This window comes from Mya arenaria, chromosome 1, assembly GCF_026914265.1.
Source record: "Mya arenaria isolate MELC-2E11 chromosome 1, ASM2691426v1".
Classification (NCBI taxonomy): Eukaryota; Metazoa; Mollusca; class Bivalvia; order Myida; family Myidae; genus Mya; species Mya arenaria.
In genome coordinates, this window is record NC_069122.1 from 26,675,534 (window position 1) to 26,796,009 (window position 120,476).

The 120,476-nt window shown below is 35.3% G+C and overlaps 6 protein-coding genes and 1 long non-coding RNA gene across 11 annotated transcripts in view; 3 read left to right on the forward strand and 4 right to left on the reverse strand.

The window, feature by feature from the left end:
- LOC128234562 (uncharacterized) overlaps positions 1-120 on the reverse strand; it is a 13,809-nt gene extending 13,689 nt beyond the window's left edge. The window contains exon 1 of the mRNA XM_052948856.1: positions 67-120. The gene's annotated coding sequence lies outside the window, so the exon portion shown is untranslated. The remainder of the gene's footprint in view (positions 1-66) is intronic.
- A 5,052-nt stretch (positions 121-5,172) lies between these two features.
- Positions 5,173-15,463, forward strand: LOC128208961 (nuclease EXOG, mitochondrial-like). The gene is made up of 6 exons (XM_052912756.1): positions 5,173-5,347; positions 9,870-10,037; positions 10,863-11,002; positions 11,222-11,323; positions 12,100-12,189; positions 13,709-15,463. The coding sequence occupies exons 1-6, from the start codon at positions 5,179-5,181 to the stop codon at positions 14,156-14,158; spliced, it is 1,119 nt and encodes a 372-aa protein (XP_052768716.1). The 5' UTR covers positions 5,173-5,178; the 3' UTR covers positions 14,159-15,463.
- A 2,414-nt stretch (positions 15,464-17,877) lies between these two features.
- LOC128234149 (cobalamin trafficking protein CblD-like) lies at positions 17,878-28,194 on the reverse strand. The gene is made up of 8 exons (XM_052948191.1): positions 28,161-28,194; positions 24,985-25,058; positions 24,551-24,695; positions 23,428-23,645; positions 22,219-22,318; positions 21,750-21,886; positions 20,685-20,771; positions 17,878-20,035 (listed from the first exon to the last, which is right to left on the reverse strand). The coding sequence occupies exons 2-8, from the start codon at positions 24,994-24,996 to the stop codon at positions 19,838-19,840; spliced, it is 897 nt and encodes a 298-aa protein (XP_052804151.1). The 5' UTR covers positions 24,997-25,058; positions 28,161-28,194; the 3' UTR covers positions 17,878-19,837.
- Positions 28,195-28,238: 44 nt separating this feature from the next.
- Positions 28,239-31,406, forward strand: LOC128234668 (mitochondrial protein C2orf69-like). The gene is made up of 2 exons (XM_052949063.1): positions 28,239-28,486; positions 30,364-31,406. Exons 1-2 carry the CDS (start codon positions 28,268-28,270, stop codon positions 31,186-31,188), a joined length of 1,044 nt encoding a protein of 347 aa, XP_052805023.1. The 5' UTR covers positions 28,239-28,267; the 3' UTR covers positions 31,189-31,406.
- A 2,778-nt stretch (positions 31,407-34,184) lies between these two features.
- LOC128237373 (serine/threonine-protein kinase Nek10-like) lies at positions 34,185-67,297 on the reverse strand. Of its 5 annotated transcripts, none has more exons than XM_052952863.1 (25): positions 67,160-67,297; positions 62,451-62,511; positions 59,501-59,622; positions 58,973-59,071; positions 57,531-57,736; positions 57,080-57,147; positions 49,891-49,970; positions 49,514-49,600; positions 48,887-49,108; positions 48,490-48,574; positions 47,978-48,019; positions 46,246-46,285; positions 45,712-45,863; positions 45,162-45,500; positions 44,842-44,983; positions 43,943-44,167; positions 43,684-43,762; positions 43,164-43,293; positions 42,266-42,336; positions 41,919-42,068; positions 41,397-41,584; positions 40,578-40,790; positions 40,030-40,182; positions 39,280-39,494; positions 34,185-38,700 (listed from the first exon to the last, which is right to left on the reverse strand). In XM_052952863.1, exons 1-25 carry the CDS (start codon positions 67,273-67,275, stop codon positions 38,122-38,124), a joined length of 3,864 nt encoding a protein of 1,287 aa, XP_052808823.1. In that variant the 5' UTR covers positions 67,276-67,297; the 3' UTR covers positions 34,185-38,121. The 5 variants fall into 5 exon arrangements, with proteins under 5 accessions (XP_052808823.1, XP_052808815.1, XP_052808850.1 ...); XM_052952855.1 differs by having other exon boundaries at positions 40,018-40,182; XM_052952890.1 differs by lacking the exon at positions 67,160-67,297 and adding an exon at positions 63,311-63,595 and having other exon boundaries at positions 40,018-40,182.
- A 14,898-nt stretch (positions 67,298-82,195) lies between these two features.
- Positions 82,196-83,613, forward strand: LOC128229420 (uncharacterized). Its single transcript, XR_008260093.1, has 3 exons — positions 82,196-82,317; positions 83,102-83,220; positions 83,587-83,613. It is a non-coding gene; the product is annotated as an uncharacterized LOC128229420 (long non-coding RNA).
- Positions 83,614-88,967: 5,354 nt separating this feature from the next.
- LOC128225813 (uncharacterized) lies at positions 88,968-93,349 on the reverse strand. The gene is made up of 4 exons (XM_052935712.1): positions 93,127-93,349; positions 90,594-90,699; positions 89,474-89,744; positions 88,968-89,309 (listed from the first exon to the last, which is right to left on the reverse strand). Exons 1-4 carry the CDS (start codon positions 93,347-93,349, stop codon positions 88,968-88,970), a joined length of 942 nt encoding a protein of 313 aa, XP_052791672.1.
- Positions 93,350-120,476: the final 27,127 nt, after the last annotated feature.

Sequence of the window (120,476 nt, forward strand, 5' to 3'; positions counted from 1 at the left end):
CACTGACTCGATACCAGTAAAAAAAATTCAACTAGTACACAGTTAAAAGATAAAACGCAAAGATACCTTTCACTTGCTTGATAGCTGAGCCGAAAATGATGCTATAGATTTTGGTCGACGTTATATTCTATACACGCTCACAGTCTGACCATTGGAATCTATACAGCCTTAAATATTTCCGTAAAGTAAACCATGAAACTGTTGACTGCGACCATTTCAACTAGTTTTATTTCCAGATAGCACTTTAAGCGCCCGTTTTAGTATAACTCTTTTAAGGATTATAACTTGGACTTCCAATATGTCGACATTGATAAACAGCCTTAAGTCAACTTTGTAAGTGCCCCGTCACCATGATGTGTCGCTGTGGTGCGAAAGGATTGGGATCAAGTTAGCTACAATAATGAGCGATCATGGATACTTTTTTTTATTCTTTTGACATTTCTTATGTATCCCTGTAACGAGTCTGCCATATTAAAAAAATCGGTAAAAGATTCGTTGACGGCCATTTAGGTGGACTAGGGATCAAGTATGCTAACAGTAAAAGATACATGATTTTACTTTGACGTTTGAAATATCAAAGACGAATATTTGAATGTTATTTTACAAAAAAGATAAATAGATATATTCATTATCAAATGCTAAAACTAGGCTTTAAAGATGTTTATTTATGGAAAGTTAATGAAATAAATCGTGAATATAGTTACGTAAAAAATTCTGAAAAATAGCTTGAGCTACTATTTTTAAATTATTCTAATTAAGGCAAGATCTTTTTTCAACCGCATGCATTTTTTTTCTTTTGTTAAATCACATTTACTTTTTTTATCATAAATGATACAATGATTTTGTATTTACAGTTTGAATATATAATAGTGCTGTTCACTTTTATACGTAGGATTTAGAATTACCAAAAAAATCATAATTGTTTGGATGTTACAATAGTATCACAATTATATTTATAACACTCTTATTTAAAATATTGGCTAAGAAATAATTTACTTAAGAAATGTTTTATTTTTATTTCATCTGCATTAGAATTAAAAATTGACAAATATGACCAGTAAATGACGGGTCCCCTTTTCCTTAGTTACTGGCCCGAAAAAATGATTTACATCATCAGGTGTGGGCTGAGTGTGTGCGTGTTATGGACAAAAACAATGTGTACTTGTGATGAGTTGTTGGGAAGAAATTTGACATTTCATCTGTTCTAGCTTACGTCTGTTAAGGGAGCAAAACAGTATTATGTGTTGTAAATATTATGATAGAAATAGTGCTGTTAACTGTATATACAAAGCATTCAGAATTAATATTTTGTTATCACTTAATGACTTAAATCAAATATCTGAATTACAAAAAATTGTCATAATTGTTCAGATGTTACAATAGTGACACAAGTATATTATATAACACACCTGTTTCAAAATATTGGCTTTCAAATAAACTTATTGTATTTATTTTAAGAAATGTAATATTCTTTTTTATCAACAATAAAATAAAATTGAAAAATATAGTACATGTATCCCCTTGTCATAATTGTTCAGATGTTATAATAGTAACATAATTATATTATATAACACTCCTGTTTCAAAATATTGGCTTACAAATAAACTTAATGTATTTATTTTAAGAAATGTAATATTCTTTTTTTATCAGCAATAAAATAAAATTGATAAATATAGAAACCCCTTGTCTTATAAGCCTAGTACAATGGCTTTACATCATAAAGTCATCAGTGAATACTAAAAGATTTTGTCACAAGGTTTGAAATGAACTGGTAGAGGAAAAGATCTTATCAGTGATAAAAAATCAATATAGTAAGGCCAATCTCAGTGGACCAGAAAAATCAATACTGGCTTATCAAATAAACTACAGACTACATTAGTTTATCAATAGTGCACAAATTGTTCACTAGTAGTTCACTCCTAGTGCACAAGGATGTAAAGTTTGGTCTTAACAGTACTGTATGTATGTTTGGTTCATAATGTTACTTTGTCAAGTGTTTGTGGTTATAAATGACTGGTGCATAACATTCTAAATGCAATGTCAGATTCTAATTGAGAGAATAGCTCCCATTTGTCCAAATTATATTTTCATCAATTGTGGCAATGAAAGCAGATCGGATATCATGCACAGTAAAGATTTTCCTTTTCTTTTTGTAATATATCTTGAAGAATATCAAAGACTGTGGGAACTGAAAGGTTTTATACCAAGACTTACAGTCATAGTTGATAACGACAAAGTTATCAAGTATTGCATTATTCAAATATAATTTCAGGTTATGCAGATTGTTGAGAGCAAAATGATGAGGGAAGGCAGGAAAGAGTACCTGAGTCTTATAGTCTGGTAATGTTAACATGTTAAATGTTTAAAACACCTTCTTTTTTAATCATGATATTCCAATATGATATCATGTGTATTGTGATCCTAAAATTGAACTTTTTTCTTTATTGGATTTTTAGGAATATTTAACTGCTTCAGACTTTGAAATAATATCATGACAGTAAAGCAAACCACAAAGTATGTTTTAATATATTTTGCCTAATCATATCGTACAGGCCATCCATATAGCATACTTTTGTTGTAAAAAAAAACTTCTTAATAATTGCACAATAGGTTTTAAGACTTTGATTTTTTGAAGGTGATCAACAAAAGAAAGATTTTTCATAGAATTTTCTTTTATATTATGATATAATTGCAGTATATACTCATGACAAAATGGTGTTCGAGAGGTGGCGATTAAGGATTTGCTTGCAAAATTGAAGAACGATAATATGTATGTTGTATTTGTTTTCTTCTATATATGTGAATACTGTGTTTAACTTTAAATCTTGCCATGAAATAAGTATCATGTATTCCAATTACGATATCATAATCCTAAAAGATCCTCTACAACTAAACTTTATGCAAAAATGTTTTTTTATACATTTGAAATTCTTGTAATTTCCTGCTAACAGCATTTATTCCTGTATTGCATATAAACTGATAAATGCCCAAGATTGCCAAAAAAATTGCTAACTGCTGATCTTTGATAAATGGGGATGCTTTTAATCTATATCTTTATTATTTATTTTTTCAGGCAGAGAACAGAAAGAAAGGTTCTCTTAACATAGAAAGTAAAGAAATAATGAAGTTCACACTACAGGATGTGTTTCCTTTGTTATTTGAACATGATTTATTTTAACTTACATAACAAGTATGCACTACAATAATGAATATGTATATTAATAGTAATGATATTCCATTAAACATGGATATGGAAAAAAGATTCTTTGACAGTGCAAGATAAGATAAATCCAGACATAGTCAGAGTCTTCAGTTAACTTGGATGTGTTCCATTTGTTTCATCCATATACTTAAAATTTGTCTTGTAACTACATGTATTTTTATGAGGTTAAGTGGTGAGTAATCAACCATTTTCTTATTTGGGGATAGTTTGTATTTATGTTGACACTATGTGTACCTTCATTCTCTTCATTTTTCTGTACGAAACAAGACCAAATGAGTCATTTTAGTTTAACCATTTTAAACTGTATTTATTATACTCTTTATTGAATACCCATTCGTAAATTATCAAACATTTTAACAAATTTAAATGTGTTGTTATTTTGATTATATTGTATTGGTGTCATAGGGTACATGTACATGTCCATTCCTAGCCTTCAAGATAAAACAGATATATTTTTTGTTGTAAAATGTGTTCTTTATGCATATACATATAGAGTGGCTACAGAGAACTCAACATTTTTCTTACAAAATATCTAAGGGTTTCCCTGCATGTGATTGCTACATTCAGTGTACCTCTTGTTATATAATACATTATATATGATCAATAAAACAGATTAAGAACCAAAGCTGTTGCTAAATACTTTTTAAAAGCTGTATATGTACAAGACAATACTGAGACTGTATAGACACCAATGTTTGTCCTAACTTGAAAATGTATAGATTCCAATGATTGCCTTCAGTTGAGGCTGTATAGATTCCAATGTTTGTCTTCAATTGAGGCTGTATAGATTCCAATGTTTATCTTAAGGCGAGGCTGTATAGATTCCAATGTTTGTCTTAAGCTGTGGCTGTATAGATTCTAATGTTTTTCTTCAGTTGAGGCTGTATAGATTCTAATGTTTGTCTTAAGCTGAGGCTGTATAGATTCTAATGTTTGCCTTCAGTTGAGGCTGTTCAGTTGAGACTGTATAGATTCAAATGTTTGTCTTCAGTTGAGGCTGTATAGATTCTAATGTGTGTCTTCAGTTGAGGCTGTATAGATTCTAATGTTTGCCTTCAGTTGAGGCTGTATAGATTCTAATGTTTGTCTTAAGCTGAGGCTGTATAGATTCTAATGTTTGCCTTCAGTTGAGGCTGTATAGATTCTAATGTTTGCCTTCAGTTGAGGCTGTTCAGTTGAGACTGTATAGATTCAAATGTTTGTCTTCAGTTGAGGCTGTATAGATTCCAATGTTTGTCTTAAGCTGAGGCTGTATAGATTCTAATGTTTGTCTTCAGTTGAGGCTGTATAGATTCCAATGTTTGTCTTAAGTTGAGGCTGTATAGATTCTAATGTTTGCCTTCAGTTGAGGCTGTATAGATTCCAATGTTTGTCTTAAGCTGAGGCTGTATAGATTCAAATGTTTGTTTTCAGTTGAGGCCGTATAGATTCCAATGTTTGTCTTCAGTTGAGGCTGAATAACGTTCAATGTTTGTCCAAATTTTGGGCTTTATTGAATCCAAGATCTCTCAAATTTGAAACTGTTTAGATTCCAATATCTGTCTTAATATGAAGCTGTATACAGTGCAATGTTAGTGCTACGTTGGAGTTGAAAAGAGTCCATTGTCTGTCCTACGCTGTAGCTGTATAGATTCCAATGTCGATCGAACTTAGGAACAGTGAGATATAATTGTTTATTTCCTTGCAAAGTATTTATTTTATTTAAAATTGTCATCTTTTGTCTTAATTATTATCTGAAATCTCAAAAAATGTGGATAAAGAAATTTTCATATATTTTACGACACTTCAATGGGGGTGTATAGATTCCAGTGGTCAGACCGTGAGCGTGTATAGAATATAACGCCGACCATTTTCCCAGCTTTTGTCACGCGTGTCGATATTCAGCGCGCAAAAGCCGGAAACCACAAAAACCGAAGGTATCCGTATGAACATAAACATGTGCACAGCTGTCAAAAATGTCAGCAAAAGCGCGTTTTGCAAGTTACTTTCGAAATCCTATTTTCCTAAGAGGGTTTGGCTATGGAGGCATATTTACTGCAACTCTTTCTTTTTATGGTTTTGTGTTTGACAACTGGCGTTCACAGAAGAAGAAGGAAAAAGATGCAGAAGAACAGTTGAAAATCGGTATTTAACTAAAAAATAGTAAAATACGAAAAATATTTCTCGCCTGAATTGCGAAATAAATTGTTGTATTGTTGGGCCAAAATGAAACAATCCTAATAACGAAAAAACTTTTTTTTTTACATCGTCCTTGTCTGTCGTCCAGCGTCTGTTGTCTGTCATCCGCCCTTCGGCATCAACAATTGGTTTAGTTCTGGCTTCCATAACTTTAATGTTGATATTTATTTTTTTGATGTTTACAACACATCCAAAAAGGTAATATATAACGTGTTCGCTGAAGTTCTTTAGCTACAATTGGTTATAATCATCGTCTTCTCCTAAACCGCTAGGACAATTTTAATGAAACTTCATAGGAATGATCCTTGGTTGGTGCTTTTTCAAAATTGTTCAAAGAAATGAATTCAATGCAGAACTCTGGTTGCCATGGCAACCTAAAGGAAAAACATCAATAATTAGTTATAATAATCATCTCCTAAACCGCTAGGACAATTTTAATGAAACTTCATAGGAATGATCCTTGGTAGGTGCATTCAGGGTTCGAATTTAACTTTGAGGAGCACTCGCAAAATTTTGCGAGTGCTTTTTGAGACATCTCGCAAACTAAAAAATCAACTTGCAATTTTATTATTTTCTTTATTCCCTTATAATATTGTCTAATTAAAGTAAATACTAGTATTTACAACTAAGACATATTATAAATATTAAAAGAATCCATCTTGAGTGACTCGACTACTATAAATTGTAGTTGGCTTTTTTCTTTTGGGGGGAGGGGGGGTACAGATGACTCATCGGATGCTGGCCGCTTTTTGATAACAAAGCTGTCCAATAATTTGACATTGTTCACTTTGAGGGAACTGGGGAAGACGTTACTAATGTTGTTAGAACTTGTGTCCAACCCATTTGCTTTTTGTGTACTCTATATTATTGTTGTTAATACCGATTTTGTTGAAAGAAAAAAGGCAATAAAATATGTTTAAATCACTTTGAGGGGGGTATATTTACCCTCGCCATCGGGTAATTCCCATTCGGTGAGAACGCTACAGATTTCATTAACTGATTAAGTCTATAAGTATTAAAAAACAATAACAGTATAAATTTAGAATAAATAAAAGCAACAGAAAATGTAGCGTGGATGCTTTGGACTATAAAATATATCGTCTATTCACTTTGACAGTTGAGCTGATATATTCAAAGGTTGATGGGGTTTAAGTATAGTGCGCGAAAGCGCTAAATTTAGCCAATGATTGAGCTGGGTGATAACGTCATGTCAACTCATTTGTTTTCACTTTGTATTATGCACGCCTCGGAGCATCCCCGGAAAGATTCGAGATAAAACTCGGCCTTTTCCGTATTTGTTCTATTTTTGAAAACTTACTAGAGCGTGACTCCATATTGTCGTCTCTTAACTGGTAGTGTAAACATGCCACTTATAGGTTGTTTACAATCGACTTCGTAGCAAAGTTAAGTTCATGTTTATTCTACTTTCCTTTTAACATTTTGTGGTCTAGAAAAAAAACACTCGCAAAATTTTGCGAGCATGAATAAAAGTCACTCGCAATTTGCAAATGCCGCTCGCATTTTGCGAGTATGCGAGTCTAAATTCGAACCCTGGCATTTTCAAAATGGTTTAAAGAAATGAATTCAATGCAAAACTCTGGTTGCCATGGCAACCTAAAGGAAAAACATCAACAATTGGTTATACGGTAATTATCATCTTCTCCCAAACCGCTTGGACAATTTTAATGAAACTTCATAGGAGTGATCCTTGATTGGTGCTTTTTCAAAATTGTTTAAAGAAATGAATTCCATGCAGAACTCTGGTTGCCATGTGCAAGCAATTTAACATAGTTTTTTCAGTATGCAGGCAATTGAGCAAAGTCCTGTCATTGTGCCGGCAACTGAAAAAAGTCCTGTCAGTGTGCAGGTATCTGTATCAAGTGCTGTGAGTGTGCAGTCAATTATCAAGTCCTGTCAGTATGCAGGCAACTAAACAAAGTCCTGTCAGTGTACAGGCAATCACCAAGTCCTGTCAGTGTGCAGGAAACTGTGAGAAGTCCTGTCAGTGTGCAGGCAATTGTGACAAGTCCTGTCAGTGATTATTCAGGCAACATGTTTGACCAGTATGTTTTTCAATATTCTTTGACAACAAATATCAAGCTATATTGATTAAAATGGTTATACTCGTTTTCTCATGTGAGCAATTTAGGACCATCATGGCCCTCTTGTTTTTTTTAAGCTTGAATTACCCTACCCCCTATTTCAGATTTTTTTTTATAAAAACATCACCCGAAAGACAAGAAAAATCTTGTATTTCATTATTTTTTTTCAACGTTTTGGTAATAATTTGATATCAGAGTAAAAAGTAATATATTTGCTTTCAGAATTGATACATTAAAATGAGTACATCAACATACTATGAACGTACTTCCGTCTATAACAGAGTGTTATACTATGAACGCACAACCGCCTACAGCAGACTGTTACATTAGTATTAATTTGTAAGTCAAAGTGGCATAGTCGAGCGCGCTGTCTTACGATGGCTCTTGTATTTTTCAAAGTATGTATTTGACATCACCGTTTTGTGATACAAGCACAGAATACCCTATTTAAGTGTAAAGACCATCAGTCCTCGACCATGGCAGTTGCAATCTCATGTTTCTAGCTTGCTTCCAGTTGCAGTGAAAAGGTTGTTGTTGAAATGCATCCAGTTTGGTCTCTGCAATCACGAGCAGATCTGAAAGTTTATCATCACGAAATAATGTGTATGGGCATAATAATTGTGTAAGGTTAGATAACCAGCCATGTCTTCTCAGACTCTCCAGAGTTTTGATGTTTGAATTGGCAAAAACTGTATTTATAGTGTCTGCTATCCAAATTTGTCTTATACACCTATAATAACCAAATTTGCTGTCCTAAAAATGGGCAAATGTAATTGAGTTAGTTAATGCTCTTGTTTTAATGCCATTTTTAGTCCCTAGGGCAAGAGCTATATGTTTCATGCACCAGGGATTGAACCTAGTGAGTGACCTTGCTCCTGAAGCAAACACTTGAAATGTTCATAATGAGAGTGGTTTAGCTGTATACTGCTACATGCATAATCATTTTTAATTTCAGGTCTTTTATGACTTTTGTTTCCAACATAAATCATGTATATTTTAGTTCACAAGAAAAATGAGATATTATTTGCCAAAAAAGTATCAAAGACCTTCCATGTCAAATTTCAATTGATTTGGACCATAAATAAATGAGTTGAATCACTTTGAATCTTTTAACAATTTGAAACTGAATTGTTTCTTGCAAGAAATGAGCTTTTTCAATGTCCAGTAACAGTTTAACAAGTATGATTTTACAAATTGCTCAATTGGCTTTGATAGTGACTTAACCATGTCTTAAGTTGAACATAGTATGGTTCATTTAAGTATTAAATGAACAAAACATTTTTATATCATTTTTAGCTCTACTGGCCAAAGGCCAGAAGAGCTTATGCGATGGTAATGTGTACGTAGTATGTGCATCCGTGCGTCCATGCGGTCGTGCGTTCGTGCGTCTGTGTACAGTATATAGATATCCATTAGAGCTTGGTTCCCTTTGAAAACCAGCCAGATCCGTCCATAAATGCCTAGATTATGGGCCATGAAAGTTTTAAAGAAATGCTTTCTATTTTTAGCCAGGTCTGCATGAGCGAATTCTATTTTTAGCCAAGTTTACATGTACATGTAAATTCAAGTCTAGAGTTAAGGGAGACAATTTGCAAGTCTAGGATTTTGAGAGACAATTTGCTTTTTGCTTCTGCAGTTGATTTTGTGAATTACTCTGCCTTGTTCTTGTTGAAAGCCCAAAGGCCATTTTTTAGCTTTAAGTTCTGTAGTTTGCACATTCATCTTAACAAAATTGGTTGTGAATGTTTAAGTTATGCACCTGGTGTCATTACTGGCCACACCCAGGGTTCACAGGTTTGGTAAACATAAATCTGGAAAGGTTTGAAAATCTTTTTGTGTGTTCGTGCATCCATCTCAGCACAACTGATTGTGAATGTTTGTTCAAATTGATCAATGTTGTCCTAGGATGCCCTTGACTTTGACCAACTTTTTTTAACTTTTAAAACTACAGAAATTTTTACTATGAGTACAGTTTTGAAAGCATTTTTTTTTGTCAGATGACTTTTACTTGGCACATATCAAAATAGTTCATGCAACTAATCTGCTTACAATACTTTCTGGGCTCAGATGTTGAACGTGCTACGTTTTCAGGTAACCCAAACACAAAACATAAAGTATATGTCTGTTGCCTTTTACCCATACATACATGCTCTGGATTGGTATGACCACAAAAGCCATGCCAGTAGAGCATAGGCCCTTTTGGGCCTCTTGTTTAACACAATTTTACCCATGTATATACTTTTAATCATAAACATCCAGCTTTGAGTTATACTTTAAGAGATGGAAAAAATACCCTATAACTATTTCAGTTCAAATACTTGTTTATGTCAGTGTGCAAGTGTTAAAGCTTACCTTCACAATTTCAGCTTTTGAAGATGGCGACAAAGTGACCAGAGGACAGAGCATATTGAAGTATGGGAGTCCCGAGATGGGCAATGGGGTTCGGTACTACAGTAATTTTGCCCTTGTGTACGACCAACAGAAAAGAACACCAGCATGGGTTGCCGAGCAAATTACGGCAAATCTTTTGAAAGGTTTGGATTATGATTTTATTTTCAGTGATAAACCAAAAATGTTGATGAGTTAAAAGGATGGGGTTGTGGGGCAGGAAAAGTTGTTAGTATTCTATCATATTTGGGCATTCATGTTAAACAATAAATTACGTCTGGTGTGGCGCTAGATCCTGTAACCCTCGGGACACTAGCATGAACCTTTCCTGACCTAGTAGTTAAAATGGCGGCTGCTTCTCACCTGGGCACTCTACAGCGATGCACATAAATTTTCTCATTTCATTTAATAGAAATCACTGTCTATAGATCAGTTGATATAGATTTTTTTACCTTAAGTTAGAATAAAATTCTTCAGTTTACTCATTTATCATTTATCTTTAGATCAAACAAGAAAAATATAGCCTAAAACATATAAACATGAGTTAAGTAGATTATTTTAAACTGATATATTCCCTGAGGAATAATTACAATAATTTTGATGATAAGTCTCTTGTTTCAACAGCCATCTACATATTTTATGTTTAAAAGCTGCATTCTCACAAATTGACAGTTGACTTTTATTTTATTTTTTTTGTCTCAGAATCAGCTCATTTTGGGATCAATGCCTTCATTTTAGTCATGAGATAACTCAAAATAGAACAGATCTCAATTGTTCTCAAAACTACCCAAAAAATCATTCAAACTGAAATACGATAAACTATGATCTAATATTTTGTTCACAGTCAAATATAAATGGTTTCTAGACATGTATGCAACAATTGGCTCATTCCAAGACAAAAAATAAAAAAAAGTTGTCAAAATGGTCAATCTGTGAGAGTGCAGCTTTAACTCAGAGTTCCTCATGTCCAGGCACAGCCAACAGAAAGCATTCCAAGTTCAAGCCTGACCCAGGTGTGCCTGAGATGTTTTCTGCAGAGAACTCCGACTACTGGAAGAGCGGGTGGTCTAGAGGTCACATGGCCCCAGCAGGAGATAATAAATACAATCAGGTACTTGCTTGTGAGATGAAAGCAAAAAGTTTCTTTCTGCTCCTTTCTTTAATGACACTTTCATGTTTTGATATATAGTAAAATATGAAGGCATTGATACACATAAACATGTACAGAAATTTCGTGTTAAAGACAGTCACTTGGAACAATATTAATATTATCAAGCAAATTTTGTTTTACACTGCTATAAAAATAACAGTGATTTTTTTCCTGTTTTAGGAGTCTATGAATGAGTCGTTTTACTTAAGCAACGTGGTACCGCAGAATTTAGACAACAATGCTGGATTTTGGAACCGTCTCGAGATGTACTGTAGGGACCTTGTGAGTAAATGTTGTAATTACTTTTTGAAGAAGAAAGTGGAAAGAAGAAAGTGGAGATACAAATATGATTGCCTTGGTGTTGACCGCTTCAGCATTAAACACATGATGATGTTGGCAATAATGCGCCGATTGTTCAGAACTTTACTAAAGTTAACAACATGATCAACAACATCGTTGTTACCTTTTGAACATGAAATATTTGATGATTTGCTCACTTTTTTGAAATATGAACACATACAGCTGAAACAGTTGTCTCAAATCTTGTTAGAAATACAGCAGACCACAAGTTTATCCAGTGAACTTCAAGAGCAGTAAAGATTTCAAAGTATACATTGTTAACTTTAACAAAGTTCTGACCAATCAGTCTGATATCTCTGGGTAAAATATCTGTTGATTGACTGAGGAAAAAAAATGGCAGAATGATGGAAAGTTTTTTCTAGCATACCATAATGGCATTTTGGGTGATTTCATTTTATAACTTCAAAACAAAACAAAATAACCCTTAAAAGATAATATATTGAAGGAACTTCTTGATGTATGCAGTGATTAAAAATTACAGCATGGTGAAATGTACAAAAACATGACCCTCTGGCACGCTGTTTAGCCGGTAACTCGGCAAGCTTCGTTACCAGGCAATGCAGTTGCCTCGAATTGGATTTTTCTATCCAGACCAGAAACACATGACAGATATTATTAATAATGTACATGCACATGTATTCCTGTGTCCAGAGAGTGTATGGGGGTAATAGCTGTGATTGCTCTGGTTGTTTTTGCAGACGAAAAAGTATCCATCAGTGCATGTTCTCAGTGGACCTCTGTTTATGCCCAAGGGTGAAGAGGATGGGAAGAGATATGTCAAGTATCAGGTACTGTTTATTACACTGCCAACTTAATGGTTTTAATTTCAGGAGTTTGACTAAAAATACCCTACTGTTTTCATAGAATGTTTTAAAAGAACATAGGATGTTTTGAAAAATAAGAAAGTCGAAGAACAGTAGCTGATAAATATGTAAATATTGCAAAAGCAAACTGATAGATTATAACTCTATTATCTCCTCATGATAATGATGTAATATTCTATTCATGGTATGAGGAGAAATACCATCTTAACTGCAGGCTGTAAATATTAAATTAATAACATTCAAAGTAACTTAAGGTATTAGCCACGTTATACACACTTTTATAAAAGCTTTAACCACCAACATAGTTATAATCATGGTACACCATGGGACTTTTATCCAAATTTTTTAACCGTGAATTAAAAAAGTTATTTGTGTTTTATTACGCCCACCCCTGAACTTTAAGGGCTACAAAAAGCAACATGTAACTATTTTGTCTATATTTGAAAATTTTGCATTATCAGAGATTAAGAAATAAGTATAATAGTTTCTGGTCAAATAAACTGCAGTTAACTGAAAACTAAAGTTCAAAGGAAAACAATATTGAAAGAAATGGAAAAAAAATCATTTGGATTGATCTTGTGACTTTCGGAACAGAGCAGTTGATGTTTGAAAATATATAGCAGTTTTATTAAATTCAAAAAAAGAGTTAAATATAAGGCCATCAGGTGAAAACATTTTAAGAATTTTTCATGATGTCTATTGAACATTTTAAAAGAGAATTTATGGTAGTTTACTGTCCAGTTTGGAAGAATATATTTATAATGTCAAAATTGTAACCATACATGTTTATACCTAATAAAATGCTTATAAATCAACCTTAGTCTTGTAGAAAATGATAAAGACTAGTTGAACTAAAATATGTGAAGGAACAAGAACACTAAAGTGGGCGGAATTGCCCCCCCCCCCCCCCCCCCCCCCCCCCCCGTTCAATATTTTTCTCAGTTAAAATAATTGAGATAAAATGATGTACATACCCATAAACATAAATCATGTACATAAGTACATGTAAAAAATATATAACATCTACATAAGTAAATGTAAAAATATGAACATGCTGTCTAATAAACATTAAGCTAATAAAATGATTTAAGAATTCCAAAAATAAACTAAAACACACACTTTTTTAAAATCACACAAACATACAAAACTGCTCAAGGTCTACTTTCATTAATAACCCTATTACACGAATATCTGAATATTTCAGTTCCATGTTGACAGTTTAACAAATATTTGTGAGAGAAAATCACTGAGTTTCCAAATACTACGATGTAGAAATTCCATCATTGACCTATTAATAGCGGGAAAATACATTATGTATCTAAAAATAGCAACATCCGGTACAGGCCGAAAATATGTCCTACGTTGGTCGTGATCGGCGAGTGGCGATATATGTTGATGTTACCTGAGTTGCATTACATGGCTAATACCTTAAGTTCACAAGTAGTTTACATTCATATGTTTGAACAGTGTTTCTCCATTTTAGGTGATTGGTCAGAATGGCGTTGCTGTCCCCACCCACCTATTCAAGGTCATTGTTGTTGAGGACAAGCTAGGTGAACCTGTTGCTATGGCAACTTTCATCGTTCCTAATGAACCAATCAATTTTGACCACAAGCTCACCGAATATCAGGTTCCTATGGAAACCTTAGAGGGAGTAGTGGGAATGAAAATAATTCCAAAATTGGATCGACAAATCGTAGGAGACTTGTGTGAAATAGAAGGATGTAAGCTTATGGATAGAACAGAGTTTGAGTTGTACTTTATTGGTAGGAAATTGGGAAGTGCCAACACTCTGCATCGCCTGGACAAAGTGTGGGGAGAGTTGGAGGAAAAAAAATTACAGCCTGATCAATATCTTAAAGATTTGTATAATAGGAAGTTGGTGGAACTGGGTAAAACAGAAGAGAAAACAACACAGGAAGGTGTGCGATAGTTGGCTGAAATTTTCAGACTCACTTAATTTTCTTTGCTCTGGTTTAAGCATAGGATGTTTACCTCAATGTTGGTGATAAATATGTCCATCTATATACAGCCGATTCTCTTAGATATGTTGATGGTATATTTCTGCTAGTACATGTAGTACATGTACTGCTCTCCATATCACCATGTTTTAATTTTGAGCTATTGACTGTCATGTAGTATGGAGTTTTGAAGTCAATACCTTAAAAAACATAGTTATAAAGTAACTCAATGCTATACATGTAAACAGAGATAAAGAGGACAGGAGAAAGGAACTCTCATAATGGTGTTTGTCAGGACTACCTGTGTTGAGTTGTAGCAAAAGTTGTGATAAGTAAAACAATTGTATTAATTGGGGTACATCTTATTTGAGAGTAAGAGTGCATCTTTAAATCAAAAAGTGGGGGCATTTCACATGTCCATTATAATCAACCTATTTAAGTATTTGTACAACATATTAGTATGACTTCTTATATATATTGACATGATATCATATTGACGTAAATAAGGAAGGCTGACTGAAAAAACAACAGGTTTTGTCTCATAAAGTGTTTTATAACAAGCATTTATAGATACATGTATATTTTATGGATTTATTTTTTGTCGATTTTTAGATAGACTTATAATATCTGTTATGGATATAATTTGGATTATAAATGTACAATACTGAAGACACTTCAAAAAAATCTCACCTTGAAACACATGATCAAGCTCACCCACCACTGTGTTCATTGAAGGTTTGCTTATAAAGCACCTTCATTAAACAATCAAACCTTCATTACAGTCTTATTTTTAATTATTTGTTTAACATCTGACTTTTATCTTATCGGTTTTTTGAAGGAAAAAAGTCAACGTATTGTGATAGACTTGGTGTGGTTCATTGGCTTGCCAGATCTTAAACCATAGTCATACTATTCAAATAAAACCTGTTATTAACTATGCACATGTTTAGCAGGGCCCATAACTCTGACTTTAACATTTATGGAATTATGCATCTTTTCAACTGAAAAGCCCACAACAGACGAGCATAAGCATTCCCTCCTGGTCCTCTTGTTTTCAAAATATTGTCCTGTTTAATGGCAATGAAAAAAAATGATATATTGCATCTTGGAAGTTATGGTCCATTTTTACTGGCGTCATGATTTTCTTTTATCCTTGTGTTTTCTGATCTACCACGGCTGTCTTGCTGCTCTTGGAGATGATGGCCTAGGCCCTTCCAGAAAGGACAGAATAAACTCAAATAATTAATATTTTGAAATAAAAAAAATAAAGTGTAAGCAAGCTGATTGTTGTGTTATATAGACACTCACATTTGAATTAGAAATAACTGGATTCTAGTGACACCATATTGCTGGTGAAAAAGGCATATATCTTGACTACCGGTATTTTTGGTAATAAATTTCCTCATATTCTTTTCTTCCTGAAAAGAGCTACCTAAATGGGAATTTACAGGACAAAATACATGTAGGACAAATAAACAAACTTAAATAAGGTAGGGAATGGGGCCAAATTTCTGCCAAAAATTCATTGTAAAGGCAGTTTTGTTTCTGTAGGCCAATGTAAATTATATGCTAGATTTTCTTCCAAAAGTGTTTTTAAATGGGTGTTCATGCTCTCTCTTATTGCTTAAGGGACCATATACATAGAGGATCTCAAATGATCGTTTATTTTGTATCGAATATATTAAACAAGTTCATTTTAAAACGATAAAAACGAAGGCTCATTTCCGTTCGAAATCTAGGTCAAAATTTCTTCAATACACTTCTCTTGTCATAGTGCGAAGAATTTACATTGTGTGTTATTAGGATGATTCATCTGCAGGAAAGAAAATAGCCGGACATAAAATCATTTTATTAACAATAAAAAACATAAATGTGTTTCTAGACAAACCATGAACATGATCATAACAATTTTCCTTTTAAACATGTTAATGTTATACATCGACACTGTAGGTATGAATAGTACTGGACTGATATGCAAATAAAGACCCTAGTTGAACATTTTTATTTGAGTCAATTAAATTTAAGGGGTGGCATAAAAAAAGACAAGCAGGGATGAAAATCGAGCAATTAATTCATAGTCCCCCTATGAAAACTCTTTAGGTTTGATTAGTATATAAGTTAGGTAGGTAACCATGAGTGCGCTGGTGTATCATACCTTAGAGTAAAGGTAATGTTTGTTGTACATTACAATGATAGACAAGTAACCTTTGCTGTGGAGAGCTTATTAATGACAAACATGGACATTTTAAAACCTGCTATTAAAATGTGATTAAGAAACATTCTCCATTTAAGGATGGAAAGTGAGAGGACCCAGGTTTAAATCCATGTCTAGTCTTCACAAATACTTATTGTTATTTACTACTGAAAGGAAATGTAAAAGCTGCCTCTCAACTTGGAAACTGCCTGCTGAGTAGCCGAAAACGACTCCTGGTACTTGTGACTTGACCAGAAAGGCTTCGGAGCGACATTTCTGAAGGGCAAGGATACCAATAATACAGCCACATGAAGTACTATGTGGATCGACACCTCATCAATTAGGTGAATGAAAACCCCCACTGGGAAAAGCTGAACCAGGGGAAGACCTTCAAGTAAATCAACTTTCGGGGAAGAGCTTCAATCTTCTACAAGGGGAACAAGACACATGCTGTGCTAGGGAAACCTAGTGAGCAACCTGGTAGTACTAGGAGTCAAGTAACCTTCCGAAGTACAGCCAGATGCTGTGATGACCAGTTGAAGCCAGGATTTGAGGGGAAAAGGCAGCTGAGGATTAAAAGGTGGACCCCAAAAAGAACACTTGGTGATAATCGGAACTACTCAAACTTGGTATTCACTGACCCAGAGTTTGATAGGTTAACCACTTGACCAAGTAGAAAAAGCTTTACTTACAATGCTCTTCCGAGAGAAAGATTCATTCTTGTGATCCAAGTATACATGTATTTATACTCTCCTCAAAAATTTTAAAGGCAATATATATATACAAACTGAAGTTCCCCTGTGGTTGGTCGGTAGGTCGATCCATTGCAATTTTCCTTGTCTGGAGCAAAACTGTGCAAGAACCATAACTCGATTAAGCTCATAACAGAGTTATTGCCCTTCCTATTTTCTTTTCCGGAGAATAATTTGAACACTACTGCATGGAATTTAATATACATGTATAAATTTAACTTCATACAATAGTGAAGCACAATGAGAGGAAGTGCAGTATGTGTACAAGAACAATAACCTTATTTAAACTAATTACAGAGATAAGGCCCTTTCTTACTTTTTCTTGTTCGGAGCAAAAGTTCAAAACAACTGGATGTAATTCAGTTAAACTTCATACAATGATAGTACATCATGAAAATATCAGGAATAAAATTAAACTCCATACATTGGTAGGAAGTGCAGTATACACAAACCTTAACTCTATTTTAGCTAGTTGCAGAGTTATGGCCCTTAGTTACTTATTCTTGTTGAACAAAGAGAAATGTTTCTGCCCTAGCCTATGCCCATTGCAACCACGGGTATTGTTTATTGTAATTATCTGGCACATGCATGTCACCAAGTTTAAAAACTTCCATTTTAAGATTATTGCATTATCAATTTACACCACATTCTATCCAGTCACAGGCGTTCCCCTGCATTAGCTGATTTATAACTGAGTCAAATAACAACACATCACTATCCAAAGTATGAACAAGGAAATAAACAATGAACTTCAACAATTTAATCTTCATAATAGCATGTCATTGTCCAATACATTGCTATGCAGTGAAACATCTTTTCTACAATTATAGTAGCTACATGTAGCTCAAGGTTATCCCACTTGTATATATTGCTTTAATATCAATCTCATGGTAATGGACATTCAAATAAGCTATAAATAACAAGATCCTTAGCTTTGCAGAAACAGATGCTTCTCACCAACATGACTCACTAAATGAACATAATTTATTTCGAAATTTTGTACATTGTTTTAATTCTGTGAAATCCGTTTTTGGTGAGCTCAGAATTGGCTTGTGTTTGCAAATACAATAATTTAACCAATCAGAAATAGTATGCCAAACATTATTAACATCATTGTTGTAAATTCTACCATCTTGACTGGTCTGGACGTTGCATGGTACACATGTTATTTCAATTATTTCTAACAAGATATGAAACAACTGTATCAGAAGTGCTTATTTTTTAAACATATGAGCAGATCATATAATATTTCACTATTTAAAGATAACAACTATGTCTTTAACCACATTTTTATTTAAAAAAACACAATATTTCTGATCAATCAGTTAAAAGTAAATCAAAAGTTTGCTAGGTTTAAAATTGGCATCCAAATTTATTCCAGCAAGATAGCTAATATAAAACCCTTGCAAAATTTTGAGAATCTACAGTACACAAGAATTTCAAGCAAAACTGAACTTCACAATTTGTATGGAAACTCTAGTAGTAAATCTTCTTGGAAGAAAAGTTAAATACAATATTCTATAAGCCTACGGACAGTAATCCTTAAAAAGTCCATGAAATTTAAGCAGCATGAAGTTAAGTATTAGAGCATAAATCCTGTACATTCCATAGACTATATGGCAGTTGCACTATTCAGATATACTATCTACATGATATACAACTTTCCAACAAACAGTAACACAAAATGATGAAAGAAAAAATGTCTTCACCCTGAAAACAGTTGTCAATGTTTGACTTTTGGATTAACTAGCCTAGATTCTTTCACTTCTATTTTGCTCTAAAAAGTTGTAACAAGCCTGCACTGGGCTGGCAATTATTTTCACCACTGTAAAATGTTCATCTAGAGCAAACCCTGAGAAACAGCAATGGGGAATAAAGCTTGGGGTATTTATAAACAAACAAGATTATTACCTACACTTAAATACATATGTAAAAATATTAAAACATTTACGTCACATTAACAACAGGGATGTGATTGACCTGGCAGCTGAAGGGCTGAAACCATTCTGGGGAGGGGTTTGGGGTTCCTGACTTAAAATTTGAAGCCAACTGGAGAATTACAACTAACAATTTTTATTTTAAATTGTCCATGGTGACTGGAGGCTTTAGATCTGCAGAAATCTGTGAATTTGTAGATAAATCACATCCCTGTAAAAATAATGAAACACTGCTGATGATTTTTTGTACCAAGAGCGCTTAAATCGTTCGTATTTGTTATTTGGAGAGCCATTGCGAAATTGGTTTCTTTACAACTAAATCCACCTTCCTTTGGGAGAGGTTGGAGAGGCATCCGGCAAGTGCCCCTCTGGTGGGCATCAAGCCGGGGACCATTTAGTTGTGCCACCTACATTTCCATGTAAACCACTCAGCTGTGCATACATTCCTTACTTGCTATGTGCTTACAAGTGCTATCCCAACAGATCTAACCTAAGTAATGCATTACAATTTCTTCATCTCTATAATTTAGAGTCGAACCATACCAAATTTTCTGCCCAAATATAATAATGAAACTACAATTTGGACATAAAATATCACTACTGCGTTCACAATGGATACAACTATCATTACAATGAAAATATGTCAATAACTCGAATTTAGCCAAAAAAGGGCTTTGCCTACTGGGCCTATAAAATGCTGTTAAATGACACCAAGTTTGTTTTATATACTACAGTATGTAAAAATAATATAAAACCACACAACAATGTTTATGAGTGTTTCTTCATCAGCTGTAAGATGGGGTGTGAAGCGGGCGCATTGGTGAATAGACACCCAATATAGGAGTGGGTTCCCCATACATGGTGGCGAATAACCTTACAGCAGCCGAGGTCGTCAATCTCAAATCCCAGTTTACGGTATCGCTCGTCCGTCTCATATAAACTGGCGTTCGTGTTTTCTCCGAGGAACTGTGTAAATATAAACATAGAGAAATATTCACATGCAGTTATTTTTTCCCCTAAATGCCTTCAAAATTGGGAGAATAGTCCAACTTTGGGAAAATACAAAATCATGCCAAAATAGCTGGTCTTGTAAAGATCTTGTTTGTTTTGTAAGAAATACACTGCTTCTTATCAATTCATGGAAGATGTATATTAGAATAGAGAATATATTGATGAAATTTGGGAGAAAACGGTCATAAGAAAGTAGTTAATTTGCACAATGAAAACCACTCACATGTATAGGATGGTGAATGCATGTTTAAGTTTGAGTTTAAGGTCATGTTTGTTAAGGAATTGAAACTGCGGATAGTAAGTTACAAAAGATAGTCAATAGTAAAAATGGGAAATGTTCTATGAATTTCCTATATATTTGTTCTACTATTTTAAGAGTTTATCAGTTAAAAATGATTAGTTTTGAAGTGTATAATCATTTACCTGGTAAGTTATTCCCGTAAAGAAATGTTAGTTTGTTTCTACTTGAAGGCAGAAATAACAACCTACCAAGAGCAAATAAATACTTGCCCACTCTAAAATGGGGACAGACAAACTAAACTATGTGTAGGTATGTACAATTATGACAAATTGTATTACTATTCTTCTTATATAGGCTATGTACCGGTTTTCCACAGGAAGGGTCAACAAAGTCAGCCCAGTACCCAGCACTCTGTAACGCTTCACAGATATCTGTAGCTCCTTGAACAAACTGAAAATAAGAGAAATACCACTAAATAGGTATCATCAATAATACGACTAGAAGTCAATAACATGTACACAGAGCAAATTTGGATATAAAGTATTTCAAAGCTATCATGTATGATTTGTAGAAATATTTCATTAATTTCTGCATAATATAGTTCAGTACATATATGTGAATGTTTGGTTAACACTCTTGTGGGGAACAGATTTTTGACCTGAGAAAAAAATGTCGCCTAAAATAAATAATTGTTTATTGTTACCCAACCGACCATATTTGTTTGCCACAAACTCTCAAAAAAAGGTCTTCAAAAGTTTTTGTCCGAAAATATTGCAATTGCAAATTTCACAAACCTTTGTTTTTAACCCTGAGTGTCCAATCCAACATAAATATATCCTTATATCTATAATCTTTGATTGAGTCCTATGCACTAAGGCCATTCATTGGCTATTGCCGATGCAAGGCAGTGATGTTAACCTCAGAACTTTGTTCTCAGTCTACAGTAACTTGATAACAGGTCCAAATACCCAAATATCTCACTCAAAGCGATTTTCACATAGGTTCAAAAATCCCTTAAAGGCATTAATACAGGTCAGAAAACTAAATATGGACCTCAATATAGTGTCAAGAAACAGACCCAATTTTACTATTTATTATCAGACACTTAAAACATAACTATAATTGATCAATAAAACGATTATTTTCATGCTTGTACAAATGCTTCACTCTTCGCTCAAATTTTGGCTTCATAAACTTCAAATTACTTATGGATTTTCACCCTTCTGCGTTATTGCAACTTAATCACCCTCCTTGGCACAATGTTGTACGAGAATGTGGTCTTGTGTTGTGGGGGAAACCAGAGCACCCATAGAAAAGCCACTTGTCAGACTTGGTGCCCAAAAACCAATTTAACATGCGCCCATGCCGAGCAACAACGGATGATTAAAACAACAATACAGGCTGAATACAGGTCTATAAACCACTTACACTCTGTAGGAGAGTCTCCCTCTCGTCTTCGACTTCCTCTGACCAGCCAGACATATCCGACTTCGTCTTCTGGCTGATTGTGATTATAGTAAAGTGGCCCATCATGATATTCATGTTTGGAAAAAGGTCGGCAAAGTCTGGAATAGACCGATGATCATTTAATATCTGCATGTAACACTTCTAAGGAAGCCAAGGTAATTTTTCTATTGACTAATTTTTAAGTCCTTTTAGTCCAAAATCAATTGGGTGAGTGCAGGGACATTTGTTCAAAATAATTTCTTCATAAAAAAGACAACATAAAGCGAAATTGCATAATATACTTTTTAAGGTGACGATTGGGGCTGATTTGAATAGACAACATTGGACAATTATGGGCTTCACCAAGATTCGGCTTCTTCATGTATCTTCTGCTCAAACAATAAACACCCCCTCCCACCCCTACTGCCCACACCATCTCCTACATCCATACCTTTCCTCATGATGGTAGGACAGTCATGGGCCACACATTCTAGCAGATCATCAGGGCTGGGTAACGTCTTTCCCTCTTCATCATGCATCAGTTCTTCCAGCTTAAATTGAACAGCAAAGAACATTAGTTGACACATTGGTGATTTCTTCTTCCAGCTTAAATTGAACAGCAAAGAACATTAGTTGACACATTGGTGATTTCTTCTTCCAGCTTAAATTGGACAACAAAGAATATTTGTTGACACATTGGTGATTTCTTCTTCCAGCTTAAATTGGACAACAAAGAATATTTGTTGACACATTGGTGATTTCTTCTTCCAGCTTAAATTGGACAACAAAGAATATTTGTTGACACATTGGTGATTTCTTCTTCCAGCTTAAATTGGACAACAAAGAATATTTGTTGACACATTGGTGATTTCTTCTTCCAGCTTAAATTAAACAGCAAAGAATATTAGTTGACACATTGGTGATTTCTTCTTCCAGCTTAAATTGGACAGCAAAGAATATTTGTTGACACATTGGTGATTTCTTCTTCCAGCTTAAATTGAACAGCAAAGAATATTAGTTGACACATTGGTGATTTCTTCTTCCAGCTTAAATTGAACAGCAAAGTATATTAGTTGACACATTGGTGATTTCTTCTTCCAGCTTAAATTGGACAGCAAAGAATATTAGTTGACACATTGGTGATTTCTTCTTCCAACTTAAATTGGACAGCAAAGAATATTAGTTGACACATTGGCGATTTCTTCTTCCAGCTTAAATTGGACAGCAAAGAATGTTAGTTGACACATTGGTGATTTCTTCTTCCCACTAAAATAAACTTTTTATTCTAACAATTTTAAGAATTGTACTTATCTTATAAAAGTTGAATGAGAACAATTAATGTTTGTCAGCAGAAGTAGAATGAATAGCACTTTAATATAAAAAAAAATTACACAAAAATACAAAGCAGCAAATTTTCCTAAATAGTTGTGCTATTCTAATAAGTGATTAACATTAGATCTAGTTTCTTGAATGCCTGCTCTAAAATCAGACATCATATCACTTAATAATTACACAAGAAATAAAATTAATCATATGATTTCTAAGCATGAAATCTTTACGACAGTCAAAGGCTGATACTCACTTTTCAAATATGCCTTATTATTATGAAACATAGGATAATTTCATTTCACATTTATTTGAAGCCAAGTCAACTCCCTACCGCTTCCATTTCCTCATTTGCATGTTGTAGCACCTTGCTGTGCCTCTCTGCGGGTATGTGATCAAATATCGCCTCTGGATTTATGCTGCCGCTAACAGGCTGGAATTTAAGGGGCTCTTGGTCCTTCAAGGTAAGCCCCACATTGCCTGGGAACGGGAACCGTCTATCCTTGGGACCAAACGGGCCCAGCTTCTTGTCCGGCCACACGGTGAAGGAGTCTGAAAGTTCAAGGTACAGCAAGCAAGATCAAATCACAATGTTACAGGTCAGTCTGACAGGCACAAGCACAAACTGTTTATAAAACTAAAATGACATATAAATTGTTGTGAGACAGTACAAGACCTCTTCATGAACTTGGTCATACATTAGACTGTTAAAACAAACCTAGCAAATCTTTCTCTTAATTGACAGTTGACCTGGCAATATGAGTACAATGGGTTTTTTCCGCCTTTTTGGGGGTTGAAATTCAGCCCCATTCCCTTCCTGAAAAAGAATATATCCCTCCCAACCTGCCCATTAAAAAATCCCCAAGAAATTAATTAAACAAGTTGAAACTTTATATAAATCATGTTTAATGAAATTTCTCCCCCTTTCCCCCAAACAACGCTATTTTTCCACTATCAAAGGGTCCCCCCACCATTCCCTTAAAAGTGGAAAAAACACACAGGTGTATATGTGTTACAGTGTAATCTCCATACCTCTGACAAGCATGCCTGGAAGTTGTTCACTGTCACACTCTCGTAAAGCAAAGACATGTCACTATTTTCTAGATTATACTGACAAGTGATTTAACAGAAAGGGCCTCATTAAAGAAGCCAGTGGTATAAGTGAAAAGTTTTTTTACGAGCCAAGGAATAACAAAACAGACCCCACCCCTAGCTAACATTGAATAAAGAAGTTTTAATATTAATTGTGTATAAAGTGTTTGTTTTTCTGTTAATTTATTACACATACTATGATTTCTTTATTTTCAGTTTTATGCTCTGTGCATGTCATGTATATCTCAAGTTATGCCGTGTTTACCACAAGCAAAAACGGGCATTAATAATTCAAAAACATTTAACTTTCTCCAACTGATATTTATATCCCTAGTATTACCTAAGGTTTATTTCAGAAAATTTACCTGTGTCATTATCACCGATAACTTTGTAGTACATGTCTGTGCTTTCTCCATCTCTGTGCCAGGAGAAGGCCCGGAAATGTTGAACGGCTGCATTCAGATTGGGAAGATACATACGAGATGTACCTGTAGCACGGTGGTACAGAATCTGGCAAGGAAATAGATATATATATACATGTATGACATTATAGTGTACATTTTATTTGCAATTATCATTAAATAGAGTGTGAGTTGAGCCCTTATTACATGTTATACTCTCTTAGTCTGAGATATTTAATCATTAGCTATCCTTTCAAAAATACCGAACAAAACATTACAACACAGTTTTAAACCAAAGAGAGGTTTCTATCAAATTTAGTTAAAACGTTTTGGTGTAAGTTTATTCACCAATAGCATGCACTTCATCACAACAAATATAAAATAACAAAAATAATTACCCTGGAAGCCATGTGTTGCAGATAAATCTGCTAGCCTTTTCTAAACTGTTGAGAGTTGATCACTTGTAAACAGACTAAAAAATAATAAAAAAATAAGCAAAAATATTTTAGTGTTAGTTTGGGAAGAATAAGCTGAAAACTTTAAATTCTTAGGTAAAATTGCTTATTCCTAATAAAAGAATTAAGATACATACCCAACTTAATAAGATTTAAATAAAAAACTTTGAAAATTACATTTGAAGACATGCCACTCAGATATAATCATAACTTATGGATCTCCATTGTCAGAAATATATGAGTGAACCATTCTGTTACACTCCAGGAAAAGTCAGAAAGTAATCAATTGCGCAAGAGTGTAACAGTTAAAACATTTATTTTATGTATGCCATATCATTTCAATGATTATGTAACTAGTGCAGTCAACAGTCCTAACTCCCCAACTACAGAGGCTTCGGAAAAGAAAAAGCCTTTTAAACAAATTGAAATTTTGTTCCTTTTGTATCTGTATAACGAAGTTGAACAATAACATCTCTCATCACTAATCACCCATTGTCCGCACACAAAAAGGAATAACTGACACCGATAGCGTTAAGGCTACGTCTACAGTGTCACGTGACCCCTTAGTATGCGCTGTCCAACAAGTATGCAGAAGCAGACGATCATAATACAGAGGTTATACTTGACAATCAGATAAAAAAAATGTATCGAACATGGTAAAACATAGCAGTAAAAGCAAGTATAACATTAAATTAATTCATTATTAAAAATTTAATGCTATGTCTGATTCAGGTAGAAATAATTTAATGTCTAACTTTAAAATACTTTATTTCTAAAAAACATAGGAATTGTGTTAAAATAGAAAGGCAGTCTTTATTTTAAAACTCAAATTTAGGGAAACAAAACATGCTTTAATATCCTTTACAAAAGTAAAAAAACAACAACATTTGGTTAGATCAAATGATGTCAAAACTCAATGGGTTTTGCTGTTTCTTTTCCTTTCTCCATTCAGAATCACCCTTAAGGTTTCTTTCAACGAACTAATATCCGTATCAAATGAAAAGCAAAACAGTTCTACAAGCAGCATAGAAGTTCAAAAGGATCAGAGTCATTAAAAATGCACAGGTTTATTCTTTGATTTTGGTCATTTACAAAGATGATTTTGTAACCTTAAATTATATGACATCCCATTTTTTATCAAATTTAATACAAAAAATGTAACTTAAATCCACTGAGTTGTCTTTTTCACTAATATGTCCAATCAAACTTGAAAGCAAATGTAAATGCTTCAGATTTAAAACTTTATGCACAAGGAGACAAATTTAAAAAATTTTTTTTACAAGATATCGTCAATAGTATACACTAATGCACATCATGATATTTCTTGTTTTTCGGATTTATTTAATTGTCTTTACTACCGGTATCTCAGAGTTTAATTGAAATGATGAAAGTTTGGTTTTAAGAAAGATTCAAACCTACTACACAGCAACAGTCAGGAGCTTCACTGACTAAAAAAATCAAGTATTTGAGCTTGAAAAGTTCTAAGCTACATTGTTTATGAGCATGAAATTTTGCCTGTGTTTATTGTCCAAAATAATATGATTGAAGCACAATGTGATATCAGATCCCCCTGGTATGACAGCAGAGGGTCAACCAAAGTACCTGACAATGCTGATCATTTAGCCACAGGCAGTGGTACAACTAGTCCACTAAAATAAACTTCTGAGAGTCTTTGACATGTTTTTTTTTTTTTTGTACTTGGCAAACTCATGACCTCCAGCCTCACTGCAAGTTTGAACTTGGATATATATCAAAAGGATACAGGGATTCAAGTATCTCCCATTATTGCCATTAGAGCAAACACAATGAATAGCAAGAAACATTTGTGAAAATAGAAAATCTTGATAAAAAAAATTTGAGAGAGCTCTGGTAGTGTTAGTGTGTACTTATTTTTTTAAACACTTATGACAGTGACTGTCACAATGGTATATTCTTGTACAGCAAAGCTATGATGCTATGCGTACACCAAATTTGAACATTGTCAAACCTCTGATGATTGAGAATATATTGTAATGGTAAAGTAGCTGTGCTCTCAATAAAAACTGGCTGTCTGCAAAAAATGTGCAGTTCAAATGGCAATTTGGCCAGTTCACATTTAGAAAAATAAGTGTATTTCAAGTAGAAAAAGCAGTAGCTGGCCTTTCTTTACTATTTATGCACCAGTCAATTGTAACCACGGCCCCTCCAGGTCCGGGGAAACGCGGGGACTTTGACAAGCCCGGGCAAAACCCCCACCCTGCCACAGTTACTTGGTATTTGGACTGCATTTTTTGGCCAGTCGAGCGATTGGTCCCTGGGGTGATCTCTTGGACTGAGAATCATAAAAAAATGTGTTTTAGTACTCTATGATACACATAATAAACAAATAATCAACTTTTGGTCGTTTATTTTTATACATTAAATATTTTGAAATTTCATACATTCTTTATCATTCACAAGTTATGAAGGTTTGCATATTTCGGGTTGAGACATATGTGAGGAAACGAGCTCAAATCTACAAGAATTTTTCGATAAAACAACTGTATACGTCGCATGCATGTTCAGAAGGAAGTTATCTCCAAGGTGCAATCGCTCAGCAAGCACAAACTAGTAGTGTTTTCGCAATTTTCTTTGACAACTCTGCCAAGTAACTGTGCACCCTGCGGGTACAAACTGACCATAAAATCCCCGCCAAATGACCCGCACCATAGGGACCCTACTTAAGCCATATTCCGCGCTATAATACAAAACCACTGCATTCACCGGGCACAGCGGGGCCATCGGCATGGTAAAAACACGGCCCATTACCCCGGCTATCCCCTGTATACCCCCAGACCTTGGAGGGCCGTGGTTACAATTGACTGGTGCATTAAGACAGTTCAACCAACCGACTAATTGAGAACCCTCGTCCAAGGTCTGTAGTAGTGACTCTTAAAAGGAAACTGTACAGTATGTGAGTATCCGAATGTCTGCTACTTTAGTAACAAGGTCAATGATAACATATTTCGAGATGGAAAAGAAAGTAATTACCACACAATGATCATTCGAATGTCAAGGTCTAGTTTAAGGGGCAAAGTATCTATTTAAAATTCTCTCCTGAATTGTATATTTTTCGAATATATCAACAAACAAAAAAGTACCTTGGGGATCGTCCTTGACCTTGCGAACGTATTTCAATGAGCGTCTGTAAAGTCAGATCAAGGTTTTGATCTGTCGTTTTGCTGGACGCTTGTCTGTAAAAAAATAAATGTTTTCAGGGTTAAAACTATTCCAGAATTTTAAAGAATTTCAATATATTATAGTTACTTTCATGGCTTGTCAACCTCTGTTGAATAACTCTTCTTCCGTATGCAGAAGGATGAAGAATGTCATTGGTGATAAAGACAAACGAAATGATGTTGTTTTCTGTACAAATCCAGCTACCAAACCAAAACAACACATTATATTGTTTGGGGGCGATGTCCAGGTACCCTTTTCAGGTCTTTCTCCTGTGAAATGACTTTTGTTTGCATGTGGTATCTAGTCAGTAAACATTTAAGTGCTCATTGTTTCACTTGTTATCAAAATTGTCATGATGAAGAATTGTCAGCTATCAAAACTAGTCCACCTAAATGGCTGTCAACCAATCTTTTAATCGATGATTGTTTTTACTATGGCAGACTCATGATGTCCACCATCCCAGCAAAAAGTAGTGAACGCTCCTTGCGCAGAGAATCCTCATAGACACAATTTTGAAAATATCTCCTTTATAAATTCAATTTTCTACGAAATTATTATTGTCTACTATTAAGCGCATATATATTTATGCCATTATGACAAAAAACATGTTCAGATATCATAAAACACTTACATCTGTCGATTGTTTATCAAGTATCCTGATATCTGCGAATCTGGGACAAATCTGACATGTTGTGTATGTCACAGTATAACAGTATTAGTGACCCAGAATGTATTTATGATAAAATAATGACTCTAGTGACAAATTAAATCCAGTTTAGATCACTGTATATATTGAACAACTTTGTCACTATTATTCAACATCTATGCATAATATTACTACATATACTTTTATCCGTTGTTTGATGGTAGAGAGTTGTAGCGTCACAGGTATACACAAGAAATGTCAAAATAATTTTTAAAAAAACCTGATCTCTCATTATTGTAGCTACTATCAAAACATGGGCAAAGTGTCTTGCTAGTCAGGTGCTTTTATAACCAATGAAGCTTACTCAAAAACTCTCTGACCTCAGTACAAGTTAGTAAAGTGATATAGCTGTTGTGTAGATAGTTTTAAAAGGTATTTCTATAGCTTAAGAACTAAAGTGACCATGTTATAAATATATATTACCTTTTGCGACATGTTCGCTAAAGAGAACGCCATATCCAAACCCAACCAGAATTCATGACAATTTTATGTCACTCTGTTATTTCACTTGCATACATTGAACAGTAAAATGTGAAGTAAACATCAAAAAATAAATATCTGCACTTAAGTTATGGAAGCCAGAAAAAAAGTTCTATAGCACCTTTGTATTTATGACCGCCTTTAGTGATTATGTTTGCCTGAATGGTCACAATAGATACATAGTTTGTTTGGTATCTAACCAGCGACACCAGATTTACCAACTAACCCACAAATATAACCAGCGACCCCACATTACCTTTAGCGAGCTACAAAAATAACCAGCAACCCCAGTGTTCCCAACCGACCCGCGAAAATAACTAATCAACCCATATTTCCCAACTGACCCAAAAAAATAACCAGCGACCCCACAGTTCCTAAGTGACCTTGTAAAATATAACCAACAGCCCAGACTCCCAACCAACCCACAAAAATAACGACCCCATATTTCCCAACTGACCCACAGAAATAACCAGCGACCCAACATATCCCATCCCACTCACAAAAATAACCAGTGACGCCACATTTCCCACCAGACCCACAAAATTAACCAGTGTCCCAACATTTCCCCCCAGACCCTCAATAAAAACCAAGTGACCCCACCTTTTCTTACAGAACCACAAAAATAACCAGTGAACCCACCTTTCCTTACCTAACCACAAAAAAACAACAGTGATCCCACATTTCCTAACAGACAACTCAAAAAAGCCAGTGACCTCACATTTCCCACTCATGACCCACAAAAATAACTAGAGATCCCAACATTTTCATTACAGAATTAAGAGATTGGAATTTAAAAACGACACCTACACTTGTACCTTCCCACACTTGTGGCCATGTATGATCAATTTGTGATTATATTTAAATTTATTCAATTATTTATTTAAAATAATATCATGTTTTGTTTATTTATATATTTTAGGTATTAAGTTATGTTTCAGGACTATAAAGAAAATATGAACCTGTACAATCCCCAGTATTCGACCTGGGATGTCGAATCCAGCGCCCAAATAATCCATGCCCGGTTTCCAGACTCTGCTGTGTTTGTAGTCAAGCCTGCGCAAATGCTCCTCAATACATTCAGTATCTACAAAAACTTCCTGAATTTTGATGAAGATGGAAGGCCTGAATTCAATGTTGACTTCGGAGCATTGATTCATTTGGCGAAGCTGTACACAAATGTAGTGAAACAGATAGAGATGAGTGTGTCAGATGGTGGCTTTGGCAAGAACTCACAGGAGAACTCTGCATCTGGAGATTATTTAGTAAAGTCTGAGGCAACTGTTGAAAAAGGAAATGACGACAGCATTTGTGATAGAAATAGTGATATTTCAGAGAAGTGCCAACTTCAAAAATCTACGGCAGATTTGTCTGTTCCTGTTCGACTAATGGGCTTTAGCAAGGGGTGTGTGGTTATTAACCAGATGGTGTTTGAGTTAAAAGCGTTTAAGGATGACAAGGATGTGAGGCCATTCTTGGACAAAGTTATGGCCATTTATTGGTTGGATGGAGGTCACATTGGAACAAATAATGCATACATCACTGACTATGAACTATTAGGTGACGTTGTGGCTCTGAATAAAGAGCTACATGTACATGTTACCCCTTATCAGATCCTGGATCCAAACAGGCCATGGATTGGAATAGAGGAAACAGAATTTGTGCAGAGGCTTAAAAATCTAAAAGGAAACATACATGAATTTAAACATTTTATGAATATGAAGCCATCAATCAAAAATCATTTTAAGGTCATCACTCAAGTTTGAAATTCATGATATACTTAGTAATGCAGTTTAAAAGAATTTTTTTATTTCCCATTATCCAAGTTGTTCATTTTAAATGTTTAAATACTATGTTGTAAAGTTGTTTTATCATACCCTTATATATGTTACTTTACCCAACATTTGTATTTTGATGGCTGTATTTGTCATTTATTTTATTTGACATCTATATTATTTGATCATATTAGTGAGTAAAATCTGTTGTGAACTATTTCCTTTTCTGTTTTATTCTATATACTTCAAATCCCTGTACTCATTGGCCAGTCATGTGTAGATGTGTTCATTTTTTGCGTTATCTTGCATAGGTGCACAATGTTTTATCTTAATACTGAATCTGTGTGGTCATTGTCCTTATGTGGAATGAGCTTTCGTACAGAATTACAATTATGTTCTCACAGAGTGAAGTCTGATGCATAGCTTGATGGCTAAGGTCACACCTATGGCTTTGTCAGTCAAGAAATAGTTGCTCAACAGCCATGAGTAATATCAAGATATTTTATGGCTGAAAGGTCAAGTCAAAACCCAGAGTCATAGCTCAAGGTCATACATAGTCAAGGCCAAGAATAATAGCTTTAAAGGTCAAAGCCACACTTGGTTAAGGGCCAGAATTATAGCTCAAAGGTCATGATCATATTTCATCATGGCCCAGAATCATAGCTCAAAGGTTGTATTTTCTCCTGCCTCAGATAAGTAGATCCAAATATTTATCCATGCCGGAAGTTCTTATCTTGCCCACGGGCAAAGATGAATCAAGTACCTGTATGGAGCTCCTTTTTGTATTGTCATTACACAATTACATCCCTTGTTGAAGAATGTAGTCTGTAGCATCATGGAAACCTTATCTTGTGGCAATTTTTAAAATCTTAATTATTTCTCGCTTCAAATGGCACCATAAAATTTTTAAAATATTTCTTGCTCCATTCAAGAAATGATGTTGCACTCTCCTAAGAACTATTTAAAGAATGATTTGACTATTTACATAATCTGAATCACTGCACGCATATCCATGACAACCACAAATTATCGCATATCTATACCCAAATTATTTTTCACTATGCATCAGAGAGTTCCAGCGAAAAAATACATTTAAACTTTATCTTGTATAACAGATTGGAGAAAAAGCATCCACTATAGCCGCTCGTGTAAGATAGGTAAACCTTGTTTCCGCAAAACACCGTATGCTCAGGTTGGGATGAACCTTACACTCTCAGCCATAGAAGATACTTATATTCTCAAGGCCAAGATTCATATCTCAAAGATCAAGGTCAAACTAAATCGAGGCCCAGAGTCATAGTTCAATGACAGGGATGTCACCTGGCAGCTGAAGGGCTGAAACCACACTGGCAAATTAAGCCCTGTTCAATCTTAACATTCGGTTAAAGATGGCATTTAGGCCACAATCACACAAACTTGAGTAACTGTTTGAAGAATTAGTTTGGCATAGCAACTTCTATAAGCAAGTTTATTAGACTGGGGTGTGTCAGTGGATGGTTTGGCATGGATGCTTAGGCAATGTGTCCACACTTCTTGTCCAGTGGGCTGTCACTTGGATGTTTAGTTCACCATGACAAGATGGTGTGTCCAGTGCAAGACACATGCCTGTAGGTCGAAAGTCAAGATCACACTAAAGCATCATAATTATCCCCCGCCTTGAAAAGACGAGAGGATATAGTAATGGTAGGCGCACTTCTGTGCGTGCTTGTGTGCATAAGTGCGTGTGTGTGTGCGTCCGTCCATCCAACATTTATTTCTTTGCATCTCCTCTTACATTTCTCATGCGATTTCTACCAAACTTTCACAGATTGATGATCATATAGTGAAGCAGCGCAAATTGTTGGGCTTTCCCGATTCGACCATTTTTGAAATAGTTATTGCCCTTTGCTTATTTTACATTTAAAATTGGTTTCTTTGCAACTCCTCTTACGTTTTTCATGTGATTTCTACCAAACTTTCACAGATTGATGACTATATATTGACCCAGCACATATTGTTGGGCTTTTGCGATTTGACCATTTTTGAAAGAGTTATAGCCCTTTGTTTATTTTACATCTAAAATTGGTTTCTTCGCAACTCCTCATATGTTTTTCATGCGATTTCTACCAAACTTTCACAGATTGATGACTATATAGTGACGCAGAGCATATATTGTCAGGCTTTTGTGATTCGGCCATTTTTGAAAGAGTTAATGCCCTTTTTTTACATTTAAAATTGGTTTCTTCGCAACTCCTTTTATGTTTTTCATGCAATTTCTACCAAACTTTCACAGATTGATGGCTATATAGTGATGCAGCGCATCAGGCTTTTGCAATTTGACCTTTTTTGAAAGAGTTATTGCCCTTTCTTAATTTAACGCATTTCTTATGTTCCTGAGAAACTACCCTTACCATTGATTGGCTTTCGTTACAAAAAATGCCCCCATGAGGTGGGGGATATAGCTGTCTGTGACCGCTCTTGTTCAAGTTAAATTGGTACATTATATGTACCATTTGTCTTTTACAAGAACCATATCCGAAGTTCAAGATCACGCTTGTGGATTATTGGTCAAAATTCCTTGTATTTCGGCTTGTCCAGATATATACGTACATATGGTGTAGGATATTATTATAAGATAAATCATGAGAAGTTGGCATGTCACTGGCTACATTTTGTAGACCACTGCCAATATTTCATAGGTCAAGGTCATACTAAAGGGTAGTTGGTTGCCTGAACAAAGCCAATAAAACAAAGACTTTCAAATTAATTTAACATCCTTTCACAGAACTGTTTAATAACTTCTATATAGCATCGGGCTTGACATTGTTGGCAATGTGGCGACAAAGCTACAGTATAAAGAGCACCCTTATCTGTATTCCTATCCCCCACTCCTTAAACTTGCCCAAACCTTCTGATTGCTTGATTTAAAAACCTGGTCTCCATCACAATACTGCATGTTCAGTTTTGTATAAAAAATCAAAGATAAGAGCATAATGTTTGTCAATTTATTGGATCAAATAGTTCCATAACTTTTCAAGTTAAATATATATGTCACAAATAATTAACGTAATATATTAATAACAATATTCTTAGACTAACATTTCTGACAGGAATGTGTATATACAATCATCAATGATATTACATAAGAAATATAGTGCTCTTTAAAAATCCAATGACATACCAAACATGTTTACTTTTCAACCATTTCACTTTCAACGTTTTCATTCATTACCAATTTAAAATACTAGCCAGATATTTCCATAACTTACTGGCTTAGATAAACTTTTCAAAGTTTGATAATAATTTAATTTTAAAATATATACAGTCGAAACCTGTTGGCTCGATATCCCAGAATCTGGCCAATATAATTCAAGCCTTGCGAATATGGAGCCAAGCGGGAATGCTTACACAAAGTTAATCAAAATTGGTTCGAGCAACAAGGATATCAGGCCAAGCAATATCGAGCCAACGGGTTTCACCTGTATAATATAAATATAAGTGTGCATGACAAAATGATAAAATAATTATTTGGAATGTAAGAATGTATAATAAAAAAGTTAAAAAAGTACATGCAAAGCTATTTGAATATATAATACAATGTAAACACAAAATATAAACATGTAAATATGTTCTCATTTCGGGTATGGACGGCAATGATAAGAGACAGAATTAAGTTTAAAGTCGGCAATGACCAAGACTTTTACATAAAATTTTATACAATGTATGAGCATAACATAAGTAAACCTGTGTAAGGGGCCTTCAGGCCCCTATGATTTGAGATAGCGGCCTTCTGGCCCCTATGATCTGAGATAGCGGCATTCTGGCCCCTATGATTTGAGATAGCGGCATTCTGGTCCCTATGATTTGAGATAGCGGCATTCTGGCCCCTATGATTTGAGATATCTTAAGCTCTACTGGTCCAATTTCCTTTAAAACCTTTACTGATCCTAAAACAAAACTTGCAGGCTTAGATTGATTCTGTTATAAGGGACTTCAGATTAGTCTTTGCAAATTGAGTGCCAAATGATTTGTTTAGTTCAAACTAAACATACAATGCCATCTAGAAACAACCCTTTTAAGATGATGATCTAAGTGTTCATTCAATAATTTGGTACCTGAATATGTATACTTTTATTATAATTACTGCAATAAAACAAGCTGAATAATGATTGGAAATATTTCAAAATGAGGCCACTCAATCAATAGTTTGGCGTACAATTTTATTGTTTTATTTCTTCCAAACACATTTATGATATTCTGTAATTAAAGACAACATATAGGACTAAATGAGAGGCTAAAAAACCTTCTTGTCAAATGTCTTTTTGAGACTCAGTCCTGTATTAAGGCCAAACTACTTTTTTTATTTGTAAAATGTCAGAGGATTGGAATATTTTAATAACTTATTTCACATTTTATGTTAGGTTAAACTCATAATAAGATCAAAATAAATAATAAATACAAACCAAAAAGTTGTCTCAAAGACACAGATGGTTAGACAAAATTCTTATTGCATCAAATGACTTAAGGCAAAAATGGAATAAAACAAGTGGATATGCAATAAACACATTATAGCACAACATTGGTTAGGCGGGTAAATAATAGGACGGCATTCAAAACTGGCTTTCAAAGCTCTAATACTTTATGATTGAAAATCATACATGCAAAAACAAAGTTTATATAAGAATCAAAAACATAACATGTAAGATGTGTTTTTTTTCATATATTTATACACAAATAAATAGTTATAATTAATGAATTGTTTTTTTCTCTACATATCCTTGAATTCAGACAAAAAAGCCGATATCAAAGCATCCTTCTTAGTGGGGAACAGGGAAACACCTTTGAAATTTACTGCAAGCACCTCCACTGACTTCACATGGGTACATGTTGTTACAGGATTGAAGCTTTTCAGGGAAATGTTGAAAATGATGACAATTCTGTTGAATTAAATACTGTTTTTATTTTTACCAAATTATGATGTGTTATAGGAATATTGGTATATCTATAGGGAAATGTATTTTTTCTAATGCGAAAGTGCGAAGATTAATCAAATCAATTGTTCAAGCATTTCCATCATTTCTCTAAAAATCCGCATTGCAGTAACATCACATACTGAATGATATATAAATTTTTTATCCTAATCATTTTTAATTACTCTTAACTTTTCAAAATATGACCAAGGCTGCAGTGAAGTTTTGAACATTATACAGTACTTTTCTTGATGGTTGCAAGGCATGAATAAAATAGCCTAACCCTTCACCAAAATGGAAGAATAATTTTTAAAAATTGCAATTTAATGTGAAAGATTTCCTTTATGATTTGACCCAAGTTTGAATTTATGATGATAGATGTTCTTCATTATTTTGTTCAATAATTGGATAAAAAAATAGTCAATGACATATCAACTTTAAGACATATTATGATGATGCATGCTACGAATCTCAATCACTAACAAGAAACTTGGCATTACTTGCTAACCATTTACTGTGAAATCATATTTATTTGTGGGACATTAATTTTCATGAATTTTATGAAAAGAGGCAACCACAAATTTAAGATCCTGAAAAGAATTTTTTCTCTAATTAATACATATATGTTTACTTTCCAACATCCAAATCGTATGGCATATTGTACGTTGAATATAGAGTCTAAATGAATATTTTTGAAAAAAAAAGAAGAAATTTTTGTGCCGACAAATATACATGTTTATGATATCGAGGATAACCTTTGAAATATCACATAGCTAATAAAAAAATTATCTGACAAAGAATAAATAGGAATTCTAGAAAATAAATTATTTATAGCATTTTGATATAGTTTACATTAAACATTGAATATTCTAGAAAATAATTTATAGCATTTTGATATTTACATTAAACAAATAAATTAATCAACACAAATAAATATTTCAATAGATTATATATCTGTAATAATTACTAACAACACTACCAATAAATTAAGACTGCTTTGCATTGAAGCAACTAATTTACATAAAATAACAACATATCATTGTAATAAATCATGTCAACAAATTTTCTATCATGGGCCATACCAACAGTCTTCCCGAAATTGTAAAAATTCTGCCTGTCTACCGGAAGTTTTTTCCTGTCCGAACAAATATGTTATTACATAGTATACAAAAAGAGAAAAAAAATGAATGTCAACTGGTTTAAATGCTTTCCTGATTTAATTCACGTATAACCACCTTAAAAACACTAAATACACATGTCATTTAGTTAAAATAACCACAATTGCTCTCGGAAAAAATATTTAAACACCACCACCATTTAGGTGCTTTCCGTTTTTTTGGTAATTCCACCAACCGCCGCCATTTTGACCAATGACGAAGCATATTGAGTACTGACGATTTTGACTTTACCTTGTTGCAAACCAAGCCAATCAATGTATTTACTCGTTTATCCCTGGCAATCAACATCATGATTGCATTTCGGAAAAGCCGGACTTTTGGCGATGTTTGGACTGTCATTTTTGGAAGACCTGCCGGACTAGTACAAAATTTGCCGGACATGTCTGGCCGACTGGCACATTTCGGGAAGACTGTACCAAACAATTCTGTTGTTATGCTTTTTCTTTGAAGCAAGCTTATTATTACCAATAGCTAACAACTATGCTAGCGAAATCTTATACCAGTAGCTAACATCTACATCTATGCTAGAAAAATCATATACCAGTAGCTAACAGCTATGCATAACATGGTTTTGATAAAAAAATATCAGCACTTGTTGAATTTTTGAATGATTGTGATTATTATATTTCACTTTGAAAATGGATAGGTTTACATACATGTGCAAATAATTGTCAGTATACCCATAATACTATACCAAATACCCAGGTAGTAAAAACATGATTAACAATCCTCATTCAAATGTATTTCTTACAGAAATTTCTTAATATACTGGGTCAGTAATACTTCAAGCAAAAATGTTAGCTCAGTCTGCTTCTGATCGACTCCGAGAGGAAGAAAGCCATGGGAGGAGTTTTCTCCCTTGATTCCTTGGCAGTGCTATAGTAGCCGCACTCCACCAAGACGGTCTCAATCATGGACTGGAGCTGCTCATACGTAATACTGTCATCGTGGTCCATGTTTGATACCGAAAGATCAATGTTCATAGTTCTCGGAGTTTCTGCCGCTTTTAATGTTGAGTTAAGCGAACGAGGTGTATCAGTTCCTTTCAAAGTCGAGCTCATCGAAGAATCCGAGTCTGAACCAGCAGACCCAATTCGTTTCTCTGATGAGCTCTCTCTGGAACTCACTGACGAATATTTTCCCCTGGAAACTGATCCGTTCCTCCGCTGACTAATACTCCGTTGTCGTCGGTCTCCTCCAGAGCCAGCACGGTTCCTTTCTGCGGATCCAATCCAGTTCCCATCTGTGGAGCCAATACTAGAGGTGGATCCTCTCCGACTCCCGGAGCCCAGACTGAGGTCTGAACCTGCAGAATTGATCCGCTCTCCAAATGGACCCAGGTTCAAATCAATGACGTCTCTAGATCCAGTGTTCAGCTGAAAGGTACAGAAATAGATAGTTAGAAAAATGGTTGACGGTTGCATAATTAATATTTGGATTAACGGATGAAATGATGGGAAATGGATAACTGGATAAATGTAGCAGCTGTATGTATGAGCTTAATTCCTTGAAAAAAAAATTATTTGACCGGACACTATGGACCACAATGGAAATGTATATGTATCACTCAAAGATAGTGATGTTGTTGTTTTTTAGAGTGCATGAGTGCCCATTTACGATGAATGTTACTTTATTACATGACGTTCCTTGTTGTAAGTATAATACAACCAGTATATATTTTATTGTATAACACAGGTGAAATATTACTTGAATTCACATCATTTAGCTCATTTTTGTACTTTGTCTATTAGTAAAATTGGAAAAAAAATAACGGTCTCTTAAATTTTCCTAGCCAAGGCTGCTGGGTCAGACGTGTTTCGTAAATGCTGACATGGCTTATAAAAATTACACCATGGTTTTTCATGAACATGTTTTATTTGCGTATAATGACAATTTGAACAAAAATCCAGTTAAAATGCATGATTTTACAGTGAGGACAAAATTATGATGCTCACTTTATGAAGCTCTCCTTTCAAGTTAACAGAAGAGCTCTGAGGAGCGAAAAGGGCCCTTTTGAATCGCTCGATCACCCGTCGTTTGGGGTTTGGGTTCAAGGTTGGGGGCAGCTGGGAGATGTAGATGATCTTGTGCAGCGTATGCAGCATCTGGGATATCGGGTCGTTGACCTGACGAACATGCCGGTTGGATATCGTCAAAGTGTTGGCACTCTCTGTAATTGAAACATGATTGGTTAAATTTCAAAAAATTATTAAATACGACTTGAATTAACTCTTCCTGATTTCGACACTCAAATTTACATTAAATATTTTATGTGCAACTTCACTGCATTTAATAAAAAAATCATTTTTAAACAAAGAAATCTGGTGAGGCTGCTTTTCAAGACTTCATTTTTTAGTACCATTGATAGCTTTGGCAAACAAATGACTTAAAAAGTAACGAACAATAGCAGCAGCTCAACATTTATACGCTAACAAGCTAATTTATCACTACAAGCCAAACCACCACCCTGAGAGTGGTCTAGTTTAATTGGTATCCACCTCTCAACTTAGGACTTGGGTCTTAGCGTTGAAAAGAGGGACAGGGGCATTATAACTGGTACTTATTACAATTGAAACAGCTTTGAGAAGGATTCATATCAACTTAACCTATCAACTTAAAGTTGGCTTCATATTTGGTGAACTTAACCAGTCAGCACAGCACTACAAGCAAACAACAAGACACATCACACTTACTCGGTCTCTTACTTGATTTGCCGGCCTTTTTCCCACGACCGTTCACCGCGACGGGTGTGCTGTTGGAGCGTAGGTATCGGCGTGTGTCCTCGTGACTGGCAGGGGAGTTGACAGAAATTGGTGACGGGTCACCTGATCCAAACCCTGAGTCTCGACTGATTTTAGCTGTAGAAAAAGTTAAAATATAGACTGTGGATATTTTTCAATTTGTACTCCCTTTTTTTTATATAAAATTTTCAAATAACATTTCCGACAATTAATTATATTTTCTGAAATTTAAAAATTTCCTCTATGCTATATTGTCTACATGTATAGGCATGGTAGTTTTTACTAAGACTTATGTATATTTGTCATTCAAATAGATGGTTGTTAAATATGCGGTATGCCCAAAGTGAGCTACTGTAAGTGCATTTACCTGCCAGAATATAGAACACAATGAGAAAAATGCTACCAAAATCCCATTGAGACAATGGTAATGATCCTAATGGTAATGAGTTAACTTGACAAGTTATCTCTAAACATGAGACCACCATAAAACACTTCTACAACTCAAGACTTACAGCTATGTGGTATGTCTACAGTGAGCTGCTGTGAGTACACATCCCTCCCAGCAGATCCCGCACGGGGGGTTGGGACTGGGGGTAACTGTGAGAGAGTCTTGTTCCGTCTAACCACGCCCCCCTGTCCCCCTCGACTGCTGCCTGCGCTGCTCTCCCGACTCTGTGACTCATACTCGCTACTGGGACAGGAGTCATCATCTGAAGTCCAGCCACCTTCAATGTAATCAAAGATTTTAATTTATTTTTAAATCATGCACTACAATATGAATGTTAAGAATAGAGAAAAAAAAAGTAAATTCTAAAATAGAAATAGGAGAATTTAGTTCTTATAATATATACATGACTATGTATTGGGCCAACATTTAAAACCATTTTATTTAAGAGATATTATTCTTTTTAAGAACATATGTAGAAAGAAATGGGCCTTGTTATACATGTGTGTATTGTACATGACAACATGTGTATCAGATGTTAAATGTAAATTGAGGAGCACACTCCAACAAATGTCTGCTGTAGTTTTTCCAGTTGAAAAAGGGGCATAACTCAACAATGATTAAAGCCAGAGTATTGAGCCTTGGTATGGATGTTTATATTGTCTATGGCAACGTGTATTAGGTTAAATGGAAAATTTTATGCGGCTTTTTAATATATTTTTGCCAAGGTTTTAGCAATTTATTGTGCATGATGCCCAAGCTAAATACACCAAGGATATCACAGTACCTTGACTTGTTGTTTTTCCAAAGAGCAGACAAACTAAAAATATTATTATTATTATTATTATTATTAATTATTATTATTATTATTATTATTATATATTACCTTGTTCAGTATCCTCAGGACTATTTACAGAAGGGGATATTTGCGAGTCATACGCACTGTCATTCAATCCCTCCTTAAAGCCAACGGCACCTCCACTACCTCCAAGGTTGGAGAGCTTGTCATAATGCTCGGGGGAGACAAATAGACGATGATATTTCTGCATACATTGGTTTGCCTCCACAAAGTGCCTAGTCGAAGAAAATATGGTTGACAAATACATTAATAACTTTTAACACTTAAATAATATTCCATTGGTGATATAATGGGTTTGAAAGCTTTAACTCTTTTAAAGAACATATCAGAAAATATTTAAACCATTTAAACAATTTGCTGCTATAAGATTCAGCCGGAAAAAGATTGTAAAATCTAAAAACAACATGAATGTTTATGTCAGTGAACATAATTATAACTAAAAGTATAAAGAGACACTTTGAGGTTTGTTAAATGCCAAGGTTAAATACATCTGAGATTAGCAATCACAAATGAACAACTTTAAGCAGCATGAATTCGAAATTCCCATACTTTTGTGTTTTCCTTCGTTCCCGGTCCAGTTTTCTCTGTAGGTTTGACTGTGTTTGCTGAAGGGTGTCCATATGACGAAGGACCAGGTCAGACATTCCGGATGCCAGCTCAACCGTGTCGGGTCGTCGATCTGCGTTCGGGCAGATGCAACTGTAAAACAAAAACGGAACTTTACATGTTTTGGAAGTAATTAGGATGACATTTTGGTATGCAAATCTGCCTTCCTACAGTTTACAAAAATTAAAAGTAAAAAATCATGGATAACTTAAGACATGACAAAAACAAATCAACAGTCTGTTGTATAGACAGGATCACAATAGCTTCTTGGTCTGTTTTTGGTAACTTACCTTTTAACGATGCCGACCAGTCTGTCTGAGTAGAGGCCATCTGGGATAGGCTTATACACTCCTTCCACAATCTGTAAAACCAGTCAAAAACGATCTCATTCGGACTCTTTTAAATATTGCCTAGCAACATATCATGATATTTGAAAACCAAGCAAAAAACTCTTAACACTATATTTTTCTAAAGCTGCCTAGCAACGCAGAAAGATGGTTGGTTGGAGATGTTCATGTTATCATTCTGCGTGAAATTTCTAACCAGTGTGTCACAACTCAGACTGGTTAAACACGGCCTTAACTTATCTTTTGCATACAAACAAATGCAACGGTAAACAAAATGAAGTCAGTTTGAATTCTTTACAGAGTAGAAACTACTGCAGCTAATTGTATAAAGCTTTGACAAGTTGTCCACAGGTTGATTATGTTTAGTCTAGTTTGCTGTTTGAATAGTCTGCTTGATTTGTTCTAAAGATGGTAATATCTATTGGATAAATATTGAGCAAACAATAAATATTTTGGCTATTGTTTATGAAACCAGTTTTATATAATTGACCGCTAGTACAAATTTTTCCGTCTGGGATTGACCATTCTCATTTAGTTCATGTTAAAAACGTGTTTAACAACATGGTTGTTAACTTTTAAAGGCTCAATATTCTAAGATGTGCTCCTTCATTTTAATAACACAAGTACTTATTAGGAACTCTGTAGAGTATATAAGTGTATCTGTGAAACTTCTAGAGCATACAGATTTGAAGTTAACGGCAATGACGTTAACAACATTGCTAACTTAACAAAGCACAGTCGGCCCATTTGTCCTCTAAAAACACAGAGGAAATATGAAGTTATCCCCGATGAGATTTGATCATTCTCGATGTCCTAAAAGGCACAGAGAACATTTACTTACATTTTTGACTAAGGTGAGCATGTTGGTGTTGAAGAATGGTGGGTCCAGGACGCACATCTGGTAGATAATACAACCCAGGGCCCATACATCTGCCTTCTCTGTGTATGGGGCTCCCTCTACCATCTCCGGACTGTGAGGAAATGTTATGGATTGTTAAAATGTTTCTGCAGCATTTAAGCTGAAGAGTGTTAGGTGACCTCAGACAAGATTTCCCAAATATTGCAACAGAGTCTACGCAAAGGTCAAGAACAAATGGATACCTTTCAATTGAAATGGCTTTAAAGGGTAATACAAGTCATACATTCATGAAATGATTTCCTGATGTGGTTGTTTTTGAGATGGTATCAATGTCATTATAAACTGACCTAAGAAAACTGACTACAGACATATTTCTGAATATTAGTCATTAAGGACAGATATGACTGAGTGATGTACCATAACAGTACTCGTATACGATGATCAGCTTAAAGTTTCATACTGAGGTATAATTTATAATGTGTAAATTATTGAATATATTTACCAGGAGTAGAGGATGGTTCCACACTGTGAGGTCATCTTACTTGTGTCTGTGCCCTTCACCTTTGCAAGGCCAAAGTCAGCTGAAAGTTGGAGGGAATAAACTGTTAACTGAGCCTCTTATAATTGTATTTCTTAGGACACCAAAAAATCGAACATCTGATTCATCTCTTGTTCATTACAAAAAAATATTTGCGTTCACTTTCTTAAGTGTTACAAGTCATCGAAATTTTAAAATAGTTGATAGTTGATAAATTGCTCACTTATCGTGACTTTATCATTCTCGCCCAACATGATATTGTTTGGCGTCAGGTCCCGGTGCACAATGCCCTTATCCTTGTGAAGATAGCGGAGGGCCAGTAGCATCTGAATGAGGATGTTCCAGGTCCGAGCCTCTGTAAAGCGGTCATGTTTTTCCTTCAGGGAATTAAAGTGGTCACTCAGGGGAGCTCCCTCTATTAGGTCCATTATGATGAATAGTGTACTGCCTGAAACAGAATTGAGATTCTAATTTTAGAACAAATTTTGTATTGTTGCATTCTTTTTTATCACCGGTAAATTATTTGGTTCCATGGGTAATTAGAATTAAGCAATTAAACAAGTAGTTAAAAAAGTATCATTGGAAACCCAGGCTATAATCTTCATATTACCCATTCTCTATAATAGAATATACCATGGGAAAAAAGTCCAGCGGAAGTTCTCAACGCATATATATTCATATACAACCATAATTTCTCTGCCCTGTTTTGCCTGAGGTATGTCTCAGATGTACAATAAAACATCTGAATTTTCATCTCATAATTATTCATGAGTAAGAGGTTTCTGCAGTCAATTAGCCCAGGGTATTCAATGGAGTTGTGAATGTACTGGGAAGCAAGGATGCAAGAAAAGGAGGTTAAACCTTACTATAAAAAGCATACTAGAAGTCAAAGTTTTAAGAAGGTTATAAAAGCTGAGAGTGGTCAAGAGGTTGTGGGTTCAATCTCCACCTGGGAAACATTCTTATGGGCTCCCAAATGGATGTTTTCTTACTACCGGTAATTTCTACCAAGGAAACAGGCTCGAGCAGGATTCTGTAAGCTATCAGCTTTCGTTACAATTGAGCTAAAAGTAATAAGCATAAGCTAAATAAAAGCTACTTTGAATGATTTCATCTACCAACCTTCAAGGAAGGTTTTGTGGTATCGTACGATGTTGGGATGGCGTATTCCCTGTCGCATGATCTGAAGTTCACTGATCATATCCACTATACTCTTATCCCTGTCTCCACTGGGCTTCACAAATGCTGGATTCTTCATGTCAATCTGGGGAAGGGAGAAAGATTTTAGATATGTTCAGATTTGTATAGATGTTTTTAGACTGATTTTGATAAACACAATTTTTTTAGTAAACAGGACAACCTACAAGGGAATTTTAATATTATTTTGGGGAATAATAATTACTATAAAAAGACAGCCCTGATGAATGTAAACTAACTCATACCTCTTTGAGAGCCACAAATGTCTGTCCACCACGTTTTCTCACTTTATATACACTCCCAAAAGCTCCCCGACCTAGATGCTCAAACACTGCATAGTCCTTGACATAATGCGTCGGAGTCCGATTCTGATTCATTTCACAGATATTCTCACGTATAGAATCCACAATGTCACTCGGAAGGCTGTTTATCTTTTGCACCAATGGTTTGTAGGCCGATAAGTCTCGATTATAGTGTCCGATATCGATGAACATTGTATACAGGTCTGCTGGAAATAGTTTCTTGAATAGACGCCTATTTCGTTCCATACTGAACAGGAAACGTAAGCTACGAAATGCAAACCGCTGAAAATAGAAACGAAGGTATTAATGTTAGAATGTCAAATTCTCCTCTAAAAAAGGCTAGGTCTTAACTTTTTCAGTACATTTTTGTTGGTTACTACAATTTATATCAATATTGAGTTTTTAGCAACTTTGTAAATTAGGACTTCTGTGTTTTTTTCTATTAATCAACATAATTTTTATGTTCCTCACAAGATAAACACCACCAAAATACCTGAAGGAGTGTGGATGCTTTCTTTTCCCTGTGCGAGCACTCCTGTGAGGGAGGTAAAATCAACAGCCCCAGTGTGAACACACCGTTGGCCTGGGCAATCTGATGAGCATTTGTGTCGTTGAGCACCAGCTCGGCGAGGGCTGTACAACAGGCTGAAGAACAAGTAAAACTCTTATGAGGGGGTAGATCTAGCCAAAGTACTTACAAGGAAAATCTTATGAGGGGATAGACCTAACAGCCAATGTATTATAACATGACTGTTGAGCTTTTGTGACATTCAGTACTAGCTTGGCAAGAGCCGTATGACAGGCTGATAAACAACGAAAAACTCCCATGAGGCAGGGAGTGAGTAGATCTTACAGCGTAGGCAATTTTGGGCAATAAATTAACTGTTACCTTTGGCAGCTGATGTTATAGTCTTTCTCACTAGCTTTGCTCCTGACAATGTTTTTTGTCATGATAAGTAGTCATTAACATTAAGACCATGCATAATTCAGTCCATTATCAAGCTCCTTTTCAGTTATTATATCTTACCTTGCTTTAACTTGTACTGTGTTTCCATAAATTCATCAGCCTAAAACAAAAATACACACAATTTATTTCTGTGAAAAGAAAAAGTAACCACATTAGTTGAAAATAATATCAAATTTATTTTAAATATAAAACAATCAAAAAAATATTAATGCACTTAAATTGCAATGAAAATTCTCTGACAGTACATAATATGTCACAAACCAATCATGACGTTAAACAGTAAAGGATGCTTATTAAATATATATGTTTATCATCTTATCAGTTTTTTTGTTGTTAATAATTAAACCACAACAAGCAAAAAAAGGATTTAAAGGGATTATGATGTCATCAGAAAATATGACATCATAGTTTTTGAAACTAAAGATAGAATGGCGTCACTCATTTTGACACATTTTTTTACTGTCCATTGAACAGTTAAGGTAGTTTAAGCTTCTGTTTACAATCAACATATTTATAATGGTCTAAATGTCCAATTTTTGCTTGTTGAAATTCTATTTTTTTTTTTAAGACCATTCAACTGTTGGAAGGGATATTTTACACAGCACACAATTTCAAATCAAACCAATTGGGGAAACATTGCACACCACGCTTTTTAATGAGGGTGATGACATGATATGGAATGAATTTGGGATAAATTTTCACCAAAAAGATGTACAGATTGCGGAAGGTATTGTTTGTAAATGTGCAAATAGGTTCAAAGATATAAAAAAACTAGATGTTCACTGAAAACTGATACTTCAACTCATGCATTTAGTGACATATAAATTTCTACTGTCTACTATATAAGAAAATAAAATATGGACAATCAGAAAACCTTTTTTCAGCTTACAGTCACACTGACCTTGACCTTTGACCCACTGACCTCAAAATCAATAGGGTTCATCTGCTGGTCATGACCAATAAGCCTACCTAGTATGAGGTCCCTGGGTCAAAGCGTTCTCAAGTTATTGATCGGAAACCGTTTTTCATGTTAAGGTCACACTGACCTTGACCTTTGACCCACTGACCTCAAAATCAATAGGGTTCATCTGCTGGTCATGACCAATAAGCCTACCTAGTATGAGGTCCCTGGGTCAAAGCGTTCTCAAGTTATTGATCGGAAACCGTTTTTCATGTTAAGGTCACACTGACCTTGACCTTTGACCCACTGACCTCAAAATCAATAGGGTTCATCTGCTGGTCATGACCAATACACCTACCAAGTATGAGGTCCCTGGGTCAAAGCGTTCTCAAGTTATTGATCGGAAACCGTTTTTCATGTAAAGGTCACACTGACCTTGACCTTTGACCCACTGACCTCAAAATCAATAGGGTTCATCTGCTGGTGATGACCAATACACATACCAAGTATGAGGTCCCTCGGTCAAAGCGTTCTCAAGTTATTGATCGGAAACCATTTGGTTTTCCGACCGACCGACAGACAGACCGACCGACCGACCGACCGACATGTGCAAAACAATATACCCCACTTTTTTCAAAAGGGGGCATAAAAATTGAATATACTAGAGTGTTTCTCCCTAAACCATTTAAAGGAAATAACTCTTTTTTTTAAAATTCATTGTTTCAATAATCATTATTGAGAATGTGAATTCCAGTTAAACTGTTAATAATTTCTGAGTGCTATTTTTTTTATTTAAATTTTAGTTAAAATGTGAAGAGGAGTTATGAATATGCTTCGTGAGTTCAAACAAAGCTCTGCTTTATGAGGTCCAATTCACTCTGCGACAAGTACCTTTGTCTTTGCACTTTTGTTCGTTGATGAAAAATCAAAAACCTGATTTTGGAAAGGAAAAAATATAATTTCTTAATTATTAACATCACTTAAAAGTAGATTTATAGACAGTTTATAAATTATTTTGATTTTAAGAAAATATTGAAACCCACTTTATGAGACGAAATCTAACCTGACTTTTTATTTTGAAATTCTAAAAGCATTATCCACAATCTTTAAACATAATCAGAACAATACCAAAATAAATAAGGTAATGACACCATTTTTATTTTATTTTTTAAGGTAGCATGCAGTGGAAGGAGGTCTGAATTCTACAAAAATCAAACAGTTGCACACAAGGCTATCTAAGATCATATGAAGGTCACTGATTGGTAGCCTAAGGTCACATGACAATTAGAAGCTCTGGGATTGGTAGTCTTCATAAAGGTCACTTGATTATAGGCATGAAAGCTACTGATTGGCTAATTCTATGGTCACATGACTAGCAGAAAAGCATTTTATTGGTCACTTACCTCATCCTGGTTGTTTGTGCGACTGTGAATGCTAGCACTTGCACATCCACTGGCCTCGTTTCTTTCAGAGACAAAACTACGGTCACTGAAAGAGGTCAAGAATTACATTTTAACTCTTTTCATGGTAAAGCATGTCACTAAGAAAGTAATGATTCATTTCTGTTGGACATGACAAATCTAGATATGATTTCAAGGCTAAAATAGCACCAAATATTGCTTCTAAAATTATCATTTTGAAATCATCAACAGGGAGTTTCTCAGAATTATACAAAAACTGGTTAATAAATTTATTCTATTGAATGTGCATTTAAATGCAAAAAGATATTTAAAGTTGAGCTTTCTTTCAACACAAAAGATTGAACCAGAAGATTTAATTTATTGTCTTCATTACACTTACTGCAGCAGAGAGAGCAGGAGCGGAATGCCTCCGATCTGTCTGACATTCATACTGATCTCTGGGTCAACACAGAGGTTTGCAATACACCAGATCACCTGGTACAACATGTTCGCATTGTCCGACACTAACTGACTGAGGAGGATTGGAATCCCATCGTGAAGTTTGATTGCGTCCTTCACTTGTAGGTCCTGGCAGAGTAGGCATAGCAACCTGGTGGCATGCCTGGACAGAGTGGAGGTAATTATGAAATAGTATTAATAACATATACATGACATTGTAGTTTACAAAAGTCAATCTTCTTGCCAAATTTTTGTTGTGGTATTTGGTATGCTTCAGAAAACTATGCACATGGAGGTACATGAAATAACTGTGCCTGGAGAGGTTGTAGTGGAATACTCTCACCTATCACAGTCATTAACATTCTAACCTATGTACGAATTATAACAATTTATGCCAAGTCTGTATGTGTTGGTGTTAAATAATATAATATAATCATGGTGTGAATGCCTACAACCAACCTCCTGACATCAACTCCATGAATAATGAGCTTAATTTGGCTTGGTCTAGATTTATTCATATGGAGTAAAGATTAATGTACAATAATAATATACAAGTCAAAAGACTCACTTTTTAGAGACATTATCATAATCCTGTATGATGGTTAGAAGTTGTTCAACACAGTTTAACTCTCCGATTGAACGCCTAGGACCAGGGCTGAAATGTAGGGAAAAATAAAATAAATATCTGGGATTGACAGCGTAATTCAATGGTAGTAATACAAAACATTTTGAATGGCATGTTTAAGGGCTTTTTCATACATAGGCTTGATTCATAATAAGGGTTTAGGTTTGTTAGATTGTTTATATATTATTTATCGAAGCATTTCTTTTAATTTAAATTTTGATTGAAACACTAATAACAGAAAAATAAAAACCTCGCGTTATTAAAGCTATCTACTATAATTGTATTAAAACCATGATTGCTGGATGTAAGAAACCCCATACCTCTGAGCCAGACAGATAAGAGCCAGCAGAGAACAGTGGAGGACAACCACATCATTGGATGACAGAAGCAAAACCAGAGACTGAAAAACAAAATAACCAGTTGTTAGTGGATTTTGTCAAAAAGAAATCCTTTCAGACTTTGATGGGCATTTTCTGGGTTTGATCCCAAACACACCATTAATGATTTATTCAAGTTATCACCGAGAAAAGGTAAATGGTTCTAATGTATATATTCAATTTTAAAATTCATTTATTACACAACTCTTCATGTTACTTTTTAACCAGTTTTACCCATTAAACAAATCATTTGTAAGGGAACTTGCTCATCCAGGGGAAAAATAAAGGGCTGGTATTCATTCGACATCTCAAATCAGTTCCTTACGTCAATTTTATATAATTTTCATTGTCAAATTGAGAAATATTAAGAAGCTTCTTGTTTCTTATATAAAAGTTTAGATTTTGATTGAATCTAATAAAGAAAGTATTTTTAAATTAATCAAAATATTATATTATATAATTAGTGAGATACAGTGAAACTGCGTTCCCTCAAACAAGCGGTCGTTCGAGAACCGGCGTTCCCTCGAGGTCGGAGCTTGGTCCAGAACTTTTTTCCTTCTATTTTCATATAAAATATACCCACGCTGCATCGAAACCTAATTATGTCGAGCAGTCGAGCAATATCCTCGGTCCCAAGTACACAAATCGTACTCAAAACCTTATGGCTCCCTCGAGGACATAATTTCACACTTTTTCCCGAACACGTTTTCCAAAATAAATAAACAATTGCTAGGTGTTAACATTTTCGCAAGTAGTAAAAATTGCAATGACAGTTGAAAGGCAATTTGATAAGGTGTGAAAAACCGTTTTTCACTGTTAACGCATGACCGATATAAGTTGATATGGGCATTTGAGATGATAATTATGAGAAGTTAATGACGAGAAGTTAACGCTTTAGATGTGGTCAGAAGGTTCTTTGAATTCACTGCCGATGCTGACCGTGATCTTCAGACGCTCTGTAGGCTGTCACGTCACATTTCGATTCTACAGTTTCGCGAAACCGACAAGATGCGCCAATCAACAATCCTTGATTTTGCGAAACTTAAATCTGACTAATGCCACAATATGTTCTGTCATTCAGATGTGCTTTTTCGTTAAAATAAACATTCCTATTTATTTATTGTTTTTCTTTTGCATTTTACAATTAGTTTACGTCAATATATTAGCGATTTCCATAACGCAACACATAATCTGTGTATTAGTAAACAGCCTGTTTGACGACTTCAAACTTAAAATACACTGAAAGATATTTCATATCAAACTGGAAAATTAAAAATCGGGTCTTTCGAAACATCGGTTCCCTCGAGGTTTTGGCCTGGTCCCTGGCGACCTTGAGCGATCGCAGTTTTACTGTACTTCAAATAGGAAATCCAAGCCAATGACCTACGTTAGATTAGCTGGATCAACTGAGCTTGTCAGATTCATTCAAATGCATCTAAAGCTTATCTGCTCTACAAAAGTGCAAAAGGTTTACAGTATTGTTTGATTTCGTATTTAAATGTACATGAAAGTGTGTTTGTAGGCTGTAAAATGTCAGTTAAGTCAACATGTCCTGGAGATAAGATTCAACAATTTCCACAACTTTGTAAACAAAACATGTTTATCAACAAGACTGGTCCGCTGTAAATATTTGATTGCTGGGAAAATTAGGTTTACAAGCTTGGAAATGAAGCACTTTAATAATACTCAAGTGCCTTTGTCTGTTACATAATCAATCTTATTTAGTGGAATGAAATTAAAAAAAAGTTTTTTATCGAAATATATTACTATGTTTACTTAAAATAATATAGTGATAATAAGAGTGCAATGGCATAAGCACCAACACATGCCTGTTGTTTTTTTTCAGTCTAATGCAGCAGAATCCTATGCCTTATATATTATACAATTACATGTGCAAATTGTCTCAGGCAGCATGTATACCAAGTTTCATTCAAGTCTCTTAAACATTTTTCTACTTAAAGTTTTGAATGCTGCCGCTGCTGCCGACAATGACGATGCCAACAGCAGCACTAAGGCTATCACAATACTTTTCATAAAAAAAGACGATCTAATATACAATGTGTTTTCATTTTTCCTAATTTGTAATTATTCCTTGGAAAACATTTAAGACCCCATATTTGAGGCAAAACCGCCAAATGACTTATTAATGTAATGCAGATTTGAAACAAGAGAGCCACAGCTTGATGCTATTGTCCATCTTTTTGACTGTTTGAATTTAAGCAAATATTATTTTTCTTGCTATAGTACATTATGCAGTTTTTCTATGGTTGTAATGATGGGCTTATGCAAAGTTTGACCTGTAAAATCTCTTTTGAGTCTGATTTACCCCCTAAAATGACACCAAACTACGAAGTGGAGATGATTTTATTTGCTATGAATATGAAACAATACTGTACTGCAAGATTCTAGATTTTAATATCTTTTAATATCTTAAGCTGCAATCTCACAGATTGACAGTTTTAACAATTTTTTAGTTTTTGTCTCAGAATCAGGTGATATTGGTATCATATTGCTAGTAACGCTTTTAGCAATTAAATATCAATTTTCGAACGTAAATATGAAAAACAGCGATCTGATCTTTTGTTTTTTATCTTTGGTGTTAAGACATTTAGGCATTTTTTGGATCATTCCAAGACAAAAAAATGAAAAAGTCAATTTGTGAGAGTGCAGCTTCAAGTTGAATAACAGACTAGCTTTATAAGTAAGGCATTCAAACTCATAAGCAGTACAAAAACAGTCAATGCTCATCATATTGACTAATTTAAAAAGAACATGTAATGTCTTAAAAAGAACTTGGAAAAAAATGTCATGTATTAAAAGCATCAAGTTATAACAGGTCTTCAGACAAGAAATGACTTTGCACTTCTTCGGACAATTACAATTCATTTGGAAATGTCAATATGGATAAAAACATCATGATATACACAAATATTTGACAAGTCTTGACTATAAATGGCTTTCTGAATATTTAAATATGGACAGGAAAGTTGATTTGTAATATTATGTTTAATGGCAGCTACATGTAGATCTTTCTTTGATTTTCTAAAGTTAAATCATTGCATTCATAGATTGAAAAGAAAACCCAATTTTTCAACTTTACCTAAATCAGGAGATAAAAATAAGACCCAAGAGTTTTAAAAGAATTAATTATGGATCAATTTTGTATTATCCATATAAACTGTTATGTTTGGACATGATCACATCAATATCAATCAATATAGTACGCCCCCACAGTAAACATTTTCTCTATAATATTAGGACCAACTATTTGTGACATTTTCAGACTGGCAGAATGGCATGACTGTTATAAACAGTGATATAGCTAATTTAAACAAGCATTACGAAGCTGTATTTTTGTGACAGAAGTGGTTTAACATGATAGTGTTAATTTTAACATCATTAAAACTTCTGAAGACTGTTAAGAATATTTTATGACAGTATAGAAATATAAACAACCTGTTAGAGTGGTAATGTCTCACACAAAAAGATAACAGCCATACCAATAGCTTTTAGCTTAATCAAAGATATTTAAATATCATTTTCATCTAAATGTTGTCGTTTAAAGTTTTTGACATATCACAAAAAAGTCATGCATTATTTTTTCATGCATTTTTAAAAAAAAATTATAATTATGTTTTATAATTATAGTTTTTAAACTTACCGGGTAGTGTTTCTTATTAAATATGATATTGTGTAAGAAAATGGTCTTAATTAAAAAAGTGAAATTATGCCCTTCCTTTAAACTACATCAGTTTTCATATTTATATCAAGAATGACAAATTACTTGCAGACATGACTAATCCTAGTCATTTGCAAACAAACATAGTTTGCAGGAATTTCCTCATACGACCATAAACAGCCTTTTAATCAAAGCACAGAATATCGAATTAGCTGAAACTAGAGCTAACCTGAATAATAAATATCCGTTCTTACGTCATCAAAGGTAGGTTCTGAGCAATCAAGCAAGATCTCAGAATTGCTGATGCAGCTCAATTAGAGACAATCCTTTCAAAGATAATGAACAAACAACTCTTCTACCTCACATACACAATTTATCTGTAAAACATGATTTCCTGATGAGGCATTCTGGTTAATTAAATGTATATGGCGGTGAAAGATATTCTGATGTGATGAATTTCATAAACAGAAAATGGTTGCGACCTAAAATTTTAACCTTGAATCAATTTAAGCTTGAATCAGGAAAATCCTTAATAATCTATGAAAATACAAGTCTGTGGAATATGATACGAATGAATAAAAGAAATAGCTTTACAAGAGCAAGCATATAACAATGCTCCCATGTTGTTTTTCATTCGGAAAAGGCATCACTCAACACTGAATTTGCCAGAGTAATGGACCTTGCACAGTTCCATATTACTCTGGCAACATGTGTTCCAAGTTTCATTTACCTTGAATACCTTAAATTGTTTTTGAGAAAGTGTTTACACACTCAGTGACGACAATGATGCTGACCATTGTGACACCATGGTGTCACACGTTTCCTCAAAAAATATGAAGCTTAAAGGGACTAGACACTAGATGGTCCAAAAAGCTGCGAATACAGTATTCCCTCAAAACAAAGCTAGAACTGTCAATGCGAGGTAGTAGGAAGCTAATAATATGTCTATGCGAGGTAGTAGGTGGCTAATAATCATTTTACATAATTAAAAGAATAAACGCAACACTCATATTGCTGTCTCATCTGAGTTTCCCCATTCAAAAAGTGCATAATGGTTTTCCACTTTAAATCATATCTGTTTATGAGTACAAATTAATATACCGACTCTATTTTTAAACTTACTGGGATTTACATGGTAGACAACCCCAGTAAGTTTTGAATTGGAAAAATGCGTAAAAACTGTGAAAGAAGCATGTGTCATAAACAATGTAATACATCAGTAAGTAAGATTCATTGTGATGTCAATTTTATGTAAGTTTTTGACAAAAAAAATTTTTCTTGCAATTGTATCATCTGATGTCTGGCCACTTTAATATTCAATATGGACAACACAAAAGTTCAATACTGTTTTGACAAAGCTGAATGACAAAATCCAAAGAACTTTGTGCAAATTGATTCAATACTATTATGTACATGATTGTACAACACTTCACAAAATATTTAATACCTAATTGATCAAAGTAACAACATGTTTTTGTTTGAAAAGCATTACGTCAATGTAATTACCAATTTCAGGAATAAACAACATTGATTAGATAAATTGTTTCTTAACAAACAACTTTTGTGTCAAAAGAAAACAATTATCCTCTCATATATAAAATGAAAGGAAGGCTAGGGCTTGTCAACCAATAATACTGACGAGATTGATTACGCTCTCAATAAAAGGTATCTACAACGTATTCAATTAACCCAGGACAATAAAATCCAACTACTGTTTAAGGAAATGCTATAAACATTCATCGATTGAAAACCGGAAATAAGTTGAGGCAAGGAATTTTTACAGCAGATTTTTCATCAGAAAATCTATAGACGTCATTCACGGTTCAATAATACACCCGTCCCAGGACACATGCTCTCAAAATTAAGAACATATTATACTGAACAACATTCTTTAAAGAATACTTAACAAACATTTTCTTTTCTGTACAATTTAAGGTTTCTGTAAGGGATTTTATAAAGCAGAGAAATAAGATTCTTAAAGTGCTTATATTTTTAAAATACTTAAAAATTATTTGATTTCTTTATATTTTTGCCCCTTCAAGTGTTTTTTTTATAGAAACGAGTTAAATCTTGAGTGTCCATCTGGTGTGTATTAAGCTTCGTACATTTTTCATTTATGCAACTTTAATAACATCTCTGTACGAAGGAAAATAGTAAGGTTACAATTTTTAGACTTAAAATTATGGAAGACCTCTCAGATTAAAAAGCTGAAAATTCCTATAACAGCTGCATTACATGATAAGTCTTCATGAAATATGATTTCTTTTGAATTTCATAATTTTCCTGTCAAAAAAAATGATTGCACTGCTACGTCATTCAAAACAGAAATTAAGATTATAATAAAGTATATAGTATTACAACGAACACGAATAATTTATTAACATATTTTTTCAGTACAATTTAACTTGTCCACATATCTGTCACAAATTGAAATTTGAGCCATAAATTACACCTGGTTATTTGCCAATTTACGATAATCTACGTATCATATTTCATTTTAATATGTAAAATATCAACACTATTATACTAATAACTTGTTTAAACTGGTGTTGCATTTATCAACAAGTCTCATTTACCCCCTAAAATGACACCAAACTACGAAGTGGGGAGGTTATTGTACTTAACATAAGATTTAAACAAAGATATACCTTGATTAAATTTAGTAAGTTTATTTGGTAAGCCATTTCATTTTTATGATTGATTGTTTTTCAATTCTTTAGTTTATTGTCATTATTTTCAATTTTGAAAATGCCTATATTTATTTGATAAATGTGCAGATGTTAAAATATAGTTTTCTGAAAGCAATTTTTAATTCCATTTTGTATATTAATAAGTCATTCAGTATAAAAGGCTTAATTCGATTGAAATTTTATAAAAAGCATAGGGTATTAACTATATTGACCTATTCAATTCCTTCTGAATGTTATTCACATAATATTGATTAAAATTATCAATTAAAACCTTTCCAAATATATAATACCAGAGAGGAAATCTATTATTTTTATTTGTTAACATTTACTTTTATAGATATGTTTGCATACATTGACACGTTAAACAGACATTGAGTTGAGACAGGTACAGTATAAAGTCCTGGAGTCCTTTCCATACAGGATTTTTAAGTCATAGCTCTTAAATTTTGTAAAAAAGTCACAAATGGCAACACATTGACTTTTTTTTATTTCCTTTACTGTGTGTTATTGTTTAATACTAAAATAATGAAACTATGGCAATAAGATAATTACAATTTAAGATCTTTATTGAAAGGCCCCCAACCCCCTAGAGTTAATTTTACATTAAATATAAATGTGGATATATGTAACATCATTGTGCATGCCATTAATCCAAGCACAGTTATAATTTATATCCCATAATCTTGACTCCCACTAAATGTTACCCACCCCTCCCCCTACCCTTTCCCCACTCTTGCTAGAATCCCCTGGTGTCCATGCCTACCTTGTGAGCCCCGCATGAAACCAGCCCTTCCTGTTGCTCAACCACGGATGAAAGCTTCTGGAATATGTCTGTAATAAACCATATTGAATTCATTTAACTAGTAAACAACATGAATTTCTATTACTGTTCTAATATTGTTCTGATATTGTTACAGATATTGCAATTCAAATTAATCACAGACTCTCCCCATTATGAAAAATGTCCTCTATGTATGTTTGTTATTCATGTTGGAAAATAGCTCATTCAGCTAATGTTTCTTGTTAACATTTACCCAACTTTTAATAAAGATGTATCTTGTAAGTCACGTGCTTTGTGACAAAATGAATATGAAACTGTTTTCTTCATGAACATTAAATCCTGAAAGAAATGCAAACTAAATTGCAGACACTTCAGAGAATTCTAAAAACCTCAGAAATGGAAGATTGTTTTTAATAGACTCGACCCTACTTACTGGTCATCTCCTTCAGTATATCGACCATACACGGCGTTTCTCCGTAGTACAGGTAACTGCTGGTTGCTCGCTCAAAGTATGCAGCCATCTGCCCAACCCCACCCAGCTCAAAGAATCGCTTCTGGTATGTCGAGTCGCGCATTAGGATACGGAGGCACATCAACACACGCAGGATACCGTCTGCTGGTGCTCGGTCCATCCATTCGCTGAATCAAATAGATAGAAGGTTGAAAGATCAAACTTACATATTTTGCCATTTTGAAACAAGTAATCACAATATTAATACATATCAATGACTCTAATTGGCACAATCAAATACAGTAGTGTGGTATTGTGGGGAAAAACACAGAGTACTTGTAGCCAACTCCTTTGAAATGCTTTATAGTGCTAACCACCAACCTGTCTTGGATCATTCTCATACACCAGAGGGATGATGCTATGTTTACAACATTTTAGATTCATCATTGTCAAGCCTCAGATGAATGAAAATGATCTCAGTTATGTTTAAACTTAATTTATTCTATAACAATTTTGAAGAAAGTTGCAACAGGCAACAATGGTGTTGTTTGGTAAACTGGAGTTATTGGCGAAAACTGAGTTATTCGGCTTAGTGAGCACCCACCAAACTCACACCCAAACTGGAGTTATTGGCAAAAACTGAGTTATTCGGCTTAGTGAGCACCCACCAAACTCACACCCAAAGTGAGTGAGCTAACCAGACAACCTAAACTCTCATTCCCTTTATGTGTTTGGTTTCATAAACATATTACAGGGGGGAATCTAATTCAAGTAATGTAAGACTAGTCAACTGTCCCAATTTCTTTGAGTAAAGCACTTGTTAAGACAGGGCATTGACCCATACAGCTTGTATGTAAGAAGGGACTTCCAAAAAGGTATTGAATTTCAATTTTAAAGATTGTGGCTTTCATGTCTCTCAGCACAAAAAGTTCATTCAGTTTTAGAATTTTAGCTAGTACATTATATTCTTTATAATATTACAGTGATCATTTCATGCCCACTTCATTTCAAAGCAGTTCTCCTTATTCATTGAAAATTGGAAGTCCAATTCTTTAAAAAGAAAAGAAAAGAAATATGATAATTGGAAGAAAGAAAATCTAGGTAAAAAACAAATCATCAATTTCATTTTTTGTCAATCATAATGACATATATATGCATACTTGCAATATCAAAAAGAATACCAAACCAACTTCTTTATAACTCTTCCTTTAGCTTTAAGAAACATAACCAAGTTGGAAAATTAATATTTTTTATGACAGTCCACAAGCAAGTAATTGAAAATCTGCAGTTCTGCACATCATTTTACAAGTTTGACCCCTTTCAAATTGTGGGTTTGCGCAAGAAAGAAGGAACGCCTTCAATTTGTATATGGATTTGCGCCAATTTTATGCTCAGCCATTTAAATGCTTAAGGTTATTTTATACCTGCTACAGAGTCTGTTCTGTATGAGGATTGAGAAAAGCTCCAGGAATCTGTCATGGTGTGACAGGCGGCTAAAGGTTCGCTCAGCATGGTACTTCGTCCTGTAAAAGATCAAATGAACATGTCGTACAATGTCTCTGAAAGCCAACTATATACTTTTTCTATCATGACATTTCTTCTTGGAATGTTTCTTGGAAGAATATAAAAGAAAACCACTCACTAATTTTTTGTTACACTTTTTACTTCACTGAAAGATGTCAAGGTCATGTTCAATGATTTCTCCACCAGTTGTGTGAAATCATCCATAATGTTTTGTTGTTGTTGAAATTATATTTTATCAAAATTTCAGCAAAACAAACATGATTAGGCCTTTAAATATTATTTTTTTAATTTTACTATAACATGTGTGTGTGATTTTTGTTATATTTATATATTATTACTATAGTATGGTAATAATTGAAATTTCATAAAACTTTTCATTTAAAAGAATACAAGGAACAGAAAGTAATTGTCATGGTAACAAAACTTACCCAAACTGCTGGAGAGCTGCACCCTCTGCCAGCTGACTGCCTTGACCTTTGACCTTGGCTGACGGGGTCGGCCATTGGGATGAGATTGACCTTGAATCATTGCTCGACGGGATGGAAGGTAGCTGGAAATGATAATTTTTTAATGTTTATCAAGTCACAATGATAATTATTTGTTTTGGGGGTTTGATTTCAAAGTAGACTCGAGGATAAAAAAAATAAGACTTAGAACAATGGAACTACTGTTAAAAATGTTGCTTTTTCTATAAGGCTAATAAATATCACTCCTTAAGTAGGACCAAGATAATGAAATGAAAACAAAAAATAAGCAAGTGATGTTACCACTTGATGAGATGTTTTATGTCATGCTTACTATTCAAATTGTTTCGATTCAGATATGATTCATCTTATCAGATTCACATTACGAGCATTTTCCGTACACTGGCCCAATTCCTTTATGTCTATTTCAGTATATCCTTACAGTGTAAACAAGTATGTAAATATATGGGAAAGTCTTACTCCATTGCGTTGGTATGATTTATATCGAAGAGCAATTTAAAATGGTGACAGTTTCATGGTAGATAACAGTTAAGCAAATACATGAATTGTGAGTATGGAAATGAGGTCCACAATGGTCCATTTCTTCGAGTAGACAATTCAAATACTTAAAGGCATTTTTGTGGGGTGTCTCTTAATACAAGGCCAACTAAGTTCCATAAATAAAATAAAATGGCATAAAGAAACAAAAATGGAGTGTGAAGAGATCTCATTGTCCCAGTGTTTTGACTACAAAGTTAAGTAATAAAGGAAATAATATGATCTTGAAGTACCGGTACTGAAAAAAACAAAAGTTTTAAATGTCTTATGTTCTAAAAAGATTTAAATACATTTTTGCCTTATAAAAACAGCTTTAAGTCTGCAAATTTGCATAAGAAAAAAGTATAAAAGAACTTGAACAGCAATATTAATAAGATTTTTTAAATTTATAGTTCGAATGAAATATGTAAGCTTTTTTCAATCCCCAATTATCAATATGGAAATTGACAATAAAATGTTTTAAATTCTAAACAAATTCTTTAAAATCCATGGTCTTTCACAATCCGTTGAAAATCTTTCAACAGAAATAAATCATGATTATGCAAATTTGAAACAAAACGAGCGGATAAAACAAATATTGCATGATGATCTGACGTCATCCAGGCAGTTACAAGTACATCGCCATTCAAATGATTCTAAGTTTTTATGAACCAATCCCTGCCCATAGCTTGCTGACTTTCTTGTGTTACTAATTTATTTTTCAAAAGATTTACACTTTTAAGACTTTAAGTCATATCCAATATTAAGCCATAGCAAAAAAATGGATTACAATATTTATTTTATTAACACGATATCTTCATTCATTGATGACAAACACCCTTAACAGATTAGAGATACAATCAACATAAAATATAAAACAAATTTTATAATCTGTGAAATGCCAATAATAATTTTACATGGGCATTGGTCAAAATTGGCACTGTCCCACACACCAGTGCACTGGTCAAGTGTTTGTCAGGATTGTTCAAAGTCTTGATGTTACAATGTCATTTCACCAAGTATCTCAGGAGATCTTCCATAGGAACGTCATTCAGAACAGTGCATAAATTGCAGACACTCCTTTTGGAAATCTCTCCTATGAAGGATATATCTCCTTGGTAGGAAACTGCTCCTTGTTAGGAAACTGCCCCTAAGCTAGGAAATATCTCCTGAATAGGTAATCTCTAATAGGTATCAAATTTCTCCCTAGGAAGGAAAACTTTCCTAAGTTGGAAATTGCTCCAAATCACTCCTAATTAGAAAGAAATCTCCCAAAAGTAGGAAATCTCTCCTAGGTAGGAAATCTCTCCCAAGTAGGAAATCTCTCCTAGGTAGGAAATCTCTCCCAAGTAGGAAATCTCTCCTAGGTAGGAAATCTCTCCCAAGTAGGAAATCTCTCCTAAGTAGGAAATCTCTCCTAGGTAGGAAATCTCTCCCAAGTAGGAAATCTCTCCTAGGTAGGAAATCTCTCCCAAGTAGGAAATCTCTCCTAGGTAGGAAATCTCTCCCAAGTAGGAAATCTCTCCTAGGTAGGAAATCTCTCCCAAAAGTAGGAAATCTCTCCTAGGTAGGAAATCTCTCCCAAGTAGGAAATCTCTCCTAGGTAGGAAATCTCTCCCAAGTAGGAAATCTCTCCTAGGTAGGAAATCTCTCCCAAAAGTAGGAAATCTCTCCTAGGTAGGAAATCTCTCCCAAGTAGGAAATCTCTCCTAGGTAGGAAATCTCTCCCAAGTAGGAAATCTCTCCTAGGTAGGAAATCTCTCCCAAAAGTAGGAAATCTCTCCTAGGTAGGAAATCTCTCCCAAGTAGGAAATCTCTCCTAGGTAGGAAATCTCTCCCAAGTAGGAAATCTCTCCTAGGTTGGAAATCTCTCCCAAGTAGGAAATCTCTCCTAGGTAGGAAATCTCTCCCAAGTAGGAAATCTCTCCTAGGTAGGCAATCTCTACCAAGTAGGAAATCTCTCCTAGGTAGGAAATCTCTCCCAAGTAGGAAATCTCTCCTAGGTAGGAAATCTCTCCCAAGTAGGAAATCTCTCCTAGGTAGGAAATCTCTCCTAGTTTAACAGGAAACCCCTCCTAGGTAGGAAATAGTTCCTAGGTTTGAAATGGCTTCTAAGTAGAAAAAATCTCTCCCAAGTAGGAAATCTCTCCTAGGTTGGAAATAGTTCCTAGATTGGAAATGGATTCTTGCATTTTTATAATTCTCATGATTTTGCCAAATGTATGGTAACAATTGGTGTAAGGTCAGTCTGTATATATGGATATATTCTTCAATTATGATTAACATGTTGTATCATTAAGTATCTCATACCAAAGCATTATTGTAAGTTCTATTTTGCAATTATTATAACATGTATGAAATATGTAATGTAACAAACCTGCTGATTGGTTGAGGACTGTTTGATGTAGCCAATCAGCTGCTGTAATTCTTTCAGCTCCCTGAAAACAAACATTATTAATTAAAGCATGTTTCAGAGAAGAGACAAATAGAAAGTTTCCTTAGTGCCGGGTCTTGAATCCATGACCCATTGAGTGAGAGGCAGAACCTATATCACTTAAACACTCCATGATAATTTAAGCCTAGTTTGGGCAATGTTGTCTTGAGAGTCACTAAAACACCTCAACCCCAAGAAAACATTTCATAGATTGGTATGAAACTCTTGACCCCTTGAGTGAGAGGTGGACACCCCTTTATACTTCAAGACATACCCATCTTCAATCTAAGACCGCATCTTGAATTCAAAGGTGAGTTAGTGAACAGGTTATTGCCTCAAACTCAACAAGGGGCCGTTTTATCATGAAACCAAGAAGCAGGACTGTCACTCCATGGTACAAAATAATTAGAATTCTTGATGAAATAGCCTCAAGGTTCCAGGCTTCACCCTAGGACTAAGAGGCACTTTAGTTCTTGCTGCCTCTTATAATTGACACACCAATAGTAATTCAATATGCTTCCAGCTCCCCTCACAATTAAGCTTAACAATTTCTACATACTATACACTTAAACTTCAATCAATTTTAAAGGATAATTCATAAAAATATATCATAAAACTTAAATAATACACCTACATATCAATTTACACTTGGACATTTAAAGTTTAACATGAATATGAATGACTTTCAATAACTGGTGCTTTTTGATGATAGTTTTTGCAATAACTCACTGCCAAACAAGGAGTTTTGTTTAAAAGAAAACTTGAAGAAAAAATTCAAAGATTAGAACATAAATGATATTCACCTTTTGCCCGACATTAATAGTAGTCAGCCCAAATCTACCTGATAGATAAAATATTCCTGAGCTACATTTTATATTGATTAGGCACTAGGAGAAATAATTTCTCTTAAATTATTCACTTCCAAATACTTCTATATTCCTTTCTTTAAAATATCTCCATATTATTCTTCATTTTTAGAGAGAAAAAATCACATGAATAAATATATTTCACACAGGAATTGATTTTAAAACGTAGTTTCACAACACTCAGCAAATATAAGCTGCAAGTTTAAACGGACTACATGTAAGTCTACAGAGCGTCGCTCCTCCGTTGATATAATGGCATTATCGAACACTACAAGTTCAATCACTATTGAATTATTGAACGGTTTATGTATATAGGATATTATCAGGCTTTGTGCAATGAGCCTTACTTTTGTCAACAAAGAATTACCAAATGAAAATATCGGTTTTATGATTCTATGTGGTGTCAAATCTAGGTTATTCTTTTGTTCTGACAGTATATTTTGGGCTCTTGACTGACTTTAGTGACAACGTTGTAATAAAGTATTTCATAATATAAAATTGACTTAACATACGACCAACTGTACTTTTTTATTCAATATGTTACTGTAAATTGGTCAGAGCATGGAGCTGTAAATGTGATTCCTTATGGGGGGTTTTAATCGCCTTTCTACATGTATATGACTTGTCACATTGAATGTAAAGTATAACAAATTTTAAAACTTATAAATGGGTCATGCGGAGTGAAAATCACATTATTTCTTTGTATTTTTTAATTGCAAATTAGATTCCATTTTAACAGCTTTTAGTGTTCAAAATTGACTTTTTGTCTAATATAATTTTACAAATCTGACATACAGTACATTTGATTTGATAAATCAGCGGTCAGCTGTTTTTTATTTTAGTCAGGTGAATGAGTAGATTTTAAAAATAGAGGCTAAGCCGGTAGATAAAATATAATCTTGACCACTAAGTTGAATCAAAACCATATAAGATTGCATTTACTTAAATAATTTTGGTATGCAAAGGAGTCACATTTAATTCATTATCTACATACTTATCTATCTATAAAAAAATACAAAAGTTATAAATGAATATTGCATTATTCTTTAAAAAAAATGCAAATAGTTTCAACTTAAAACAAATCAAAATTATAAAATTTGAACATTTTTTTATTTCATTTATCCAGATATCTTTATGATGTCTTTGTTTCATAATAGGGCCCCTCATTATAGGGACAGCGGAATTCAAAACTAGGTTAAACAATTAAAATGACACAACAAAGGAACCCAAGAACAATAGGGTTCTATTATTTCCTTTCAACTGGAGTGAGAGTTAAAACATTTTTTGAAAGTCATAACATTTTTTTACATGAATCAGAAATTTTAACAAAGACGTAGTAACAAAACTAAAACTTGTACTCAATAGCATTCTTTGTCATTAATTCTCTTTTAGGCTAATGATACTAATGTTGGTCATAAAGGTATTTAATAATAACATCTGAGAGAAAATTTAGAAATTAGGTGATTCATTTCTTTTTTAAACCAGTCTATGCAAATTTTAGACTAAAAGCCACTTCATTTTTAGACCAAACTGTATATTTGCAGTTTTAAGTTAAATTTAAATATCTGTGTTTTTTGGAATGATTTTGTGTTGTTAAGCATTTATTTTTCAGGAATGTAATAAAGATTTCTTATCAGATATAGGGCCTTTGTGCATGACTGAGGGTGAACCAGAGGAATTAACCCCCCTTTACAATATTTCAATATTGGTCCCCAAACATTTAATGATAAATGCTAATATTTGTTCTGCAAAGAATGCAACATGGCACTTAATGACTTTGTGAGGTTACAACAAATTGCTATGATAACAGATTTGGTGAATTTTTTTTTAGAACATTTGCTGACTTGATGATTTTTTTTTTAACATACACATTTTAAAAAGCATAATCAAGTATAAAAAACATATTTTTTAACCCCCCAAAAATAAAGCTTTTAAGTGATACTTAGATTAAGCCTTTTAAAATAATCTTCAGACTAAGGCCCACCCAATATTCTTTATGTTTAAAGACACAATCTTCTTAAATATATATATAAATGCAATAAGCACTGCAAATGCAATTTGTTGTAATGTTGTAATTCTGAAGATTCTATTTTGATGTTTTTATTATATATTAAACAAATCAAGATGAAATATTCAATCTGCTGACTTTTTTTTTTTAAATCATTCCATCGAATTGAAATAGTGAATACAATAGGATTATGGGTAATGCATTTTGATCCGGAAGGTTATCTTCCACTCATGTGGTATTTCGGCAGATTTGTATTTTACAAGGCAGTGTCTATTAGAGGTTTTATAATGTCTTTCTAAGTCTATCTTTTTATTCTAACAAAAAATTATTCTTAAACATGTAACATTTTCTTACAATCAGAATAACTAAATTTCTTTCCATTAACATTTTTAAATTAACTAATCATACTTAATTTTTATCAATTAAGTCAACACATAGATGGCACTTAAGACGAACTTGAGTGTGCATTTAGGATATCACCTCCCATGGAGAAGAGCATTTGAACAGCGTGAGATCACATCCATTTAAAGAAGTTAACAAGTTTACAAGTCAATACAAGTTATCCAAGGTCATTTCTTTTCTATTAAAATCCAAATAAGGTGGTGATTTTTTCATTTCCATATTAATTGATTAAAATATCAATAGATTTATTCTGTATGTATTTTTTCTTCATAATTAAAATGTAACATTCTTTAACAATATAAGTTGATCAAGTTGCAATTCATAAATATTTAACAAAAATAAAATATGAGATTTAATATGAAGCTTAATTCTGGATGCACAAATCAAAAACCTCGATCATCCAGGCATTTAAACATCAATATTTGATATACCCATGATTATGACATCTCAAAACGCCATGCCAAACATCATATCTTAAGAGTCCACAGGAGAGTAACCCCGGTAAGTTTCACAGGGGCCAGAAACAAATTATTTTTGTTTATTTAAGCCTATATGTATATATATATATAGAATAAAGGGTAACATCAACTTTTTTACACTGAATTTGTTACGTAGTGGAGAAACTATACGAAACAGCCGATTTTCATGCATCAATTGCTGGACGTCGATCTTGACATCGCGGTGTTCGACGTTTTTTGGAGTGAAACTATTTGAGTATTCGAACATATGCGCCTGTTTGGAATCATTTTAATGACTTTGTCATGTAGATGGAAACCTCACCTGTGCATGCATGTGTATTATTGGATATTACTAACGTTTAAACATGTGATTTTTTTCCCAAAAATAAAGTCAGTGTAAAAAGTCGATGTTACCCTTTATTCTATATATATACATATAGGCTTAAATAAACAAAAATAAAAATTTTCTGGCCCCTGTGGGTAAGTTTAAATAACAAGCATTCAGAATGACAAAAAAACAACATCAAATTTACCATAATATAAATAAGCTAAGAAATATGGTATTTAAGAAATTAATATTTAAAATAGTAATGATCTGAGCCAGGAAATATGGATTATCATATAGGGGAAAAAGAATCCATTGATTAGATATATGGAACTGCAAAACAATATGTAGATGATGCTACATCTGTAAAGGCCAGTGAAACTCTGCTAGTAAGGGAGGGGTTTAACTGCCTGCGAGGGAGTGTCACGATCATTGTAACCTGGACAGGGACTTGCCGTTAAGGGGTAAAAAATAGTTTGAGGCCAAAAATAAGTACTTTTTCTTCTCTATTTCAATGCATTATTATGTTTAACTCATTTGACTTAAATGATCGAAACAAATTGGCTAATATGTTTCAGTAATTAAATACTCACGATTTCCCAGCATAAGGTTCCATGCTCTTCACAATTGGAGGTAGAATGAGGTTCCTGTTACACGCACATTGATGTGAGGGGCCATAACGATCATACGTAGAGTTCTGCGTCACCATAATTCCCCGTTAACACACCAGGCATACAAACCGTCGCTCCTCTTTTCTCCGAGCATTCATGTCCCTGTGCCTGATTGGTTAGAATTGTTGGTTTCTGTCTTCAGAGAACTTGAATGAATGAGTTTATGGGGCTCTGTTGATATTTCCTTGTGATTCAGCGGAGCATCCTTTAAGCAGCCGGTCTTCTGTGGCAAAGAAACAAATTACTTTATTCAAACAAAATAAATATACCATGTGACTGCAACAACAAAAATAAATATTTTCTTTCCTGAAACCAAGTTTGATACTGCTCTGACAAAAGATATTGTCACTACCAGTACCATGCATCGATAGTTCAGGCATATTGTTCAAGGTATGACCAGTATAAATATGTAAGAGTTGGAGACATTTTTCTGTAAATAATCAGGCATCAGATGAAGTCTGGCACTCACAAGAATTACCATAAGTTGGTTGTCCAGTACAATTTCCCAATCAAATTCCTTTATATTACCAAAATGTAAACTTATTATATTGATAACAATATAATGCAAACATTTTAACTGTACAATCATAACCAATTTTATCTGGCAGCAAGTGTTTGTGCCAATATCATGTTTTTCCAAATATTTGTGATAAATTCCAATCAGAGATGTCAAAAATATGACAGTCAAAATTAATATGAATCAAACCAGTCTGGCAAAATGTATACAATGAATACTGACCAATCAAGGGTGCTTAAAATCCAATCGTTCCTGATAAAACTGGAGAGCCAATGAAATGATAAAACAAAAATACGGCTTATCATGCCAAAATTTATCACATTTTAAGAGATTACCTTGATGAGAATTTGTACACCATTGCCATTGATTTTTAACCTATTTACAAAAAATGACTATATTTGATTTGAACAGCAAGGTCTCCTCATGTTAAAGGCGCACAATATAGCCTGATATTTTTTTCAATTTTATGCATATGAGCTTTTATAAAAAAAATCAATTAATAGCTATGCGTAGCTACAAATCCCCAAGTTAATTTAAAGTGCCAAAACATCACTAATATTTTTATCTGTACAAAATTAATAATGCCTTTTCTGATTTGAACATCAAAGTCAAATGAGTTAAACATAAAAATGCATTAAAATTAAAAAAACAAACACACTTTTTGCATCAACCTATTGTGTCCCTTTAAAATCTACTATGTTTGGCATGGTTACAGGTCGTAAGATAGGGTTGTAGTTGTCTGTTTTTTACATCTTAACCCCTAAAATCAGTAATGTGGGTATTTTTATGACCAAGTTGCCGGTAACGCCAAACAAGATATTATTGGCCATGCATGTTACAATAATATGTTCATAAGGCAAACATTTCCCATCTTCAAAGCCATGCTTAAATTTTGAATTTTTAAAATCTCTTTAATATTAGATATTTTTTAACACAAATATTCTCTCCATTTATCATAATACTTCACTACAAAACTTCATTTCTAGAAGAGTGATATTGGACTGGTAATCACAATAACATTATAGTAAAAAAAACCACAATGTCCAGAAGCTAGTCCAACATTGACGAATTAGGGATTGAAAATACCGGGTAGGATCTTAAATCATAATTCATCATTGGAAATAGTTGGTTAAGCCATTTCAATCAGTTTTTCGATGATGATATTTAAAAACCAAATGATCATAAAAATGTTTGAAATAAGTGTATAAAACACAGAGCGAACATGAAATAAAAACAAACTTATGTTATGTTTTATACTTTGAGGTAAGATTTAGTTTTTTCGCTCAAGACTAAATGATCTTCTATTCAATTCTGCCATATTTTCTATTTATAGAGGCTAAAATGTCATAGCGTTTATCAATTCGAGATTATGCAATTGATTATCGTGACCTCAAACATAAATGATCAATAATACTTGATCATTGTTTCATCCTTAGTGCTAACAATTCATTCAAGAGGTAGTGGGCTTGATGCCTGGCAAGACTACCATTCTCACCTAGGGGACCCGGGCTCAATTCCCGGCCTGGGCGCATGTGAATTTGGTTTGAGGTCTCCTGACGGACAAGTGGGTACTCCAGTTTCCAAACATCACAAGACCACACTTTCCCGTAACATCGTGCCAACAAGAGTGATTAATATAATTTTGTACTCCATTCTTCCACAATTGTTGTAAAATGAATAAATTTAACTAAAACCCTTTTCCAGTTATCTAGTTACGGTCATCTGTACAGATTCCTATAATATTATATGCAATTAATATGATTTTGTTTATAGCTGTCCTCGCATTAATAATCATTAATTCAATTTGGACAAATTACGTTAGTAAGGAATCATACCTTTAAAATGTAACAAGTTCCATGTTATTTGAAGATTCAACACCTTTAACTTCAACTTTATATTACACAAGCTCAATTAGAAAATTATTGCATATGTTCACATGAAACAATCCGATGTAATTGCCAAAGGAATAATTCTGTCAACGACATGCGACAAGGATCCCTTCTACCTGATGAACAGACCTATAATCAATTTACCAATATCTACTAATACAATACCAGTCAAGAATTGTACAGGTACACAGGTAGACTGCTGTCAGCTTCAGCAGCAAGTCCATGGACTGGTTTTATTGATCTGGCTTTTATGGAATGAGCACTTATTTGGAAAATGTGTGAATCAACTTTGGCACAATTCTCTGAAAACTCATAGGTAACTTCACCCACTGCTTTGCAAAAAATATTGTCATTCTCCCAGTACTTATTCTATGTGATGGTCATGACGATGATGACGATGATACCAATGACGATGATGACGATGATACCGATGATGATGATGATGATGATGATGATGATGATGTTGATGATGAGGTGGAAGAAGGGGAGGAGGGGGAGGAAAAGGTGATGGTGATGATGATGATGATGATGATGATGGTGATGATGATGACAACAACGACGACAATGACAACAACAACCATGAACTACTGTCTGTAACTGCTGACAAAATATTAATAACTATCTGAACTTTACATCATGTTACTATCTTTATTACTCTTTCTTAATTAAATTGTACAGTTTTGTGAATATAATAGCGTGCAGCAACTTGTTAAGCAAGTTTTATACATTCATTTTTAATTCAATAATTTATTGATACAAGCAATCTGTCAGCCAATATCACAGCTTCATTATCCCAATAGAACCATTTCCCGTCAAAACAATCCTTACAATCCTGGCTTTCCTAAAATTCATTCCCAGTCAAAATAATCTTCACATTTCAAACCCTCTATCTGTGGGCTTCCTCTGAAACCCACTTGGACCAACTGGCCTGTTTGATAGTTGATAAGAAGCCCATGAAAAACCCTCTCCATCTCAATCAAATTGGACAGAAAATCAAAGTCCTTTCCAAGTTGTACTTCAACCAGTGAATGGAAATCAATTAAATAGTTCCAGTAATAAAGGTATTGGCTTGTTTACCTTGAAAAACAGGCTTAAATAGAGCTTTGGGCATCACAGGAATTGTGAGCACTCAGGCACTATCATTTGAGAATAACAAGTTCACAGACATAGTTGTGTAAAATCTATATTTATAAAAGGTAGAATGAGAATCAATTTAACACTTAACACTTAAAGGGTATAGGTTGGTGCAAAACATTTATTTCTTTAATTTTGATGCAGTATTATGTTAAACTCATTTGACTTTAAAAATCCAAATGAAAAATAAGCGTACGATATATGTATAGATAAAATATATAAGCATATTTTACCGCATTGTAACTGGAAAACTTGTGGACACGTACTTATTAATAGAAAAAAAGGAAGAAAGAAAGGCTAGTTGTTGTTTTTTTGGTATCACCCTATATGGTGCACCCATAACAAGCAACTCTGATAAGTCATTTCCAAAAAATGCCAATTAAGTCAAATTATAACAAGAATCATTAAAAATTGTTATAATTAACCAATTAAAATGAAAACTTGTGCCTTTAATGAATAACAAATCACAGAAATATTAGAATTTATAAAATGCCCATCATGATGGATTAGTATTTTTCTGTGCCCACCGTAGGTCATTGTAAGACTGAACAGTTCTAGCAATAAGATATTCTATTTCAATCTTATCAAGTTCCCCTTCGTTTACCTTTACTTACAGGAATGCTCAAAGGCGGTCCATGAAATCTGGTATCTTGAATAATTTAACACCAAATGACCAATCTGTCACACGCCATTCTAATATGTATGCTAATGAGTTCAGCCAATTAATTACAGAGCTATCTGATTCTGTTCTGTATCTAATACAGTTGTGAGCATTTTAAATGGATATCAAAAAACAAGTTGTTAAAATGATTACGAAATAAAATTTGTTACTATATATATATATAATTATGATAAATATATAAAGTTATTTTTTTAGTATTACACTTGAACATGAACATGATGTATATATGAAACTTCATTCAATGAAGAATATAATTCACAATCAATATTGTCTAAGGTCTGATTTTCAGACTCAAAACGACAAAATCAAACTTTGTTGTAAAAAATCCTTTATACAGGAGCAAAGAATGTAGATCTCACTGTACCTGTAAAAACTGACAAGTTCTATGATCATGCATACATTTTCTATCAAATTAATTACCGGGTACATTACATATATTTTGGAGAAATGAAAGATTGTCTTTTCTGAGCCCGAGTTTTAAGTGTACACTCAAAACTTTAAGTGAAAATGGGCCGTGTAGTTTCAAATCAAATGCAGGATGGGAAATCCATCTGTGTATTGGTACCTGGTACCCCAATTATTTTCTTCATTGAATTATTACAGGCCCACATCTTTCTAAAATGTTCACCAACAATTCACTCATCACAAGGTCAGGCGTGTAGCTGCCAATACGCATGAATTCAGCTGAATCCACATGATTCTGACAAAAAAAAATCAAGTATGAGGCTGAATCCACATTATATTCTGACAAAATAATCAGCCAAAGTTGCAGTATGCGTACTTGACTAAATTAGGCTAAACTGTCTATTTTCCAGTACCAAATTAAGCACCTCAGATCTTCCAGAATGCAACATATTGCACCATGGTTTTCAAAATTTTCAGAGGGGACATGCCACAGACTCTTCCAAACACAATTATTATGAATCCACATAATAGAGGGCTAGCTACACCCCTAGGCAGAAAATCTCAACAAGGCACTGTACAGATCATAAATATTTTATAGGACTAGACATACAGACACAAATCAAGCCCATCATAATACAAAATAAGTCACGGATATTGGTAATTAATTATTTATTATCTACTGGTACACCGGTTGTGCCTTATAAATTAATCAACTACATGTTATACTTGAAAATCATATGATCATACAGCAAACAACAGCAAACAACAGTATACTAAGACATTATACACAGAAGGTTTTTGCCTAATTTTGGCATATGTCATTAAAAAGGCATCTCTAAGCACATAAATTTGCTAAAAAACATAATTTTTCCTATGATTGCATATATATTGTTATATATTGTTGTATCTAGCTGTAAATTTAAGTTATGTTACGATCTCTGACTACTTAAAAACATTATCATTGCTTTTAATAAAAATAATTAAGTTCAGCAATTCGAAGCAAAACCATCATAACTGAAATGGATTTTTTTAATCACAAGAAAAGAATGTAAAAATTATCAACCGCAGAAGTAACAATTTAAAGATTCATAATAAAGTTGTAATATGTAAATAAAAAAAACACACACAAAAAAATGCAAGTGCCATAACAATAAAAGCAAAATTAAGAGCAAATCAATGTACCAACAGAAGCATTTGGGTGAGTCAAAGAATGCACTTTTTGTCCTTTTTGACGTATTTGTACCATTAACTGCGATCTTCCAGTTTCCAGCAGTCTCCTCAATGACACGGATCAACTGTCATCAAGTCCTGTAGAAGCTGTCATCAGTCTGCCATAATAAAAAATCCAAAATAAGTACAGAAAAGATTGCATACAGAACTTCTATGTCATGATTGACATTTGCAGATTCTGGTGCTAAATCATCAACAATTACATGTACTCTCCTTTTCCACATTCTTTCCATTTGAATTTAAAAAAATATCATTATTAAACACTTTTACCATTTTTCCATAAATTTTTTGAAGTCATAAGAAGGCTGATTTAACAAGTTGATTATGCATTTTGGTTCATTTTAATGCCTGCAGTTTAATCTAAATATTATGTTTCTTGTAATAAACTTCTGTTTTCTGTCTCAGTCCAAAATATTCCAAATTCTGCACAAAATATGATGTGAAAAAGAATTTTGCAAATCAAATGCTATCGAATCCCATTCCAATAAAAACATTTTTTTTAAATTTAACCAAAGACCTTTTAACTTTCAATGCGAACACATACATTCACATTAAAAAAATATATATATTCTTTTTGCCAAAAAAGACACCTTTAAAGCATACTTATTTTAAAGACAAATAAAAAGCATGCATTTAGCAAACTTTTAAAGCAAATAAAAATATACCTTAAGCAAACTTGTAAAGCAAATTGTAAGCTGGAATTATTTCCTTAGTATCTCCACTACATGCACCTTATAGAACTATTATACCATCAAGCTTGCATCAAGCATCAGTATACTCCAGTACTTTACAAGTATTGTGACAAACCCTTTCTGCCATTCAATCAACTCCTCAATACAACAAGTCCCAACAAATACTCTCCATGTCTTTCAAAACCACTTACAAAAATTTAAATAAATCCGTTAAAGATCTATTACCCTGACAATAGAGGTCCTCTAAAAGTTATGCTGTGCATGCGAGGATTACGTTACCTTAAGGGCCCTTTGATAAGGCTAATCAAATATCAATACACAAGTGTGATACACTTTTTGATGAATCAACAATTATTGGAAATAACTTTTTTGAAATTATTTTACAATGTGTAACTTCAAAGTCTGTATGTTTTAATACCTAAAGCTGTGATAAAATATTTGTAATTCATAACAATTGAATACAATTAAAAATCAGATTTTATCACCTAGAAAAATTGTACCTTAGGCTATATCAAAGCCAAGTATTTATTTAGAAATAGTCAAACATTTTTCTTAAGTCATAATTGGGTTATTTTGTCATAACTTGGTGCAAAGTATTTTAAGCAATCAATTATTTCCTTATAAATGATTTTTTAAACCCAACTTTTATTTGAAGATTCTTTTTTATTTGTGGGGGGAGGGGGGCGGGGGGGGAAAATATTTATTTTTTTATTGACAATAATTGTCTTTACTAACTGTACATATCATTACATGTAAATTTAACTTAACTCTAATAACAGACATTTTGATCACACATTACACAATAAGCTTATTTGACTAAATAACATTAGGAAAGGAATTTACAAGTTTTAAGTTATTTTATTCATTGTTTTTGCCTTTCATTTTCATACATAAATATAATAAACAAGAGCTGTCACAGAGACAGCGCGCTCGACTATTGTTTTGGCAAAACATGGATCACTGTAAAATTATATTTGATTTCAATGCAATACATGATGCATTTGCCGAGACATTAACATAAATGTTGTTACAAGCACAATTTTAACCAGAATTTCTAAGTCCAATAATAAAGGGCCATTATTTGCAAAATACAGTTATCTAAATTGGTCATTCAAGTAGGTTGGGTGGTTGAGTACCATTGTATAAAGACTCAATGCAATACATGAAGTAGTTGCTGATATATTAACCTATGTGTGCATACATGCATAACCTTAACCAGAATTTCTAAGTAGCATAATAAAGGGGTAAAAAATATATAATATGCAAGATAGAGTTATCTTTCCTGATTTATTAAGAAGGTTGAATGGTTGGGAGCCTGTGTATTAAGTTTCAATGCAATACATGATGTATTGGAATTTCTATGTCAAATAAAAAAGGGATATAATTTGAATTTAATGCAAACTAGAGTTATCTTACTTGGTTGTTTAAGTAGATTGGATAGTTGAGTACCATTGTATAAAGTCTCAATGCAATACATCATGTAGTTGCTGAGATATTCACCTATGTGTGTGCCTACATGCAAAACCTTAACCAGAATTTCTTAGTCAAATAATAAGGGCCCATAATTTGCATTATATTCAAAAAAGTGTTATCTAACTTCATTAATTTAGTAGGTTAGATAGTTTGGAATACATATCTGAAGTTTCAATGCAATATATGATGTATTTGCTGAGATATTGACTAAAATGTGGTTACATGCAAAACCTTAACCAGAATTTTTAAGTTGAATAATAAAGGGCGTATATTTTGCATTAACTGCAAACTAGAGTTATCTTACTTGGTAAATTAAGTAATTTGGATGGTTGAGTACCATTGTATAAAGTCTCAATGCAATACAACAAGTAGTTGCTAAGATATTAACTTATGTGTGCTTACAAAAAAAAAGTCATGCAAAACCTTAACCAGAATTTCTATGTTGAATAATAAAGGGCATTTTTTTGCATTATATGCGAACTAGAGTTATCTAACTTAGTGAATTAAGTAGGTTGGATGGTTGAGTAACATTGTATAAAGTCTTAATGCAATACATCAAGTAGTTGCTGAGATATTAACCTATGTGTGCCTACAGCAAAACCTTAACCAGAATTTCTAAGTCAAACTAGAGCTATCACTGAAGGTGATTAATACCCCCGAACGCCGCCTGTCATTATGATTTATCATTGTATGAAGTTTTATGCTGTTCCATCTAGTAGTTTTCAAGTTACTGTCCGGACAAAAGTTTGACAAAAAAAACACACAGAAAAAGGCAATTACTCTGTAATTTGCTACAATAGTGTAGTGATTCATGTACACTGAACTCCTTCTCATTGTGCTGTACCATTGTTTAAAGTTTTATTACATTCCATCCGGTAGTTTTCAAGTTATGCTCCGGACAAGAAAAAAGTAACAAAGGGCAATAACTCTGTAACTGGCTGAAATAGAATTGTGGTTCCTGTACACTGCACTCCCTCTCATTATGATCTATCACTGTATAAAGATTTATTAATTTCCATCCAATAGTTTTCAAGTTATGCTCCGGACAAGAAAAAGTAACAAAGGGCAGTAACTCTGTAATTAGCTGAAATAGAATTGCGGTTCCTGTACACTGCACTCTCTCTCTCATTATGATCTATCACTGTATGAAGTATTATTAAATTCCATCCAATACTTTTCAAGTTATGCTCTGGACAAGAAAAAAGTAACAAAGGGCAGTAACTCTGCAATTAGCTGAAATAGAATTGCTGTTCCTGTACACCCTCTCATTATGATCTATCACCGTATGAAGTTTTATTTAATTCCTTCCAATAGTTTTCAAGCTATGTTCCGGACAAGAAAAAGTAACAAAGGGCAGTAACTCTGTAATTAGCTGAAAAAGAATTGCGGTTCCTGTACACTGCACTCTCTCTCATTATGATCTATCACTGTATGAAGTTTCATTAAATTCCATCCAATAGTTTTCAAGTTATGCTCCGGACAAGAAAAAATAACAAAGGGCAGTAACTCTGTAATTAGCTGAAATAGAATTGCGGTTCCTCTACACTGCACTCCCTCTCATTATGATCTATTACTGTATGAAGTTCCATTAAATTCCATCCTATAGTTTTTAAGTTATGCTCCGGACAAGAAAAAGTAACAAAGGGCAGTAACTCTGTAATTAGCTGAAATAGAATTGCGGTTCCTGTACACTGCACTCCCTCTCAGTATGATCTAGCACTGTATGAAGTTTTATTAAATTCCATCCAATAGTTTTCAAGTTATGCTCCGGACAAGAAAAAAGTAACAAAGGGCAGTAGCTCTGTAGTAAGCTGAAATTATGGTTCTTGTGCACTGTACTTCCTCTCATTGTGCTTTACTATTGTATGAAGTTTCAATGAATTCCATCCAGTACTTTTCAAGTTATACTCCGGACAAAAAAAAGTAACAAAGGGCGATAATTCAGTAATAAGCAAGAATAGAGTTATGGTTATTGTACACTGCACTTCCTCTCATTATGCTCTATCATTGTATGAAGTTTAATCCAATTCCATCCAGTAGTTTTTAAGTTATGCTCCAGACATGGTAAATTGCAACGGACAGAGCGACAGACTGACCAACTGACCGACCGACCTCAGGGTGACTCCAATATACCCCCCTTCAAACTTCGTTTGTCGGGGGTATAATAATAAAGGCCCATTATTTGCGTTAAATTCAAATAAGTGTTATCGGTATCTAACTTCATTAATTTAGTAGGTTAGATAGTTGGGAATACATATCTAAAGTTTCAATGCAATATGATGTATTTACGATGATGTTGTTCAACAAACCGTGGTATATCTAGCAGAAGAAACAGCACTGAAAAAAATAAATATGAGACTGAGTCCGGTTAAATACTGTTCAAAATGATATCAGTTAAAGCAATGAAAATATCAAATTACTGAAAAATTCTTTTCTTTTCCTTTAATAATATGCCTAAAAAAGATTTAAAATGATATTTTTTGTATTTTTTCAGAAAAGCAAACAAGATCCGAATGTAAGATCATTAATTTGAATGATGTCATTTAAATTAAGATTCAGCACCCTGAGGTTTGATTTGAATGTAAGTGCAGACTTTAATTTGCAAAATTATCCAATTGTTATTTCACTGTTTGAAACAGTGAAATAAAATTATCATTTTACCAAGCAACCAACCAAGAAGCATATAATATAACAGCATTATTGGTCAAGTTTTTTCATCAAGAGGGTCATATTAGACTAGAGTGGATTGGGATGTGTTGAGGCTCTTTTGTGTCAGGCCCCATTTTCAACCAAGTCTATATTTAACCCAATCACCAGTAAAAAATCCTAATGAAAGAGTTTTTATCATGTTTACCAAATATTATAGAGGTTGCTGTGAAAGTTACTTGGAATGGAAATGCAGAAATTTCCAAATTGGATCCTTTTTTGAAATTTGAGTTTGGTCTATTTAAAAAAATAGCTGGGGAAAAAAGAAGGATTTCTGAAGATTCATAAAAATCATCTTTTAATGATTGGAGAAGCCAAGTTAAAAAAAAAGTACAAAATTCTCACAACTGAAGATGGCCACCATTTTGTGGACAGCTGAACAATTGCTTTCAACTGCATCAATCATCATCAGCAGCTTGAGCAGCAGAGACAACTGAGCAACACCAACAATACCATCAACTGAAAATTAAGAACTACATCTGGAAATCATGTCAGCTTCTGAACTGGAAGAACAATAGGAAGCACACACTTCTGCTTGTTTTCATGATAGGCTTAGAAGATATAAGTTTGAAAAAATAATATTTCATATTTTGGTATGCGGTATAATAATGCATGGGTGTTTAGACTTCTAAAAATCTGGATATTAATATAAATAGTTTAACATTTTCAATATATAATTATTAATAAATAATATTTTATTTTTGTATAATCTTTTCTTTTTTTCGTCAATTTATTTACAAACTTTTGATGAAATGTTTAAATTGAGGAACATAAAATGAGATAAAAAATAATAATGCTAAAGTGCTGTTTTTCTAATTTATAAAAGATAATCCAGGAAGTAATCGTCAATGATAATCGTTTCATTTTATTCAATGATCCCAAGTTGAAACATAAGTCAATCTTAAGGTTAAAGATAACCCATTCCCAGCCAAATCACAATCCCCGGGATATTTCCTGATATCGAGACGACCCCCAGCAGAGAGCAGGAATTGTTAACTGTCATGACGCATTTAAAGGAAACGCGTTTATCATTCAATAGGATTTGTAACTCTTCAAAACAGTTCGAACGATTACATTATCATGTAAAGGAACACTTATCCCTGATAACGGAAATCTCGGTTTGGAAATCCAGATAAGGAGCTGAAATGAAAACATTTCCAATGTGGGAAAAATTATAACAGCTTTGTTTTGAAAATCATGAAAAGTGACGACAAAAATCCTTAAATGAAACAGCCCCTGGAGTGAGGCTGGCGTCTTTTTCATTATATATCTTAGTCCTAAAGTGAAGCTATCTTAGGGTTATATTTTCTTTATTTTGCTATATATTTGTGACAACTGTGGCTGATTTCTAGATATCTTAAACATATGAAAGGGGTTTAAGTCAATTTGACTGTTCAGCTGAGACCTACAATTTCAAAACTCATAACAATATTTAGTTTGTAACAGTCATCTTTTCTGTAATTTTGAAAGTGTTTACAGACTTTAAATGAAGTCATAATACAGATAATGTCACAAACAAAATAGTGGGATAAGCTGTATCTTAGTATTTTTGAGGTTAGCTGCCATAACAGACTTAATGTTGTTCAAGGAACCAGCCCCTGATCTTAAGCAAACATTTGAGGTAAAAATACGCAGTTGAGGAATTAAAAGGAATGCACTTGTAACATCTGCAATTTCCTACAGATTTAAGATATGTTAGAGTTAAAGCTACACTCTCATTGAATGACTGTTTTTTTAAACTTTTTTGTCTTGGAATGAAACAATCTTCGCATAATTATCTTGGAAAAAGTTATATAAGACTGGTCTGACTGCTAAAATATCAGATCACAGTTATAATATTATCGTTCAAAAATTGAAGTTTTAACTAACGTTTTCAGAAAAAAAATAGGCATTAAACATCAATTTATGAACGTAACAGGATCACGCTCATCACATCATGTTAGTGTTTAGGTTTAATTTTTGTAATATTCTTATTTTAAGTCCTTAGCCTTTTAAGGACATTGATTTTGCAATATGTTCATGTTATGTAACATTGAGTGTAAGAAAGTGAGCTTGGCTAAATGAAATTAGTTACAGGTATTATTATTATGATGATTTTTTGAGAATGTTGAGCCGATGATTAAGTGACAAATAAATTTTCAATTATTTGCAACAAAAAAAATAGATTTGAAAATCAAGGGAGCAAACTCACAATTCTCCATTAATTTCATGTCAATTTGGCTCCCTTGTTTTGTCAACGGATGGTTTTTGTTTTAAAATTCATCTGATAACACACAGAAACCTTAAGAAGCTGTATCGAAATAGCGATGTCTTGCTTAAAATAGGAAAAGTTTATCAATATGAAAAAAGCAGAAAAGTTTAAGTCAACAGAATGTGTTTTTTTAAAGATTTTCTATGCATTGAACTAAAGTACTTTCCGCAAAGCAGCAAAATTCTAGACAAAGGGACAAAGACAGCACTCTTAATCGTGCAAAGAACTACTTTATAAAGCCCAAGTTAGTTTTTGAAAATACAGAATATGATGGTGATTCTCCGTACTGTGCTTTTGAAGATATAAGAAATGACACAGCTTAATCTGTAATGTAACCAGTACGGCAACTCACCGGTATCTGTTCATTCTAGTGCTGGTGTTCGTTAGGGTCAGATCACATCTTATATATTGCAATAGGTTTGGGATATGGTCCCATCTTTCCTTTTGGACGGGTTCAATGATGTCCCCAGGAAAAAAAAAAAATGGTGCATCTGTTGCATTTCTGGGAACGACATAATTATAGCAACAGTTTGTAACAGAAATCTTTAGACATTGAAATTAATCATTTAATACCATATTAAAATGGCAATACACATGTTATAAATTTGGCTTTTCTGTTTTTGTTATTTTTCTTTTTAAAAGACTTTGATAGTTGAAATAAAGATCATATCTTCACCTTAGTGCAATAACTCAATAACTGCATATAATTATAGATATAGAAGCAGATATGGAGTTCTTGCACTAAGGTGACGATATATACTAAAGTGAAATAAACAGAGCTATGCTATTCCTTTCTCTCCCTGCTATTGTATGCAGGGCTTCTAAACCAGCAAGTTGCCTGTCTGGACCGATTTGACCAAGCCAGACCGATTTCAGTTTCAAAAATTGTCTCATTTTTTTTTTTAATTCCGGTCCAAAACAACTTAGTCAGTCAAAATTGTAGAAATTGTAATACACAAACATTCTTGGGTCATTCACACGTTCAAAATTACCCCCATTTAAAAAGTGTCGTTGTAACTATTAGACCATACGACCAGCTGCTTTTTCCTAATTAATCAACCTAGTCCTATAGGATATCAATATACATTATATATATATATATATATATATATATACAGTATACATAATATAGCTGTACATGACATGTCACATCTTATTAATATTAGATATCGTAAAATACAGCATACTTAAAAAAGGTTGGAGTAACTTGGACTGCCCTGCACAACGCAGCATATTGGTGTCTACCAGATATTGTTAATGTCCTGCTCAAAAATGGCTGTGACGTACACAAACAAAATAAGGTATACTGTACATTGCAATGTAAATCAGTTTCATCGACTAATAACACAACTTTGTTATATAAATGTTGTGGTGGTTTTAGAGTTCATTTACACTCACACTCAGGCAAGGCCCATGCAGCAAGTGGCTCGATACGATTGTTAGTCATATTTTGCTCTTTGGAGGATAGTGCACAGACACAATGTAGTCCTGGTAAGAGCTATCCTGGTTCTTTAACATGCACCTGTGTAAAGCACGGTCTTACGGGTCTTACGGGTCCCCCTGGAAGACGAATTCAAATTTGCGCTTCAATAGGATTAGAGCAACGTCATATACAGTACTGATAACCAACGATATATGACGCTACAAAAATTAGCTATTCTTTTATCCAAACTTATGTTATCTGTTAGATTTCTCTTAAAACAAATACTCAATTGCCGAAGATACTGATAATCGTTTAATCGTAATAAATAGTTGTATAGTAAGTTATGTAGATCAAGGAGCGCTAACATAATTGCAAGAAAAAATGTGACCAATCCTTAATTATCCATAAGTTCTTTTTTTGGGCAATGGAATGGTTGAATGACAACGAGTATCGTGGTAATTGAAAAAAAAATCAATTGGTGACTGTTATGAATCACTTTATTCACATCGACCATGTTTTAAAAGATGATTATATGTATGACAGCCATTTATGCTTCAGGATGAGCGTACATGAGTGTTCACGATCACAAAAAGAGAATGATGTCCAGATGGGAGAGATAGCACGCTCTCTGGTGAAGGCAGGGTGTAGTGTGAATAGCAAGAGCAGTGACTGGGTGAGGTAGGTGATCTGAGTTAGATTGTTCTATTGCTTTCTTGTTTGTCTCCCTTTCATCATGTTTCCTCGTATGACAATTTGCACTGTTCAACGCGTTAAAGCTGCACTCTAACAGATTGACAGTTTTGACTATTATTTTTGGTCTAGAAATCAGCTTATTTTGGCACCAATGCCTATAATTCAGTATTTGAAGATAAGTTATGAAAGAACAGATCTCAATTATTTGGAAAACTGCCAAAAAAGTGTTAGAAACGCTTTTAGCCATACAACACAAATTTACAAAGGTAACTCTGAAAACTTGTAATCTGATTTTCGTCAACAATCTTTTATCACTGGTGTCCAGACATTAATGCAAAAAAATGGCTTATTCTAAGACAATTTTTTGTTTTTAAACAGTCAATCTGTTAGAGTGCAGCTTTAAGTTAGGTCATGTGTGTAAAAAGTGTTGGCTTGACATGCTTGTACCTATTCAGGTTTAGTGTGAGTCCTTTATATGCGCTGTTAATTCAGTGTGCTCATAATTATCAAAAAAATATACGTTATGTATCCTCAAATTCCTCTAAGATATATGAGAAAGGATGTCAACCTGGAAAAAAGGTATTTTGGTAAACCTTTTTGAACAATTATTATCATTATTGTATATGTAGTAATCAATATAAATATTAAACAGAAAGGTTCAAAAATGAACTGCAAAAATGTATATTTTATAACGTAAAATAAAAACATATATTACATTTACGCTGTTGAAGAATTCCTGCTTTTAATTACATTGCTTATTGCTCCTCAGACAATAATGAAGAAGAAGACTTTATTATGCAAACAAATCTGACAAGATCCATAGAATAGCAGAATTAACAACAAAGTATAATAATAATATACTGGTACAGCAAGATGTCATCTGGCATAGTAAGTTTACATAATATATTCAAAATAGCAATATGAAACTTGTATACTTGAAAGAAAAATTTAATGTCGGGAGAGACAACATGTGTTCGATTCAATTCATATTAGGTAAAAGCACGTCAGTCCGACATATACTAATGTACTTGTGTAGGATGTTGGGAGTCTATAAAAATAATTTTAATAGCTCTTGCATTTTCAACCATTTCCCTTGTGTACAGTTTTTATTTTGTAAAAACAAGTCATCAATCTATCATACCACGAGTCGTATCATAAAATAAAAAAAATATGGTAATGGAGATTTCATTTATATAGAAAATAGAAATTCTGTATGGTGCTTGAATTCTGAATGTCTCACTCTGATGTTTGCAGGCCAATCTGACGGGGCTGATGTATGCTGCGTTCCATAATCATCCTGAGGCTGCCATGGCCCTCATTGATGTGAACTCAACGCTGTTGGCGGTGTGAGTTGATTTCGATCATTACAAACAAATCTAATAAACGATATGTTTTATTACATATTGAAGCATTTTTATTTTTTTGAAAGAAAATAATTGTATAAATTTCTGCCCTAAAATTACCTCACTGTTTTGTTATTGATAAAAATTTATTTGATCACAGAAGTTATTGACATTTCTTTTATCAAATTATCCTGACCATTAAGTCCGGTCTGTGCTGCATATGGCTTTAACTTTACTTATAATAATCCTGATACTAATATATTAAGCAAGTAACTTCACTTTACTTTTAAAGCAGTGAATTAATGATAAAAATTTAAACTTTATATATCTTACAACGGTTGTGATGAAAGTACCATTAACTTATACCAAGTCACTCTCGTTGGCACGATGTTGCACGAGAGTGTGTTCTTCGGTTGGGATGGAATCCAGAGAACCCGGAGAAAACCCACTTATTCAGCTTATTGGGCTAACTGGACAACCAAATTAATGATATATTAATAAATATTTCTTCAGATGTTCTCGACAGCACTCCACTGGGCGGCAGACAGAGACAATGATGAGCTCGTGTACATTCATTTGACAATCGCAGTATGGTGTGAAAACTATGAAATATTCATGTTGAAACAGGGATTGATATATAGGTGTGAAATACCAAATAGGGACTGTATTTTTTACCTCGAAATAGCGATTCTTTCGAGATATTGATCTCAAATTATTGATAAAAACAATAATTAAACAATGAAGGAATCAAATTGGGACCAAAGAATAAATTCGAAATAGCAATAATTTGGAATAAACCGTTCTCAGAATAGCGGTGTATAAATGTAGGTGTTAATAACTTGACATGTATCCATTATTTGAACACCGATTTAAAGGCATTTATACATGTAAAGCAAAATTAGACAGTTCCTCCCATATTTTATTTATGACAGTATGTGTTGTAATCTATATTTTCTGTTCTGATGTTACCATATTTTGTATAGGATGCTAGCATACATGGGTTGCAGGCAAAAAAAAAAATGGTGAAAAAACGGGTTAAAACGCTTTATACCAAAGATAGAACGCAGTGGAAATTTACCAAAATTGGTGCTGAAAATCGGCATCAAACATAATTATTTTTGATGATTTTTTTTTTATCAGTCAAAAGGAGACACAGTCTTTACCACAGTCCTTCCAATGCTAAGTAAGACTCTTTATGTTTTCTGTTTCAGAGATCTGAAACGGCCATTGAGAGGGCCAGGTCTGACCAGATGAAGGATATACTCAAGACAGACATCGACATTCACAAAGAGATGAATGTGGTCAACACCATCCCTATACTACAGACACTCAAAGCTGTCTCTAAGCCAGCGTCAACCTACAAACCTGCCTGTGATGCTAACTTTAAGGTATTTTAATAGACACTTTTTTGTCATTTATTGGATAATTATGTAAAAAAATAATTTTGAATCAATGATTCTGTATGGTTCATTTCAACATAAAATGGTTTGATAGTACCGGTATTTCAAATACTAAACAGTTCCTCTTTTTGATTCCTCCAAATAGTGCACATCGAAAAGGTCAAATATGGAGAACTTGATAATCCAAGATTCTACATCTATTTTTTCAAATTGATATTCCGCTGAACGATTATAATCGAAAATTGATTGGATGGGCCTGATGTCGGCGACAATCGATTGTATTTGGTCATAATCGATCATCTATTCAATCTGTGTGTTGTTTTCCTACTTTCTTCTCGTTATTTGCATCCGGTATTTTCTGCCATTTTTCTCCATAGAGTTCAGTTAGTTAAGTTATTGAACAAGAATAAAACTACAATTAAGATATTATCAAAACACGAGTTTACTCTCGATAATCGGTTGCTGGAACCAATTATTGATAGTCAAACTGGAACAGACTTTTAACACTATTTTTTCCATAATTCTGTTGGCTGGATAATTCAACATATTATATAATAATATTATGTCAAAAATTATGTCAAATTCCTCACTGCATAAATTCTACCGTTATTCATCAAGTGTCTTAATCAGATTGGAAAATGTCTGCAATGTGATTCTATTACTGTACTCATTTCGTAAATTTCAGTCCAAATCTTTCATGCCTGCTGACTGGAAACCAAAGCGAATGTGAAAAATCTTATCAATGAAACGAGCTTGTCCAAGCTTGCAGCCATGACTTCCAAGAAATATCGGACTGAATTGGCCCGGAGAACGGGAACCAATGTCATAGAGGACCAGAAAATAACTGACAAGACTGGGCATAGTTTCAGTAAAAGTTAAACACTTGACAAAGGAGAAGAAAATGTTACACACCATTACTCTGCCACCACCCTTAAGAGCCCTCCCAGGCGGGTTTATCTAGTGTAGAAGTCCTAGCGAGGAATAGTACTGGGCCTCTCGGATTATTTCTACGGGGCCACACTGGTATTTTATGGGTATAACGCCAAACTGATGATCAAGATACATGAAGGGATATACTGAAGCAAGTATCGGTTGCATCAGCCACAGTCCGATCAGTAACGAAAGGATGTCTGCAATCAACATCATGTACTTAAACCAACAGTCAGTCTTGAAAACTCTGTAGACTTACTTCGCATGTGATCTATGCAAAATCTACTGAGTTCACCTTCAAACATGCAGCATTGGGAAATGAAGCAATTGTTTGGCCACAGACTCACTTTGTCCATTCAAAAGAAGGTAGGAAATGGTAACTAGTATCGCTGATACCTATTTCCGTTTAATATTTTTTTTACCGTACTTATCACCATCATAAGCACAACCACCATCGTACGTTTCACCATCAAGACCATCATCACCACCACCACCGTACTTATCACCATCCTGACAACAACCACCACCATGCTTATCACCATCACGAACACAACCACCATCGTTCTAAACACCATCATGACCACAAGCACCATCACCACCACCGTGCTTAGCACCACCACCACCACCACCGTGCTTATCACCATCACCACCATCATCACCACCATCGTGCTTATCACCATCATAAGCACAACAACCGTTGAACTTATCCTTATCATAACCACCTCCACAACCACGTTGCTCATCACCATCATGAGCACAACCACCACAGTAATTATCACCCTCATGAACACAACCACCATCATACTTATCGCCATCATAAGCACAATCACCATTGTACTTATCACCTTCATAAGCATAACCACCCTTATACTTAACACCATCATAAGCACAACCATCATTGTACTTATCACCATCATAAGCACAATCACCATTGTACTTATCACCATCGTGAGCACACCCACAATTGTACTTATCACATTCATGAGCACAACCACAATTGCACTTATCACCACCACAACCACCACCAACATTATCACCACAACCACCATTACCATCACCACCACCACCGTGCTTAACACCATCATGAGCACAACCACCATCATACTTATCACCATCCCCATTACCACCACCACCACCACCACCACCACCACCACCCCTACCATCACCCCCATCATCATCATCATCATCATCATCATCATCATCATCATCATCATCATCATCATCATCATCATCATCATCATCATCTCATCATCATCATCATCATCATCATCATCATCATCATCATCATCATCATCATCTGTAGCAGTACCACAATTACAAATGTACTTATTACCATCATGTGCACACCCACCATTGTACTTATCACCATCGTGAGCACACCCACAATTGTACTTATCACATTCATGAGCACAACCACAATTGCACTTATCACCACCACAACCACCACCAACATTATCACCACAACCACCATTACCATCACCACCACCACCGTGCTTAACACCATCATGAGCACAACCACCATCATACTTATCACCATCCCCATTACCACCACCACCACCACCACCACCACCACCCCTACCATCACCCCCATCATCATCATCATCATCATCATCATCATCATCATCATCATCATCATCATCATCATCTCATCATATCATCATCATCATCATCATCATCATCATCATCATCATCATCATCATCATCATCATCATCATCAGTAGCAGTACCACAATTACAAATGTACTTATTACCATCATGTGCACACCCACCATTGTACTTATCACCATCGTGAGCACACCCACCATTGTACTTATCACCATCATCAGCACCACCACAATTGTACATATCACATTCATGAGCACAACAACCATTGTACTTATCACCACCAACAACAACATTATCACCACAACCACCATAACCATCACCAGCACCACCACTACCACCGTGCTTATCACCATCATGAGCACAACCTCCATCGTACTTATCACCATCACCACCAGCACCACTATCACCACCAACACCAACACCACCACCAACGTGCTTATCATCTTTATGTTCCATTGTACTTATCACCATCATGAGCACCACCACCATTGTACTTATCACCAACATGACCACCACCACCACCACCGTATTTATCAATATCATAAAACGCCCATCATCGTACTTATCACCAGCATGAGCAGCAAAACCATTGTATTTATCACCACCGTGAGCAAATCCACCATCGTACTTATAACCAACATAAGCACAACCACCATTGTACTTATAACCATCATAAGCACTGCAATCAACAAACTTATCACCATCATGAGCACAGCCACCACCATCGTACTTATCACCATCACCACCATCATCACCATCCCAACTACCACCACCATCACCACCACCATTGTACTTATCACCAACATAAGCACAACCACCATTGTACTTATCACCATCGTGAGCACAACTATCATTGTACTTATCACTATCATAAGCACCATTACCATTGTAACTATCACCATCGTGAGCACACCCACCATTGTACTTGTCACCATAATGAGCACCACCACAATTGTACTTATCACCATCATGAGCACGCCCACCATCGTATTTGACACTAGCATGAGCAGCACCACCATCGTACTTATCACCCTTTTTCAGCACACCCACAATCGTACTTATCACCATCATGAGCACCACCACCATTGTACTTATCACCATTATGAGGACAACCACCATTGTACTTATCAACATCACCACCACCACCATCACACCCACCAACACCACCACCACCACCATCAATACCATTATCACCATCATCACCACCACCACCACCACCATCACCACCACCACCACCACTTCCATGCTTATCAACATCATGAGCACAACCACCATCGTACTTATCACGATCACAACCATCACCACCACCATCACCACCACCACCTTGCTTATCATCATCATGAGCAAAACAACCATCTTACTTATCACCAACATGACCACCACCACTACCGTAATTATCACTATCATAAACAAGCCCATCATCGTACTTATCACCAGCATGAGCAGGACCACCATCGTACTTATCACCATCGTACTTATCACCATCCTGAGCAAATCCACCATCGTACTTATCACTATCGTGAGCAAATCCAACATCGTACGTATCACTATCATGAGCACCACCACCATTGTACTTATCACCATCATGACCACAGCCACCACCATACTTATCATCACCATACCCACCACCAACACCATCTCCACCACAATCACCATTGCAACCACCACCACCACCATCACCACCACCATCACTACCGTGCTTAGCAACATCATGAGCACAACCACCATCATACTTATCACCATCACAACCATCACCACCACCATAACCACCATCACTACCGTGCTTAGCAACATCATGAGCACGCCCACCATCGTACTTATCACCATCATGACCACCACCACCACAGTACTTATCACCATCACCACACCACCACCATTATCACCACCCCCACATCCACCACCACCACCACCACCAAAACCATCACATACACCACCACCACCGCCACCACCGTGCTTATCGTCATCATGGGCACGCCCACTATCGCACTTGACCCCAGCATGAGCAGCACCACCATTGTATTTATCACCATCATGAGCAAAACCACCATTGTTACTATCACCAACACCATCACCACCACTAACATTATCACAACAACCACCATTACCATCACCAACACCATTATCATCACCGTGCCTATCACCATTATGAGCAGAACCACCATCGTACTTATTACCATCACCACCACCACCTACGTCACACCCACCATCACCAACACAATCACCACCACCACCACCACCACCATCACCGTGCTTATCATCATCATGAGCACGCCCCCCATCGTACTTATCAACATCACCACCACCACCACCACCACCACCATCACACCAACCATCACCACCATCACACCCTCCACAACCATCATCACCACTACCAACCACCATCTTACTTATCACCAAAATGACCACCACCATCACCGTACTTATCACTATCATAAACACGCCCATCATCTAACTTATCACCAGCATGAGCAGAACGACCATCGTACTTATCACCATCATGAGCAAACCACCATCGTACTTATCACCATCATAAGCACAACCACCATCATACTTATCACCATCATTAGCACAAACAACATCTTACTCATCACCATCATGAGCACAGCCACCATCGTACTTATCACCATCATGAGCACAAACACCATCTTACTCATCACCATCATGAGCACAGCCACCATCGTACTTATCACCATCATGACCACCACCACCACCACCGTACTTATCATCATCATGAGCACCACCACCATCGTACTTATCACCATCATAAGCACAACCACCATCATACTTATCACCATCATGAATACAAACACCATCTTACTCATCACCATCATGAGCACAGCCACCATCATACTTATCACCATCATGAGCACAACCACCATCATACGTATCACCATCATGAGCACCACCACCATCGTACTTATCACCATCATGAGCAAAACCACCATCTTACTTATCACCATCATGAGCACAACCACCATCTTACTTATCACCATCATGAGCACAGCCACCATCGTCCTTATCATCATCATGACCACCACCACGACCGTACGCATCACCATCATGACCACCACCACCACCGTACTTATCACCTACATGATCAAAACCACCACCGTACTTATCACCATCATGATCACCACCACTATCGTACTTATCACAAACATGAGCACCACCACCACCACCGTGCTCATCACCACCATGACCACCACCACCACCGTGCTGACTACCAACATAACAACCACCACCACCACCGTACTTATCACCATCAAAACCACCATCACCACCACCACTACCGTACTTATCACCAACATGAGCACCACCACCACCATCGTGCTCATCACCACCATGACCACCACCACAGTGCTGACTACCAACATAACAACCACCACCACCGTACTTATCATTATCACCACCACCACCGTACTTATCACTATCATGCGCACAACCACCATCGCATTTACCACCATCATGACCACCACCACAATCGTACTTACCACCATCATGACCACCACCGTCACCACTACCATCACCAACAACATCATTCCACCACCTACACCATCACCACCACCACCACGATCACTTCCATCACCACCACCACCGTGCTAATCACCATCATGAGCACAACCTCCATCGTACTTATCACCAGCATGACTACCACCATCACCGTACTTATCACGATAATGAAAACAACCACCACTACCACTGTGCTTATCACCATCACTACCATCACCACCACCACCAGCATCGTACTTATCTCCAACATGACCACCACCACCGTACTTATAAATTTTATGACCAACACCACCATCGTACTTATCACCACAATGAGCAACACCACCATCGTACTTATCACCATCATGAGCACAACCACCATCGTGCTTATCACCATTATATGCACCACCTTCATCACCACCACACCAGTACTTATCACCATCATGAGCACAACCACCATCGTACTTACCACCATCATGACCACAACCACCATCACTAACAACGTGTTTATCACCATCACCATCATCACCACCCCCACCATCACCTACACCATCACCACCACTACCACCACCACCACTTCCACCACCACCACCACCACCACTATCACCGTGCTTATAACCATCATGACCACAATCACCATCATACTTATCGCCATCATGACCACCACCACCTGCAAACTTATCAATTTCATGACCAAGACCACCATCGTACTTATCACCATTATGAGCGCCACCTTTATCACCACCACAACCTTACTTATCACCATCATGAGCACAACCACCATCGTACACCATCATGACCACCACCACAATCGTACTTACCGTCATTATGACCACAACCACCATCACTACCAACGTGTTTATCACCATCACCATCATCACCACCACCACCTCAATCACCATCCCCACCACCACCTACACCATCACCACCACCACCACCATCACCACTTCCACCACCACCACTATCACCGTGCTTATCACCATCATGAGTACAACCACCATCATACTTATCGCCATCATGAGCACCACCACCACCACTGTACTTATCACCAATATGACCACCACCACCACCGAATTTATCAATTTCATTACCACCTCTACCATCTTACTTATCACCATCATGAGCACCACCACCATCGTACTTATCACCATCATGACCACCAACACCACTGTAATTATCGCCATCATGAGCATCACCACCAGCACCACCAACACCGTACTTATCACCAACATGACCACCACAACCAACGAAAATATCAATTTAATTACCATCACCACCATCGTTCTTATCACCATCATGAGCACAACCACCATCGTACTTATCACCATCATGACCACCACCACAATCGTACTTACCACCATCATGACCACAACCACCATCACTACCAACGTGCTTATCACCATCACCACCTACACCATCACCACCACCACCGCTTGCATCACCACTGGCAGCACCACCACAACCACTACCACCACCACCATCACCGTGCTTATCACCATCATGAGCACAACCATCATCATACTTATCGCCATCATGAGCACCACCACCACTGTACTTATCACCAACATGAACACCAACACCACCAAACTTATCAATTTCATGACCACCACCACCATCGTACTTATCACCATCATTAGCACCACCACCATCGTACATATCACCATCATGAGCACAACCACTGTCGTACTTATCACCATTATGAGCACAACCACCATCTTACTTATCATCATCATTAGCACAACCACCATCGTACTTATCACAATCATGACCACCACCACCACAGTACTTATCACCAACATGATCACAACCACCACCATACTTATCACCAAAATAACCCATCACCATCCACCACATTGCTCATTGCCATCATAACCACTTATATCCACCACTGTCCTCTTCAATATTATGACCATCACCACCACTGTGCTCATCATCATCATTATGACCACCACCACTACCAACGTGCTCATCAACATAATGACAACCACCACCGTGCTCACAACCATCATGACCACCACCATCCATACCTTCCTTATCACCATCATGACCACCACCATCACCATCAACCTTATCACAGTCATGACCATCACCACCACCACAAACACAACCAACGTGCTCATAACCATCATAACCATCACCATCCTGCGCCGTGCTCATTATCATCATGACAATCACCACCACCGTGCTCATAACTATCATGACAAATACCACAACCACAGTGCTAGCCACCATCATGACCACCACCTCCATCGTGCTCATCACCATCATGACCATCACAATCACCACCGTTCTTATCATCAACATGCCCATCACCACCAGCACCTATGTGCTTATCACCACCATGACCACCACTACCACCGTACTCATCACCATCATGACCACCATCACCACCGTGTTCATCACCATCATGACCACCATCACCACCGTACTCATTACCATCATGACCACCACCACCGTATTCATCACCATCATGACCAACACCACCACCACCGTGCTCATCATCATCATGCCCACCTTAATCCACCACCGTGCTTATAACCATCATGACCACCAGAATCACCTACTCATCACCAACATGGCCACCACCACAACCACCACGATGCTCACCACCCATGAACATCACCACACCAGCACCGTGCTGATCACAATCATGACCGCCACCATCACCGTGCTTATCACCATCATGACCACCACCCTGCATAGCACTATCATACCATCACTATGCACAATCTTGCTCATAACCACTATAATCATGACTATCCACTGCCTTGCTAATCACCACCATACCATCATCCACCACCTAGCTTATCACCATCATGACCACCTGCACCCTTATCACCCCCAACATGGCCATCACCACAACCACAACAACCGTGCATATCCCCATCATGACCATCAACATCCACCACCATGCTAAACACCATCACCATGCTTAACACCATCATGACCATCACTATGCACCAACTTGCTCATCACCATAATAATTATCACAGGGATGATAAAATTCCGGATTAATCCGGAATTCCGGATTTAAGGCCTCACGGATCGATTTTGAGATTAATGTAAATCCGTTGAGTTTTTTTCTAGGGGGGAGGGGTACAGGGAGCGATTCGAGCTCAGTTCGAACAATATGGGTACGAAAGGTTGAGTTTTCCGGAAGTGTAAAGCCGGAAATTAACGAACCTATTTACGTCTTGGCAATCGAGCTATATGATTGGTTAAGATAACATCCGGTGATTACGGAAATTACCGATGGGACTAGAAGACAGTATCCGGAAGGTCGTATCCGGATATGACAGACGACGAATAAACGGGTACTGGAAAATTGGAAAAAAACGACCACCACCAACTTCTAAAAACATCGATTCGTCGATTTTAAGGGTATATTTGCCATTTATTTTTGAAGAGCAATTTCCGAAACGTTTCTTTTTAAGTTAATAGAAAGTGATCAAACTGAGAATGAATTTTTCGCATGTAGCATTATTTCGGACATCCCGATTCGGATTGTGTCATAATAATGGATTTTTATTTGGCCGATTGAAGTTTACGCTGTTTCTTTATTTTTCTCATAATGTTTGAAGCATTGTTCTCAATAAGAAGTGGCTGTTGACCATAATGGGAGGTTCAAATGAAAATTGGTTTGGTTCAAATTTAAAAAAACAAACATGAATAAATATTTTGTAGTAGTAATATATATTACGTAGAGGCAGTCATTTTATTTTCTTTTTGAGACAGTTCAACAAAACTTCTTAAGGACCCAGTTTGAGTGAGATTTAAATTCTATTGTTGTAATTTGTATTTCCCCATCCAGGTAGGTTGATGGTTACAAAAGTCTGGGATGAAAGACACCTCAGCCAGTGCATCCAGTGACTGACAATTCAATCCAGAGGCCATGATACTTGGATTTATGGCTGAACATGCTCCCTGGCACCACAGTAGTGTGTCTTACTTAACACACTTGCCAAAGATACAAAAGCTCTCAGCGACATAAAACTTCAAAGGTGTACAGCATCATACAAGATGACTTACGGAGTGGCTAGCCATTTCAATGATGAACATGTGGAGGAGCTAATGGATCTCGGTTTTGTTTCAACTAAGACAAGTCAACAAACGCAAACAATGAGAAAACTGTTGCAGCTATTTTTCTGCTATAGAGAAAGAAATAGTGTTGAGGTATTTGGCCTCCTTAAAAATCACAAGGGCTGATTCTAAATCAATGTTCATAGAATTTGAAAGCCTGTTTGAGAGACTTGAACTGCCATGGGACAATCTAGTTTAAGTGTGCTACTGGACTCATGTAACACCATGAGGGGAAAAAATCTGGCTTGGGGACCAGAATACGTCAATGTCCACCATGTCCACAACGGCTACGCTGCCAAAGCATTTAAGTCCCGTTTGGATATTACTTGGAATAATATATATATATAATAATTAATAACATTATATTCTCATCAAATGTGCAGAAAATGGAATTGAATAAATACCACTTTTACCTGACAATAAACATTTGCAAGCATGATAATTGATATGTTGTTCATTATTATAAATCAAACATCCCACAGTGTAGACTGTTCATACACAGGCATTTGATCATAGCCAGTTGAGTTTTATGGGAAGTGGACAACTGAACCAAAATGTCAGGTACATGTCTAATGCCTGTGACTTCAGGTAAAAAAAAGTAAATTTTACTGTTTAAAGACAAAGGTGTTAAACTTCACTGCTAAGATTCCTTATTATTGTTCTGATTGTGGATGTCTCGTGTTGAACATAATTATATCTACTTAACCGAAAGGTGTACTCCTTGAACACTATTCTAAGGCAAAAAAGGGTATTAGAATCCCTGAAATACAGAAAGCCCCCCTTATCCCCCCACCAGGGCTTTGCCCTGGACCCATCGGGGGCCTTGAGCGGCCCCCAGAACCCCACGCAGACACCATGCTTAACACCATCATGACCATCACCACCACAATCACCGTGCTTATCACCATCATGACAATCACAATCACCATGCTTATCACCATCACAATCCACCACTTAGCTCATCACCATCATGACCATTACTACCACCGCCACTTTGCTTATCACCATGATGAACACCACAACCACCATGCTAATCACAATCATGACCACCACCACCACCACCATGCTCATCACCATCATGACCACGACCATCACCACTGTGCTCATCACCATCATGACCACCACCACCACCATGCTCATCACCATCATGACCACCACCAACATCACTGTGCTCATCACCATCATGACCACCACCAACATCTCTGTGCTCATCACCATCATGACCACCACCACCACCGAGCTCATCACCATCATGGTTATGACCATCATGACCACCAACATCGCCATGCTCATAATCAACATGACCACCACCACCACCACCACCGTGCTTTTCACAATCATAACCACCACCATCACCGTGCTTATCACCATCATGACCACCACCTCAACCGCGCTAAACACCATCATGACAAACATCAACATCATGCTTTTAACAATCATGACCACCACGATCACCGTGCTTATCACCATCATGACAACCACCACCAACGCGCTCAACACCATCATGACCATCCAACCACTGTGCTCATAATTATCATGACAATCACCATCACCACTGTGCTCATCACCAACATAACCACCACCACCGTGCTTATAACCATCATGGCCATCATATCCACCATCACCGTGCTTATCACAATCATGACCACCACACTCATTGTGCTTATAACCATCATGACCCTCATAATACACCACCTGGCTCATGACCATCATGACCATCAGTACCACCACCACCTTAAGATCACCATTATGACCACCACCACTACCGTGCTCATCACAATCATGACCACCACCATCACCGAGCTCATTACCATCATGACAATCATCACCATAATGCTTATAACCATCATGAACACCACCATCGCCATGCTCATCATCAACATAACCACCAACACCACCGTGCTCATCACCATCATGACCACCACCGTGCTCATCACCATCATGACTGTCACCATCATCACTGTGCTTATCATCATCATGACAATCACAACTACCATCATGCTCATCACCATCACGACCGCTACCATCACCGTGCTTATCACCATCACCACCATCACCGTGATTATCACCATCATCACCACCACCGTTCTTATCACCATCATCAATATCACCACCGTTACCTTGCGTATCACCATCATCACCATCACAGTGCTTATAACCATCATGACAATCACCACTACCATCCTGCTCATCACCATCATGACCACCACCACCACTGTGTTTATCACAATCACCATCATCACCATCACCGTGCTCATAACCATCATGACAATTACCACTACCATTTTGCTCATTACCATTATGACCACCACCACCATTACCGTTCTTATCACCATCGTCACCATCACCACCATTACCTTGCGTATCACCATCATCACCATCACCGTGCTTATAACCATCATGACAATCACCACTACCATCTTGCTCATCACCATCATGACCACCACCACCACCATCACTGTGCTTATCACCATCATCACCATCACCATGCTCATAACCATCATGACAATCACCACTACCATCTTTCTCATCACCATCATGACCACCACCACCGTGCTTATCACCTTCATGACCACTACCATCATCACCACCACCACGTTGCTTATCACCATCATCACCATCACCATCATCACTGTGAATATCACTATCATCACCACCACCATCCACCACTATTTTTATAACCATCATCATCATCATCACCACCATAACCGTGCTTATCACCATCATCACCATCACAGTGCTCATAACCATCATGACAATCACCACTACCATCTTGCTCATCACCATCATGACCACCACCACCACCACCGTGCTTATCACCATCATCACCATCACAACCAACCACCATGCTCATAACTATCATGACAATCACCACTACCATCTTGCTCATCACCATTATGACCACAACCACCACCATGCTTATCACCATCATGACCACCACCACCACCATCACCATGCTTATCACCATCATCATCACCATCACCGTGCTTATCATCATCATGACCATCACCATGCTCATAACAATTATGACAATCACCACTACCATCTTGCTCATCACCATCATGACCACCACCACCACCATGCTTATCACCATCATCACCATCACCATGCTTATAACCATTATCACCATAACCACCACCACACCGTGCTCACCACAATCAGCACATCCACCATTACCACTACTGTGCTCACCACCATCAGAACATCCACCACCACCGTGCTCACCACCATCAGCACATCCACCACCCTCGTGCTTACCACAATCAGCACATCCACCACTGCCACTACTGTGCTCACCACCATCAGCACATCCACCACCACCGTGCTTACCACCATCAGCACATCCACCACTTAGTGCTAACCACCATCAGCACATCCACCACCACCGTTATCACAAACATCTGCATATCTACCACCACCACCAACGTGCTTAGCACCATCAGCACATCCACCACTACCACTACTGTGCTCACCACCATCAGCACATCCACCACCATCGTGCTAAACACCATCAGCACATCCACCACCACCGTGCTCATCACCATTAGCACATCCACCACCACCGTGCTCCCCAGCATCAGCACATCAACCACCACCGTGCTCAACACCATCAGCACAAATTCCACCACCGCTGTGCTCATCACCATCAGCACATCCACCACCACCAACATGCTCCCCACCATCATCACATCCACTATCACCGTGCTCACCACCATCAGTCACTGAAACAACGAACCAATGCAGTCACTAATTCCCATAAAACTCTTATACATAATTGAAATAAATATCATAATTAAAGAGGCAAATATCACATATATTAATACACGTGCTTATATTAAACGTGCTTACATGTATATCAAAAAATATTGTCTTAAATAATTTAAAGTATGTTCATTACACTAATATATCTACATTGCTGTAAACTGTTTTTCACTTCTTGATTCATGAGTCTTTCCATCCAGTCTATTATAAGCCACATGCAAATGAAGCCACATGTGCAACTTTTTAAATAAAGGTATTATATAGGAATATACACGAATATGAAATAAACCTTTTCTGGTACCCGTGTTTGGTAAAGGAAATCTTGGGAAAGAATGCTGGTGCCTTTTAGTATTTTCACTATAAGATTTCAAAAAGCATCAGAAAATGCCTTTTTCAGTTTTCGTGTTTTTCTTAAAAATAAATATGATTTTTTAGTTCGACAAACATTTTAGAAAATAATTCAAAACTAATGATTTAATGATAAAGATTGAAAATTTTGTCCATAAATTTTAGACAAAAATATGATAAGCTCATGCAGTATGAAGTGAAAGGATTATTTCAATGGAGACTGTTGTTTTTGTCTTTAAAATAAAAGCATTGATCCGACATTGATCCAAATAGTGCACATCATTGAACTTTCTCCACAATTTTAAATGCATAATAGATTATTTTTTATTTAAACAAATTTTAATACATATCTTTGTTGATTGTCCGTAGCATATTGTGCTAACATCCTGCCAAAGTAGTCCCATCACAACCATCGCCACCATCATGACAGCCACCTCCACCACCACCACCATGCCAATGTAGCTCCATACCACCAATCTAAATAAAACAGCATAGGTTCTTTGAACAAGCCATTTAAAGAGCTTCAAATGTAAGCTTAGGGATAATCATCATTATCATTATCACCATCACCATCATCATCATCATCATCATCATCATCATCATCATCGTATGACCACTATGACAAACAATATAACCACCACCACAATTATCATTGTCATCACCATCACCACCACCAACACAATCACCAGCATCATCATCACAACAACCATCAGCATCATCATCATCAACATTACAATCATCATCACAACAACCACCAGCACCATCAGCATAATCATCATCATCATCTAAATGCAATACCATAATGGCAATCCATTTCAGTCTCATTGTATTGACTTTGTTCACCTGGTCAAGTTCAGCCATTGCGTCTTCATTGCCTGTACACTCATAGCCAACTCCACTGCAAGAGGCATCTCTTACGGTTGGATGGTTTAAGACACTTCCAGTAATGCAGTGGCTGAAAATGTGAAATAGCTGGAGTCTCTTATTTAAGTTAAGAATGTATGCATAATCAAAACAAGTATCAAAGTATGTATGTTTTTGAAACAACAAGAGCTGTCACAGTATGTGACGAATGCCCCAGAATGTGACATTGACCTATGAACAAGGTCAGTACATGAAAAGTTGATCTTGCCTTTACGTGTCAAATACATATGGCAAGTTATTTTATTGCCTCTGAACATAAAAATATACCACCCATACTTGACAACCTACACTGTCATGTCCTTATATTCAGCATTCCATTGTAAATAAACACTAAGAGTATCTTTCACCTTAGAGGTAGGGACATGGGTCTTGTACCCGACATGTCGCCTTGGTATGTCAAACACATGTGGCAGGTTATTTTAAAATCTGTCCATACAAGAGAAAGTTACAGCCCGGACACGAGTTTTCGAACACACGGACGGACGGACGGACAGACAGACGGACGGACGGTGCGATTTTAATATGCCCACCTTCGGGGGCATAAAAAAAGTCATATCATCGATTGATAAACACAATTGCCGAAAGGCAGTTCATTTAAGGAATGGAAGTTGAGGTGTAAATATTGGAAAATGACCAAGACTTTCCGAATTATGTGAAAAGGGAGGCGGTCAACAACTTGTTTTATCATACTGTGTCAAAACTTGCCCTCTTAACGATTTTTGTATCAAGCCTTGGGACAGCTGTTTCAGCTAAAGTAGTTCTACTGAAGTGACCTCCAATTTGTGTTTGCAAATCCCAGATTTCGCAAACTCAAGTACCCTTTTATAATACTGTAATCGAATACTGGCCTAAAAAACTTAGTCAGAAGGCTTCATTTAGGTATGATTTTGGTGTTTTTGTTTGCGAAATGTTTTTGGAAGTTTGTCTACTTGACCCGTCAACTTCGGGCCCCAGTGTTTATTCAATATATGCAAATAAGCTGCACACTCATAGATTTACCGCTTTGACAACTTCTATTTCCTGTCTTAAACGAGCAAATTTCTACGTTCATTTTTGAAAATCGGTTATAGATGACTGCTGACAAAAGATCAGATCTCTGATTATCAGATTAGAAAATTAATGTTTAATGGCATACAACAATACTTTTTGAACTTAAATATGAAAGCATGTGGTCTGATATTATGTCAGCTGTAATAAATTGGCTTGTTTCAAGCCAACAAATAAAGAAGTTGAAAACACGTTCAGATGTGAGAGTGCAGCTTTAAGTCAATCTTAATCTTAGGGTCATACGTCATTGACTTAAAGGGACTGTAAACCAGATTGGCACTAAAAAAGTGTGTTTTTTTTGTAACGAATCTCAGGACAATTATTTAACAAGAGATGTTTGTCAAACAATATCCCCCCGAGCGCCATGTTGTCAGGATTATATGGACAATTGAATGAAATATGCATGGACCGAAATGACAGCTGATTTGTCACTGTCACTGGATGCCGTTGAGGCAGTTTTAAGATTATGACCATTTAAAGTGTGAGGATAGAGTGTGTCATGACCATGACGTTTGACTCTATGACCTCAAAATCCATAGGAGTCATCAGCTGGTCACCAAAAATCTAAATGTCAAGTTTGAGGGCCAAGGGTGCAGGCATTGACAAGTTATCACACACACAAGCTTTTTTCGTTCAAGGTCACCTTGACCTCCTTTGACCCGATGACCCCTAAAATCATAAGGGGTCATTGTCAGGTCAGACACAACTCCAAGTCAGGTTTGAGTGCCATGGGTGCAGGCATTGTCGAGTTATCACTCGAACCATATTCGCATTCAAGGTCATTGTGAACTTGACCTTTGACCCAATGACTCCTAAAATCAATAAGGGTCATCTCCTGGTCAGGCCCAACTTCCATGTCAAGATTGATGATCATAGGTTCAGGCATTGTTGAGATATCACTGGGAGAAGATTTGTGAACTTTTTTGCGTTAAAGGTTATTGTGACCTTGACCTTGGCCCGATGACCCCCAAAGTCAAGAGGGTTCATCTACTGGTCAGGCCCAACCTTCATGTCAAGTTTGATGACCATAGGTCCAGGAATTGTCGAGTTTGCTTTCAAGATAACTGTGACCTTGACCTTTGACCCCTAAAATCAAAAGGGGTCATCTACTAGTTGTGTCCAACCTCCAAGTCAAGATTGAGGGCCATGGGTGCAGGCATTGTCGAGTTATCACTCTGACAACCTTTTACCACTTAAGGTCACTGTGACCTTGACCTTTGGCCCGATGACCCCCCAAAACAAAAGGGGTCATCTACTGGTTAGGCCCAACCTCCAAATTATGTTTGAGGGCCATGGGTGCAGGCTACCATTCAAGATCATTGTGACCTTGACCTTTGGCCCGATGACCCCCCAAAACAATAGGGGTCATCTACTGGTCAGTCCCAAACTCCAATTCAAGTTTGAGGGCCATGGGTGCAGGCAATGTCGAGTTATCACTCGGACAACCTTTTACCATTCAAGGACATTATGACCTTAACCTTTGGCCCGATGACCCCCCAAAACAATAGGGGTCATCTACTGGTCAGGCCCAACCTCCAAGTCAAGTGTGAGGGCCATGGGTGCAGGCATTATCGAGTTATCACTTGGACAACCTTTTACCATTCAAGGTCACTGTGAGTTTGACCTTTGGCCTGATGATCCCCAAAACATTAGGGGTCATCTACTGGTCAGGCCCAACCTCTAAGTCTAGTTTGAGGGCCATGGGTGCAGGCATTGTCGGGTTATCACTCGGACAAACTTTTACCATTCAAGATCACTGTGACCTTGACCTTTAGCCCGATGACCTCCCAAAACAATAGGGGTCATCTACTGGTCAGGCCGAACCTCCAAGTCAAGTATGAGGGCCATGGGTGCAGGCATTGTCGAGTTATCACTCGGACAACCTTTTAGCATTCAAGGTCACTGTGACCTTGACCCGATGATCCCCAAAAACAATAGGAGTCATCTACTGGTCAGGCCCAACTTCCATATCAAGTTTGATGACCATAGGTCTAGGCATTGTTAAGTTATCACTCCAACAAGTTTTAAAATTATTTTCCAATTGAAGGTCACTGTGACCTTCACCTTTGACCCGATGAGCCCTAAAATCAATAGGGGTCATCTACTAGTCAGGCCCAACCTTCAAGTCAAGTTTGATGACCATACGTCCAGGAATTGTTGAGTTATCTTTCGGACAAGCTTTGGTCTACCGACGGACGGACCGACCGACCGACTTTTAGATTAGATTAAATGCAATACATGATGTGCTGAGATATTAACACAAATGTAAATTCAACCAGAATTTTTAAGTCTAATAATAAACGCCTATTATTTGTAAAATACAGTTATCTATCTTGGTTTTTTAATAACGTTGGGTGGTTTCTTTCTTTACAGGACATAGCGACGGGTAAACACTGAATGTTTACCTGTCGCACCTTATTTTTACCTGTCGCACCTTATTTTTACCTGTCGCACCTTATTTTTGCCTGTCGCAATGTTACAAATAGTATTCAGTTACATCAGCCGAAACCTTGATTTTAAGCCTCTTATTTAAATAAGTTTTGTAATTCCCCATTATAACAGGTTTAGATCTTCTTGGTTAGATGTGTCCTACTATAATAAATTACAAAAAAGAAGCTTAACATCTGCAGGTCAAAAAAATAAATATTTCGGATCTTAAGTCATAATTTTTTTCTTCCTTTGCATCCCAAAAAATCACATATCCGGTTCGTCTACCCATGGAGCAGCTAGATCTTACTCTTTTAATTCATCTTTAAATTAAAAATACAGTACAGTTATTAAATATAACGAATTGTACTACAAGTCAAACTCAGACACAACATTTATGCAAAAATGAAAGTAGAGTTCTTGTTATTGGCAATGTTAAACAGAGAGGAAAGGATGTCAGCTCGGTATATTCATCATCATATTTAAATTAACACAACTGCCGGGAACCACTTCGACGAAAAAAATACATACTGAATTTTGTAATTTCCGAACGTTTCCGTAAAATTCCGTCTATTAAGAAGTAAAAGTTTCGTCGGTCAAAATGAAAATATACCGGACATGTCCGACTGTCCGACGGACATTCACATTGTTTGTACTATTGTATAAAGTCTCAATGCAATACATCAAGTAGTTGCTGAGAAATTAACCTATGTGTGCTTGCACGCAAAACCTTAACCAGAATATCTAAGTTAAATAATAAAGGCCTATTATTTGCATTAATAGCAAACTAGAGTTATCTAACTTGGTTAATTAAGTATATTGGATGGTTGAGTACCATTGTATCGAGCCTCAATGCAATACGTCAAGTAGTAGCTGGGATATTGACCTATGTGTGCTAGCACGCAAAACCTTAACCAGAATTTCTAAGTTGAATAATAAACGCCTATTTTTTGCATTAAATGCAAACTAGAGTTATCTTACTTGGTTAATTAAGTAAGTTGGATGGTAGAGTACCATTGTATCAAGTCTCAATGTAATACCTCAAGTAGTTGCTGAGATATAATCTATGTGTGTGTGCACGCAAAACCTTAACCAAGGTGTGACGCCAACCCCGTCGCCGACCCTTTGGTGAGTAGAATATCTCTCCATATTTTTTTAATAGTCAAGCTAAAAATGTGTCGATGACCGGGTTCGGATCAGCGTTGTATCTACTGAGCTACGAAGGCTTATTTTAAATGAGTGATATAATTAAGCTATTCACCTAACTTGGTAATATCACGTAATAACATTGACTAGCCAATCACGCATAAGGGATGAATTCTACTCGGTAGACATACCCAGTAATCTTTTTAATGAAAACATATAAAAACACTGATACCAAGATTATGTCAGTTTTCGACAATTTTCATTTTTTTTTCGCTATTTCATCATATGGAGTACAGTCCCTTTAATTCACTTTATAGGTCAGTAATCCGATTAGCTGTACATATCGTTCTCATATTCAATTGGTAGGACCAATATTAACAGCCCAGTTTCAGTCTAGCAAATTAATTTGAACACAAATTGTTTTAATTTTTCTGAGAGTGACAAACTATTAAAAACCCACATGCATGAAAAATCTTTTTGATATATAAAAAAAATACAAAAAATAGATTCAAGAATAAAAGAAATAGGCATCCTTAAATATATATTGCATACATGTATAAACAATTAATTATCTTTTATAATGTTAACCTGAGTTTATCTAAAATTGTAACCATATATATATATATATATATATATATATATATATATATATATATATATATATATATATATATATATATATAATAGTTGTATATCATGTTTATCAATCAAACCAATAAAATGTCATTAAATATTTGAGATAAGCACAGGCTGGCACAAGAACTAAATATTTAAGTTACAGTTAACAATGCAAACAAATGCCTACCATATATATTTATACACATGTATGTCAATAATTCTCGAAACCTGTAACAGCGCACCCCCCCCCCCCACCCCCCGTCCCCAAGAAAATAAAACGGATATCCTGATAATGATGTCATTAAACAAAATAGTGTGTCGTTAAAAATAAATTTTAAATGGCATTTATTATAAAAACATGTGGCTTTTAAGTGATTTAACCTGTAAATTGAACTAATAACCATTTTATTAAATACATTACAGTCACTGCCTATTCCCCGGACCTGGGGGGGGGGGGGGGGGGGGGCTGTGGTTACAATTGACAGTTGCATAATCTTCAAAAATAAAAATCCTATTCAAAATATGTTGTTGAATACTTCAATAATGTTTTAAATCTAATGGAAATCAGCAAACTTAAGGTATATTCTTTTTTGAGACAAAAACAAAATAAAAGGACAAAAAACAAGAGATCCAACATGGCCCTATATCGCTCACCTCAGTAAAATTTGTGCTTAGGACTTGATGATAATTAAAGGGCAATAACAGGGATTTGGCTTCTCTGATGTATAATGCCCATTCATATTCTAATCAAATTATGTGATATTTTCGAACTTTAGATAGAAATCATTGAAACAACCTTTCTGGCAAATTTCCAGGATATTTGGGGTGAAAATGTTACCTCAAGTATGTTAAAAGGGTATTTTCATATTTGGGCTCTGTGACCTAGTTTTTGACCCCATGTGACCCATATTCGAACTTGAGCTAGAAATCATCGAAACAATCTTTGTAACAAATTTCCAGGATATTTGGGCTGAAAATGTTACATATAGTGTTAACAAGGTATTTCCATATTTGGGCTCTGTGACCTGGGTTTTGACCCCAGATGACCCATATTCAAACTTGAGCTAGAAATTGTCGAAACAACCTTTCTGACAAATTTCCAGGATATTTGGGCTGAACATGATACCTCTAGAGTGTTAACAAGGTTTTTCCATATTTGGGCTCTGTGACCTAGTTTTTGAACCCAGATGGCCCATATTCGAGCTTGAGCTAGAAAACATTAAAACAACCTTTCTGACAAATTTCTAGGATATTTGGGCTGAAAATGTTACCTCTAGAGTGTTAACAAGGTATTTCCATATTTGGGCTCTGTGACCTAGGTTTTGACCCCAGATGACCCATATTCGAACATGAGCTTGAATCATTGAAACAACCTTTCTAACTAATTTCCAGGATATTTGGGTTGAAAATGTTACCTCTAGAGTGTTAACAAAGTTTTTCCATATTTGGGTTCGGTGACCTAGTTTTTTGACCCCAGATGACCCATATTCAAACTTGAGCTAGTAAACTTTAAAACAACCTTACTGGCAAATTTCAAGGATATTTGGGCTGAAAATGTTACCTCTAGAGTGTTAACAAGGTTTATCCATATTTGGGCGCTGTGACCTAGTTTTTAACCCCAGATGACCCATATTCGAACCCGTCCGAGTAATTACTGCGATAAAACATCCTGACAAAGTTTCGTGACAATTGAGGCATTCATGTGACCCCTAGAGTGTTAACAAACTAAGTGTGGACTGACGACAGAGGACAGACGAGGGACGAAGGACAATCATCGATACTAAAACCTCACCCTCAGCCTACAGCTAAGGTGAGCTAAGTTGTCAAAATGTTCAATCTGTGAGAGTGCAGCTTTAACACTGTGCAAAAGAATATATAGTAGATACCTAATATTACGCATCAATGTTTATTAATAATGACAAAATTGTTCAATATATACTCGACAGTGATCTAAACTCAGGGCTTTTTCTGCCCATTTTGGGAAAAAGACCCTAGACATTTTTAGAAATTTTGCGTTGTGAAAATGTCGCAATTGGGAAATTTTACAGTTAAAAGAAAAAGCTCTCTAGTGTCCTGGGAATTAGGAAATGATTTAATATAAGTTATTTTCATGTATTTTCCCTCTTAAGGACCCAAAAAATATCATTTCTTTGGGCGTAAATATCTATTGCCAAAATCATGACAGATAATATTTCATACTGATCTCTGAATATGATGAAATTCAAATGATTTCCGAGTTCAATTATATAAAAAACCTTAAATCACATAATTTATTAGGATGTTGAAAATGAACCAGTTCAGGTAAAAATACTCTTTTTTTATTGGAATTTTTTCTTAAGATTAGTAAAAAAAAAAAATCTTATATTTTGCTTTGGGAATGGGTCCAATAGTAGGACCCTTGGGTACTATAGAAAAAACCCTGAAACTTGATTGAATTTGTCAATGAATCGTCATTTCACATTTAAATATATGTACCGTGTCCGTCCGGGTCATGAAATGATTGTTGCAGTACATTTTGTATACATGTTGATTTTTATTGAATGAATTTGTACCAATTCTTCAATGAATTTTAATCCTCAAACGCACACTCACAGTTATCCTCACTTCTCTATGTATTGAGAGCATTGTAAATTACATGTGTCCAGAATAAGTGTGATCCCTAATTTGTCTGTTGTAAAATGTTAACTAGGAGATATAATTAATTACAGAGTATCTTTACTATAAATAATTCATGTAATTCTCATAGTAAAGTCATCATCATCATCATCATCATCTTCATCAATCAATCAATTAATCAATCAATCAATCAATCGTCGTCGTCGTCGATGACGTCGTCATCAATCAATCAATCAATCAATCATCATCATCATCATCATCATCACCACTGATGATATAACGAGGTACTAAAAACCTTATATATTATCGCCCAATAAATGACATAATTGCATTGTTTTTTCATCACCAGTGGTGTTTTTTTGTACCCAGTTGGCTCTGGGTGCAAATACTTTTGAAAACTTAGCCCAATGAATTACCAGTAATAGCTAGTATTCATTCAATACAAATGTTTAAATTGTTCCAAATCTTATAATTTATCTTTAATTAACAAATTATCAAATTCAAATAATGTCCAATGTGCTCATAAGGATGAAAACAAAGTGTGTATGAACAATCAACATATAAACATGGCATGTGATGAAAATACTGTCCTTTGTTAAGTCTTGGCCTGCACGACTTTGATGCGGTAATATTATAAAACACAGGGTCTCAATTGGCGCCTTTCTTAAGTGTACAGACTATTTTCAGTGTGTGAATTAACCTTTGTACCCTGGTAGCCAATGGGGCTATAGACTTTGAGATTTCTGTAGCCTGACCAAGATTTCAGTAGTCAGTTAGTTTACAGAAAAAAACATGGAGCATTTTTATGAGAACCTTATAAGGCTAAAGACAAGGAACGCGATATGAACTGTACATTATCTTATTCAGTTAAAGATGCAAGTATGGCTGTGGGTAGGTCCTGTTAACCTATGTTGCCAGGGTCTGGGAGTGTTGGTGGTAAATTTGTGTGTGTGTGTGTGTGTGCGCGCGCGCGTGCGTGCGTGTGTGTGTGTGAAGTGGGGGGAGGTGTTCTGTCAATTTGTGATGGCAGTGGGTTAGGTAGTTGATGAAGGAGTGGGGGTGGGGGGGGCTGAAATGGCTGTAATATCAATCTGTGTGAATGTTAATATCTAAAGCCATACATATACATGACAGTTAATATTGCATATTGATCTATTACTGTGATGAAAAACAGCCATTTCTTAATTCAATTATCTCCTAAACAAAATCAAAACATCAATCAATTCATTAGGATGTTGAATGAGCGATTACAGGCAAAAAGAAGTTGATTTCCATCACAATCGGTCATTGAAATAAGACTTTTGGATCAACAAGCCCAAATTATTATACTTTTGCTTTGCATCAAATTTTTGAACAAGCCCTGCTATATAAAATTCAGAATTTGAGCAAGCCCGAAAGACATTTTACCAGTGCAGGGTTGCGGGCTTGTGGGCTTGTGCTAATTTTGACCACTGTACAATTAGACAAACTTCCAAAAACATTTCGCAAACAAATAACACCAAAATCATACCTAAATGAAGCCTTCTAACTAAATTATACGCCAGTATTCGATTACAGCGTTATTAAAGAGTACTTGAGTTTGCGAAATCTGGATTTGCAAACACAAATTAGAGGTCACTGAGGCATATTTTATATATGAGCGAATATTCAACTACTTCTCGTTAAAAAGTTAGCAACGGAGTAGTTAACCACATTTAATAACTTTAACAAAGTTCAGATCAATCGACTCATTATTGAACCATTTCTTCAATATTAAAAGCCAACCTTAATTATCCATCATTTAGCCAGCAATGATGTGTCTCTTGTTGCGCCTCTTCAGCCAACTACACTGAAAAGGTTTCTCTTCCGGTTGGAGGGCGCGACACTTCCGGTACCGTTGGCGCTGAAACATTGAACCCATAATTATGTTCAAAAATGTCGACTTAAAGAGTTTACATTAAATAACACTTAACTTGTAACATCGAAGTAAAATCTATGAGTCAGATCACGCCGATTTATGGCCTTCGGTCATCTCGTTGACTGTTATTATCTGATTGAATATTTGAATTAAATGACATATCAGAAAGCAATTACTTAAAGTCTCATGATTATATAACTTTTTTTTCGAAAGATACGTGTTTACCAGTAACACTATAAGTATCTATTATGTGTTTCCGATACCGATAGAAAAATCCGACCCGAGGGCACGTGGGTTAAGCCGGTAACGAGGCTTGCCGAGTTACCGGCCACGCAGCGTGCCCGAGGGATACATGTTTGCAATTGTCAATGGGGAAGTGTATACGGATAAATTTTAGTTATGAAAAAAAGATTTGTTAATGAGATCAACTGTTATTCAACTTTACTTAAAATTTGTCATCAATAACCGTTTTGATGCGTGTAAAACTTCCAAAACGTCATATAAAACGAAAAAGCCTAATGTTTAAAACAGAAAATTAAAAAAGGTTATTCTCTGTGTTTTTGTCGCCGGTCATACGAGTTCGTTATTTTAGAAATTTACTTTCTGTGGAAACGATTTATATACACGCTGTGGTAGTAAATAAGCATGTGAGAATTTACGGAATATTGTGAATAATAGTTTAAATTATGCATTTGATGACAAATATAAGTGCCTTAACTCGACATTAATTGACTATTTTAAATTTAAGTGATATGAAATGGAAGTACAAAGCTTAATTCACACGATTTTACTAACAAATATAAGTCGAAATAACGAAATTAACACAATTTAAATTTGACTGATATAAAATGAAAGTTCAAAGCGTAATTCACACGATTTAAAACAAACATTAATGAATAAAAATAGGCCGAAAAGGATCAGGCCGAATTTACGCATGCCGGAGACGACCGAGTAACTACGATCTAGAAAGTTGATTAAACCGTCATAGTTCGGCTATGTCCGTGTGTATTCGGAATTTTTATATTCAAACTTTGTCAGAATGTACCCCTTGATAAAATATCGACCGCTTGTAAAAGTTGGTCACATGGGGTCAAAAACTAGGTGACTATAGGTACAATCTGGAACACACTAGAGGCATTATGTTTGGTCTAATATTCATGAAACTTAATCAGAATGTTTCATGAACATCAATAGATATATATTAATATTCAATAAAACCCATTCAGGCGCGTCTTTGATGCTTAACATCAACATCCGTCTTGTATTTGTTGGTATTTGTTTTGTGCATGGTCAAAAGAACACTGCTAACATGACGGGCACTTTAGGCATCCCACCTACTAATAAGCTAGTCCCGTCAAATCCCATTATGTAAAGTTTTGATGCCTGAGAACCCTTTACGGTTTTGGTATTATTTGATTGGGTATTGCTAGGTAATTAAATGCTAAATAAATGACAAAAAGTACATTATAAATAAAGATATAACAAATATAGTACAAATATAATAAAAAAGTTCGGGGAATTTGTTACTTTGCACGAAAACAAATCGCAAATGCAAGTGCAAGTCGCCGACATATGGTTTAAAAATCCATTTTATTTATTCCATATGTACGTTGCTCAATTAATTTTAATAATTATATTCGGTATAATTTGTATGTGCAATGTATATACTAGAAGTTTTAATAAAGAAATCTTACAAAATTTATCATTGTTTCCTTTAAATACATTTTACAAATGAATTCAAATAGCTGTTTATCTCTATGCCGCATTGCATCAAAACAGTTTAGGATTGTCTGGATTCCTCCTTCTTTTTATGTAAAACTGTTTGTAAATGGTGTTTCCACAACTAACAATCGGTGCTATTTTGGTCTGGATTTTCGGTAACTAAATCGATCAATAAACACAAAACATATACGTTTATTATATATAAAACACTTACAAAATAAGATATTGGATTTGTTGTCTGAAAAATGATTTTCCACATTGATAACCCCAACCCGTGGTTGGGCTATTATCAATACACACTACATCAAAGCACTGAAAGTGCTTAGGGACGGTACTGCTAAAAGCTGGCAGCAGAAATACACACTACAAAACGTGTATGGGGTGTCTTAAATGACATTAGCGGGTTCAAAGGACAACAAAATCATATTGCGAGTCTCCACTCGCGGTTGGGCTTTTATAGATACACACTACAAAACGTGTATGGATGTCTTAAATGACATTAGCGGGTTCAAAGGACAACAAAATCATATTGCGAATCTCCACTCGCGGTTGGGCTTTTATAGATACACACTACAAAACGTGTATGGATGTCTTAAATGACATTAGCGGGTTTAAAGGATAACAAAATCATATTGCGAATCTTCACTCGCGGTTGGGCTTTTATAGATACACACTACAAAACGTGGCTTGGATGTCTTAAATGACATTAGCGGGTTTAAAGAACAACAAAATCATATTGCGAATCTCCACTCGCGGTTGGGCTTTTATAGATACACACTACAAAACGTGGCTTGGATGTCTTAAATGACATTAGCGGGTTTAAAGGATAACAAATTCATATCGGAATCTCGACTCGCGGTTGGGCTTTTATCTATACACTCTACAAAACGTGGATCGGGTGTTTAAAATGACATTAGCGGGTTTAAAGGACAACAAATTCATATTGCAAATCTCAACTCGCGGTTTGGGTATAAACCATATTTGAGATAATATATAATGTTTCATCATTTTATGGTATAACGTAGTGACATTTTAACACACGCTCGGGCGTAAATGTGATAGGCCGACCTGCCTTTTTCAACTGTGTATATTTACACCCCAACTTCCATTCCTTAAATGAACTGCCTTTCGGCAATAGCGTTTATCAATCGATGAACACAACATTTTCGGATATGTTCGGATCGCAATTCATCGCATAACAATATACATGAAAAGTGTTGATCTTGTAATTGTTTGTATTGTGTCAGCAGGTCACGTAAAATATAAATCAACATTTTAGAAAGTATTTATTATATTTTTAATGAATTGTTGCCATAAGTGTTTTAATTTCACGTTTTAAAGTGATTTCAAGTGGTTGATCTTTTCCCACGTTATTGTGACGTCATTTGAAAAAAAATGTTTCCGGTTTCAGTCGGGACGTTCTATTTCCAGAATGGGTAAGAAAGGATTATTGAAAGGTTTTCTCAAATGAAATGAAATATTTTTTAACAATTATTAAATTAAATAATGAACTATTGGTGTAAATATAAGTAATGGGGGGGGGGTTATGGGGTACACCCTCATTACTACTGCTACTGCTACTGCTACTACTACTACTACTACTACTACTACTACTTCTTTTACTACTGATACTGCTGCTTCTGCTGCTGCTGCTGCTGCTGGCTAAGTTATCCACAGCCATCAGCAGCCCGTTGCATACAACTGGATAAGTTATCCACAGCCATCAGCAGCCAAATATATAAACCTGGATAAGTTATCCACAGCCATCAGCAGCCATTTGTATAAAGCTGCATAATTTATCAACAGCCACCAGCAGGCACTTCTATAAAACTGGATAAGTTATCATCGCTATCAGCAGCCAATAGTATAAAACTGGATAAGTTATCCACAGCCATCAGAAGCCAATTGTATAAAACTGGATAAGTTATCCACAGCCATCAGAAGCCAATTGTATAAAACTGGATAAGTTATCCACAGCCATCAGAAGCCAATTGTATAAAACTGGATAAGTTATCCACAGCCATCAGAAGCCAATTGTATAAAACTGGATTAGTTATCCACAGCCATCAGAAGCCAATTGTATAAAACTGGATAAGTTATCCACAGCCATCAGAAGCCAATTGTATAAAACTGGATAAGTTGTCCACAACCATCAGAAGCCAATTGTATAAAACTGGATAAGTAATCCACAGCCATCAGAAGCCAATTGTATACAACTGGATAAGTTATCCACAGCCATCAGAAGCCAATTGTATAAAACTGAATTATGTTGTTCACAAGTTATATTTTGGTTAGTTTACACACTCACATGATATGATTGGTTAATATTATATTTTTGATAAATATTGAACGATCAATAAACTTTTCGGCTTACTATGGCCAAACCAAAGAATAAAACCAATTGGCTGCCGGTTATCTTTTGGCTCATTTGCACTTATAAGCAATGTGATTGGGCTACAGTAATAATTGAAAACTATTGACCAATCAATAAACAGCGTGGCTTACTTTATCCAAACCAAAGAAAACATGTTTTATACTATTGGCTGCTCTTGATGCTGGCGGAGACCAATACCAAGCTTGAATTAAGAAACCAGCTATAAGTTTCCAGTCAACACGCCTTTATGGGTGCATTACATACCAAACATTTCAGAGTTTCCATTTTGTAAAGTTCATTTGTTTGCTTTTCATACCGTCTGTTGTTTGTCTACTAACATTACCAAACGATGCATTCCACGTTATCCAGTTTGACCCTGCGTCGTGCAAATTATCAAAATGGCAGTGACAACTTCTGCATTGATTTTTAAAAGAAAAGAATGTTCAGTATATGCTTGGACAAGTTTAGTTGATGTACTTTCAGTCAGTTTTCATTATCATGCCATTAGTTTTCAAGTTTTAGTTTCAGTTTTATTCCGAATCACGGCTCTATATAAAAGTATGTGACATGGAATACACAAAAAACAGAAATCCACACATAAACGAATGGTATCAGTCTAAAAACTTATTACATAATTCATGTTACATTTGATTAAAGCGAAGAGAATTATTTATTTATAATGACTAAAAATTAAAAAAAGTTTTTTTAATGTTCATGTGGTATTCAAACTTGTAAGGATTTGGTTGATTTACAAAGTGATTTGTTATTTTTTGAGTCTAATGATTATCTCCAAAGAAATTAAATTCAAACAAATACAATAGAACTCCGATGGCTCGAACTCCCAGGGCCCGGCGTTAATATCTCGATCCATAAGAAATTCGAGCCCAAAGGGAATGCTTTTCTTAACCCGCCATTGCACTTTGCACACTTATTCATCATAATTTTATGAGGATGTGTGTACTGTTCCATTGGAAATCATAATGTTTTCATACCGTAAATGTCATCTACTGTGCATGCCCTAATAAAACGGGCAATTGTTTTTTGAGTGCCTATGTGACACGAACAATGATGACCTTAATTCTAACCTAAAAAAAACGATAAGTTATTTATACGGCCGCTTTGTTAGGGTCATACTCACGCCATGGGTTTAATTGAAAACAAAAATACCCTGTGGAATACATTTGATGAGTGCAATCAAAATTGTGGAAAGTTGTGTATATTAAAGCAAATGCATGTATTCAGTTGACCTTTTAATTTACTTACACAGGAGTGTGTGTGTGCAACTCTGATACGGTGGATATTGATCGTTATTCATATTTTGACTTGAAGGTACTAACTGGCCTTTTTAAAGCACGTATAAGTTCATGAGTCCTGCAAATTTAATACGACATATATGACAATTTCCTGTTTCAAACTGATGGTGATGTTAATTGGAAAACAAACATCACATTTTAAGCTAGTAGTATTTTCCATAATGATGAGCTTAAAATACCAAAACTGAAAGTCTATGAAAGTTGGCTGAACCAGTGTTAAAAAAACATAGTAAAGAAAGTAAATTTTACTGATTAGTTTAATAAGATTGTTCGCAATCATTGTACAATAAGAAAAAAATCAGCTATTGGACAGTGAATGCGTGTCACGTTGGAACTGAAATATATGGTTTTAAAAACAACTTTTGAAGAAGCGCAGTTGGATTGTTTATCATTATTTTGATTACTTTGAAGATATAAGTTTAGCAAACTCATATACAATTAACTTAACGAAAAATAACTCATTGTGATAAGCACACAGATAATACGATAGAAGAAAAACGCGTTAGAGTGTAAAAATTGCACAAATTAAACCAAACAAAATAGTCGGCTGAGCTTAATACTGTTTTAAGGGACTTAAGATATATATAGCACTTGTGGCTTTTCAGGAGAACATTTTCAAATAAAACTATTATAATAAGCACTTTTGTCATTTGAGTTTAAAAACTTAAAATAAAGTAAATAATGCAACGAAAAGTACAGTTCCTTCTTATAGTTTCTAAAGCATTGACTTAACATGAACCTTTGGGCGGCATGATAACACGGAACTTACGCATTTTGCGAAAATATTTATTAGAGGCAATTTCTGAATCTTTTAAGTTGAACACAAAAAACTTTTCTGTTAAAAAAATGTTTTGTTCTTCACATTTATGAATTCTTATCTACAACATATAACTACGACAAGAAAATTATTAATAAAAAACAGTATGTACCCCAAGGTTGTTTTCATAATATACATAAAAAATCATGATTTTTCCTAATAGGGTATTTCTGCTGATCAGTGCTTAATAACTGAACCTTTATAAAAGCGTTCAAAATCGTTTGCAAAAATGTTTTATTATTTTAACAAGTAAATTAATAGAAAAAAACTCAATTACTTTTGGGCCACACAACATATACCCTATGGGCGACACGAGTCTCCCAAAGGTTGCATCAAAGTAAACCAAAGGTAAACTTGTAAAATAAGGGAGGTAACTGTGTAGATGTTTTGGGTTTTAAACAACTATGGAGAGTGTTTTACTGTTCTTAATGTTACAGGCCGACATTGTCGATAGATAGAAAGTTACAGAATACATGTAGTCGACGGACGTGTAGGGTTTGGGTTTAGATAATGTCCCAGTAAATTAAGGTTGAAGTGGATAAAACAGGAACTTCAATTAGTATTCCATGATAAATCGTCTATCAGTCACAACCGTGAAGATGATGTTTAAAAATGTTATGTGGCCCATCCCCATACGGGCCAAGACCTTTATGAATACACCTCAATTTATTGAAATCAGACGATGGTACAGAAAACATGGGGAAAATATTTTATTCTTACATAAAACAGTTTAATGTTGCCTCATGTATGTAACAGTAATCAGATCTTTGTCAATTCACCAACATGTAGAAGATCATGTTTTACCCTGGTAACTCGAGTTGCAGATCATGCAGAAGGTACAGTCGGGGTTTACAAACTGCGCATCGTACATTGGTTGATAGCGGGCTCTATGTACAATGTATGTAGTATGGAATAAGGGGACAGATAAGCCCATTTGGCTCTTATATATAGACGATCGAGTTTAGTTGCTAAAGACAACATTGCTTAACCTATGCTGCACAAGTTTGAAACAATTGCCCTCCATACCCTTTCAAGCATCAGAGGATAGTCAGAAAAAAAAACTACCTTCATTTGTGTCAGAGAATGCGTTGACTATTGTTGAGCATTAGTTTCTTACATTTGACAAGTCTGTACACACCCTCATAACCTGGAATCTGTTTGGAGATCATAGCTAGATTAATTAAATGTGTTTTAAGTAAAGTTGAACATAAAACTGGGCAATATAAAACGTCTTTATTTAAGTGTATCACTGAATGCAATATATATAATGGTCTTGTTTATTAATTGGTTGCATTGTTTTGCATTGGTGGGCAGTTGAAATGGAAATAAAATGTTCAGAAATGTCTGTCAACATTGACACTGTCAGTGGAAACGCAGTTTGCATCAAAGTGAACACTGAACAGGGTTATGAAAAGGAAAGGCATACGAAGTTAACTAGTTATAAGAGCATACACGTATACATCTACAACTGACGCAACTGAACGCACTGAATGGGCTATATAACTTTACGAGAAAATGTGGACAACGAAAGAGACAATAATGCTAAAAACCTTGATAAAAGATGGTGAACTCTGGTAAATATTAACAAACTTAGACTTAAAGAAATTAGGTAACAACTCGAAGGGAAGAAGGTAATGAATTACATGAAGAAAATAGATAGTCTTTTATCCCTCCATATTGGAGAGAATAAAACAGGTAAACAAATTGAAATACATTTACAAGATACGACGAACACACGTGAGCCAAGGTAAATACAAGTAAAAAAACAAACAAAGAACAAACAACCAAGACATTCTATAGATATGTATACAGATATAACAACAATGTGATGCAGTGTATCTGAGATTGTTGAAGACAGAAATATATGCGTGGTCGGTGCAGTGATTGGGTCAATCCCTACCCACTGACAGTCAACCACATCTGTGCCAGGCCACTGCCTTAACAATCCCAGAACAAGTGCATTTATATTGGTAAACTAAATAGATGTGAAATGTAAAAGATCTTTGAAAATATAAGAATGTGCATAAACATTCAGAATTCATTTATGTCGGTACTTGTGTCATAAAAAGGTAGATTAAATTATATTAATAATTTAAACAGCAAACTGATATGAAAACACGAGTATATAATGCAAAATGGTTCTTTAATTTCATCATATGAACAGCAGCCTATCACGAAACGAAATTGATAAACTAATATATGATGCGATGAAACATTTTCTATCTGGTACAATTATTGCACGTAAATACAAGATACATCGCACGGTTAAAGACATAATGGTAAAAACTGATCTAGTGACTTGCCTAAATAATGTAGGTAAACTTTAGTATCGTTTTGAATATAATGTAATCGACTATCAGTGAAAGTGAACGTGATTGGGAACCGGATGTCATTTCCAAAAGTTGTTTCGGAAAGAGCATGTTATTGTTCCTTACTGAGCAATGAACTTTATTTTCACCAAAGACATTGTCTTAAGGTATCGTTTGAAGTGCAAAACAACAAAATATGTTTTGAAATGCAGTACATTTGAACAAAATAGAGTGTACATTATGTAGCATACATTTATGGCCTGCCAAATATTTTACTAAGGGCTAGCCCCACCGCCCTGTAATATTTAAGTTGATCACGATATATTCGGCTTAACTTCCATAAAACTCCTGGTAATATCTCTTTATTTATTGACTCAAAATCGCACATGTTTTCACTCAATTGCCATGATTGGTATTCTGCGTTAGCAATGTTTTTCAAGAATAGATTTCTATACAATGTTTTTTTCCATGTACATATTTCTCGGAATAGTCCAATTCCTACATGGTTGGCATGTAACAACATTTTGTATTCGCAGAGTATTCTATATAAATCCCGAATAAATCCTCTTATTGTTCTTGAATGTTCAAGGAATTCAAGAAGTCTTTGTACAAATATGCGTTTTACTGTTTTTCCGGGGTCCAACTTACAGAGCTGTCCGAAAAAAATAATAGCTTTATCTTGTCAAAATGCCGATGTAGTCCAGTGCTACGTCCGACCTGCATGAACGTGAAAAATATTAAATTGACTTTATGCACTGTTTATGCACACGATAAATGGAATCTAACTAAAATGTTTTGAAAGCCGCATTGAAGATTGTTGTACGTGAGCCACTCTGCATATTGTATTTCAAAAATAATAACCTTTTCATACAGTTTCAAAATCTTGGAACACAGCGAAATAGCACGTTAATTGTTTGGATCACTATTCTATTTATTTCGGCCATTTTATAGCGTAGTTATAATACCTATTTTCATGTCAATAGGGATATGAGCAAATTTTTTAATGTTATTTATAAAACAGTAGTAATAATAACTTTGTTGTAATATGTCCGCCGTATATAAATATATATATATATATATATATATATATATATACGACTTGCTTTACCCTTTTGCATGTTTTCAAACATTGTAATATTAAATCTGCTGTTATATGAAAGTCGATGTATTTGCCAACATGAAGATTAGATTTGATGACTTTCATTTTTTTTCTTCGCATTTCAAACCGCACGAACTGATCATCAAAGTTCGGATTAACGCCGATTTGGTGAAGATCAGCAAATCGTTTTGTTCCAACCGTCGTTTATATCTTGCGAGGTTTTTACAAACAGCATCACCGGATATCATTTCAAACCCTTTTGGTTAGTCGCTGGATTCCGGCGTCTGTTTATCAAACGCCAGAACTCGTAAATATTAAGCAACAAGTGAAGTACACGGTGTACGGTGTTAGGGGGACACGGTGTACCAGTAAACGTCTCTATAGCACTCATATATCATTTATTTTATATTTTGTAATTCTATATTGTTCATGTAAAAATTAAATAGGTATATTGAATTTGAGATTCCTTATGCTTTAAATTTGATGAGTTCTTCTATGCTACCAATGTAATAATATTAACAATTATTGAAACCATTTCGGGGGATTCCTCCAATATCCGTAATAAATCTTTTCGACGTTCAATTCAAGATTTTGACTAATCCCTGGAGTAAAAAAATTGTTCACATTCCCTGGGATTGACTGCAGCATCACGGTATTTAAAGTCGGGCCATGTCAATATTATGTCGGAGCAGAAGCACATACATTGTGAATGGGACTGTAAACATCCTGCTGCTGCCTCTAACTACAAAGACCCCGTTCATGCCTCTACCTATATAGCACCCGCCAGTTCAACCGTGAACAGTTTATTAAATCGTGGAAGGTAAGAGTTTGCATTACTAGCTCTTTTGTTGATAAATTACGCTTTAATATAAGTACAT

Bases quoted from the DNA above. Each gene is read 5' to 3' on its own strand.
- LOC128208961 (XM_052912756.1), top strand. From the start codon at position 5,179: ATGTCAGCAAAAGCGCGTTTTGCAAGTTACTTTCGAAATCCTATTTTC. The intron at 5,348-9,869 runs GTATTTAACTAA...TCACAATTTCAG, and splicing joins AGAAGAACAGTTGAAAATCG to CTTTTGAAGATGGCGACAAA. The intron at 12,190-13,708 runs GTACTGTTTATT...TCTCCATTTTAG, and splicing joins AGAGATATGTCAAGTATCAG to GTGATTGGTCAGAATGGCGT.
- LOC128234149 (XM_052948191.1), bottom strand. The intron at 22,319-23,427 runs GTAGGGAGTTGA...GTTCAATTTAAG, and splicing joins CAAATGAGGAAATGGAAGCG to CTGGAAGAACTGATGCATGA. The intron at 21,887-22,218 runs GTATGGATGTAG...GGTCTATTCCAG, and splicing joins TCCTACCATCATGAGGAAAG to ACTTTGCCGACCTTTTTCCA.
- LOC128234668 (XM_052949063.1), top strand. From the start codon at position 28,268: ATGTTTTCAGGGTTAAAACTATTCCAGAATTTTAAAGAATTTCAATAT. The intron at 28,487-30,363 runs GTACCCTTTTCA...GTTATGTTTCAG, and splicing joins TGTTTGGGGGCGATGTCCAG to GACTATAAAGAAAATATGAA.
- LOC128237373 (XM_052952855.1), bottom strand. From the start codon at position 67,275: ATGGTGACGCAGAACTCTACGTATGATCGTTATGGCCCCTCACATCAA. The intron at 48,575-48,886 runs GTAAGTGTAATG...GACCTCTTTCAG, and splicing joins CTCCTGCTCTCTCTGCTGCA to TGACCGTAGTTTTGTCTCTG. The intron at 42,069-42,265 runs GTAAGTTACCAA...TTTGTTTTACAG, and splicing joins CTGGTCGGCATCGTTAAAAG to TTGCATCTGCCCGAACGCAG.
- LOC128225813 (XM_052935712.1), bottom strand. From the start codon at position 93,349: ATGGAGGTGGTGGTCATGATGGTGGCTAGCACTGTGGTTGTGGTATTT. The intron at 89,745-90,593 runs GTAAGATGGTGG...TAATGGTGATAG, and splicing joins TGTGCTCATGATGGTGATAA to GCACGGTGATGATAATGGTG. The intron at 89,310-89,473 runs GTGATGGTGATA...GATGTTGCTAAG, and splicing joins GTGATAATGGTGGTGGTGTG to CACGGTAGTGATGGTGGTGG.